General features: G+C 40.5%; 10 protein-coding genes and 2 pseudogenes across 12 annotated transcripts; 8 read left to right on the top strand and 4 right to left on the bottom strand.

Moving 5' to 3' along the window:
- Positions 1 to 3,441: 3,441 nt before the first annotated feature.
- On the top strand, positions 3,442 to 9,843 carry CRT1A (calreticulin 1a). The gene is made up of 14 exons (XM_077362010.1): positions 3,442 to 3,610; positions 5,064 to 5,171; positions 5,369 to 5,561; positions 5,662 to 5,920; positions 6,012 to 6,068; positions 7,422 to 7,469; positions 7,620 to 7,706; positions 7,791 to 7,848; positions 8,126 to 8,193; positions 8,270 to 8,365; positions 8,444 to 8,491; positions 9,065 to 9,094; positions 9,217 to 9,318; positions 9,434 to 9,843. The coding sequence occupies exons 1-14, from the start codon at positions 3,511 to 3,513 to the stop codon at positions 9,443 to 9,445; spliced, it is 1,266 nt and encodes a 421-aa protein (XP_077218125.1). The 5' UTR covers positions 3,442 to 3,510; the 3' UTR covers positions 9,446 to 9,843.
- Positions 9,844 to 10,829: 986 nt separating this feature from the next.
- Positions 10,830 to 16,089, top strand: LOC143852284 (histidine kinase CKI1-like). Its single transcript, XM_077361686.1, has 3 exons — positions 10,830 to 10,973; positions 14,968 to 15,699; positions 15,982 to 16,089. Exons 1-3 carry the CDS (start codon positions 10,830 to 10,832, stop codon positions 16,087 to 16,089), a joined length of 984 nt encoding a protein of 327 aa, XP_077217801.1.
- Positions 16,090 to 18,561: 2,472 nt separating this feature from the next.
- Positions 18,562 to 21,531, bottom strand: LOC143852759 (universal stress protein PHOS32-like). Its single transcript, XM_077362349.1, has 4 exons — positions 21,172 to 21,531; positions 20,971 to 21,077; positions 19,173 to 19,291; positions 18,562 to 18,724 (listed from the first exon to the last, which is right to left on the bottom strand). Exons 1-4 carry the CDS (start codon positions 21,347 to 21,349, stop codon positions 18,643 to 18,645), a joined length of 486 nt encoding a protein of 161 aa, XP_077218464.1. The 5' UTR covers positions 21,350 to 21,531; the 3' UTR covers positions 18,562 to 18,642.
- A 3,144-nt stretch (positions 21,532 to 24,675) lies between these two features.
- On the top strand, positions 24,676 to 26,224 carry LOC143853066 (universal stress protein A-like protein). Its single transcript, XM_077362787.1, has 4 exons — positions 24,676 to 25,193; positions 25,281 to 25,387; positions 25,739 to 25,857; positions 26,045 to 26,224. The coding sequence occupies exons 1-4, from the start codon at positions 25,007 to 25,009 to the stop codon at positions 26,124 to 26,126; spliced, it is 495 nt and encodes a 164-aa protein (XP_077218902.1). The 5' UTR covers positions 24,676 to 25,006; the 3' UTR covers positions 26,127 to 26,224.
- Positions 26,225 to 28,534: 2,310 nt separating this feature from the next.
- LOC143852214 (dihydrolipoyl dehydrogenase 2, chloroplastic-like) lies at positions 28,535 to 49,218 on the top strand (annotated as a pseudogene). The gene is made up of 15 exons (XR_013236747.1): positions 28,535 to 29,017; positions 33,731 to 33,877; positions 34,823 to 34,958; positions 37,231 to 37,348; positions 39,231 to 39,355; positions 40,986 to 41,111; positions 41,205 to 41,285; positions 42,614 to 42,676; positions 42,767 to 42,841; positions 43,036 to 43,114; positions 43,205 to 43,305; positions 44,693 to 44,806; positions 47,512 to 47,625; positions 48,201 to 48,272; positions 48,877 to 49,218. The product of XR_013236747.1 is annotated as a dihydrolipoyl dehydrogenase 2, chloroplastic-like (transcript).
- Positions 49,219 to 52,143: 2,925 nt separating this feature from the next.
- LOC143852754 (large ribosomal subunit protein eL29y-like) lies at positions 52,144 to 53,110 on the bottom strand. The gene is made up of 3 exons (XM_077362343.1): positions 52,975 to 53,110; positions 52,743 to 52,848; positions 52,144 to 52,507 (listed from the first exon to the last, which is right to left on the bottom strand). The coding sequence occupies exons 2-3, from the start codon at positions 52,842 to 52,844 to the stop codon at positions 52,412 to 52,414; spliced, it is 198 nt and encodes a 65-aa protein (XP_077218458.1). The 5' UTR covers positions 52,845 to 52,848; positions 52,975 to 53,110; the 3' UTR covers positions 52,144 to 52,411.
- Positions 53,111 to 53,667: 557 nt separating this feature from the next.
- LOC143852285 (rust resistance kinase Lr10 pseudogene) lies at positions 53,668 to 54,714 on the bottom strand (annotated as a pseudogene).
- A 4,231-nt stretch (positions 54,715 to 58,945) lies between these two features.
- On the top strand, positions 58,946 to 62,671 carry LOC143852689 (RNA-binding CRS1 / YhbY (CRM) domain-containing protein). 2 transcript variants are annotated; one of them, XM_077362228.1, is made up of 5 exons: positions 58,946 to 59,501; positions 60,902 to 61,029; positions 61,128 to 61,353; positions 61,635 to 61,762; positions 61,989 to 62,671. In XM_077362228.1, exons 1-5 carry the CDS (start codon positions 59,006 to 59,008, stop codon positions 62,088 to 62,090), a joined length of 1,080 nt encoding a protein of 359 aa, XP_077218343.1. In that variant the 5' UTR covers positions 58,946 to 59,005; the 3' UTR covers positions 62,091 to 62,671. The 2 variants fall into 2 exon arrangements, with proteins under 2 accessions (XP_077218343.1, XP_077218345.1); XM_077362230.1 differs by having other exon boundaries at positions 60,902 to 61,011.
- Positions 62,672 to 68,632: 5,961 nt separating this feature from the next.
- Positions 68,633 to 75,658, top strand: LOC143852583 (small COPII coat GTPase SAR1A). Its single transcript, XM_077362027.1, has 3 exons — positions 68,633 to 69,045; positions 69,394 to 69,525; positions 75,162 to 75,658. Exons 1-3 carry the CDS (start codon positions 68,917 to 68,919, stop codon positions 75,480 to 75,482), a joined length of 582 nt encoding a protein of 193 aa, XP_077218142.1. The 5' UTR covers positions 68,633 to 68,916; the 3' UTR covers positions 75,483 to 75,658.
- A 3,444-nt stretch (positions 75,659 to 79,102) lies between these two features.
- Positions 79,103 to 107,555, bottom strand: LOC143852286 (uncharacterized). Its single transcript, XM_077361687.1, has 9 exons — positions 107,456 to 107,555; positions 107,209 to 107,381; positions 106,567 to 106,856; positions 97,233 to 97,940; positions 92,498 to 92,511; positions 91,737 to 92,275; positions 90,823 to 91,262; positions 90,450 to 90,630; positions 79,103 to 80,800 (listed from the first exon to the last, which is right to left on the bottom strand). Exons 1-9 carry the CDS (start codon positions 107,553 to 107,555, stop codon positions 79,103 to 79,105), a joined length of 4,143 nt encoding a protein of 1,380 aa, XP_077217802.1.
- Positions 107,556 to 110,805: 3,250 nt separating this feature from the next.
- On the top strand, positions 110,806 to 113,024 carry LOC143852287 (uncharacterized). Its single transcript, XM_077361688.1, has 3 exons — positions 110,806 to 111,961; positions 112,044 to 112,371; positions 112,490 to 113,024. Exons 1-3 carry the CDS (start codon positions 110,806 to 110,808, stop codon positions 113,022 to 113,024), a joined length of 2,019 nt encoding a protein of 672 aa, XP_077217803.1.
- Positions 113,025 to 115,765: 2,741 nt separating this feature from the next.
- On the top strand, positions 115,766 to 116,233 carry LOC143852288 (uncharacterized). The gene has a single exon (XM_077361689.1). It carries the CDS (start codon positions 115,766 to 115,768, stop codon positions 116,231 to 116,233), a length of 468 nt encoding a protein of 155 aa, XP_077217804.1.
- Positions 116,234 to 125,093: the final 8,860 nt, after the last annotated feature.

Below are 125,093 nucleotides of genomic sequence, written 5' to 3' on the forward strand. Positions count from 1 at the left end.
TTTTTGTGCATGCCCTATCTATGTAAGGGCCTTGCAAATAAATTCTTTGGGTCATCCTAACAATGTGGGCCCACATGAGTTTTGGGCTCTCGACCGCACCTAAGCTTAGTGCGGTTCCTACACATATGTGTAGATAAGTTATCTACACACAAGCTTAAAATAGAGTGGGGGCCACATTATTTGGGTGATCCAAACCATTCATTTTTAAGGCCTTCACATAGATAGGGTGTCGACAAAAAATCAGATCCATTGGATCATCCTAACCATTCGAACTGTGGAGGAAAAAAATGGACTAATTTGTGAAGGTTTAAAGACATCCATTTTACCTCCACAAATCGTAGGGTTGGGATGATCTTATGGATCTGATTTTTTGTGGACACCCTATCTATGTGAGGGCCTTTAAAATGGATGGCTTGGATCACCCAAACAATGTGGGCCCCCACTGTATTTTAAGCTAGTGTGTAGAGAACTCTCTACACATATGTGTATGAACCGTTTTCTCTCTCTCTCTCTCTCTATATATATATATATATATATATATATATATATATATATATCTAATACAATAAGCTGGGATGAAAAGAGGAGAGTTTTTTCGATTTTTTTGAAAATCACATGAGAATTACACGTCACATTTTTTGACTTTTTTGAACAAATGCACCCATTCAACTCATATAAAAAATGGACAGATTTGTGGTGGTTTATAGCCGTCCATTTTAAGCTCCACAAATCATAGGGTTGGGATGATTCTATGGAGCTAATTTCTTGTGGACACCGTCTCTATGTCAAGGCCCATCAAATGAATGCTTTAGATCACCACAAAATATGTGGGACCCATGTATTTTTGGTTGGTGGACTAGAGAATGATCTCTAGTCAGCCGACTAGAAACACTTTCTTCTATATATATATATATATATATATATATATATATAGAGGAAAGTGAAGCTACACCGCCGGTGTAGCTAGCTTAGCTAAACCGCCGGCTTAAAATATAATGGGCCCACATTGTTTTGGTGATCCAAAAATTCATTTGATTGGCCCTCACATAGATAGGGTGTCCACAAAAAATCAGCTCCATAGGATCATCCCAACCCTACGATTTGTGGAGGCAAAAATGAACGTGTAAAAACCTTCACAAATTTGTCCATTTTTGCCTCCACAGTTTGAAGGGTTGGGATGATCCTATGGAGCTGATTTTTGGTGGACACCCTATCTATGTGAGGGCCAATCAAATGAATGGTTTGGATCACCAAAATAATGTGGGCCCATTGTATTTTAAGCCGGCGGTGTAGCTAAACATAGATAGGGTGTCCACCAAAAATCAGCTCCATAGGATCATCCCAACCCTACGATTTGTGGAGGCAAAAATGAACGTGTAAAAACATTCACAAATTTGTCCATTTTTGCCTCCACAGTTTGAAGGGTTGGGATGATCCTATGGAGCTGATTTTTGGTGGATACCCTATCTATGTGAGGGCTAATCAAATGAATGGTTTGGATCACCAAAACAATGTGGGCCCATTGTATTTAAGCCGGCGGTGTAGCTTCACTTTCCTCTATATATATATATATATATATGAGAAAACGGTTTCTACACATATGTGTAGAGAGTTCTCTACACACTAGCTTAAAATACAGTGGGGGCCCACATTGTTTGGGTGATCCAAGCCATCCATTTTAAAGGCCCTCACATAGATAGGGTGTCTACAAAAAATCAGATTCATAGGATCATCCCAACCCTACAATTTGTGGAGGTAAAATGGATGTCTTTAAACCTTTATCAATTAGTCCATTTTTTGCCTCCACAATTCGAATGGTTAGGATGATCCTATGGATCTGATTTTTTGTGGACACCCTATCTATGTGAGGGCCTTAAAAATGAATGGTTTGGATCACCCAAATAATGTGGCCCCCACTGTATTTTAAGCTAGTGTGTAGATAAGTTATCTACACATATGTGTAGGAACCGTTTTCTCTATATATATATATATATATATATATATGCATTACCTACAAAACTATCATCGAGTTTCAGATCACCCCTACAATGGACGAATTTTGGATTGCTATCAGCACCTCTGAGAATGAAATTTGTTGAAAAAATGACAAGAAAAACCCAGATTCAAATCAAAACTAACAAAAGTTATGATCGAAGCAAAAAACCATAAATAGGAAGTCCCCTTTCTACTTCTTCCCTTTCCTCAGAGAGAATCGTTTGGTTTAGGGCTCACATCACTTTCATTTATTCAATTACATCCATTATCTATAAAACCGAACCCAGATCTCCATTTTCAGTAAATTGGTTTGCTTGCATGGGAGCAGTCGAATTCTTTCAGCTTCTGTTCCGTAAAACTCCATTTCCACACACGAGCTTTGCTTTAGGGCTTTGGTATTTCTTTGAAAAAATTGTATATGGGTTATAGAATTATGGATATCCCCTGTAAATTACAGAAATGAAAGAAATACATTTCAATTCAGAAATTTATTTTTTAGTAAATGGGTTTTTTTACAAGGTATAAATTACAGAAATTTAATCAAGTTTTAAAGTAAAATTACATGAGATTCCATTGGTGAACTCCAATGCTTCCCAAACACTGTAATTGGAAATGAGATTTCGTTAACAAGGGGAATTGGAATAGGTATGGAATGTATTGTCGATTCCGTTTCCTGATTCCAACAATCCAAACGCACCAAGGGGAATCCATAATTTGGGACCCATAAACCCTTAGGTTAACGTTAAAAATTGAATGTTAAACATTGAAGACTTCATAGTTCCACATAGCTGAGCATTCAAAATTAGCTCTCGAAGTACTATAGGCAGTTTCTCAGAGTTCACACAACCTCCAAAATGTCCATATTGGGTTTGAAATTAGAACAATGAGATCGGGCAGGCTGAGGTCATTTTAGTAACTTGAAGATATGACTTATACAAGGCCAGGAGGGAGCGAGGGTCCACGTGTAGTACATTACAGCTTCAGCAGTCCAACGATTACCATCCTCTAAAAGGGCATTATCGTCATCTTCTCTATTTTCACGAGAAGTTGATATTGCCACGCACTTCCACTTGTCTTCTTATTTTTCATTTCCGTTCAAATCATTCTCTTACTATCATTTCATTGGTTAATACAACACATTAATTAGAGGGGATTTGCTAAGGTCCATTGCAGAAGGCATTTTGAGGCTAGTCTGTCGCACGTAAGGCCAGCCACCTCGTGCATTACAGATACAATACAACCAGTATCAAAATTCCAGATAGAATAGATTATTCTTATTCTCATAATCTCATGTACCAAAAACAGTGGGTGGCAATAACCAAAAAAGGGGGGCGATCACGTAATTTGAGGAAGAAACAAAGACTTTTTCCTAATTCTATTTTCCTTACTCTGCCTTTCGGACGCCAAGCCCGATTTAAATCGAGTTTACCACTGTAAAAAAAAAAAATCTCTTATCTTCTCCGTCCTCTCTACAAATTACACAGTTTCGTCTAAGAGCTCTAGTCTTCTCAAGCAATGGCGATTTCGAGAAAAAACCCTAATCTTCTCGCTCTCGTCACTCTATCTCTTCTCTCGATCGCATCCGCTAAGATTTTCTTTGAAGAACGCTTCGAAGGTATCTTGATCGCCTAAATCTCCGATCTCTCTTTTTTTTTCCCCGCATTTTATCGCCTTTTTAGGCGCATATTCGTGTTTTTAGGGTTTTTCAGCGTGCGATCTGTTTTTTTCGCGTTCTGATTGATGAATTTCGTTCTTTTAGCAGTTAGTTTTCGAATCTGCTTTTTTATTTTATCATTATTTATCCTATTCCGTGCATTTTTGTGGTTTAAGAACTGAGACGACTCGTGATCTTTCATAAATAGATCTATATTTTTGTTGATCTAATCAAAGTACTGCGTTTTTTTTTTTTCGGTCTCTGTGTATTCTTATTTTCAATGTTTGAAAAATTGTAACTTTTTTCAACTAAGTAGTTAAAAAATGATGAGAGCTCGTTGGTTTTACTAGAAATAATGTGGAGCTGTTCTGATCTTTGATGGTCAGTTTATTGATTGCAGTGATTGCTGAAATCTTGTTTGATCTTTCGTATCTCTATTTCTGCAAATCTGCATATGATGACTTGATGGTTTTGGTGTGTTTATTTAATTAGATTACCATGGCTTTAAGACTGCCATTGAGTCGAATTAGATTTAGTAAGCCTGGAAAGAGTCGAAGAAGAAATTGAGCTGATAGGGTCCTAGCTGACTAGAATGGCCTCAAGGAGTATTCAAATATGGTATCTGGAATGTCAGTAACGGTGAAGAAAAATAGGGAACCCAGAAAGCGAGTTCTGTTTGTTTCATAGTTTGAATTTACTGCTACATCTGAAGGGAATCCAAATCCAAGTCAATTGCTTTCATCATCCATTTACTTTTGTGTATAAGCATGCTGTGTACTACTTGGTACGAAGCATTCTTTCGATCCTAACAGTATAAACAAACCTTTTGAAAGGAGGGCATTTTCCTGCCCTTTTTCTATAGTCTTCTAAAACTATCCACATTAATTCCTTAAACCATGTAGCACCGACCATTCCATTTCTAGAAGTAGTGAGATTATTGAGTGTAGGTAATAACAGCCATCTCTGAGTCTTAATGTCACAAGAACGAACATTTTTGTTTACCCTTTTTCTGTAGTGTTCTAAATTTATCCACATTCATTCCTTAAACCATGTGACCTCGACTAGTTCTTTTCTAGAAGTTGTAAGATTATTGTGTAGGTAATAACGGCCATCTCTCTGTCTTGGGGTTACAAGAAAGAACAATTTTGCTTGGAAATTCATCTCCCTTTTCATTATTACCTATCCTCAGTTGTACCCTTCTCTATTTCAATGGAAAATTCATTATTTTGATGAAAAACATTATTACATCTCTCTTTTCCAGCCCCCGAGGCTCACTGTTCTGTGGCCAATTGGTATGAATTTGGTTCTTCGTGTCTTTCCAACATACAGTTTTTTTTTCTCTTCATTTATTTACGAATGTTTTGTTAGATGCATTATATTTATTTGTACTTCTGTTTATGGATGTAAATTGTAGATGGTTGGGAAAAGCGGTGGGTGAAATCCGATTGGAAAAAAGAGGAAAACATGGCTGGGGAATGGAACTACACTTCTGGTAAATGGAACGGAGACCCTAATGATAAAGGTACTCTTTTACCCTATTAAAATCCTTCTATAACTTTGAAAATGGTACTGAAAGTTTGCTGTATTCCTGTATTTTTTGTTCTATAGATGATCGATGACTTCATTTATCTCATTTAGCATAGAGGCACACGATATTTGAAACATTCTGAAGTGTTTAACTGGTTGTTTGTCGATGACTTCACTTCTGATTCAATATAGGCATCCAAACCAGTGAAGACTACAGGTTCTATGCTATCTCGGCGGAGTTCCCTGAGTTCAGTAATAAGGATGATACACTGGTTTTTCAGTTCTCAGTTAAACACGAGCAAAAGCTTGACTGTGGTGGCGGGTACATGAAGTTGCTTAGTGGTGAAGTTGATCAGAAAAAATTCGGGGGCGAGACACCTTACAGGTAATTAATTCTTTTGCCTGTATTCTTCTCATTTTTTCTTGCTTCATTTTCCATCTTAGATGATCTTACCTAGTAAATGTCTACACATGGGGAACTGCAGTATCATGTTTGGACCGGACATATGTGGGTACACCACCAAAAAAGTCCATGCCATTCTTTCACGCAATGGAAAGAACCACTTGATCAAGAAGGATGTTCCTTGTGAGACTGACCAGGTGACTCATGTTTATACTTTCATCGTCCGACCTGATGCTACATACAGCATCCTTGTTGACAACGAGGAGAAGCAATCAGGGAGCATATATACTGATTGGGACATTCTCCCACCAAAACAAATCAAGGATCCCGAAGCCAAAAAGGTAAGCATTCCTGTATGAAATTTCTCTGCATTTGCTTCATACTCTGTCAGTGGGCCTAAACTTTTATGACTATCTATGTGTTAATCTCCAGCCAGAAGATTGGGATGACAGGGAAAATGTTCCTGATCCTGAAGATAAGAAGCCAGAGGTAATTTTTTTCATAAACAGAGTGCTTACCATCGCTTCTGTATTTTCTCCAATTTAATTATCTTCCCATTAAAAAACATTATGTTCCATTTATGGCAGTTGCAGCTGCTGCTTGACCATCGTTATGTAACCACCTCAACTAATGACAGATACTGAGTTTGAGCACCCAGGAAGCCACTGTCTTGAATGAAGAAAAAAAGTTAAATACTAACATGTCAATAACTTGTGTTGAATTTAGAATTTCCACAATAGCAATCCCTAGTTGCTGGTTTTACTCTAAGAAAACTGATGGGGGACCATCTTTCGCGAGAATCAGGGAGTTAGTTAAATCATAGGGGTACATTTGTCTTTTTGCTCTAAAATCACTTCACTCACTTAAGTGAATATCTCATAAAAGTGGTCCCCATAAAGAATTACAAAAATTTAGTGGGGAAAGTCCTCGTTATGTTTGGAGTTTTCTTTTAGGACAGGGATGGAGTCAGGGTCTCCCCCCCCCCCCCCCCGTCTGGAAAAAACGAGATTTATTTAGAAAATTCCTTTAGTTAACAATTTAGTTTCATTGGTTTAAGTGTAGACGAAGACCCATAGATTTTCATCTTGGATTTTGTGAATGGATTGCGTACGTTAACAAGCCAACCAACGACCCCTATGTTCCTTTTAAGACCAATATCCACGGGCAGTGTCTCATGAATCTACCCTTGAAATTCGCATACAAAATAGGAAAACAATGCCTCTAGTGGAAACTACATTTGCCATTGCTACTTTTACTAGAAAGAGAAACTCCTTGCATATATGGGGATTTTAGAAAACATAACGATATTCAATTGTTAATATTGATCTACAAGGCAAAAGTGAATAGATTGCCTGAAATGCCATTATTACTTGTTCATTTTTTTTGCCTGAAATGCCATTATTACTTGTTCAATTTTTTTTTGGTCTCACATCATTTATTGATTTATAATTGTGTGCGTACAACACCACGTGATCTTTTTATTTCCATGCCTAAAGCTGACATCTTATAGTTGCCGGTTTGTCTTATAGGTGGTTTCAATTTGATGTTAGACTCATGCTCTTGTTGAGCAACAACATCTGAATGAACTGCTGCTAAGACTGTTCCATGTGCACCTTTTTCTTTCTGAATATTTTGTATCATAGGAATGAACTAACATTAAAAAGAAAACTGCAGAACAGAATGTTCTATGCACATATTTTTCTTGCTGAATATTTTGTATCCATTTCAACCATTCAATTTTTTAAAAATCCATTTCAATGCCTTTTATCTTCTGAAAATCACATTATTGCTAGTTTGCTACTGGGACTGACTTTTTTGTTTTTGTTTTTTGGGCATTCCAAGGGCTATGATGACCTTCCCAAGGAGATACCTGACCCCGAAGCCAAAAAGGTAATGTGTTTGGAACTTTATTTCCTATAATGTGACTGAGCCATCATAAAACATAGTTATCTAGAAGCAAACTAGTTTTTGACTGGGATGCTTAAATTTCTTCACTGTTAACAAACTTTTACCTTTTATCATTATATGTGGTTGCTACAGCCAGAAGACTGGGATGACGAAGAAGATGGTGAATGGACAGCCCCAACCATCCCAAATCCTGAATACAAAGGACCATGGAAACCAAAGGTGTGCAACTTGTAGTGGCAATTCCGAACAATTAATTGAGTTTTAGTTGCTGCAATTTAGTGATTGCCTTTTTTCTGCTGACAGCAAATAAAGAACCCCAATTATAAGGGGAAATGGAAAACACCAATGATCGACAATCCAGGTTATTTGTGGTGCTGCATTTACATCTTATATTATTGATTATTTATGCTTGGGAAATGATTTCAGCGCTCCAATGTTTTGATAAACATGCACTCACTTGTTTGTCGTGTAGCATTTAAAGGGCTTTAAGAGCCTTTTGAGAACCGTAATATCGTCCGACATCCCTTTAAATACTACACGACAGACAAATGGAGCGCAGAAATCATTTCCCTTTATGCTTTTATAGCTGTCTCTCCTGTATTGCCTGAGATGTAACTGGTTATGGTTAAATGCTGTAGATTTCAAGGACGATCCAGATATTTTTGTTTACCCCAATTTGAAATATGTAGCCATCGAGTTGTGGCAGGTAAATCTATCTGGCTATACTCTTATAATTGTCCATATCTTCTCTAGATGTTGATTCCTTAATATGCCCATGCCAGGTAAAATCAGGAACTCTGTTTAACAATGTTCTAGTTTGCGATGATCCGGAATATGCAAAGAAGCTGGCCGAAGAAACTTGGGGAAAGCACAAGGATGTATGTGTCCTGTTTCATGTTTTTATCTTTTCATAGATTTCAACTGGTAATTTCATCTGTAAATCTTGGATTTTGCAGGCTGAGAAGGCAGCATTTGATGAAGAAGAGAAAAAGAGAGAAGATGAGGTATGCTCGTGACGAAACTCGATTATTGAATTTTGTGTTTGTGGCTGACACATAGCATGGGGCCACACCACGTAATATAATTGAACCACTAGGCCAAACCACCAGATAGTACCCAGCTTATTTTTGGTTTTGTTGCCCACGAATTTCAATCAGGTAAAAAAAGGTTCTTTATGAAAGTGAGAAACAAGCCATTAATAAAAAAATGGAAGAGAGACAATGCTAATTTGCTTTTGAATATCAACTATTTCCGGTTCATCACAGATCTTCATTGGATGATTTCTTGAGCAGTATGTATCTAAGAAGCGTAATACATATAGATGCTTTGCAATGTTTTTTTCTGAATAGTGACGCTTTGCAATGTTACTTTGCTTTTTTTTTTGCCTTTAAAAAAACATAGATGCTTTTCAAGGTCCCTGTAGACAATGATTTCCCAGTCATTAATACGTAAATCCAATAGGCATATCTTTAGTTAGGCTTGAAACCAAGAGGTCATGTGAGAATTGGTGCATGTGTGATTCTTCGTACCGTATGGATAGATTTCTGTAACTCTTTTGTATTCTGATCATTTGGCAGGAAGCTAAGGCTGATCCCGTTGATTCAGATGTAAGCTTCTCAATTATTTTTTATCCTTAAATGGCTACTTCTCTAATCATTTTTCAGAGGTTTAGAAGTTCAACATCATTATCCAACCATCTTGATTCTCATCCTTGTAATGTGTCTCACAGGATGAGAAGGACGATGATGCGGATGCAGAAGACGATGGTGATACTGGTGCAGACGATAATGATGCAGAATCAGATTTAGATGATGCTGATGATGATAAACACGTATGATGCTTTTTCCCCCTCGTCTTTCATTTTATATTATTCCATTTTACTGAATCCACAGGATGTAGCTTATCCTTGGTTTTTGATCCACTTCCTCTCGTGCCTCTGTTTGCAGGATGAACTTTAGAGATCCATACACGAATTTCCTGTTGCAGTTTAGCCCAGAGATAAGTTTGAGTGGTTAAGTAATTAAGGTTCATTTTTTGGGTGTAGGAATTATCTCATAGATTAGAGCAGAGCCATTCATAACATGCTTGCCAGATTTCTATTCTTAGTTAGAGTACTAAGACAGAAAAGGAAGTGTTTCTGCAATCTAGTTCAGAGAAAATAAAAAGAAATGATCCTTGGCAATTACAAAATTCCTGCAATGTGGTTAAGGTATGGGGATGGTTATGAATGTGGTGACATGCATTCTTGAAACCTCAATTAGTTTGTTCTCCGTTATCTCTTTAAATTGATGTCAACGTTGCTCTCATGGTTGGATTGTACTCATCACTTCCTCAATAATTTATAGACATTTCAGCATCTCGTAATTTATTTTTGCATGTAGCAAGTATATAAATGATCCTATGGAAACCAGCAAAATGGGTGCCTACCCATGCTATTCTTCAATGCTATCCATGCATATGGGTAATTTGAACTCTTGCACTTTCACCTTATTGCCCTTTTGTATTTCATGTTTTCTTGTCTCTTTTTGTTTCGGTGATCACGGCCATTTGGCCCAGTTACCATTAAAAAAGGGCAGTGATAAATCGACCCCCTCTCTCTCTCTCTCTAAGCACTGCCCTATATGGGGGTGGATGTAAGATATAAGGGGGTCGATTTATCACTGCCCTAAAAAGCCATTTGATGAAGCTTTACTGTGAACAATTTGCCCTACTTATTTTAACTGTTCATTCCAAGCAACTGGTCAGATGAATAGAGTCATCCTCATTGGCGAGATTATTTGGTGGTCGATACTTGGTGGATTCCACCAGACAACTGGTTGCAATCTCTATACAAATGCTACTTCCATGGTGGGGATGCAAGGGAATTACAAATTCTGCGCAGAGGCTGGCTCGGGTTTGGGACGTCTAATGGTGAAGAAGTTCAACAAGCCAGCATAGCTTGTTCTCCCTCTTCATCCACATGATCTGTGCCTCCACTCACCTGTTCATTATATGATAAAGCTTCATCTTCTCGACAAGAACAAAGAGTTTTAGGGTCGGAGACACCCCCACCCCAACACATACCCGCACACACACTCGCACCCAGCACCCGCTTTACAGGTCGTAGATCATTCTTTTTATTTCATGTTATCTTTCTTGTTATTTCGTGTTCAGGGGTTTTGCAAACACTAGGAGAAATTATCTCCATATGTCCAATCTCAACCCCAACCAGAAACATTTTAGGTGTACAAAGAACTGAATGGCTAATCTTTATGTGCATGACTCATCCTAACCTAAGGACAGGTAGCCAGAAAGTTATATGGGCCTTGATGAAAATTTTTACTTCAGTCATCAATGACAATGATGTCGGACCACAACTTACAATGTGTTGAGAGGGGTAGGAAGCGTGGGAGACGGAGTTATGAGGGCATGACTGGGAAGATTCGGTTCTTAGTGGCTGAAAAATATGAAAAACACAATGACTATCTTGTACATAATGGCAATACAGTTAGCTTCTGTGACCACAATCCTATTGTCTTCTCTTTCACCTTCTGTTGATTCACATGGACCATCATCTCTTCTTCCCACTCACCCATTTCAGCAATTTTGAACTTTTTAGCATTTCTTTCAATTAAACTCAAGCGCTCTATCACTTGTGGCGATCATGATCCTTGGTGATTCTGCGTGATGACAATCTGCTTGGATTCTTGGATCGTAGTCACCCCGTACCGAAGATGATCTGCTTGTTCACCCCCCTAGCGCTGGAATTTCTCTCACGGAGGGATGATCACTTATGACTTCGTCCAGACCAGCTTCTTAGCTGTATGATCCCTTCTCTATAAGAGAATTTGCTTCCATAGAGGTTGGTCTCACCACTTCTACGGACGTCTGAACTAGGCCTGAGAAGTTGTTTACATCAAGCTCGCAAGCAAGGATCATGCAACTAAGATCCCACTTGCACACTTTGACGAAAGGTAAACTTTCCACGGCAGCTATATTATCTATGAAATGCAAAAGCCATGGCTTATACCTGGCAGGAATCTGATTCATGCCTCATTCTCTATATTCTTGGAGCTCTATATTCTTGGAGGTCTAGGGAATGAATATCTAGCCCTCCCCAGACCCCACAATGGCGGGAGCCTCGTGCACTGGGCTGCCCTTTTTTTTTTTTCTAGGGAATGAATATGACGCTGTCTTTGTTCAGTAGGTTACCACTCGGCCTGACACTATCACCATTGATGATCTATGCGGAGTACTCCTTAGCTATGAATTACGATTAGAACAATCTGCATCCCAACTTGCAGTTGTGTCTAGCCTCAAGTTCTTTCAATCGGGGCACAGTCTTTGTCATGGCCACAAACAATCAACACCATAGAAGTAGAATCCAACATGCCAAATTCCCTTTACAAACTGCCATTTTCCTTTTCTCTATCTTCTCTTTTCCAGCCAACATGCTTCCAAACAAGATCAATATCTTTCTATGAAAAACTTTTCTTTCATGTTTGTTGTACCAAACAAAAAAAAAGATTTCCCCAAAAAGTAAAAGAAACGAAAAAAGGTTTCCCGGGAAAGCCTTTCCGGACTGAAAAGAGCTTTGATACCAACCAAACATGCCCTTAATGTGAGGCAACACGTATGTTTTAGTTTAGCACGAAGGAATCAAATGATATTGGTAGGACTAATCAAACACTCAGAATGTTTCTTCTTTCTATTCATTTTGGCACAATCCAAGCCAAAAATGGAGTTGAGTAAAATATAAGTATGCCATTACAACTTCCTATTTTCCATGTCAAACTCTACATCTTTCTCTTCCCCATTTTAAGTAAAAGAGAAGGTACATCATCATTGTATTTAAATAAAAAAGTTATATTTTCTTAAATAATAGTATTCTTTACGTATATAACATTCTAATCTTCTATTTAATGCATATCTAAAGGTGTTTTGTATAGATATTTGAGATGGTGGAGGAAACTGACAAAAGAACCTTCACTTAATTCAAAGGGAAGTGATATATCCGCCCCTTTTGATTACTTGGGACACTCAGCAGCAGTGTATCAATGACTGCAGAGGGGCTGATGTACTTCACTTCAGAGGGATTCAATGATGTACTTCAGTCAAAAGGATTCAATGGGCTTGAATGCCACGTAATCAAAAGGGGGCAGATATATCACTTCCCTTAATATATTAAATGCACATGCTTGTCTTTTATGTAGTTTTTCTGTGTGAGGAATAGGGGTGTAAACGAGCCGAGCCGAGCTTGTTAAGCTCAAAAGGTGGGCTCGGGCTCGGCTCGGTCAGGCTCGCGAGCCTGCGAGCCTTATCGAGCTCAAATTATATTAATTTTACACCCCTCATCTTCCCTGGACAGCCTTATCTAGTGTTTTTTTACTACTCTTTTTACACTAGGGGGGTGGTCCAAGTAACAAATGGGGTTCCAAAAAAGAAGTGACATATTTTGCCTCCCCCTTTCACTCCCTAGACAACCCTTTTAGTGTATATATTAATATATATATATATATATATATATTTAAATATATTAAATTCTTAACGAGCCTTAACGAGCCGAGCCGAGCCGAGCCTGGCCTAACTCGGGCTCAGCTCGTTAAGCTTAACGAGCCGGCTCGGCTCGGCTAGTTAAGGATTCGAGCCGAGCTTTTTTCGAGCCGAGCTCGAGCGAACTTCCGAGCCCGAGCCAAAATTGACACCCTTAATGAAGAATGATAGAATGGAGGGCACCCTTGCAAAAACCAGCTTCAAGGGAGCTCTTATTGGTCAATTTCAGCAAAAGGCATTTATGACTCCTTTAAATTTATAATCCTCAAAGCAGTTACCATATTTTTTCGTGCCATCTTAAAAGCACTTTGCTGAAAAAAGCCAATGGCGGCGCCCTTGAAGCTGGTTTTTGCAAGGGTGCACCCTTCATTCTATCATTCCTCCATATACTAACCATGTTTACTTCCATTAATGTGTTTTTTCCAAGGATAATTTTTACCAGACAACCTTTTCTTTACGCCTCACATTTTGATGAGGTAAGGCCCGCCATTTTATACCCAATGATAGCAAACGTGAGGGCCACCATTTTACACTTAATCTGGTGGGCCCACGAGTGCCCAATACAACAATTTCGTATGGTTTGGATTGCAAAAAGTTCAAAGTTAAGTTAGTTTTATCTTCTCCGATTTTTTCGTCGTAAAACGGGCGTAAAGCCATGTGACCATTTTCGACTTTAAGTTCATTTTTTAGGACTATCATTTTTTCACCCCCTGTAGGATTATCCACCCCACTGTTCACATCATTTAACGTAAAAAAAGAGTTAAAGTCTGCCCCAATTCACGTGAAAAGGGGGGTGCATAATCCTATTTTCTCACTGTCTCTCTCTATCTCTCCGTTTCATTTGGTCTTCTCACCCTCAACGTCTCTTCTGGAAAAGAAAAAGTAATTTTTTTAAAGAATGAATGGACAATGATATTTTTTAAGGAATAAATTTTTTGGGAGTATATTAAAAAAAAATTGACATCATCCTTGCAAATGCGAGATGTATGTAGGGATTAGTAGTACTGCTGCTTCCAACACTAGTGATCATTGCATGGTGCTTTACAGCTCAGCAAGTCAACCGTGCTGCTAATGTGGTTTCTATGGTCGGTGATGATGCCCGCATGGATTTGCTCACATATATCAAAGTTATTGCAAGATCTGTTTGTGATTTTGGATTTTCAAAATCTTATATTTTGTCATGACTTAGTGTTTTTGGAAAATGTTTTCTAAATAGCGTTTGGGAAAAAGAAAATGTTTTTTTAGAAAGATTTGCTTTTTACAAAAGGATGTAGAAGTGTAGTTGAAAAGATAATCCCGTACCGAATGAAAGAAAGGAAAGAGAAGGGCTTATAAAGCATTACACTTTTCTATTCCTTGTTTGTTTGCACATTGGGTTGAACCCATGGTTGGACCCGCGGGATGGTGCAACGCACCGTTCGCACACGCGCATGCGCGCGGCGTGGGCAATGGGCTATAGGTCCCATAGTGGCGCTTTATTGTTCTAGATATTGTTCTTCTGCAGAAACAGTATCTGGAAATTTCTCTAAGGCTTGAAATTTCTGAAGGGCATTTCGGGTTTGATTCCGCTGGTGCGAGGCGTCATCAAATATTAGTAGGGCTTCCCGACTAGGCTTCATTGTATCTTGGAGGCAATTCGCGGATCTCGGCCCCTTTGCACACTATCGGTGGGGGTGAATCTTGTCTCAAGGAAAGTGATATCACGCCTTGAAGCAACAAGTTTTTGTTTTCTATCACTAACAGTACCCTCAATTCTCCAACAAGATCATTACCTCCAATCAATTCATTTGCATTTAATTTGTCAAGGGTTTTGAGTTCACCTCTCATTGGTAGCCTATCATCATTTTTCACTATTAAGAACCAAGTAGGTCTTGATCTATTGAACTCATGATCTAAGTCTTGTTGCATATTGACAAATAAGAGTTCTCTCGATTGTTGTATGTTGCAGGTAGCACATCATATGTTTCTGGCATTTTCAACTGCTCCATACTTATTGCAGATTTCTTATATTGGTGAAGATGGTTTGTTCTTTTCACACTATAAAGAAGGAAATCAGACTCTTTCATTGTTTTCCAATATGTCATATTCTTCATTTGGATATAGTCCAAATAATTCTACTGCATGCCATGGGTACACTCAGCCAGTACATGACGATACAGGGATTCAATATGGGGAAGCAATTCATTCGGTTCCACAGATATGTGTGAGCTCAAGTTGGTTTTATGATGCTTTGAATAATAAAACTGGGTATAGTTCATGGGGATTAGGATGGGGCAGAGCTCAAGAGCCTCTATTAATTTCCATAGCTCCGGTGAAAGATTTTCTTCCCCGAGGTCAAGGAGGAGTGCTTTCGCTCGGGATTCCCGTGAAAGTTATTAGAAATTTGATGTCAAGCAAAGATACTCACGGATGGGAGTTGTATTTAGTTACAAAAGATGGGCATGTACTTGTAAAGACTGGATTTCGACATACTAGTGTTGTGCTTAATAATGGGACAATTTCATTACAGTTGATGAACTCCGACAGTAGTGAGGTTCAAGAAGCAGCCACTGAAATTTTGTTCACTCTCGCTAACTATTCAGACTCTGCTGATAATTTGTTGATTGTTTCTGATGTGAATATTTTGGGCATGAGATATGCATTTTACTGTGCTGCCCTTGAGATTGTTGGAGTTCAATCGGTATGTTTCCCGTGGTACATTTCATTTCCTTCCACATAACATATGCCTTTATATAGTGTTATTATTAGAAGCATGTGGATTACTTTCAAATGATAATTCTATTTTCATCACAATACCTGCATGAAATTATGCCTTACATGGCTCATGGAACTGTGGAAGTCCTAGTTAGCTGAATGTGGGTTCCTAACCTCATCCTCTGTAGGCACTTTTAAAATTGCAATCGTTTATGGCTGAAATTTATAATACTAATTATACCTTTGATCTTGTTTCATTTATTCACAGTTATCCATATTGGTGTTCCCTCGTGAGGGGTTTGTGAGTCTTGTTCATGGGCATAATAAGGTGGCAATGGTAATGCTGATATTGATGATTGCAATTGTGATTTTTTAAAGCTTCTTTTCTCTCTTTATTATTAGAGCTGGAGGAAGAGAGGTATTTCTATGTGCAATGCTCATTAAACAAAAGGAAGCAACTCAACAAGCAGAGAGAAAAAGCATGAATAAGAGCATTGCTTTTGCCTGTACTAGTCATGACATGCGTACTTCTCTAGCAGCTATTATTGGGCTCATAGAGCTTTGCCGCGACGAGGTTTCCTCTCTGTCAGAAATAGAGACACACTTGGTGCAGATGAATGCCTGGTTTTTGGGCCACAATCTATTTATGTTGTGGCCCATCAAATGGATGGCTTGGATCATCCTAAGGTGTGCCCATCAAATTTCCTTTATTTAAGGGAGAGAGAGAGAGGGAGATTTTCAAAGGATTAATGTTGCTCTAGTGATGGAGAGATTATAGGCTCTATTTGGATGCTTAAGCATTCTTTAGGGAAGTAAAGTCTACGGCTGGGGGCAGGATTTGGGATGTCATGTAAACCTTGGAAAAACCGTGAGCATTATTATGTTTGGATCATGCAAGTTCATAGAGAGAGAGAGAGTTCGAGAGAGAGTGTTAGAATATGTGAGAGCCACTGTTGGATTAGGTGTAGGGGCGATGCCAGAAATTTTGCACAAGGGGGGCAAAAATTATAGTAATTTTTTTTCTCCAAACAAATGAAAGTAATATTATAGTTTCCAAAAAAAACCCTCTATATATTCCATCACCAGTGGTGTAAACATCACTTCGGCTAAAATGCCCTTGGCTATATATTTCAATCTTGTTCCGGAGAACAAAACATATTCAAGTGAGGAATGCAGAATGAAGTGCGGCATACAAAAACCAGCTACAAGGGCGCCTCCATTGGTCCAATCTTAAGAAAGTGAGAAAGTTGATCACTTTCTTAAGATTGGACCAATGGGGGCGCGCCCTTGGAGCTGGTTTTTGCAAGGGTGCCCTTCAGTCTATCATTCGTCAAAAAGTGGAATGTTAAATTCTCTTGCAAACCCCACTGGTGGAACGGGACCAATGTGCATTTATAACTTGTATAAGTCAAAGAACAATAAATGGATTCGGTGCCATTCACCAATGAGGCGCCCTTTCATCTGTTTTCTGCATTCGGTGACATTCACCAATAAAGGTATATTTGTTCTTTCCCAAAAAATTAAGGGGGGCAATTGCCCCCCTTCCCTTACAAGTGCGGTCGCCCCTGATTAGGTGTAGATCTCACCGTTAGATCTTCTTGTGGGAGATTAGGCAAGTTGGTTAATGAGGCAACCCACTAGAATAGGCAGCTAGATTTAATTAGTAAGTAGATTAGATTAGAATATTCCATCATTATCTCTTTCCATAATCTGCTTGATCTCTTTCTATGTTTATCATGTATGCGCTCAATATAAGCACACCTTGAGCTCTATTGTAAATCATCCAAGAATTAGTGAAATCTTCTCCTAATTTGAGAGAGAGAGAGAGAGAGAGAGAGAGAGAGGGGAGAGGAGGATTACCTATTAATTCTTGTCTTTTTTGAGATGTTTCATATGGAAAAAGAAGTGAAGTAAGACATGCAATTATTATCCTTTTTGAAATTATTATTTTTGCAATTGTTTCTAGTAGTTTTCTCAAATAAAAATACAGTGGTAAACTCAATTTAAGTCGGGCATGGCGTCCGAAGGGTGGAATAAGGAAAGTAGAAATGCTAAACGCTCCATGTTTCTTACTCAAATTACCATATCACCCTGTTTTGTTTCGGTATTGTGTCCCACCCACTTTTTTGGCACTCGCGAGTTATCTCTTCTATTTAGAATGGGAAGTGGAATATTCGCCCCCTCGTCTTGCCAACAGATTATAAGCCCATTTATTTTATTAACTGTATATGACTATATGAGTCGACCTGGGATTACCCGTTACTATAATCAAACATTCTCTACAATCGGCAAACATGTTCTACGCAGGTCCACAAAAGTATTACATTCTAAACATTTGGCGAGAGATCAACAAAACTAGTCGTGTACACGAAGCACAAACCGAATCTATTCGTGTCCACGAGGCACAAACCATGGCCTCAATTGTTCCAATTGTGGCCACCGTTTGAATCAACGGTTAAAATATCACTTATTCTTGCTTACTTTGAATTTTTAATAAGTGGTGGATTAACTGGACCACCAGTAATAATAATCTCTGATTATTGTTAGTAGGGATTTGCTAAGGTCCATCGCAAAAGGCTTTTCACTGCTTGTCTGTCGCACGTCAGCCGCAAAAAGCCTCTGTTCATTGATGTGGCTGGTTTGACGTGCGACAGACCAGCCAGCAGCGAAAAGCCTTTTGTGATGGACGCTAGCAATTCCCCTTTATGCCATAGCGGCAGACAGATCAACTGGGGCCTACGTCTTATACCATCCCATATTTTATCTAACGGTGATAAGAATCTCCAAAAGAGACTTTGCGTGTGGAATATTAGAAGTGAATGGACAACATAATTTACGACAGAAACAATAAAACAACCCAGTTCTCTTATTGATATTTACACCCAATATATGAACAAAGTAGTACAAACAAGACGAGTGTGTTTCCTCTCTAGTGCTTGGGCCTTTTGACGATCAAAACAGGGCACTTAACGTGCTGTGCACAATGATTACTCACGCTCCCCAGTAAAGCCCTGCAATAGCATTATCAAATGAGGCCAAAAAAAAAAAACAAAGCGTTAGAAAAGCAATGAGTAAAGACATGGGTGGCAATATTAAAACAACAAGTACTATTATCAGCTTCGAATAAAAAAGGGGAGTAATATATTCGCCCTTTTTTTAACTTGGGACTGCTCGTTTACACCAGAGGGGGCTGTCCCAGGTAAAAAAGGGGCGAATATATCAATTCCGATAAGAAATGCAGAGCAATAAGTTCTCCGGGAGATGATATCCCCACACCCCTCTCCTCGCTTCCAGTAAAAATTCGCCCCCCTTAAAACGTGAACAGTGGGCAACTTTAAGCCTTTTGACGTCAAATCACGTTACAAGGGTGGGCGAATGTGTACCGCAGGGGGTGAAAATATCATCGCACAGCTTTCATGGTAAAATGGCATTTTCGTTATTTGGATGAAAATGCTTTACCTCTTAATAAAGCCATAACCATGGCTTCCCATGACAAGAACGTCAACTCCGAGCTTCTGAGTCATTGCACATATCACATCTCTTGGATCTCCTTGCTCCACCTTCGTCTCCACCTTAACCTATTTTTAAAAAAGAGGTGGATTTTCAAAATCTCATGGACAAAATAGTCATTTGACAAGAATCCCAAATAAACATTTGTTAATGAATTGGATGGACCCACATCATCAATTTATTATGGACAGGTCTAATGGTCTATAATGGGAGTTTGGTGTAATTCAAAATTTTAGTGACACTGGACTGAAAAGACCATTTTGTCCCTACAAGCCAAACAAGCTGAGGCACCTCTTCTATTTAGGGCTGGCAATTTCACCCGGAAAAGCGGGGATCCGCCCCGCCCTGCCCCGCTTGGGGAGGGGATTCCCCAATTTGAGTGAGGAAGGGGAACGGGAAGGCGATTTAAAAAATTCCCCGGTGCGGGGAAGGGGAGGAGAAGGGGATGGAGTTGGCCCCGTCCCGCCCCGCATTAATGCCATTTTTTTCTTGTATTTTTTTTAAGTTTTTTTTTTTTTTGGGAAAACTACTAGAAATCCCTTGGATCAAAACATATATACAAGATTCTCCCAAAACTTTCATAATTTCCATTAGTACAATTTTGTCCATGACATAGCTTTTTATGTTTTCTTTTACCCATAATCCATTGGGCATTGTCCCTCATTATATTAGTATATTACCCTTAGAAATCCCTAAAATTTCTCCCTCGAACCATCACTGTAAGGCAACATTAAATTTTTTGAAAATCTCCCTCCCCCAAATAAAGGCAACATCTCTATGATGAGTGATGAGATTTTCTATGGTGTGCGCTTGTATAGTCCATTATTTTTCAAAGAGTAATGTATGGGCTACGCCATAGGATGGTCTAAACCGTCCATTTGATAGGCTACAATTTAAAAGTACTTTACAAGCCACACCATAGATCATCCAAACCGTCCATTTGATGGGCCACAACGTAAATAGATTGCGGCCCAAAAATCATTTTCATAGGATGATTGCAACCCTCCGATCTATAGAAGGTAGATATGCAATTCCTCTATAGATCAGAGGGTTGGGATTATCCTATGGAAATGATTTTTGGGCCACAACCTATTTACGTTGTGGCCCATCAGATGGACAGTTTGGATCATCCTACAATGTGCCCATCAAGTGGAAGGTTTGGATCATCCTATGCCTATGGTAGTATGGTGTGCCCATCAAATGGACGGTTTGGATCTTCCTATGGTATGGCACGTGCAATACTTTTTGGCAAGTGGGATTGGGAATTAGGGATCTGCTATGGACAAGTGATCAATTAAATGAATCTGAGAGCAACCACCATTGTCCCCAGGTTAATAAAATGAATAAGACAAAATCTTAGCCTATGTGGGTTGTGTGGCTACTCTCACATGCAACAGCCAAGCCGCAACATGCCTGAAGTGATTGTCCTTAGCAAATCTTTAGTTTTAAACCTAACATTTAACAAAGTAAAATGAGAAAGTAAAGTGATCGCCCCCGAAGGATGCGGGGCGGGGATGGGGATTAGATATTCCCCGTGGGGAGGGGAGGGGGGAATCCCCACAATTCCCGCAGTGGGGAGGGGGGAAATTCCCCGGAGAGGGGAAGGAGTAGGGGACCCCAACATCTGGCCCCGCCCCGCTGCCAGCCCTATCTCTATTCTTCGAAAATAAGTGGGCCAGGCAATATATGGGGGTGTTCTTATAAAAATAGGGGTAGAATCATCCTCCAAAAACCAAAGAAAACTTACATTTTGGAGGTCCTTGCAGACCGTCTTTGCCTTCTCCAAAACAGACTCCGCCAAATCATTGCTGTATTTATCCATGGTCGCTAAGATATCAGAAGAAAACAAATACCCTACAAAAGAAAACAAAATTACCAAAATATCCTTTTGAGTTCGTACCACCCATCAAAATGACAAAAAAACCCCTCCTCATTTCATTTTTTTTACCAGTGCCATCTAACGCTGTGTAGACGACGCGAGGCGGTTTGACGTAGAGGAGGATGAGGGTATCTTGGGAATCCTCCGAAATTACATTTTTGACACACCACAATAGGGCATCCATGCTCTCCTCCCCTTCGTCCACCGCGACTAAAATCCTACGCTCCTTCGCTTCCACGTCAGCCATAAATCTTTGCCTGAAAACCGGAAATCTTTACCTGAAAACTGGAATGGAATTTTCTTCGCAGGGTTACAATTACAAACAGGTGATGAAGTTTTTATAGCTGGGTTTTATTAGCGGTTTCTGGTTTTGGAATCCTGGTATTTACCGCGGTTTCTGAAAGCTGGAAGTCAAGGATAGTGGGTTATCTTGTAAATTAAATATTGAGTAGGATTGAACCATGATTATGTGTAAAATTACGTGAATACCATTGAGGTAAGGTAAGTGATGGAGTGTTGGAAAGAAGGGTGTTTTTGGTGCTTTGGTGTGAGGATAAGGGAGACGTGATGTCACCGTCTGGAGGCAAGGTATACAATGCCGCGGATTTCATAAATTATTATTTAATAGTCCATTATGATATGATTCAGGGAGTGTGGATATCATTTGTTGGGTATTGAAATCATCACTCCCTTTGTACTCAATTCGCACACCAATCTTTAATTTACACTTTTTAGTCTACTTTTGAAGGCTCTTATAATTCTGAAGATGCTCTCCACAGCCAATCCGTGGTTAATAAAGTAGGGAGTGCCACTATCAAATTATGTACTGTGCACATTGGATTGCAAGAATTTTCTGAAAAAGTGTGGACAGAAAAATTATTTCTAAAATTTCCTGCTGTTTTTTACCCATGGGAAAAGAAACATGAACCGTCCATAATAATCCATATCCTATTTTTATTTAGAGGGGCATTCAATTTACCATAATATCCTTCTAAATTAACTGTAATAAAACATTTTCCCTATAAATCATGGTAAGAAAAAATTTTCCAGGATTTTTTTTTTCCAATCAGAAATGATTTCTGGCAACCCAAGCAGGGCTAAGGAATGCTACTACAGAGCACTCTCATGACAAGAAGTACAATCATTGGCTAAATACAGTGTGCTTGCAGAATAACTCGCCATTTTGCATTGAAACAGTGATGCAAAAAAAAAGAAGAAGAAGAAGAAAAGCTCTCTATTTTTCTTTGGTTTTCTATTACTATTATCATCCTTTTCTTTCTCGATTTTTTTGGGCGGAGTGTTCCCGTGGATGGTTTGAATCTCTTCGATCATACAGTTTGATAGAGATCAACGGTGCGTCGGGCAATTGTACCCTGGGGAGATTGCGCTCTAATCTGCACAAAAATTAGTTATGGAGACGCAAATTCACCTTAAAAAGAGCAACATAGTATGTACCTCATCTTGCTGCATCAAATTTTTTTTACTAACATTGTGTACTTTATGTTTTTCAACAGAAATCAGATGAGCCATATTTACAATTGGGTTTTTTTGCAAATGAAGTCTTCTACTTTGCTTTATTTGCAAAAAAGAGTCTTTTAGTTTCACAATTTGCAAATAGAGTCATCACTTTTGCGTGGATTTTGCAAATCAGGTCATGCCATTAATTTATGACCAAAATACCCATCGTAGATTTTTTTTATTTTTTTTCTTAACAAGCCCAAAATATCCTTACATCTGAAAAGATGAAATTTATCTTTTATAAATACCAAAATACCCATGATGCTCACGGATATGTTTTGATAAGGCAGGTCACACCTAGTCAACTCAAACCCATGCATCAGGTCGGGCCCACCAATTTCCCTTATGCTTTTATGGGGTAGAGCCCATGTACATCATGGGGTTCATAATCTTACAGCTTCTGTTGTGATAGGGTGGACTCATTTTGTTTACACCTATGCATAGCATAGGCCAAGAATGCATTGATTGGGTAGGTCCCACGATCTCCACCCGAGCGGCCGAGCCCATGAATAGAGTAGGGCTTGTAATTTTTGTCTTTTCATGTATAATAATGCTAGTACATACATAAGGAGTTTTGGTCTTTTCATATGGTAGTTTGTCTTTTTAAATACAAGGACATTTTGGTCTTTTTATGAGTAAAGAAATCTACTATGAGAATTTTGGTAAAAAACAGATGACATGACCATATTTGTGTTGACTTTTTATGTGAAAAAGTCTTTTTGTAATTCAAACTTACAATAGGGTGTTTTTAGTCATTATATGTATGCTTTTGGGTGTCTCATTCAAATTACTTGGGCTTCCCTCCAAAAGGACTAAAGTCATGAGAAAACTTTAGTCCTAGATGGGAAGTGTGAGAGGATGAGAGTGGCCATATATATACTTTTACTCTCTTAACCTTGTGAATGATCAAGAGGTTATGGAGATCCTACGTGCACGAATCGCCCACTTGGGTCCGGCGGGCTTTTGATCTTACCACACACGCGCTCCGCCCCGCCCGGGCCTACTCGGCAGGCCACGCGCGTGGGCCTAAGGATTTTTCTTTTTTCTATTATTTATTTTTTCTCCTTTTCTTTTAATGGTTCAAGAGTTTATTTTGTTTTAACTCTTTTTACCGTTTGAGATTTCTTAATCGTGGTTTAGTGACCGTTTGGGAAACGTCTCTCACGCACTAAAAGAGTGCGACGTTTCACCCTAACATGTCGATTGCTTTTCTATAAAATCGATTTTAGAGAAAACAGAAAGATATCCTTGACGAATTCTTCTTCTTCTTTGGTTTTCTGATATTTTTCCCCCAAGCTTTCTGATAAAGGCTTTTGGCACATATAAGTGAGTTCTTAGGCATCTAGGCTGCGTGAGTACACACCCCTGGAGCAAGAGTTGTTGTATCCTGGAGGCATACGCCGAGACGCCCATCTGTACTATTGATTCGTCATAGTGGGGGCGAGATTTGCCTTAAGGACAGCGAAGATCCTTCGTGCCTCAACTCGATAAGTGGTCTAACTATTTCTCTGTTTTATTACAATTGATTCTTGGAGAATAGTTACTGTTGATTTCTGTCTTCTCAAGTAAAATGGTTATTTATTAAAATGTATTCTCGAATCCTAAATTACAGATTTGCAAATCATTTTCAAACAGTTGCAAAATTCACTCAAACGTTACGACTTTATTTGCAAATTATCGAACAAGAAGACTCTTTTTTGCAAATAAAACAAAGTAGAAGACTTCTTTTGCAAAAAACCCTTTACAATTTTGAAGAAAAAATCAACAACATGACAAGCCTCATGGCTAATGTGGGCCCATTGGAGCTTTGGAAAGAGGATAAATTGAAAATAACGATCATGTCTCGGTGCATATGTGGCACATATGATTGACGATCAGGACCCTTGATTAGATAGGCCATCATAGGGCAACCTAGTAGGTCCACGTCCTACTATAAATGGAGATCTCATCGTAAGATTGAGCCACATGAGATGAAGAGGCCTGAATGAAAAATTAAAGGGACTAATACTGAAATGGACTAATAAATAATAGTTTATGAAATCCGCGGCATTGTATACCACTGTGACATCTCCTCCCTTATCCTCTCGTTACCAAAAGTACCAAAACACCCTCCTTCCCAACAGTAATGCTTCCCATATCTCGATGGTCTTTCCGTTATTTTATGCATGACCATGGTTGATCCCAACACAATACTCAATTTACGACCTAACACTTTTTCTTGGGCTTCAAGCTTTCATAAACCACGGTAACAGCCACGGGACCCCAAAACCAGGAACCGCCAACCAAACCCAGCTATAAAAAACCTACCCACCTCTGTATAATCCTGCAAAGAGGTCATTTTCCAGTTTTCAGGTGAAAATTTCCGGTTTTCAGGCGAAGCATTCCGATGGCTGACGTGGAAGCAAAGGAGCGTAGGATTTTAGTCGCGGTGGACGAAGGCGAGGAGAGCATAAATGCCCTGTCGTGGTGTCTCAAGAATGTGGTTTCGAAAAATTCCCAAAATACCCTCATCCTCCTCTATGTCAAACCGCCTCTCGTGGTTTACCCGGCATTAGATGGAGGTCATGGAGCAGGTAAATAAAGTAAAAATGAAGAGGATGTTTTTGTCATTTCCGTAGGTATTCAGAAGGGTATTTTGGTGATTTCGTTTTATTTTGCAGGGTATTTGTTTTCAGCCGACGTTATGGCGACCATGCATAAATACAACAACGATTTGGCGGAGTCTGTTTTAGAGAAGGCAAAGAGGGTCTGCAAGGACCTTCAAAATGTAAGTTCTTTCAGTTTGTCTATATTATAATCGTACCCCTTGTTTTTTATAGGAACACCCCTCGGCTTCTACAATTTCAATCAGGATGATCAGTCACACCAGGGCCCACTTGTATTATACTAATTTAAAGATAGGGCCATAGGGATATGTACCTAGCAGGTTTGGTATCTTAGAAATTAAAAAAATAAAATGCAGGGACAAAATAGTCTTTTCAGTCCAGTTATCTTTGAATTTTTAAATCAGACCCAAACACCCCCTATAAATGATCATCATGGGGGTGTCCATAAATTGATGAGTCAAATGACATTTTTGCCCATGAGGTTTTGAAAATCCACCTCTTTTTAAAAATAGGTTAAGGTGGAGACGAAGGTGGAGCAAGGAGATCCAAGAGACGTGATATGTGAAAAGACTGAGAAGCTTGGAGCTGATGTTCTCGTCATGGGAAGCCATGGTTATGGTTTCATTAAGAGGTATCCATTTTCATCCAAATAACGAAAATACCATTTTACCAGGAGAACCTTTTGCTTTATTTTAATTTCGTTTTTGTGGGAAGCTGATAATTGGAATCCCAGCCTTTCTAATTTCATTTAATCTTACCACCCATCTCTTTACTCTAAAAATTTACTTCTCACATTGCTTTTGATAATGCTGTTGCAGGGCTCTAATGGGGAGTGTGAGCAATCATTGTGCACAACACGTTAAGTGTCCAGTTTTGATCGTCAAAAGGCCTCAGCATTAGAGAGGAAAAATGGGTTTGTGTTTGTTTGTTCTACCTCTTTTTTGCTCATGTAATATGTATTTAAGGGTGTAAATATCAATAAGAGTTCTATGTTAATTAAGTGTTTCTCTTATAAATTATATGGTTCATTCAGTTGTAATATTCCTCACGGAATGCATCTTATCACCGTTAGATAAAATATCGGATGGAGATAAGAGTAGGCCCCAGTTGATCTCTCAGCCACGTAGAGTATGAAACAAATGAGACCCATTTCTTATCACAAATCTGTAAGCAGATATTATTAATTATTACAATTAGTCGATCATGGGAAGTAGATTCTAATTAATCCACTACTTATTAAAAAATCAAAGTAAAGGGAACAACTGAGAAAGTAGGTTGTTCTTCGTGTAACGTGACTCAAACCAGTGATCTCCCCGGCCAAATGACGTTGATGGCACCTTGATCGGAAGAGATACTAGGCCCTTCATCTCTATGGCCAAATGACGTTTGAGAACACCTTGATCAGATGATACTACTACACCCTTGATCAATCAAGATAGGTCCATAGCCATAAGGTCTAGAGACTTGTTTTTACATAATTGTCCCTTTGGCACCTAAAAATCTTTGGGCTGTTTGGATACGTGGAGTTTAGAATCCAAGTTTTAATTTGAATGCGGTGTACAATTATGAATTTTACAATCCATTATCCATGATTTTAAGTAAGAAATCCAGGTTTTAGAAATCTGTCCCCAATCCTGAGATTTCTAAAACCTGAAAACTCAAGACGATCTCCTACTCTCTCGCTCGACGAAAAGAAGGGCGAGAAATCAGAAAACAACAGACGGTCTCTTTCTCTCGTCTCCCATCCAGGATTTTAAGGAAATCCGAGATTCTAAAATCTGCTTATCCAAACAGCCCCTTAGTCTACTGGGGTTGTTCGACATAAGGTATAGCTATCCATGGAGCGGTCCATAGCCTACGGTTGCTGGCTGATTGATAAGATTTGGAACCAACAATAGGTTGCCTGGAGATTTTATGATATATAATTTGTAAGGGTGCAACTAGAGTCGGGTCAGGTCGAGCTTTTGTTAAAAAAGAAAAAAAAAAGGAATTATAATCAACCTGGATCCGACCCAATTTTTTTGTGAAAGTTCAAACCGAATTCCTAAAAATTGACCCAACTTACACTCCTACTAATTTGTAAACTGCCTTTATTTTGCCTCTTATGTCCAATTGTTGTTTTCGCAGTGAGTCATTATGTTAGCAAATTTTATGTCTAAAAGCTTACCAAGTAAGCTCTTTAAGAAGCATATTGTGTGCATAAGGATTGATGGATTAATCGTTGGCTTTAGATGGTGGGAATTTCCATACCATCAGGACATTTGCATCATGATCACATTAAAATTTGATTGATTCTGATATTTATATTATTTGCCTCTATTGTTATTTTGTTCACATAAATGAATGTTTGTAAGGAGAGTATGGGTAAAACCAGATTGAGCATCTAGCTCAACAGTAAAGGCTTTGTTCTTCAACTTGGAGGTTAGAGGTTCAATCCCAACTTACCTAGCCCCCAAGAAAAGAGTATGGGTAAAAGGCATTAAGGGGACTGTTTGTCTTTCTATATTCATGTTGGTGAGGATGCTAATTATGAGGTCATGATCTGTTGTTATTAGCTTCACAAAAACAAAATGATAATGAGAGTTTAGATCTTGACTGATCACACTATTGTGTGCTATTCATATGAGGTTTTAAATTTTAGACCTATGCAACTATGCAAGCAAGCTGGGAGAATATTAGAATGCTTTCATTTAGGTGGCCTCGTAATGGCTAAAACCCTCTTCAATAAGAAGTGGGGGCACATCTAATGACCTTTAACAATTTTCTTTGTCTTGCTTGTTGCACACTTGGCAACTTGCCAAGTTTGAAGAAGGAGATATGAATAGCATGTTCTATTATGGGGTTTGGAATGGGCTAGATCGAAGCCATTCCATTAGGGGTGCAACTCAGGTCATTCCAATAGGGTGCAACTCAGGCCAGGTTGAATCGGGTGAATCGGGTTGAGGCCAACTCTAACCCAACTCGAGATAGCATTCCCTCAACCCTAACCCAACCCAACCTGAGCCTCGGGCTGAGGATGGTCAACCCTAACCCAACTTGCTTCTAAATCTCTCAACCGTAACCCAACTCATCTAACCCGAAATCAGGTCAAGTTGAGTCGGGTTGGGTTCCCCTAGGCCCAAACATAAAAATACATTAACCTAAAGAAAATCAATATAAAATTAGAGGACAGAGGTGCGGTTCGGATCAAGTACTTGGGTTCGGTTGCAAAAGCCTCAACCCTAACCCAACCCCAAATTAAATCCGGTTGGCTTCCCCCCCCCCCCCCCGCCCGTTAAATAGCAACAAATACAGATGAAGATCGAGATCGAGAGAGAGTAGTTTATGTGTCGCACTTCGATATCTTCGCCATTCCAACGGAACTGTCGAGGCTTACATTTCCTCAAATCCCCTGATTTAATCCCTCTCTCACCATCTTCTTCTCTCACCATTTCTCCTCCCTCACAAAACTCTCGATTTCCATAAAAAAAATGGAGGCCTCCATCGCTCTCTCCTTCTCTTCTCATTTCTCCTCCATCTCCAGATCTGATCGCGCTCCCGAATTCTCCTCCTTCAATCTCCTCAACCCCTCAGATCTTCACTTCTGCGGCCTAAGAAAAGAGGCGTTACCATTCCCCTTCTTGAATCGTTCTGATTCGACTCGGATCGTGCTACCGAGGCGAACTTTCTCGAAGAAGTTGTCAGCTTCGTTGTCGGATCATGGAGGCGTTGCGAAGGGATTCGATTACGATCTTGTCATCATCGGTGCTGGCGTCGGTGGTCATGGAGCTGCCATTCATGCTGTTGAGAAGGTATGTCATTTGTGTTGGATGGAACTGTTGTTTTTGAATTTAAGTTGAATTGGAATTGAGTTTGGAGTTCTGGTATGGGTTGATTCAATTTGGAATTTAACCTTGTTAGCTTTTATCTTTCGGTTTTACTGAAACTCTAGTTGAATTGAAGTGAATTTTTGTTGGAAGATAATATATGATATAGAGATGAATGAATTGATATTTGGCTAACTTGAACCGAACTTTGGTGCTACTGGAGCTCACATTTGATAACTCGAACCAAACTTTGGTGCTATCCGAACCTAAATTCTGATACTGTTGGAAATTCAGAATAAGAATATAATTGAAGAAGGCATATTGTACTTATCGATTTGAAGATAAAACCCGGTGCAAAATCCGATTGTTGAGGTGGAAAGAAGAACGGTTGAGTTGTGCCACTTGGTCACTCTCCTTAAGAATTGTATTCACCCCCGATCCACGAATATACGCTCCAAGATAAAACAGCCCTAACAGGCTCTAGTAGACGTGCACCGGCTTACTGGTCCACTTCGAATCACTTTAGAATTGTGTTATAGGCATGGAAAGGGAAGATGGAGGAACAGAGCGTAAATGCACAAAGAGAGAAATCTGTATTTTCTGTAAACCAACATGTTTTCCTGTAAAAAACAGTGTACAATGGGTGAAGAACAATTCTGTCTTTATAGACAGAACACACTCCTTGAAGAGGAATGGATGCCCTCTCTAACTGTCACTTGTGGCTGTTTGGGGAAGATGAAACGGTTCAAAAATGGCAACAAAATTAAATGGCGTAATTAGAAAACCGTTTAGGGAATTAATCAAAATAAATACAACAATTTAGATGGAGAATAAAAATCATTTTTGGCAATAAAAAGATGTTTTTATCTAACCCTAACCCGGACCTCGGACCACGGGCCACTGCCACGACTTGGCCCGGCTCGCTCACGTGTTTATGAACTTTGGTTCATGTAAAATTGGGTCACTCAACAAATTCTAATGCCCCTTGGAAGGTCCAAGCCTTTCTATCTACACTACCTCTTATAAGGAGGTGAAATTCTCTTCAACTTTCCAATGTGTGACTAAAAAATAATGCATTGGAGTTCAAACCCACTCACGCATCATACTAGATTTTGGGTTAAAGTCTTAAGACAATATAAAAAACAAGCGATTTGAAAAGCAAAGAGAGATTCTTTATGTTGAATCTTTCCTACAAAATTTTGAGTTCAAATTTCAACATTTTGAGTTCAAAATTCTAACAATCCCCCACAAGATTCAAATTACACTCATAATTGAAAATGAGAGTATCTCACATTGTCCTTGTTGTTGGTAAACTAAGTCAACACACACCAGGATATGAACACTAACATGCTTTGACTAGACTTTTAAGTTACTTAAAAGGTACAATAAACTACGGGCTACACTTTAAAGGGTATCTTGCTATATGGCTATGGTGATGCTAATTGGATTTCTAATTCAAGGAATCATGTGTCAGCCAATGGATATGTCTTCACCTTAGGCCATGGTGCGATTTCTTGGAAATCGGTTAAAAAAACTTGTAGTACATGTTCCGGAAGCAGAATTTATAGCCTTAGCTCTATCAGGAGTCGAAGCAGAATGGCTCAAGAATTTACTAGCAGATGTGCCTTTATGGCCAAGGCCAGTTCCTCCAGTCTCTCTACACTGTGATTGCCAAGCTGCTTTAGCCAAGGCCAAAAGTAAGACCTATAATAGCAAAATGAGGCATATACGCTTGAGACATAATTTGGTAAAACAATATTTAAGTAAGGGGACGATAACACCTGACTTTGTAAGGTCAGAGAGGAATTTGAATGGTCATCTAACAAAGCTACAAATTAACAAGGTGGTTTCTGAGGCATCATAAGGGATGGGGTTGAAGCTCGTGGCAGAAATCATTAGTGATGGACACCCAACCTATGTGAAAGGAGATCCCTGAAATTATGTTTAATAGGTACTAACAGGGCACTGGATGATTTGTTAACTCTATCAATTATCCTTACTCCTAGATGTAAAAAGATGGAAGATAGTGTTCACTGCAAAATGCAGGAGGATGAGTTTTAAACTCTTAACCAGTTTATAACCTGAAATGGATAGTATGTTACTTGCAGTGCATACTTGATGACTTACCTAAGTGAATGTGGAGGTGAGGCTGCTTTCTATGAGAATTTATGGGCGATTCTCTAGAACATTCATGAAACCAAGATGGGGAGACAAGGCCAAAATATTCCAAAAATAAGAAAGAATCACTAAGGATTCGAAGTTAGAGTGTGGGTGACAGGCTAGTTAGTTACACCTAAAAGGAAAGGTTGAAGGAGTTTGACTACACCCGTACTCGGTAAAGTAATCTGCTAATCCTAAATATCGGTTGAAGTCCAAAATATACCAGTATGAATTCATTCTATTGTTCTAATGTGCTCAAACACTTTAATTTTTAATTTTTACAGTATTTCGATTCTTATAGGGGGGATTTTTTGAATTTTGAACTCAAATTTTGAAAGACAAACTCAAAATTTTGGAGGGAAGATTCAAAATAAACAATCTCCCACTGCTTTTCAAATCTCTTCTCCTTTATGTTGTCTTGAGACTTGAACCCAAAACCTAGTGTGGTGTGTGAGTAGGTTTGAACCGCAATGTATGTTTTTTACTCCCATATTGGAAAGTTGAAGAAACTTTCACCTCCTTATATGAGGTAGTATGGAGACGAAGGCTTGGGCCTTTCAGGGGGCATTGGAATTTGTTGGGTGACCCAGTTTTACATGAACCAAAGTTCATAAAACACACACTCGCGGGCCGGGCCGGGGCCGTGGTTCAAGGTTGAGGTCTGCGTCCGGATATGGGTTAAATAAAAATATCTTATTATTGTCAAATTTATTTATTTTTATTCTCCATCTAAATTGGTGCATTTATTTTGGTTAAGTTTCTAAATAGTTTTTAATTATGTCTTTTAATTATGTAACCATTTTGAACCATTTCATCTCCTCCAAATAGTCACAAGAAGTGACTGTTGAAGAGGGGGTTTTCTCTTCGAAGGGGTGTCTCTTTTTGTATAAAGAGAGAAGAGTTTCACCGTCCAAAGGGACTAGTTTTATACAGAATATACAGAAAAAAACATTGTTTTACAGAAAAATAAAACGAGTTTTCTCCTTGAGCTTTGTTCCATATCCTCCATCTTCCATTCCCGTCTCTTAGCATAATTCTAAGGTGATTCGAAGTGGACTGGTAAGCGAGTGCACGTCTACGGGAGCCTATGTGGTTGTTTTATCTTGGAGCGTCGATTTGCAGATCCGGTTGCACTGAAGGGGGTGAATACGATTTTTAACAAGAGTGACCAAGTGGCATGACTCAGCCGTTCTTCCTTCATCCTTCAACAATCAGATTTTCAAAATGGGTTTTTCGTCAATTGGATACTTCTTAAATTTTATTCTTTTTTCTGATTTCACAATAGTATCAAAATTTGGGTTCAGATAGCACCAAAGGTGGTTCGAGTTAGCCAAAGACCAGTACATTCATCTATATATTATATTACTCAAACAAGTTGTCACTAGAAAAGTTTTTTTTTTTCTTTTTGTAGTTTTATGATGAATTGAAAAATCGGAGTTTTTAACTGTACCTTTCTTTGTGAATTTCTACAGATTTGCAACTTCAATTGGTCTGAAAAATCGGACAAGAATCCCTATGTTTTTAACAAATAGAGATTCACCATGGGGAAGGACCTTTTATGTCTTTGCTTCAAAAAGTGCACTGCACCTCGATTAGTTATCATCCTGGGCTTTTACATTAGCTCCAAAACATGTGAAGCACCTGTGACCTGCCAAAGTAGGACCCTCCATGTAGCCATGCACTTGTCCCCACAACATGTGCATTTAGGATTGGGTTGCAAACATCTTACTTGCCAAATATGTGATAACATGCTACATTTTCTCACATTGACTTGGATCCCATATTATGACTTGCCACACTTTTGTTTTCCCAACAATGAATATTTACCACCCAAAAAACATTAGTATACTTTAAATACTTATTCCCAATAATTACCCATGTTTATAGGAGAAAAAAAATATTGGCCCTCCGAATTTTTTTTTTTTTTTGGGAAAAATGAAAATGCTAAAGTTGATTTCACCTTTTTGGGCTGTTTGTACCTAATGTGTTAAAATTTTCTTTAACTGAAATTGATTTTTTTCTTTTAAGTTTAAATCAACCTTGTGTGTTGCTGCATATCTAAGTTCTCCATTTTCATGCCACATCTGATGTTTTAGGGATCAGAAGCCTAGGATCATCTGATCAAGATGTCATTTGTCCAGATTTATGGTCACGGTTTGGATCAACTGATCTGATCTGATCTGATCTCATAAATTAGGCATAAGTGGGGCCCAATAAGTGTCTTTTAGGAATGAGCGTGAAAGTGATTTTCATTTTAGCATTTTCCAGATAGCAAATATAGCAACACTTCTTTGTAGGTATATTTCGATGTGCTTAATATTTTGAGAAGTGTTATTTCTTTCCAGTATGCATGTAGGCTCTTTTATGTTGGCCTTATTTTTCTACTTAACTGTTCTTTTGCCCTCTAGCAAATTGTCTGATGGATTTTTTCCTGAGTGCAATGTTGGTAGGAGGTTTTTGTTGCCTATCTTTATGGGAGTTGAAATGTGTATGAGAAAGAAGAACAAGACAAAAGAATGACAAACATGTTGGTCAAAGGGTCTGAAAACTGCCATCATCGAGGGGGATGTGGTTGGAGGAACATGCGTAAATAGAGGTTGTGTTCCTTCTAAAGCTCTTCTTGCTGTCAGCGGTCGGATGCGAGAGCTTCAGAACGAGCATCACTTGAAGGCTTTGGGTTTACAGGTAATGGTGCACTTATGCTCTCTTTAATCATAATGTCCCTAGAAGCTCCAACTACAGAAGATAACACGATGTATGCAGAAATCTATGATACAGAAGCTATTTCTCTGAAAAATGTTTTTCTTTTGTATACTACATCGGACTTGGTTGTAGGTAATGCTTGAGATATCTTGTGTATTGATAAAATATGGGTTCTGCAAGGGGTAGCTTACCTGTACTCCCTCTCCCTAACTTTCTGTCACTCCCAGTCGAATTGGTTCTGTTATCGTCAAGTTGTAATTAATTTAGCTGATCTGGTGGTCACATCTTTGACTCATGGAAACAGCCTCTCTGCAATGCAGGGGTAAGGCTGCGTACATTTAGCCCTCCCTAGACCCCGCAATGGCGGGAGCCTCATGCACTGGGCCGCCCTTTGTGTGGTAAATTATCTACTGCATTTGTAGTCTAGAAATCATACTATGTCCAATAAACATTGTTGAGAGAAAGAGTTGGAGAGAAATGAATAAGTTGGAGAGATCTCCTCCAGCAAACATGTTATGATCATATCTAGATCTATGGAATGTTCATGAATGCTAAATAATAATCTAGATTTGATCGTATATCTTCCAAAGTTCTTTCTCACTGCTTCTCTTTTTGATATATTCAGTGTCCCATTTCAGTTTATTTCTTGTCATATTCCTCAATAATTTTGATGTTATAGATGGAAAGAACTCTAGCCTGGATGGATGGGAATTCTCATTGTTGGCGTGCTTTCTTTTTTAATCATACTTGCAGTCTATAAAGTCAATTAACAGTCAAATGACTGTTGTTTTCATTTATTGCAGCCTTTTTCATTTATCTATCGACTCTTACACATGGGTTTATTATGTATTGCTTAGAGTTTTATTGCCCTGCATTATTGTTTAACATGCAACATCTTGCTTTGGTATCTGATGCTTTGGACGATAGGTTGCGGCTTCTGGGTATGAAAGGGCAGGGTGTTGCTGATCATGCAAATAATTTAGCTTCAAAAATCTGTAGTAATCTAACCAATTCAATGAAATCAATGGGCGTAGACATATTGACAGGTGTTGGCACAATTTTGGTAAGTCATAGAAGTTTCCATCTGAATCCTTTGCACTGGATTTCTATAATTCCATTCATCCTTCTTAGTTCTTATATTCAAAGGACGCAACATATTTATGATATTTGAGCTTTTACTGGTCCAAGGGTGTAAAAACATTTCCTATTTTGATAGAATTGTGCTTGTTGTTTAATTGCCATCTGAATCCTGTGCCCTAGATTTTTATAATTCCATTCATCCTTCTTTTATTCAAAGGGGGCAACATATTATGATATTTGAGCTGATTATTTTTTTTCCTGAATTGTATGATATTTAAGCTGTTACTGATCCAAGGGGGTGCAAAAGCCTTTCCTATTTGATAGAATTGTACTTGTAGTTTAATATTGTTTGACGGTTGAAATTTTTTCCAAGATTGGAGGTAATTTTGTTTCTGGGTTGATATTTTCAAATTCATAATCATAGAGGAAAAACTTCAGAAATGATTCCATTGTTTCTGCCTTTTTTCTCTCTTGTGGCACCAATGCAAGCCTTTATGGAGCTTTCTAAGAATCTTATTTGTTGGAAACTTTGGAAAAAGTATTCTTGAAAAAGAGGCAGTGTACATTCCTGAATTTCACTTGACAATAAGTTTCTTTGTAGATTGTCTTTGGACTAGAAGATCAAGCGAAGGGTTACCAAGGAGCATTGTTGAGATTTGGTTTGGAAGCATGGCGGTCCGTGGTCTAGGTCCTTGAAAATATCAACAAGGGAATTAGGTTTAAGGTGGGAAAGAGGGAGGATATTTGGTTATTTAAGATTATGCTGTGCGATACTTATCCGCGACTCTTTTTAGGTTGGTTGTCCATAAAATAAATATATTAGGGAGTGGTGATGGGGATGGGGATTTGGCATTCAGAAATGATCTCAAGGAAGTTGAAAAAGATTGTGTTAGGTTTATGATTGTTGAGTTAGAATATTATAAAAAAATGATTGTTGAGTTAGAATCTGTTTATATGTCTTTTTTTTTGGGATCCCAATGACATGCTCTCAGACAAGTCCTCTTCGTCTGCTGGTCAATGAGATTGGGCCGAGCTCCAAGCCTTCTATTATTTGGTATGATTCATTTTGTTTGATAGCGAGTAAAGATTAATACTTATGATGTACCCAAAATGCAGACATTTAATTTTTTCGTAGGGAAGCGAAGGAGTTAGCCAATCACCTCTTTATCCATTGTAAAAGTGGCCACCAAAGTTTGGCCCCATTCTCATACTCTCAAGGGTCTTGGGCATTTTTAGTGACTATGTTACTTCTCTTTGCAGGTATGTATCCCCGCTTTTGAGGGAAAAGAGGTAAAACCCTTTGGTAGTTCACCTTGAATGCGGTTGTGTAATGTGTGGGGTTATGGAATGAAAACAGTGGATCTTTACGAGGAGATCTCTTCTTGGCAGATGGCTCATGACATTAAACTTTCTACCATCCAATGCGTGATTGGAGGGAGGTTTTGGGCTTGTTGGTGGGGGAGATTTACTGTCATTGGAAAGGTATTTCTTGGAGTGAAACAATCAAAATAAAGTGCTGATCTGATGCACACCCCCACCACTACAACAGAAACTAATTACCTAAGCTAAATTTTGACGGTAGCTCCGAAGGCATTCTAGGGCGTGATGGCATTTATGGAGAGGTTGTAAAAGCATTCTCTGATCTGATTGACATTAAGGGTTCTAACGAGGCAGAAGCACATGCTTTACTTTTAGGCTTTTTGTATTTTCAAAGCTTCTCTCTCAGATGCCTCTTTGGTCGAAGGCTCCTACTCTAGTGTTATTTCCTGAGCATCAATGGTGAAGCTGGGTCCTTGGAGATTGGAAGATCCTCGCTATTAGAGACTTGAAAGTGTTCACTTAGATTATATTAATTGCCCACTTTACAGGATTTATCTTATTTTGGCGTTAATATATTATTTTCAAGTTCCTCTACTCAATTCTATAACAAAGATCATGTTTGTTTCTTTATTCTGTACTAATAGAAATTAGGCCTATTACTGTTGCAATTGGTATAAAACATCTCTGTGTTTTATTGTATATCACCTTTTGCTAGCGCTGAAATTTCTTATCACACTTTTTGCATTCCTTCAATCAGCCACGAAACAGTGATCTTGTTTCTTATTACTGTTGCATATGCTATAAAATGTCTGAGTTTTTAGTGCTGAAGTATCATATTACGGTTTTCCCGTGATTGTCAATGAAATACAATGCTTAAATTGGATCTTTGTATTTTTTTATGGTTCACTTCTATTTCATTTATGGATATATTTCAGGGTCCGCAAAAGTTGAAATATGGAAAAGTTGGCTTCTCTGATACAGTAATAACTGCAAAAGACATAATAATTGCTACTGGTTCAGTTCCCTTCGTTCCTAATGGCATTGAAGTTGATGGTAAGTTTTGATTTCTTTCATCGAAATCAAATTTTTAATATGTTGAACAGCATTATAAAAAAGCAGAACCCATTGGAGATACCATTTTATCTTTATTTTTTTTGAATGGTTAAGAGATACCATTTTATCATTTATAGAATTGTTTACGTAGTGCTCATCTTTGAGGATTTACATAGTTTCCCCCTCTATGACATTAAATAAAACTGATAATTGCCTTCACCTTGATGGTGCGGCTGCATATCTATGGAAGAGATGTGAAATCTTAATAGGAGATCAATGGGATGATATTTTAATCTTACTAGTACCGCATCTACTCTTTGGAATTAAGCCTTTTCTTTTGGCATGGTTGTGCATGCTGCTTGGAATCAAATGTGGTGACTCAAATATCAGAAATATATATATATATAGATAGAGAAAACGGTTCCTACACATATGTGTAGAGAGTTCTCTACACACTAGCTTAAAATACAGTGGGGGCCCACACTGTTTGGGTGATCCAAGCCATCCATTTTAAAGGCCCTCACATAGATAGGGTGTCTACAAAAAATCAGATCCATAGGATCATCCCAACCCTACGATTTGTGGAGGTAAAATGGATGTCTTTAAACCTTCACAAATTAGTCCATTTTTTGCCTCCACAGTTCGAATGGTTAGGATGATCCTATGGATCTGATTTTTTGTGGACACCCTATCTATGTGAGGGCCTTAAAAATGAATGGTTTGGATCACCCAAATAATGTGGCCCCCACTGTAAACAAGATAGAGGGGAAGGTAGGAGCTAGAAAAACAATACAAGATCATGGAGGAAGAGAGTCAAACATAGCCCAAGCTTCTTTAGATACGTCTTCTCTAGCAAGGCTATCTACCACCTTATTGGCCGAGTGTCAGAAATATTGATAGAGATCTTTCTGAGTTTTCATTCGAAGACACGGAATTTAAAAAATGGGAGCAACAAGGAAGTTCCATCATAGAAGGAGAGAGAATCATATGCATATGCTTGTGAATAAATGAGTAGCAATGGTAGTATGCAATTTAGAATAAAACCATATAATCCTGAATAGGAGCTGGAAATAAACAGGGGAATGCAGCACATAATGCTGTGGAGTACCTTATTCTATTGCTTCAAAGGATATTATTGTTTTACAGTTCTAAGGTAAAAATTTTTTTTTTATTGTTTTACAGTTCTAACCAAGGGTATTGATGAACAGCTCATTTTCTTTCTGTTCATAAGCTGCTGGCATATTCTATTTATGGTAATGAACTGAAAACTGATCATCTTTTCATTGGTTTGGTCTTTCTGATAATTAGCTGATAAGATATTCTTTTTTAATTACTTTTCCCCTCCACTGTTTCTCTTATTATTAGTACACAGATTAGTTACTATCGTTACATTGTACTTAAACTTATGGCTTTATCAGACTTCTCTTTCGTGGTTTATGCCTTATGAATTATGAACCTTTCCTGCTTGATCTTGGAGTTTGCAAAATATAAGACTATCATACTGGTTCAAGCATAATATTTTGTTACGAATAACCATTCAAAAGAAAAAAAAATTCTGTTACGAATTGAACAGTGATCTTTCACATAGATTTTGGAATATTCTAAGTTTCAGCAGTAGTTAACTGTTTTTTCTTTTTTTTTTAATTGTAAGCACTAGTTAACTGTTGGTAGGCGTAAAATTTGTGTAGCCATATTTTCGAAGTCTCATGCTGTCCATTAGATACTGTACCTCACTTCTTTCCTGGAAAATCACTTTGATACACCCAATTCTTAGGTGTCACTGAGAAACTCAGAAATTAAGATTGACTTGATTTTTTATATTAATTTTTTTTTTGTATTGATGCCAACAGGGTGACTGATAACTTTTGGTTCTTACATGCAGGGAAAACTGTAATCACTAGTGATCATGCTCTCAAGCTGGAATTTGTTCCAGAATGGATATCTATTATAGGAAGTGGTTATATTGGCCTTGAATTCAGTGATGTGTACACAGCGCTCGGCAGTGAGGTGCATACTCTCCTATGTCATCTTTCGTGCATTTTATGTGAATAATTGCTCGCCGTTTGTTTCTGAGTTTGGTCTAGTAATAATTAGGATCAACCTTCTTGTTTCACCACCTTGTTATCCTATTGTTAGTTCTGGAAGCATCGGTGCATCTATCTTTTTTTTTGTACAGGTACATTCAAGTTCCTCATGTTGATTTTGGGTTAGCAGTTTGTAAATTATTTTTAAAAATTGGGGCACCCTTCACTCATTCAATTCTGATCAGTGCTTTTTTGTTTCCTCTTGTATTAAAAGATATGCATGTAGTCTTACACTTGTTACAAAGAAGTTGATGCTTGTGTCAAGTCTCAACAGTCGGCATTTCCTTTCCTATTATTGCAGTAGTGAGGTTAAACAACATCCATCGAAGCATTTGCATTTTTTCAGAACTCTCTGAAATCAAGAATATGTTGGAAATCACAACAATCGTTTAGGGGCCGTTTGGATATGCGAATTTTAGAATTCAGGTTTTTAGTTTGAAAACAGTGTAAAAGAGGGTATGAATCAAGCCGCTGGATGTTGTCCTGGCAGCGTTTCTTGGATTTTAAGCAAGAAAATCAGGTTTTAAAAATCTCTCCTACATCCTATGATTTCTAAAACCTTGAAATATGGGAGGATCTGGTACTCTCTTGCTGATGGAAAGAAGGGAGAGAAGTCAAAAATGAGTTAAAAACGACGGCTGGTCCTCTTCTTCTCTTGTCTCTAACCCTCTTTTACACTGTTTTCAAACTAAAAACCTGGATTCTAAAATCCGTGTATCCAAACGGCCCCTTAATCTTTGGGATAGAATATTTAGAGATATACTTTCCAAAAAAAAAAAAAAAAAAAAAAAATAAAAAAAATAAAAAAAAAAATATATATATATATATATATATATATATATATATATATATATATATATATATATATATATATATATATATATATATATATAGAGATACAGTTGAATCCAAGTGTGAAGTTCAGATTGATCACGATCCAACGGTATAATAACAGTTACGGGGCAAACCAGGGTCTTACTCTAGCCAATGGTTGCGATCTGGACAGTAGAGTTACGATTGTGCGTGATCTAACAGTCAGATTTGATGCTGCACTAAACAAGCAAGATCATGGGTGAAAAGCCACCATTAAGTCTATAAAAAGATTGCAAAGTCACCACTGCAAACAGACTAAGAACTCAGAAGTATTCCATTGGGAGGCATTTGAAAGAGAATCCGGTTGCTGATGTCAAAATTCTTTTCCTTGGCAAGGAGACTTCTTTGTAGTGATTCTTATTTATCATACATACCTCTATTTTCCTTCTGTTATTTTTTATCCTTTCTGGAGTGAAAACATCGGGATGCATCTGATTTGTAGACATTCACGTTCTATGCTCAGTTTCCTTCTCTTTCTATGCTTCCACTAATGTATCATATAAGTTGCCAAGTCATATTAGATGCTTAACATTCATGTTTGTAATTCCCTCACATTGCCGTATCAATATTTTAGATTGTATTTGTCTAATGGAGATTCCTACTTTTCGATTTCATATGCAGAATTTATAATTTTTTTCTCATGCAGTAACAACAAAGCTAGTTGTGAATTTATTACACAGGTTACTTTTGTTGAAGCTCTAGATCAACTTATGCCTGGTTTTGATCCTGAGATAGGGAAGTTGGCCCAGAGAGTTCTCCTAAATCCAAGGAAAATTGATTACCACACTGGCGTCTTTGCTAAGAAGGTGTTTTCTGGTCCCAATTACTTTACATATTTTGTGCTTGGGAGTGAGATAAAAGATTCAGTTCTACTAATTATTTTCTGGCTTTTGTCATAGATCACTCCGGCAAAAGATGGGAAACCTGTCATTATTGAGCTTATTGATGCAAAGACAAAGGAACACAAAGATACTTTGGAGGTAAGTTTCAAGTTTCTGACAAGTGCACCATCTGGTATCTGTAATGTAGTTGCAACTTTTTCCGAGCCAAACTTAGTTTGGCTGTTGGTTTTGCAATTCACCATTTTCATAAAGAGCATAAGATGGGTATAAGAGCTGCTTGGGAGGCATACCAATCAGTGAAACAGCTGCTAGGGACGTGGACCAATCAGTGAAGTGTATGACATTATATGAACTTAGATATTACAAAAAATGGAGAGATGGGGAAATAAAAATTAAGAGAAAAAGAAAACTAACAAAACTGCTAGGGAGGTGGACCATTCAGTGAAGTGTATGACATTATATGAACTTAGATATTACAAAAAATGGAGAAATGGGGAAATAAAAATTAAGAAAAAGAAAAGAAAAACTAACAAAACTGCTCATTTTTCATCGTAGATTTTATTCTTATTGTGTTCCATCGTGTATGGAGGTATGTTTTCAGGACATCTCATTTTCAAATACCATAATATTAGAAGATGATATACAGAATTAAAGATCACAACAAAGTGTTATCCAAGGTTTTATATTTCGGTTTCACGTAAAGTCTGCGGTTTCAGTTGGAAATTTTTGTGGAAATCCTGTAAAATAAAATAAAACGTTTAGAAACATATGCAAATGATAAAATTTCAAGATGAAACTTCAGGAAATGCTAGAATAATTACACATACACACTTAGACACTCATATAAGCAAGACAACCTTCCATAATAGTTTAACAACATTGAACACCTAGTGATTTGCATTGTTGTACATGTCTGATAATTCAATGCATACTAAATTTCACATTTAAATCATATAAATATTTATACATGGGATTTGCTAGCGTCCATCGCAGAAGGCATTTTGCAGATGGTCTGTTATAAGTTATAACTGACAGCAGCCACAGAGGCTCACTTTTCAGCATATTTTGTCTTCATTCACGAGGTGGCTGCTGTCAGATGCAACAGATCATCTGCGAAATGTCTTATGCAATGGACGCTAGCAAATCCCTTTATACACAATATATACACCACATTTCACATGCAATTCATATAAATATAATTGTGTGACACATGCTGGTATACTATACGACTAATACACTTACAGTTTTGGTTTCGATATGTGTTTTGGTGGGTATGATATGAATGTTCCTTATCTTTCTAACTGTTACTGGGATTATATGTGCGTAGGCATGAATGTTCCTTATCCCATACCATACCGTCTGTTCCTTATCCCAGATTAGAATCTTAATCTCCCTTTTTTTATTCAGAAGTAGTGGTTGATCATGCAGAAGCATACAAACCCAAGTTGCATATGTTATTTCTGCAGGTAGATGCAGCGCTTATTGCAACCGGAAGGGCTCCATTCACAAAAGGTCTTGGATTGGAGTATGTAAGTAAAAATTTTCATATTCAAAGTACTAGAATAATCCCATATGCCATGTACAAAACCATTCAGTTTATGATATTGGTTTGACTTCAGATTAATGTAGTGACACAACGTGGATTTGTTCCTGTTGACGAATGTATGCAAGTAATTGACACAGAAGGCAGCCTGGTTTGTCCTGAAAACCCTCAATGAATTCAATGATTTCTATCTATTCTGCCAACTGTTATGGGCCTGAAGCTTTCATTGAACGTTATAGTCTTTGGGCCCACCAGATTTCATATTATTTTAAATGGCTTGATTGTGAGGCAATGATTATCCATGTATGTATGAAACCATGTTTACTTGTGTATTAATGTTGTTAGGTCCCTCATTTATATTGCATTGGCGACGCAAATGGGAAAATGATGCTTGCTCATGCTGCAAGTGCACAAGGGATCTCTGGTAAACTACCTGTGCTGTCATTCATGTAAGACATATTATAGTCAGTTATATATTCGCACATTTGATGTGTTGGATTTCTCTTTCACATAGTCATTGAGAAAGTTTGTGGGAAGGATAATGTGCTGAATCATTTGAGCATTCCAGCGGCCTGCTTCACCCACCCTGAAATCAGTATGGTTGGCCTTACAGAGGTGAATTTCAGACCTACTAAGAATCATTCTTGCTACATAATTGTGAAAATATCCATGTTTATCTACATCTTATCATGTTACAACAAATTGGTAATTTAGATATCATGGATACTTTTGTAGGAATGAACTCTAAGATGAGCTTTTGTTGGCAATGATTTTTCACCCAAACTGCAGTTCTCTTAATTGAGTACATTTATTCCCATTGATGATCCCAACAAAATGGGTATTTTATCAAGTGCTTGACTCTGGAAGTTATATTGACTATAGAATTTAGACTGCATGTTCATCCTTGATTACTCCTGCATAAATGCCGCCAACATTTCTTATTGTGAATTGTATCATCTAGCCCATCTCTGTTTCAAGATTTTCTTATTTATCATCTCACTATTACTATTCTGATGGGACGTCAGTATGTTTTCCCCGTGTCATTTTCTTATCTAGGTATCCAATTATCCCCTCCCACTTTATTAATGATCAATACGATCTCCAATTCCTATCCAGTATTTAATTTGTTGGAACCATATTTGAGGTTGTTTAGGATAAGCCAGTCAATAGCTACTTACTATCGAAAATCGCTACGTCGATGAATGTTTTCAAGAATGACAAGGCATTAAAAAACAGTGAAATTGCATTTTAACTAGAACTCAGGTCCTTTTTATTCTGCAGAAACTTGCAGCATTGTAACTGAAAATTTTGAAATCTGGATGGCATTATAGAATTGCCTTGTCTATTTAAAGTGTTTGTTGACCTGGCCTTAAAACTATTGCCGATTCCTATATGAGTAAATGTTCACTGATTTATCTAATAAAAATAATTGGGACTGGCCTTGATTGCCCTTCCTAAGGAAAGCTGATGCCTAAATATTTTGCACCCTATGCTGAGATCCAAACATATTAACTGGCTGTTTATTTGCTAAATGATATGCTCCTTAATGTAAATGGGAAGCTACAATAGCTCTAACATTAGATAAGCTGTCGTGAAAATGTCAAACAAATGCACCAACTTCTAGGAGGTATTATGAATATGGGAAGCCAGAATAACTCTTCAACATTCGATAAGCTAGCATGAAAATGTCACACAAATGCACCAACTTTTTCATTCCATGTTAATGGTCTCATTTTTTAGCCATCTGATGACCTTTCCTGAATCCTTCGATCATGTGGGTCTTCATTCCATGTTAATAATGTCTTGATATTTAGGTTTAAAAATAACAAGTGTATAATTGTAGCTTCTCTTTCAATACAGATCATTTGGTCTGGTATAGTTCTGCTAAAGATTTCATTTATTTCGATTAGTAATGTATTGAAATTAGGCTCTTAGAGATTTTTTACCATTTGTTCTTTGGGACTCCTCTGAAGTACTAGATATCTTTTGAATATTTTTGCAGCCCCAAGCACGTGAGAAAGCTCAAAATGAGGGATTTGAAGTAGGTGTGGCCAAGACAAGTTTTAAGGCTAACACAAAGGCCCTAGCAGAAAATGAGGGGGAGGGGCTAGCTAAGGTGATGTTAATTTTTATCCTCTGTATCGTTTATGCTGCACTAACATGAAGATGAGCAATAGGATGTATATATTGATTATTGCTTTCTTTCTTAATCTATTGGAACATGCATAGCCAATCATATGATGGCATTTGAAATATAATCTTTGCATTTTGAACAAGTATTATTTATTCTTCTTCTTCTTATTAAATCCCAAGGCCATCTGACTGACTGATCAGTTTATACATGAGTATTTTGTTATCTCATTTTATATATCTGATGTTCAATGTATGCTCCTAGAGCTTTGGATTGTATTTTCTTATTTATTGCACATAAGAAGAGGGAAAAAACTTCAGATTATGTTTTGCCCTCTATTTTTGTGTGCTATCTATTTTGGAGGTTGATTGTGAGCTCATGCAAGGACTTTTTACTTCTAAAGAGATTGACATCAATTGATCCCCCAAATTTATCAGCTCTGTTTTCTACTTTTCTTAGTTGTAAATATTTGTATATCAAACCTTTTAGCTGTCTATGATACTGGTTTGCACATCCTATGATCTTCTTCATATTGCTCTACGTATCTCTTTTATTTGTTTTCTACTCCTTTCTCTAAAGAACTCTACTGGTTAAACTTTTCTTTACAATAATCTGGAGATTATGAAAGGAACATAATATTAAGTTCAGGAATATCATCCTATGGCGGTGGTAAAAGAGATGCAGAGAGGACAATGATTCATACAAGGATGTTGTGTTTGAGTTTGTTCTCTGAGCTCTGCATCCATTATTTTGTTTTCGCTTACTCTCCTTATCTAGAGTGTGCCTAATGCAGGCTCCATAAAAAAAAAAATTAATGGCAGAAGCATCGAGGATTGACACCTTGCTGGTCTTGGAGCCTGCAGTGATTCTAGGGTATTGTTGGTTTATGAACTTCCAGGGATAGTTGATTCTATGGTCTTGCATAGCCAATGCTAGCCTAGGGTGCTGTCAGTTCATGGATTACAGATGACAGGTGCAACCAGTGCTACCAAGCAGAGAATGAGGTAGCAGGATTGAGAGGGATGTTGGGAGCATAGTTAGCAAAATATTAGACCGCAAAAAATGGCAAGGAAAAAATACAGGTTCAATATGCCTGGCAAAAAACAAAAAAAAAGAAAAAGATAACAAACGACTGCCTAAAAATGGTAATGGTAGAAGTTGGAAGGCAGAAAGTATGGGTTTAATACTGTCCGCAGTAGAAAAAAGTGCAGAGAATAACGTTTACACTGACACACATGTTTGAGGATTTGAATGCTTCATTTAATAGGCATAACTTCGGGGATTATATGCTTGTTGGTGAAATGGGCTTTAGTTGAAAGAAGGGTTTGTGTTGAGACAATACTTCTTTCGGAATGGAAAGAAATGTTATACAAAGTTAGCCCTTTGGCGATTTGTGCAACCAAACTAAGGAGGAAGTCTTCACTAGTTTTTTTTAAAGAAAACTGAAACGGTAATAAAGAATATGAATTGAACATAAATTGGCATTTGATTTTCTAGTGAACTGGGCTTAAAGATGCTTTTGAAATTCTAAAAAATAAATTTTAAGGGACATAAATTATAAAAGAGGTGATTTGGCCAAAAAAAGGAAGAATAGCAGCCCTGCCCTCGTTTTTACTTTGCAAATATATAATATACATATATACACATATATAAGACAAAATATAACGCTCGGCATGTATTAAACCATAGAGAACTCTATCCAAGAATATTCTAATCTTTTCTACATTCAGTGTTAGACACTTAGACGTCTTTGCTAAACACATCTCGGATTGTCTTAATGCATTTCATCAATTTGAAGAGCTTGATCAAGATTTTGGAGGGATGACAGAGAGAAAGGGGAAAGGAGTAACAAGCCCCAAGGGGAGAAATATTCCTATGACTTGCGAAGTTTTTTTTCCAAAAGTTTTTTTAGAGAAGCTTTTCAAACATAGTTTTTTTTTTTTTAAAAAAATTCTTTTCAAAGTTTTGAATTTTTATTGAAAAGAAAGGCATTTAACAAGATTTCCAATAAAAAACAAAAAAAATTATTAAAGAAATCCCAAGTTTTACCATTGTTGGGAATTGTTGCTACTTTTGACCATTCATGTACTTCTGGAAGTCAATCTCCTTGAACGTTTTCAATTGGTTTAGCAGCCGGTAATCCTCCAGGCTAGTTGCCAATATTCTATAAAACATTGTTGCCTCACCCTGGAGCATTGTCAATTTCATAGTTCACATCCACTAATTCTTTGTTAATGGGATTGCATGTTGGGGAGTAAATTTGGATGAATTTTAGGTTAAGGACCTGGTCCAATGATATTTCTGGAGGACCTTTCACTGTTGTATTTTTAGCATAAAAAGTAGAAATTTAATGTACATACAATGTTCTGAGTTAGATATATTTCCTCCTCTTCCCCTACTACGTGTCTAATTGTAGTTGCTGGCTTATGTAGCCAAAATCTGGAGCTTTTCCTATCTATTTTCATCCTATGACCAGTAATTTTTTTTCATGTATTTTTATTCTTCTTTTGAAGAGTCGTCAATGTGCTGATACTTTTCTCACTGTCTTAAAAACATTGTAGAATTAGTGTTCCAAAAAATGCTAATTATTCATTATGCTATTTTCATTTTCACCCACTTACTTTCTTTCTCTAAAAAAAATTGTGTTATTTTCATGCACTTAATATATTCATTATGTTATTTCCATGCAGTTAATATACAGACCAGATACGGGTGAGATTCTTGGAGTTCATATTTTGGGGTTGCATGCTGCAGATCTCATCCATGAAGCATCGAATGCAATAGCATTGGGGACACGTATTCAGGTAATTCTAATACTTTTAGGGTTATTATGTCCTGGACTGCAATGTTTTATGAAACTGAATTAACACTGAATCGTGTAATGCCTCAGTTTGAACCATCAAGTGTTTCTGAATGAAAAACTAAAACAATTAAAATATCCAGAGTTAAAGAAATATGGAGAAGAGTAATTTAGTTTTTTTGCTTTCCGACATGATTACTTAGGCGTAATTAGACAGTAGAGTATAAAGATGGGGATTTCAGTTTCTGAGAAGTGCTGGATATGTGCGTGAAAAGCTTTATGTAACTGTTGGAAATGTAGTCACTGAAGACCACTATATCCCTAGAATCCAGCGGGACATTGGAGACTACTATGTCTGTTTCTAGCTTAATTAAATCCGCCTATCGATTCCGTTTCTACAATCAATTCAGAGTCCCCCCTTTCCTCTCTGAAGAATGTCTGAAGTTGTTTCTTATTAATGCAAGCTGCAAATGTCTACTCTTTATGTAATACGACGAAAAATACCGTCTTTTTCTTGGAGTTTGTTTGACTTTTCTTATTTTTCCTAATTCGATAATATCATTATTTTCATTCCTGCAGGACATAAAATTTGCTGTTCACGCCCATCCGACCTTGTCAGAAGTTCTTGATGAACTTTTTAAATCTGCCAAGGTATGCTTCTGATTCTCTGTTAACATCATTCAACTGGTTTTGTTTGTACTATCCTAATTTGGGGGACTTACGCTCTCTAATACGAAAAAAATGAGGTTAAATTTGGAAACCTCAGAAGCAGATGAACGAAGCCAATGTTCATACATAAATTCCATTTATCTACTTCGAAGTTAAGCTAAATATTTATTACAACATCAGTCATGATATACTGAAAGAAAAACACCACACGAGAAGTCTTATGTAGTCCATCTTTACCCTTTTGTTTTTCCTTCTAAATTTATCAGACTGATTTTGGGAAAGAAATCATTTTGAATGATATTGGTTTCCTTTCATAGTGTTATTAAACATGAACATAGCAGCAACAGAAACCTCCCAACCTCTTGGCAAATTGACAAACCTTCAATAATTAAGAAGAAGAGAGCTAAAATATGCAAACGTTGAAAAAACATTCTTAGTTTTTTTCAGTCCAAACCTCAAAGCCTTCTTACGTCAATATTACTTGTATTTTTTCCGATTAGTAATTAGATTCTATTAAAGCAAACACAACATTACCCATTTTTCAGTCGTTAACCTGATGCTCTTTTTCTTTAAATTTTTTTGGCAGGATAGTGCTAATGTTTCTCATTCAGCCCCAGAACCAGTTCCAATCTAAGCTTCTTTACAATCCACAAAATTGCATGAAAAATTTTCTTTAGTAGTTTGGGTTGTAAAGCTGTCTACTCCCGATAGAGAAGAGATCCTCGTACAAGATTTATGGAAGGAAATAATGCTAACCAAGCTGCTCGTGTCGCTCTTTGGGAAGAATCAGGTTCTAAATTCTCTTGTATCATTTTCTCAATTTTGTGCTCCATTGTTTTAGAGATAATGTTCCTCTAGCAGTTTTGTATTCAACTTAATATAAGAAATAAGAGGAATTATTAATTTTAGTAATCAGCTTGGCCTTGCATTTGTTTCCCCTCTTATTTGTCGCCCGCACCCCCCCTCCCCCCGTTCCCCCAGGCACGGCTCTTATAACGTGATTTGATGTCAAAAAGCATTACAGTTTGTGTAACGCAGGCGGAGTGAAATTATCATCTCCCAAGGATAATATCTGGTCAGACACCAAAATAGAATGGGAATTGATCAGATTGGAAAAATCGCCGATCGGGAATGATCATCGACTTTTGAAGTCCGGCCAAATGCTGTTGAGAACACCTTGATTTGATAATCCTGGGCCCCTGATCCACACAGCCCTGTGTAGATCTAGGGCCTAAGTAAGCAATAATAGCACATCAATTTACTCCTCAAAATTGTGTAAGAACCTTCCTTCTACGAACCATGACAACCTGACGATTTGCTAATTGAGAATTGGCTATTATTTGTCAAGGGCTCTACTTATGGGCTACCATACATACGGTAGGATGATTGAAAGCACTGATCTGATAGGGCCCCATCATGCAACACTCCTTATTTACAAGCTTATTTTTAACCTAATCTCTTCTGCAAATGAGGCATAAAGGACACTTTCGAGACAACTGAGTAAAAAATTTGGATATAAACAAGAACCTATTAGGATCATAAATTACATATAAGATCATATCCATACTCCGTAAGAGTTTCTTAGAGTGGAGGTACTTAAAAAGCAGTTAATTTTAGACAAAGAGGTTTCAAACACTGGAAGGAGGGTGGTGAATTGGTAAATACCATCCAAACCATATAGAAGCAAACAAAAATCACATAAACCACAATAAATAACGATACTATCATACTACCACTTGGAAATGCTCACCATTGGGGAGTTACGTTAGTTTGGCTACCAAGCCACACATCTTCTAATTCAGGATCAAACGAGCAGCGTGGTACTATCATTCACAGACATGTATTTGATCCTTAGCAAGAAGGCCCTGACTAAGTTGTGTGTGTGTTTGGGGGGTGGGGGGCAGGTGGGCACTGATTAGTAAGATCTTCAAAACTTCATACGATATTACGATGCATGAGCAGCCATAGGATTTACCTAATCCTACAAGGGAGAAGCTGTGCACCTTTGCTTCAAAGAGATTTTGTTATGAACTGATTAAATAACTAGATTGTGACAGAAAATTATTGAAGCTAATGGTATTGCTTCCATTCAATAAAACCAACAAGGAACACAACCATATTTGTTCAAGAACCAATTTGGAATGAACCCATTTGAAAGATCTAATCTTGTTCAGAGGACCTCCTGACCATTGCTCCTCTGTAAGAATAAAGGGGCCTAATAGAAGGGGGTGTTTGAACAGTGATGCTACTACATCAATACAGATTGGGATCTCTCGCCAGTATTTACTAAGACTCATTCACTCAAAACTAAATTGACAGATGGCAAGGGCCCAGCTTGTGGATTGGAGAATACAGGGCATCTGGGTCAAGGTGGGAGACGCAACTCATGAGATATTTTCCAATCGACTAATCGAAAGAGAGATTTGTGGGTGGTCAAAAGTAATACAAAAGGCGGATAAAAACGAGGGGAGCACTGGACAAATTAATTCATTTCAGCTACAAGCGGAACTGGGAATAGAAAATGTTTTGATGAACATTGATTTTGAATGTAAAAAACAACTTTAACCAGTCTTAAACAATCAAGTGCATCATCAAAACTATTCAGGATCATTGAAGTTGGGCTAGTTTCATTAGAATTGGCATCCAGAGGTCCAATGACATGGGTAGTATATGGAAAAAAAGAGTGTGAAGAGCTTGTGAAGCTTCAGCATTGTCCAATGGAAAAAGAAAAAAAAATTGTTCTGTGCAGAACAACATTCAGGGTAGGATAGCTGAAGCTGGATGTCAAGAAGAAGTGGTTTAGATCAGAAAGCCAATAGAAAGGATGACACTACTGGTGGGGAAAAAAGTAAGAAATCTAAAACATGACTTTGTTAAGGTAGTATTCCCAGTCCATACCTTTAATGGGTTGGAAATCCAGACTGTACAGATGATGCAAAAGCTATCCATCGAAGAAATGGAAATCGGAAGGATCAATATAAAGAAATTTGAGCTGCATCAAGTCTAAGCATGTCCGACGAATCAACATAAAGAAATTGCAACTGCATCAAGTCTAAACATGTCCAACCAGCTTCAGAAGAACAAACCAGTGCAAAGAGAATAAATGATATCTAAACCCAGCTCTGATGAAATCCCTCACGAGTTAGAAAAAAATTGCTTAGAAGGGAGCAGATACATTAGGCTTCATAGAATAAACGAAACAAGCAAGATGATAGCAAGAGTCAGAGTAGCTAGTTTATCCTCTGTAATGGGAGATTCTCCTTGGGAGAATAAGAATAATAAGCATATATAAAGAGAAGATTTATCACACGTGGGTTCAATAGTAATGAGTAAGAGTAGTTTGAGTGTCTACCATAACGGAAGGTTCCCTTGGCAGAATAATAAGTAAATATAAACAGAAGATTTGCAAAAGAAACAACTGTAATGTCAGTACTCACAATCAATGATCATCAAGAAACAACAGCAATCACACTTCACCCAGATAACAATTAGTAATATAAGCAACATCTCAGATTTCCTCCTCCTACAATGCAATATGTACACTTCTTTCCCTTCATGATCTTAAAAGGAATCAAATTGCTTCAGTTTCATCCACTGTTAAAACGCGGTTGAAATTCACGAAAGCATATCCACAAATCCTAGTCGACTCAGTTGACTTGGCTAAGCACTCAGTTGATGTGATCATACCTCGGGAGAGTCAAAGAAATTTTGAGGAAAAGTCCACAGCCAAAGGTAAAAGGAAGTCGAGTAGGGGAAGTCCACGATGATGTAGGGGAGTTTTAAAACTATGGTTTCACTAAACTAAATTCATATTTTGTGATTATGAGAAACATATCCAAATGTATAGAAGATGTAACACTCCAAACCAGAACCGCAATTATTATGAGAAAGATATGAAAATGTATAGAAGATCTAAAACTTCAAACAAGAACAGCAATTATCCTTACAAATCATTAAACAAAATCAGCTACTTGAGCATTAAGTAACTAGTAGGAAAGCAAGAAAATGCATTACCACTATGAAGCAGAATTGTTTTTAACAGAAACACATGATCATTCAGAAATAAAACCCTAATTAAAGAAACCCTAAACAGCAATCCTTCTAATTCCATCTTTCATCCTTTACTGTTCCTCTTCTGTCCCCGTCCCGGAACCTCCTCCGCTCTTATTGTTATGCTTCTTCGCATACCTCTGGTTCCTCAGAAATTTCGGATCCATCTAACAAAAATAAAATAAAATAGAATCAGACCCAAAAATCAATGAAAAACAAAACTCAAAAAATAGAAGAAAAGTTCATGGAAAACTTCGGATCAACCCACAAATCCATGAAAAATCACAAAACCCACCAGTTAAAAAACCCAGAATACAAAACCCATATTATAGAAAATTCCAGCAATAAAATAAAATTACAGAAAATAAAACCAAAATAAGAGAAAATTTGAAAAGGAAATACCCCTTTGGTGGAGGTGTATTTCTGCTTCCTGGGTTTCTTGATTCCGTTCCTGTGATTCTTGTAAGACTGATTATGGGCCGTGTGGTTCTTCGATTTCGCCATTGCTCTGAAATAAAAGGAAAGGAAAGGAAAGGAAAACAGAAAACGAGTATTTTGGGAGGAAAAAACTCAGTAAGATGGTATAAATAAGACGATGGAAGGGAAAAATAAGAGAAATGGATGGTAATAATACCTGAGAGACGAGGAGAAGTTTTTTCAGATTAGGGTTAGGGTTTTAATGGGTGAGAGAGAGAGAGAGAGAGAGAGAGAGAGAGAGAGAAGAAAGTCATTTATATGGCTCTTCAAACCCTAGCTCTTTCTACGAAGGTGGTCTTTTTGTTATATGAAATTACTGAAATATCCCTGTCTTTTGTCAATTGACCATAACGAGGCTTCCTTTTTTAATTGACCAAAATACCCTTTAAATTTGCTTAGATTTGATTACTTGTCAAATAAACTTCTCAGGGTAGTTTGGTCATTTTACGGAGCTACCAAATATTTGTAGGTTATTGCCTGGTTGAGTGAAGTTAGGGGGGCACTTGTTCACCAATCCCGACCATTTATGCCCTAGAATTTGTTCTGAAGGTGCCATGTACCAAAATTCTCCCCATTTGGACGATTCTCTAATTTGTGGGTTGTGGCCTTTACATGTATTGAGTCGAGAACTGATTATTGGACTCAAATTGTGTTTAATTTTGATTGCAATAATCAATTTTGGACTCAAAATCGGTTCTCAAAATCCAAAAGGTAAAGAGCCTTACGAGTGCAGATACCATTTCACTAAGCACATATAAGTGCCAAATCATTAGTTCTCATTCAAAGGGAATCACTAATCAATATTTCATACAAGAATTGCATTTGTTGAATATGAACTTTCTTATGATCTTCAATTAGAAGATAGAAATGGCTTGGGAGGTACTTGCAAGTCTTCAACGCTTCCTTCCAACATTTCCACCACTTCACTCATCGAAGGTCGATTTGCTGAATCCATCTGTATACACCATAGACCCACTAAGATCATCTTTCTTGCAGTCTCGTTCTCAGCCTCCGTCACAGATTCTCCAAGTCCGATGTCACCATGTTGATCAATGCGATCATAAATCCAGTGCGGAAAATATATTTCGCTGATATTATCAACTCCTACATCAATGTTCTTTCTTCCTCCCACCATTTCTAACACCATCATTCCGTAGCTATAAACATCCGACTTGTATGAGACTCCTCCAAAGTTCCTACAATACACTTCTGGCGCCATATAACCTGCAGTCCCTCTGGCATTGGGCATCGAAATAATACTCTCCTTTGTTGGGCATAGCTTAGCTAGTCCGAAGTCGGAGATCTTCGGGAAAAAATCTTGGTCTAGAAGAATATTGTGAGGCTTAATGTCAAGATGTAAAATGCGTGTGCTACATCCACGGTGTAAGTAATCGAGCCCTCGAGCAATGCCAAGCGCGATTTGGTATAGCTTTTCCCATCCCAAAGGTTGCAATGTTCTTGGTTTCTCGGCAAAGATGAACTTGTCAAGAGATCCATTGGGCATGAACTCGTAGATGAGAGCTCTTATGGACCCTTCAAAGCAGAAGCCCAATAAACTAACAATATTAATATGGTAAGTCCTGCCAATACTGGCAACCTCGTTAATGAAGTCTTCTCCGCTACCCTTGGGTTCACTCAAGACCTTAACAGCGAAAGGCCGGCCATCGGGAAGCTTCCCTTTGAACACACCGCCATAACCTCCTTGGCCTAATTTATCTTTGAAGGAGTTAGTCATGTTTTTGAGTTCTGAATATCTGAATCTTTTGGGAAGAAGAGACTCATAATTCTCTATAAAGGCCTCAACGTCTCCAGTCTTACTTTTCTTCAAGCAGACGATTAGTGAGAGTAACATTCTGCGGAGAAAGAAGAGGTTTTGAACTACTGCGGCCACGACCATCCCACCAATGGCAATCAATGCAACTGTGAGAAAAGAAAGAGGATGGCAAAGATTCTAAATCATGAGCGGTAAGAACTATTGTTTTAAAATCAAAGAGTCCGGGAGAGTTTGAGAGGTTCACCAATTGGAAGGCGAAAGGTTACTATCGGGAGTGAAAGGTGAGTTTCTTCTTTTGGTCTTTCTGCAGATTCAGGTGTGCAAGATCAAAGTCCAAATAGGAGAACCAATAGCCAGACCTTAATAACTTGCTAACAAATTTGCTAAAGAATGTGAGTTGAAGACAAGTGTAAAATATAGAAGGTGCCAATCTTAGAAAAAGATGTTGAAGTATAAATGGTTAAATAACACCAACTCTGACTGCTTTAGTTTTTAGAGTAATTGGTTACTTCATATGGTATCAGAGCCACTGCCGAGCTGCAGTGTATATATGACCCCAGAGGGTCTGATGTACTTCACATGGGAAGGATTGAACGGACATGATTGCCACCGTATGCTGCAACTTGCTGTCTCATGCAAATAAAAAGGGCGCATTTATCATTTCCCTAAAGAAAATCCATGTGTAAGCTAACCCAAAATGTGCGGCCACATGTGCCACATGTAGGCCAACACAAAAATGAGGGTCCACACATGAGGAGAATATGTCGAAGTATAAATGATTAAATAACTCCGACTCTTATAGCTTAAGCTTTTGGAGTAATTGGTTATTTCACATGTTATAATAGCCATTGGGCCAGGGGCATGTCTTGGGTTAAAAACCTAATAAGCCCCTTGACATTCCCAAAAAGAGAGAGAGAGAGAGAGAAAAACTTATGTGTATGGCTAACCTAAAAAGAGGGTCCAGGTGTGCCATGTGTAGGGCAACCCAAAAAAAAGGGGCCACACGTGAGGGGAGTGTTGAAGTATTAGTTATTAAATAATGCCGACTCTGACAGCTTAATCTTTTGGAGTGATTGGTTGTTTCACAAGGGAAAGTGATATCTTAGCCCCCCTTTTCTTCCTTAGGCTACCCACTCTAGTGTATTTGTGACCATGGCTTTAAATTTCGACCGAAATATGACAGCTTAAGCTTTTGGAGTGATTGGTTGTTTCACAAGGGACAGTGATATCTTAGCCCCCCTTTTCTTCCTTAGGCTACCCACTCTAGTGTATTTGTGACCGTGGCTTTAAATTTCGACCGAAATCTGACAGCTTAAGATTTTGGAGTGATTGGTTGTTTCACTAGGGAAAGTGATATCTTAGCCCCCCTTTTTCTTCCTTAGGCTACCCACTCTAGTGTATTTGTGACCATGGCTTTAAATTTCGGAATTGCCAATACCTGAAATGGTACTAGATTTCGACTGAAATTTTGTCCGAAATGTTGTGTTTTTATAATTTCGCCCGAAATTTTAAGAAATTCAATCCAAAAGTCTCATTTTTTTAATTATATATCTATTTTCCCGAAATTTCAACCAAAAGTACCAAAATTTGTTATTAAATAAAGAGAATAGTGTTTCTAAGCTCGAGCTCAGATAGCTTATCTGAGCTTGAGCGTCAAAAACTCATGTGGGCCCATGTTTTTGGGGGATCCAAAGCATTCATTTTGAAAAGCCCTATCATGGATAGGGTGTCCACAAAAAATCAGCTCCATTGGATCATCCTAATCCTTAAATTCGTGCCAAATTTCAAAATTTCAGTTTCAGTGAGGGAAACTGAAATTTAAAACCATGCTCGTACCTACTCTTTTTACAGTATAAAGGGTAGGGTCTAGGGGAAGAAAGAGGCAAATAAGTCATTTCCCCTCTAGTATACCTTCTTGAAGACGTCTAATGTACTTGCGATGCCTTCCGGCCCTAGAAACGTAAAATGGAAAGTGTTAGTTGGGTTGAAATACGGTTCAAACCCAGAGCTAAAGTTTAGCCCACCATCTCTTACTGAGTTCAAATACAATTCATACCGCTCTAATGCCTGTTGATCTAAATCGTCACAGAGAAGACCAGTGCAGTTCCCACAATAATCAAGCATCCGCATCTCTCCCTCCACAAACGTATATGACCGCTTAGTTTTAGTATCATAGAACACGGGTGTAAGAGGCTGTGAAGAAGAAGAAGAAGGGCTATTAAAGAAAAAGGTCATGTTTTTGTTCTCCTCTAAGAGAGGCATGGAGTAGTTATTGCCGTGGTTCATACAGAGGCGAATGGGGAGGGACGAATTTATCAAATTGCCATTGAGGAAAGTGAGGAGGAGGAGGAGGATGAGGAAGAAGAGGAGGCGAGAATGGTGGTGAGACATGAGGGCGTGCTACAGAATGAAAGGAAAGAGAGATTGAAGAAGCAATTTCTTTTTTCCCTGCTGAAATATAAGTATGAAGGGTCCCCTTGGATACAACAAAAACCAGGAAAGTAGAACGAAAGATCCCATATTTTTCCTTCAAACACCATTGATGCTGTGGTCTTGTACGTCTCTGACTAAGCTGGTGTTAGTCAAAGTTCAATTTTGTGACATGTACCTTGTTTTATGAGTTCCATTTTCCAAGTTGAATCTTTCAACGCGTAAGAGCAAATTTTATTTGGACATGTGTGAAACATGGTGTGAACAATCTCACGAGAGAGTAGTTGTATTGCCGGAGGATTATTTTTTTGTTCATGGCATATAATAAAATAGTTATTTTAGTACAGAAATAGATCATCTAAGTACAGATAGTACTAAAAGTTATTTCAGAACTTTGAACGATCGAGCACTTGACCTTTTTCTGATAGAAAAAAAGAAAAAAGAAAAAAAGAAGGGCTTAACTTGAAGTATATTCCCTACATGCTACTAACAAGGTTAGAACTTAGAATTCATAGCACACATAATCATTTGCAGTTTGCACCGCTTAAGATGGTTTGGAGATATCCAACGTAGGCCTTTGGATGTTCAGGTGAGAAAAGAAGACTCGTGCTAAATTGATGGAGTAAAAAGAGGCAGGGGCAGACCTAAAACAACTTGGGTAGAAACAGTGAGGAAAGACTTGATAGCTAGGAACATAGTAGAACTAGGATTAGAGCCGGGTAGATTCCTTTCACCTTCTTCATGAATTTTTTTTAAAGGATTCTTTTAGCCGACCCCAACTAGTTTGGGACAAAGGATTTGTTGAGTTGAGTTATAATCATTTGCAGTTTATTAACATTGATAATTATCTCGATACTTGCAGTGCCTTAAATTTTCAAAATTTACAAAGAACTGTTCACAATGTTGGTACCCTTCAAATGGATATTCCATGCTTCCAGGCATCCCATAGAACATACAAATCGGCAATTTTTTTTGTTAGCTGAAAGTAAAGCAAGCAATCATGTTTCATCAGTCGAGATTACAAACAACATATTTCCTAAAATAATATTTGACCAGTAAGCATGGAGGCATCTACTAGCCGTGGAATTGCCTTAATTTTTTCACGATGCAGAGGAATCCAGTGTAGTTTAAATAACTCACATTGTACAGAAAGCATTATTATCCAGCAGAATATTTATTACTCAAGGGGAGTAATAACAGTGAATTCATCATATGAAGTGACAAAACAAACTGGTTTTATTGCTCAAATTACAATGCCATTATAAATTTACGTTTAGGCCCGGTTTGTTTTGAATTTTGAGAACCAATCGCGAATCTAAATCTGATTATTTCAAATTTATGTTGGTTTAAGGCGCTGTTTGTTTTGGATTTTGAGAACTGATTGTGAATCCAAAACTGATTATTGGACCGACAACTAAACACAATTTTGAGTGCAATAATCAGTTTTAGACTCACAATTGGTTCTCAAAATCCAAAACAAACAGGGCCTTGTCTGGTAATGCATAGTTTGGGCCACTAAGTTAGGATTCGATAGACCTGGCAAACGGGTGGGCCATGCCGGGTTTCACCCGACTCGAACGGGTCCGGGTAAAAAATGGCCCGGAATTTTACGGGTCACTAATTGGGGGACCCGAACTCCACCCGTACGGGCCGGGTCAAATTTCAAACAGGTCACTAACTAGTGACCCGGACCCGTAAAATACAGGCGGGCCGGGTGGACCCGCAGGTCCGGGCCACTTTTTGCCCCGTCTAGGATTCGATGACAGTATTCAATATTGGGTCCAACTTGGTTCTGGTGCCATCACGAACGAACATGATTAGCCCTTAGTAAAATCAATGGTTTAACTTCATCCAATCGAGGTGGGACCCATGCCCACAAAGAACTATAAGCTAATTGACCAAAATAACCTCATTTCCGCCGAATACCCTTCTCCATTTCAATTCCATTCTTACCCTCTTCCCCAAACCAATAACTCGCCCTCCGATGCAGAAGAAGCTCCTCTCATGGCAAACCCTAACCCTAATTGCCCCTTCTCATTACTATCCCCCATCCTTCCTACTTAGCTCTCGCTCCTTTAACCACTCTCCATCTCCCCCTAGCGAAACCTATGATCCTCCCTTTTCCCCTCTTTCCAAAACCCTAAAATCAAAGGAAAGAATCCCCACACTCAATTCTGAGATAGATAAAAATATTCCATTCCAGTCCGATCTTCCCTTCGATTTCCGTCATTCTTACTCGGAAACCGACCCGTCGATCAAGCCGATAGGGTTCCGGGAGCCGCCGCGGTTTTCTCCGTTCGGGCCGGGAAGGTTGAATCGGAAATGGAACGGAGTTTCGGCCCCGGCCGTAGGTGTTTCGGATCGGGACAAGGTTTCGGAGGAGAGAGAGTCGGTGTTGGGGGATCCGCTGATGGAAGAAGAAATTGAAGAACTGGTGGAACGGTACCGGCATAATGATTGCTCTCGTCAGATCAATCTAGGTTTTCCTCTTCTTCTTCTTCTTCTTATAGGTTTTTTTTTTTACTTCCTGTAAATAAGAGTATGAAAATTATACAATGTTACTTCCATTAGCAAAAATTGCATTTTTTCTGAAAAGTCATTTTAAGTTTCAATGCCCTAACATTAGGTTTTAAAGTCATTTTGGGTTTTATTTTTGAATGGTATTTTGGGTTTTTTTTTTGGATTGGGAAAACTGAGAATGTAGGAAAAAACAGAAAATACAGCAAAAATGTAGGAAAATAAGTAATTCCTTTGAATCTCACCTTGGATAGAAGGAAATGGGTGATTTGTGCATGTTATTGTGGTGTATATGGGATAGTTAGAGTGTAGTTATTATGTGGTTATGGTTAGTTTAGGCTTGTGGGGGTTAGTTATTGGTTATATGTTTTGTAAGTGGGTAGATGGGTTTCTGATGTGGCACTACCTTTTGCTTGTATTTAAGAAGAGCATTCTAATGAAAATGCAGAGATTTTTTTTTTTTTTTTAAAGATTAAAAATGCTGAGAATTTGCAACCAAAACAGTAACTTATGCTTTAGGAGAGTCATGTTTCCTCTCGAATTGAACTGTTTGGAGGTCTGGTTGCCTCAAATCAACCCTTCCGTCTCTTTTTCTATCTTTTTCTTTTTATTTATCTGTGTTACAGCCAATTAGGCATGCAAAGTGTCAAATAGTGTCGAACTTAGATATCGAGCATGAAAAAATAACCAAACATGGACATCTTCAACCACGGTTTAGGGTTTTGGGATATAAAATAAACCCAATACATGAAACATGAACAGAATTTCTTAGACGGAATTTCCGAAACCCTGTCTGGAGTTTTCCAGAATTCCGAACAAAAAATTCTGTTGGGTCGTTTATTTTTTGAGTCCATTCTGAAATGGGGTATTCTAGAAATCCTGCTTGGAATGGAATGGAATGGAATTGGCAACTAAGGTGCTGATAAATACAAAAGTCACAACCATTGAGCATCTTACATGTTTGATCAATAGACATTTTTCCTGTTGGATGTGGACCATTGACCATGTTTCTAACTGTCCTTTCAAGGAAAACCATTGACCATGTTTCTAACTGTCCTTTCAAGGAAAAGATGGTTATGGTTCCCGTGTCACGGTGTGATTTTGTACCATGGGCCATATTAGGGCCCACTATATCATTGACAGAGATCATCTTATAATTAACACCAAATAGATTCAAACTGGTAAGGCCACTAAATGGTGTTAAGGAGTGTGAATCATTGTGATCTCTCCATGTTGGAGTCACTGCAATGGCCCCTCTGAATCCTGCTATGGTTTTTGCATTCCATGTTGTGTAACTCTCGATTGGTTGTTGTTTCATTTGTGTAGTTACTAGTGTTTAAGTTTAAACTGTAATCTTTGTTAGGAAAGTGTGGAGTAACACACAACATGTTGGATGACATTCACAACCATTGGAAGAGAGCTGAAGCTGTGAGGATCAAGTGTCTGGGAGTGCCAACCCTTGACATAGACAATGTCTGCTTCCACCTTGAGGTTTTTAATTGCAGACCTTATCCATTAAATAGCTTTCTAAATAACTCCATTGCTTTTAATGAGATCATTTTACTCAATCATTAGCAGCTTCGTTGCAGGACAAGACGGGGGGAAAGATTATCTATCGACAAATCAATATCCTCCTCCTGTACCGGGGCAGGAACTATGATCCCAAGCAAAGGCCGACTGTCCCCTTGATGTTGTGGAAACCTTATGTGCCCATCTACCCAAAGCTTGTAAAGAATATTGCTGATGGCCTAACCTTTGAGGAAACGAAGGAGATGAGGAACAGAGCATTGAATGCTCCTGCTCTCATGAAGCTCAGTAAGTTGATTTGGTGATCTTAATCTATTTTACATGTGCTTTTTAAATTCTGTTTGTAGTCGGCGTCAGAACTCATAGTTAATTTTCTGTGTTTTTATCTTTATTTTAAAATGTGGGCATGTCCATAACTACTACTACTGTCATTTCCAAATTCTGGTTGGTATACAATAAGTGCCTTTCTAGCTACTAGGAAGTTTACATTTTGCTTTATTTTCCATAGCGATAAGCGATGACATGATATGGATGCATGATACATGATGACTGGTGTTTATGATGAGCAGCTAGGAATGGTGTGTATGTGAATGTGGTAGATAAAGTGAGGGAGGCCTTCAAAACTGAAGAAGTGGTGAGACTCGACTGCAACCATGTGGAAACTAGTGACTGCAAGAGGATCGGTGTGAAGCTAAGGGTACAATATGTATTTTAAAATATTCCCATTTTGATATTTTAAAATTTCATGATTTTCACTTTCAAGTCATCAGGCAATTTTTCATTGCTCAGTAGCTCTATCTCACATCTTCTGAATAATCGAGAACTACAGTACCTCAGTAATGTAATTTTGTCGACAGCAGTTTAATTGGTCTTTTGACCTCAATTTTACCCAATTCTTTCCTTTTTATTTTCAATCAATGCAGGATTTGGTGCCTTGTGTTCCTATCTTATTCAAGAATTGTCAGATTGTCATCTGGAGGGGAAAGAATTTCCAGGATTTTACCAATTCAAAGCTCCTTGACTAGGCTAGAGGCTTCATCAATAGGCGTAGAGACTGTTCTATGAATTCGAAATCAGTTCCAGCTCTTAGTGAGTCGAGTTGTCATTTAATACCAGGAATCAACAGGCCCACAGAAGAAAAAAAGGCCAAGAAAAATGGCTGATGAATTCATTTGTCCCACTGTGAGTATTCTGATAGCAATCCTAGGCAACAAATGTAGAAGGGCAGCTCAAATTTGATGGGGGACTTTATCAGAGTAAAAGCAGAGCTTCTCTGAACAGCAAGAAGTGACGAAAATGGTTTGAACTTTCAACTTTTATCTTCCAGCAACATCAATTGGCCATTGATGAGTGGCAACGGTGCATGGTTTCTAAGCATGCTGAGACTATGCGAGCTCTTAGCACCGGTGGAAGAAGCTCATCTTCATTGAGGAAATGTTATCTTATGATTCTGGTGTGTTAATGGCGTGAACTTTATGTTAAGACAGAATCTATTAAAAGAGTACTGTGAATGTGGTGAATGTCACCATATATGACACCGATGATTAATGGTGTTTTACTTATTAAATCATAAGATGAATGTATCAGATGCAGCATTTACTGCCAATTGAGAACATTTGAAATACTAACAATGGCTTAAACATCGGCAGGTACTATTATAATCACATAACATGTTATGACATTTTTTATCAGAAACATTAAAATCATAGTATAAATCCAAGCTATTTAGTCTAAGATATTGAAGAGTTTTTGGGAAGTTTAGTGTGTTTTGTTATACCCATTGCAATTGCCTATTGGGTAATGGTGGTGGGGTGCCTGGTATACTGTAGTGGCCTTAGTCTCATACTCTCATGTCAAAGAGGGTTCCCTCCTGCTTGATGAAGGTATGCAAACAACCAATGGTCAGTATGTTCAGGGAGAACACTAAGAGAAGAGAAGCTGTACACTGTTCCTGTTTCAAAGAATTCTTAATTGTGTTGATGATGTTAGCCTCTGCAATGTTCCAAAAGGATCTGTGGAAAAAAGCTTTGTAATTTGTTAGGTCGTGGAACTTTTAGGTGGTCCATAGATTTCACATTCTCCCATATTCTCTCTTTGGTGACCTTCTCTATACATTCCGAAGTTTATTGTTGGTAGGGCTGCAACTCGAGCCCGGTAAAACCCGACCCGCATCGACCCGACCTGAAAATAGCTTGGGTCGGGTTCAGGTTTCATGGGTTTCGGGTCGAGCCGGGTTCAGCATTCAAAAGCCCGCATGAATCTCGGGTCGAGCCGGGTTTGAAGGGGCCCGGCCCGACCCGACCCGACCCGACCCGAGTTACATAAGTTATAGTGTGTACATTTTTTTCTATTGTTAGTTAAAAGTTAAAGGGATAATTACATTTACACCCCCTCTAGTTTCTGACACATCCACTTCCACCCCTATAGTTTAAAACGTGACAAATACACCCTTGTAGTGTTTGGATTCGGGTAGGGGCCCACATTATTTGGATGATCCAAAGCGTTCATTTGATGGGTCCTGACATAGATATGGTGTGCCCAAAAAATCAGCTCCATCGGATCATCCTAACCCTTCAATCTATGGACGAACCTTCAGCTGAGGGGGCAAACCTTAAACAAATTGAAACTACAGGGGTGTATTTGTCACGTTTTAAACTATAGGGGTGGAAGTGGATGTGTCAGAAACTAGAGGGGGTGTAAATGTAATTATCCCAAAGTTAAAAGTGAAAACCCACGCACCCACTGTTACTGTATGTGAGTGTAATTTTCTGCTTCTATGAGTTGAGTTGATTCAAGTGTTTGATTCAGCATTGTTTGATCGTAATTACAACATTGTTTGATTACAGCATTGTTTGATTCAAGTGTGATGTGAGTGTAATTACATCATTGTTTGATTCCAGTGTAATGTGAGTGTAATTTCTGCTTCTATGAGTTGAGTTGCCTTGCCAAACAAGAATTTTCCTTAAAAATTTGCGTCAACGTGAAAAAACCCGACCCGACCCGAACCGACCCAAGATTTATCATGGGTAGGGCCGGGTTTGGGAATCGTGGGTTTTCCGAAAAAAAACCCGACCCGAGATATTTCTCGGGTAGGGTTGGGTTCTCCAAAACCCGACCCGCCCGACCCGAGTTGCAGCCCTATTGTTGGCGTGACTTTCTCATTTTCTATGGGATTTGGTATTTTTTTTTTTTTTTTGATAGGTAAGCTGGGGTTAGGCAAGACCCCTACCAGATATCATTGATAAGAAAAAATGTAAGAAACAATTAGGGGGGCTTAGAAGCCAACAGTCTCAAAGGGATGCAAGAATCCCGTTGGAAACCAAAAGAATAAAAAAGATACAAAAGAAGATTACAGCCTGGTGTAGGGGTTCCAATTCGGTCTTCGTAACCATATATGGGTGACCATCGCTTGTGGGAATGAAAGTAATTCTATTAAAAAAAGTTCAGTCTAATGTGTACTACCCACATGTTCTATTTAATGACTTAATTCACTATTTTTTAAAAGTAATTCTTTGGCAAAATCGTGATTCTTGATGACTAATTGGAATATATTTTTTAGGAGAAATTATATGATGGTTGGCAATGAAAACACGTGTAGTCTAAAAAAAGTAGGTACGGCCCACTTTTTTTTATGATCCAAACCGTTCATCTGTTTGGGCACAACGTAAATAGGGTGTGCCCCAAAAATCATTTCCATAGGATGATCCTAACCCTCCGATCTGAACTGATCTGAATATGGAGATTTCCAAAAAACATTTATAGAATTTCTACAGATCGGAGGGTTAGGATCATCCTATGGAAATGATTGTTGGGGCACAACCTATTTACATTGTGCCCAAACATATGAACGGTTTGGATCATCAAAAAAAAGTGGGCCGTACCTACTTTTTTTGACTTCACGTGTTTTCACGGCCACCCATCATATAAATTCTCTGTTTTGGTATTCTAAATATGACCCCACTCATCACAGAGAAAATTGATCTACCCATCTTACTCTCCTCTCACCACGTGCATGTCACGTGCCAACAGCTGTGGTTTTTGTCATTTCAATTCATTCACATGCTGGGCCGCTCTTGCACTGTTTTTTTAAAAGCTTGCGTGGATGTAAAATTATATTTTTTATATAATAATTTTTTAACGTAAAGATATTTTTTAATACCACCGATATAATCTTCTCAAATGTTTCCATTTTATAAATGGAACTTTTGAACGCACTCCCTCTATTCAATAATGACACTCTTTCTTTATTACAATTTCTAATAAGCTATTAAGGGATGTTATACTTCTCAGAAAGTAGGGGTGCAACTTGGGTCAGGTTCAACCCGAACCCGAATTTGGGTTGGGTTCGGTTTGGGTTCGGTTTTTTTTAAAATCGGGTTGGGTTGGGTTGGGAAAAACCAACCCGAATTGGAAACCGGGTTGGGGTGTTGGGCAACCCGACCCGACCCGAAACCCGATTTTTAAATCTAATATGTATAAAATCTTTACTTTTATGTTTGTTTTGTCATTATATAACTCAAATCTGAAAAGAAATAAAAAATTTGGTGAAAGTTGTCCTAATTAATCCTCTTGTTGGGGACTAGGATGAGATGGAAATACAAAAATAAAATGGAGAAATCAAACAAATGGTGAAATCGGGTTGGGTCAGGTTGGGTCCAATCGGGTTGGGTCGGGTCGGGTTGGAAAAATGGGTTCCTTGGGTCGGGTTGGCCTCAACCCGACCCGAGTTGCACCCCTATCAGAAAGAAATCATCAGCAAATCAAGTTAATGAAGTGAGGAGTGTCATTGTAAAAAAAAAAAAACAGAGTGCAATTATCATTTTCCTTTGTATATTAAAATTTAATTGTGGATTATAAAAAGGGGAGTGATAAATTGACCCCCTATGTGTCTCTGTGTCTCCTATCTCTCTAACCCAGAGGTGAGAGAAAGAGACATCGGGGTCGATTTAATATATATGCGGGTCGATTTATCACTGACCTTATAAAAATTATATTACATTTTTACGAGCCAAAACTTAGAAATAGTAGGTATTTAATAGCTATAAAGAAATTTATCTCAGAGTATTGAGATATTCACTTGTCTGAGGTACAAAATGGCAATATAAAAATCTACATTTATAACGTTTTAAATAACGTCGTGGTAGGAATTCTAGACTGAAGGGAGCCCATGCAAAAAAGAGGTGAAAGGGCTCTTCCATTAGTTGCACATCACCATCATGCATTAATAACTGCTGAAAAGTCAAACATGATGGGGATTTGCAGCCAATGGGGGAGCCCTCTCACCTCTCTTTAGCAGCAAGGGCTCCCTTCAGTTTAGACTTCCTCTAATATAATATAGATAGATTTATAGGTGAATGTGATCCTCGACGGTTCATCTTGTACGTGATCTTGATTACTTGTTATAAACCACCAATCCTATAAAAAAAGTGGTCGAGCAGAAAACCATATGCGACTATGATAGGAGGGTAATAATCTTTGAATTAATTTTATGATCTTATTCACGTTTCACCCCTTTTTCTCGACTGAGCCACCCGTTCTAGTGTATTTAGTTCTGCTGTTTTTATATTGCAAGTGGGTGGCTCCGAGGACCTCTACCATAGTTTTATAAATGAAGAAACAGTTACAAGCGGAAGTAGAGATACTACCATGGCACATGTAGTATCTCTACTAGTGCCAAGGTATAGAAGTCTGTCTTTTGTCGCCAGCCGATTTTGGAGAGCTTGCCAAAGACTGAATGCGTGCTTCGGAATGTGTCCAGTAAACCATATGGTGGTGCTCCAAAGACTGGGTTTGATGGCTGGTTCAGATAGAATTGTAGGCACTTTTTGTGCTAAATTTTCCATCAGTAGTTGGTTTCCAGATTGGAATATTTTCAGTGCTCGGGAGATGGATAACTGTATCAATGATTTGCTTTTAACTCTGCAAGGTGAGGGCTTTCGAAAATGGGGTCCCATTTTCCTTTCACAAGCAGCTGATCGATGGTTGCCTGTTGGAAAATAGAAGTGATGATAGATCCAATGGAGATTTGGTCAACAGCCGGGCCATTAGGATGCCAAGGTTGGTTCCAGAAATCAATCCCTTCACCATTGCCAATGGCATAGCAAGTGACCATGATTCCGACAGTAGTGATTAGTATTGACATAATAGAAGTAAGTGGGTCGATCAAGTGTCCGAACTCTTAAGGAAAAATCATTATTGATGGTCTCAGACCATAGATATTGATAGATTGAACTGCCATCTATTTGTTGAACAGACAGATCAGCCGAAAAAACTATAACTGTACTTAGCAATGAAACACTGGGAAAAACCTGACCTTGGAGGATGCTGAGAAATTCCCAAGAAGGGTGGCTCGGCATTTTCATTGTCCAGATATTCTTCTTCTTGTTGTCAATTTGGCCCCCTGTGTAAAGCAACTAAAAGCAAATCAAATAAAACAAATTACATGGTAAAAAATGCTTATATTTATAGTTCTCAATACCGACATGATTCATAAATATCTAAAGGTTATAATAGTAGGTATTATAAAAGGACTGTTTGTGTGATGCCTATGTTTAAGAAACATACTACGCCCACCTTGTTCAAACATCCAAACCATTCTTTTATTGGGCTTCAATATAAATAGGCTATTGATCTTCGCACTACCATGTTTTGATAATGGCCGAACTCAACTCAACTTTTCTTTTTTATTTTACTGCTTAGAGCTTTTGGACCTGTAACAAACAAGAAAAGTAACATTCACCGACGGTCATGGTGCATATGCCAATGAACATCGGTGTATCTTATAAATAGACAAGTGAGTTCGGCCCATTAACAAATCATGGTACTGAGTAGCCTATAAATAGGATGCACGCCAAAATTCATCTCGATGATCCTAACCCTCTAATCTATAAAGGCTTCTTAACCTATAAATAGGATGCAAGCCAAAATTCATCTAGATGATCCTAACCCTCCGATCTGTAGAGACTTCTTTGTTGTGGCATACGTGCAACTGCCCGCTACATTTTAAAAAATACATGCAACTATGTATGGACATCATAAAAAAAAAATAAAAAATCTATAAAAAGATGGATCAATGGCCCGATCACCTCTACAGGGCACATTTATGGCACAAAAATCACAATTGGGCCACCGGATGAACGGTTTAGATTATCAAACTCATCAATATGAGCCGTTGGATCACACAAATAATATGGTCCGTAATGTTTTTTGAGCCCGCACGAGCATGCACGGCCGTGCACCATATAGTTTCTCGTTTCTTTTCACGACAAATTTATTCTATTTTTTAGAAATAAAACATTTCATAATATGAATTACGTAAAAAAATCTCAGAGAAGATCCTATCCGAAGATTTCTCGATAGACGGACCACATCAACTCAATGACATCGAATCTCTCCAACCAAACCTTCCCATTTGACGACAAAAATCAAAACCGGGACTTCCCGGTAACTCAGCCGGTCTCCATTTCTATCCAAGCCCCCACCCACCATTAACCACCCAATACCGTACCGGACCATCCGGTAACACAAAATCCAGCTCACACTATAAATAGCCTTGAAATTGCTAAAAAAACGACACCTATAACCTATTCTTAGTCTTCCCTTTTTGCTCGCATCTGAAAGGGTTTTCTCTTCCCCTTTTTCTTCCTTCTTTTCTCTCTAGGGTTAGATCTCTCTCTACCTCTCTTTCCCATCGCCGGTTTTTCTGTGATTTTCCGGCGAGTCGACTGAGAGATATGATCCATAGAGACCTCCGATCACCGGATTTCGTTTCTTCTCCGATCGAAATCCTCCTAGATTAGGGTAGGTTTTGTGTGATTTGTTTGTCACAGAGGCGGATTTTAGTCGGACATTATGTTTCTTGTCGATTGGTTCTACGGCGTTCTCGCGTCGTTAGGTTTATGGCAGAAAGAGGCCAAGATCTTGTTCCTAGGGCTTGATAATGCCGGAAAGACGACTTTGCTGCATATGTTGAAAGATGAGGTTTTTGTCCGTTCCTATTTTGTGTGATTTTTCAACTATTTGTGATTCAATTGCTAATGATTTCTTGATTTTTCCTTTTTCTTGTTGATTTCTCTACTATTTGCGATTCTCAGATCCATATCTCGTCAATTACTACATGATTTCTTTATTTTTTCCTTTTTCTTGTTGATTTCTCTACTATTTGCGATTCTCAGATCCATATTTCATCAATTAGTACATGATTTCTTGATTTTTCCTTTTTTTTGAAAGATCAAAGATTTCGGATCTATTTATTTATCGTTCTTGATACATGATTCTGTTTGATTGATTTTTGTTCGTTTCTTGATTTTCTTGTTTGATTTATGTTAGAGATTAGTTCAACATCAGCCCACGCAGTATCCGACTTCTGAAGAATTGAGTATTGGGAAAATCAAGTTTAAAGCCTTTGATTTGGGAGGGCATCAAATCGCTCGTAGAGTCTGGAAAGATTACTATGCAAAGGTTTATTTCCTTATCTTTTTTTTCTCCTTAAAATTTATTTAAATCTTTTGTTTTCCATGTAATATCTAGAATTTTTGTACCTACGGAGTCTTATTCTTTATTTAATTGTGTTTTCAGCAATGACTTCTACAGGTTATGATATTTGACATGTATCGGCATGAAATGTCCTTGAATTGGTGAAATATAGGGGTTTCCTCTTTATATTACTTCTAACTCAATATCTATATTTTTTTGTACCTTATGGTTCTTATTCTTTATTTAATTGTGTTTTCTGCAATGACTTATGGGTTATGATACGTGACATGTATTGGCGTGAAATAGCCTTGAATCCTTGAATTGAAGGGGTTTCTTCTTTATTTTACTTTTGTGCTATTTTAATTATCATAGTCTGTGTGAAGGTTTAAGATTTGATCTCTATCATAGCTAGCAAAATGCGATTTGGAAACAAAATACGGGACGGTTTATAAAAAAACGTACTAAAAAAGGGTCAAATACAGGGAAACATGTAAAAACGCAATTTATATGGTTAAATTTTGTAATTTATAAAATATAACAGGTAAAGTTGGAAAATTTGGAAAAAATGTACATTTTTTTGCTGTAAAAGTCTTAAAAGGAGTGCTAAACGGAGAACCTACAAAAGCACCGTATAAAACGATGTTTTGCTAACTATGATCTCTCCCAATGCACTTTCGAAGAAGCAACGAGACAAGGCTACTCTTTGTTCATAATACGACTCAACTCAACTCAACTAAGCCTTTGTCCCAAACTAGTTGGGGTCGGCTTTTTGTTCATAATACCAACTGCGTTTTTTTATATATGATTTTCTTCCAACTTTAATGGGTTTTCATGTCAATACAAATTTATTTATTTCCTTTAATGCATCACTTTATGAGCTGTAGTCAGCTGGTTAGCATGTTTTTAAATATCTGTGTATTGTTCTTAGGTTCAGGCATAGAGATTTGATGCAGGATGAATTTCGTAACCTTGACTTCTGATTGAACAATGTAATTCTTTCTATGTATGGTCTTTCACGTGGTTCGTAGGGTTAATGCTTAACAAACGTGAAGGAAGATGATGGTTTCAAAGTAATTCCATTTGCCCTGCTAAGCATTGTGTGATTAGCTTAAGGCTTTCTTGGGACCTGGGGCCTCAGAATAAATTGATGAACAGAAGAAGTGAAAGAACCACACAGTTTTAAAAATTTGTAAAAAGCACCTCACTTATTATTATAATAGATAGACTTCCATAGTACCAAATAAGGACACTGCTATTAAAAAAGGAAAGAAATTTCTGTCTCCCGACGTGCGTGTAGACATTGACATGGCTTCTGGGGCAAGACCTTTTTTTTAATGGTAGCCAATAAATATTACTGAAAGGACCGAGATGGACAAAATACAACAGAATGGACAAAATACAACAGAGAAAACAAAAGGAAAATAAAAGGGAAAACTTCAAAGCAAAAGAAAAACTCAAGGAGGAAGTTGGTCAAACATTGCTAGCTCATGACTATTAACACCCAGCCTAGCTAGACCATCCACCACTTGATTCGGCGAGCGACGGGCGTGAATGAAGACTAGGGAAGAGAAGCCCGCCCAATCAAATATCTCATCAAAGAGGCTATCATATCTCCAAGAATGAGAATGCAGCCCTTGAAGCCATCTAATAACAGTCAAAGAGTCTCCTTTAACCACTAGTACATTAGCTGCTTGATCTTGAACCAATAGTTTTATTCCTTGATTGACTGCACGGACCTCCGCCTCCGTCGCATCTGTTACCCCAATAGGATAGGCAAAGGCCCAAATTACCTCACCCAATTCATTTCTCAATACCCCACCCACACCAGGGGCAAGACCTATTTTCCCAATTTCTTTTATGTTTTATTATTATTTATTTATTTTTTGTTTTTTTACTTATTCGGAATGCCCTTCTATTTAGTAATAACTCTTCAGTGTCATCCCATATTCGTACGGGCATGTACCATGGTCAGATAACAGGGTTGCAATGTCATCCTTATCCCCATCCCCAAAATGTCTGGCACCTTGTCTCTGTATCTGAAGCATAACCATGCCTATCTTGTACGAGTCACAGGATTTAGATGAAAATTTAAAGATACCATGTTTAATGTATTCTGTACTATTTGTGATCCAAGTTTTTGAATTCTTGATTTCTCGTTTGTTTAGGCTCCTGGGCTACACCTTGATAAACCCCCCCCCCCCCCCCCCCCCCCCCCCCCCCCTCCTTCTTAGGGCTTATCAGCCGATAAATCATATGTTATTTTTTCCTTTTTTCTGATATGGATATGGGATGAAAATAACTCAACTCAACTCAACTCAACTAAGCCTTTGTCCCAAACTAGTTGGGGTCGGCTAATGAATCCTTTAGAAAATTTTCGGATATGGGATGAAAATATGGGCCAATGAATCTGACAGATCGGCTGATAGATCCAAAGTAGGCTGTTAAATTTGAAGAATAAATGTCGCTGCGGGTGGTCAACAGTGACATTTTTGAAAGGTTTTGGTTTTTGATTGCTGATATGATTGGTTAAATTGGATTTATTGGGTTTATTGCATCTATTCTATTGTTCGAGCTTTGGCTGATACCGAGATAAACTGAGTTAAAAAAAATGTATGGGACTTTAAAATAAGCTTCAGATCATTGCATACTGTTTCTATGTCAGAGACAAACCTATATTTGATTCTATCAGGGCTGAATTGATGTTCTTTATGCCGCCTGAGCTAACACAAGTTTGTTGAAGAATGGAATGGAATGCATTCTTGCGTGCTATTCGTATGCTTGAAAATTTAATGCTATATGCTTTGCATAGTTGCTCTAATGGTTTTAGGTAGACTGCTACTCTCATCATTCTATTCAGTCTTTGTTTAATGAAATATATTGCCTCATTCACTTTTGTTGTGGAATGTATTGGACTTGATACCATTTCAAAAAAATAAATAAATGTATTGGACTTGATACATCCTAGTCTGCCTTGCATCCTCTACAATTTCTCTTAAGTTTGGAACATTTATTGCTTTTGGTCCTTATAATTCTGATATTGGTGATTGATAGGCCATACTTTATTGCCTTTGAAAGCTTGTGTTCTATAGCTGGTTTTTCTCCCTCTTTTATGTAGTTGATTGCACAGGATTGTTATTATATCATCAAAAAGTCCAGTCAATCTTCCCATTGGTCTGAAAATTTGGTCCGCATAGATTATGTGCGAACATTTTATGGACCTTCATGCCCATAGTTAGCAAAACATCTGATAGGAAAAAGTGGCAGATCCAAAAATGAAAAAGTTTTCAAAGGTCTCCAGCGCCCCGACCTTCATGCCCATAGTTAGCAAAACATCTGATAGGAAAACTTGGCAGATCCAAAAATGAAAAAGTTTTCAAAGGTTTCCAACACCCCCCCCCCCCCCCCCCCACACACACACACCCAAAAAAAAAAGAGACAGAAAATGTCAAAAAAAAGAACGGAAAAAGCGATGGATGGAATCGAGGTTTAAAACAGCGTCATGTTAATAAAAGTAATAAAACACAATAAGGAATGCTTGTATATACATGAGAAATTCTAAAATTAATGTCTACCCATGCCATAAGATTCTAAAATCTAAATAACAACTTCATCCATATCTCATCATATTTAACTAATTTATGCGTAAAGAAATAAAATATTTTAGGAGTTATGGAAGTGATAGAGTGTTCACATAGAAGGGTCTCAACCTCAGCTCTTCACCACCTAAGCCTAATAAAGAAATCTATTTTTGTAGTTCTTATGATGCACTTGGAGGTTATCGGCATGTAGCTAAATTACATCATTTTTAAGCAGACAACTATTTCTGATAATCGAACATTATTTCTTTTTATACATCCAATACTAGATCTCAGTTCAATACATCTCATATTTCACTGAAGACCTCAGCATGAGTGTGAAGAACCCTTCCTTCCCTTGCCCTTAATGAATATAAACAAGAAGGGATCAATCTGATTAAAAATGAGAAACAGAAATGAAAAGAACGAACAGGGAAGGAGAACAAATCCTTACTGGTGGAGATATTCGTTCTCTCTGTTTTCTTTCTTTCTATTTTTTGTTTGTGTGAAAAATGTGAAGTTTTGATAGCAAAGCTCATGCCTAAGTGTTATGTTCATGATTAAGCACTGACATTAATGCTATCCTTGGTGTTGTATCAAAATCTGAAACTTGGTGCCACAACATTATATTCATCTATTGTCTATAGGCTTAGGCAGACATGCTTTCTCTGGTTTGCTTCAACTTTTCTTGTCTGGTTGATCTGGGGTTGGTTGTATCCTATGAAGCACGGGTACGGGGTGCGGGTACGACACGACGTGGGTACGTGGGTACGTGATTTGCCAAAAAAACCGGGTGCGGGTACGTTCGGGTACGCCGAATATAATAATATATTTTAATGTTTTATTTTATATTTATAAAAATTAAAAAAATAATAATTGTAGAGCAATCAAATAATAATAACATCACCAAAATGGAAAATTCTAATATTACTCTTCATTTCATAGGTGATTAAGTTCCATATTCATAACATGAGGCATCAATACATCATTCATTAGAAAAAAAAGTCTATGACCAGTGTGTTGACCAGTGCCTGACAAGATGAATAATTTTTAGAGACCAAATTTTGAGATTTTTTTTACCGGACTTTTGGGATTTAATAATGTTTGGACAAAATAGATTTTATGAATTTTTAAAATTTGAAAAATACCCCACCGTTTGGAAGTTAAGAAAGTTAAAATTTTGACCCGACCCTTTTTCTTTGAATTTTGTACTAGAACTGGAGAGTTGACTTTTTTTCCTTTTAGATTTGGGTGTTGAAACTATTTTTAATAAATCCAAAAGGGGGGTATTTCGTTATTTACATGTAAATCTTAAGTAAATGGACAATAAAATAGTAAAGACATTTACTTTAAATGGTTTACGTGTAAATACCGAGTACAGGAAAGTAGAGAGAAGTACAGGAGAGGAAAGAGAAGCAGCAGGAAGAAGCAGGACATGTCGGGTACGCGTGGTGCGCACCCGACACACACCCAACCACCAAAACTGGTTTTCTTTTAAAAAAAAAAATGGGGTATGTACCCCGGACGTACCTGCACCCCATACGTGTCGGGTGCGGGTGCGGGAGCCCCGGGAGAGTACCCGTGCTTCCTAGGTTGTATCCAATTGTGAATCCTTAGTCATGAATGATTTCGCTGGCTGTCCATTTTTATTTTGAGACACCCATTCTCCTCTCAATATTGATGCTCTATTTGTGGTTTAATGGCGTTATTAGTTATATCCTGCACTTTGTGTGTTGTTGAATTTATTGGTTGTATCCTGCACTTTGTGTGCTGTTGAATTTATTGAATTATCTCCCTTGCATGCTTCTCTACTTTATTTGTCTGTGTAAATATTAAATGAGCTATTTGGAGGAGGAGGAGGAGAGGAGGATGTCAGATGGTATTTTCCTTTCTGCCAATTAGTATTTGGGTTTTTGCTTTGTTTCCTTGGAATAATATTTAGTGCCGGTTTGAATCAGTCCATGCTAAGGAGGGATAAGTGGTAACTGAATGCGCAATATCGGGGCATCTTTGTCTCAAGTGCTTGGGATTATATTTTTTTTACAGGTAGATGCAGTGGTTTACCTGGTGGATGCCTTTGATAAGGAGAGGTTTGCGGAATCAAAGAAGGAGCTGGATGCCCTCCTCTCGGATGACTCTCTGGCAAATGTTCCGTTTCTCATACTAGGGAACAAGATCGACATCCCATATGCGGCATCAGAGGAGGAGCTCCGCTACTACCTTGGCCTCACCAACTTCACCACTGGGAAGGGGAAGGTTACCCTCACAGACTCTAATGTCCGGCCTCTCGAGGTTTTCATGTGCAGCATCGTGCGCAAGATGGGTTACGGTGATGGCTTCAAGTGGATGTCCCAGTACATCAAGTAATCAACTTTGTCGCCACAGCCTTCAGCCTGTAAGTCTTTTGATTGGAACATATTTTGATTTTTGTTGCTGTTGAAGGACCAAATGTGTGTGTGTTGGAGAAGACGGTATTTAATCACACTAGTGTGTAAACATGAATGTGTAATCTTATATTGGGTCGAGGTTGGGAGATTTCTTCTTGTTTTTTTGTCATATGATTGATGCTTCTTCTTGCTACTGCTCGGTATGGTTAGGTCTTTTTCGAAAGATCCAGAGATTTTGCAACTGAATAAAGGAAAGAAGGATGGGATAATGTGTGGGTGATATCTTGATTATTGATGCATAAACATAAGATCATTTCGTTGGGGACCGAAACCGAAAATTTGCCAAATTTCGGCCTTTTCGAGAAAATGCAATTTAAAAAAAGAAGAAGAAATGTTACAAATTTCTGCTGAAATTTCAGATCCGATCCGAAATTTCGAAATGAATTAAATAATCTTTTTAATTCTATAGGAAAATCTGTGGGTCTCTCTCTCTCTCTCTCTCACTTTGTAACATATCCTTTTATGGGAAGATAATCACTTGCAGGGAGTGTCTGAATGAAGAAAAGCATCTTTTTTATTCCCCAGGCTTTGATTTGCTCTATTGTATGTATTTAATGTAAGTATAATGTAACCTCTGTGGTTGTGTGAACCTGGGAGCCTTGCCGGTTTCGCGGGTGTTTGGCTGCTTGGGTATCAAAGGTGGAGGAGGAGGGTGTGGATGCATGGTTGGCAACCAAATACAGGCAGGACACTCAAATCCTCTATTCAGGCAATGCTTTCTTAGGTATGAAGTTTGAAAAAACCTACTAATTAAGTTTTCATGGCGTAGTCTAGTAAAGAGGGAGAGCCTTTGCTCTTTCAATGCGACCAAAATTTGACCTTATTTACAAAATCAGAGTATTTTAACGAAAGTCTTACATGCAAATGAGTAATTAAGCCGTTAACCAAGACGTATATGGACTATGTAAAATTGTTATTTGCATATACGATTAAGAGTAATGCGTTTTTAAGATTATATGCAAATAACTTTGAGTGGACTATCATCAACTCAGGGCTTCTCGGCTATGTGGCCAAAACACCCATTAAATCTTTCCTGGAAATGTTGGTAGTCAGCCTGGAGACTGCCTAACCACTACTCTCATATTTGTTCTCTTAGCACGTTTGGCTGTCAGGAATTTGTTTTCATGATAAATCTGTGTCTCCTAGCGGAGATAAGGGTGAAATCCCTAATGATGGTACGGTAGAAACAAAATTCAGGAAACAAAATACAGTAGAAACAAAAGTCAGGAAACAAAATCTCGAAAACTAGTGTTTCCAATGATCAGAAGTTGCTAAAAATCTAGAAACAAAAACTTCCACTCAAAATCAGATCGACCTATTCCTTTGAAACAGATGGTTGCATAAACGCGCGGCATTCATTGGAATTTTAATTGCCAATGAATGTTGATTACTTGTTTGGATGCCAATATTGCATTGTAGTTCCGTTTGACTCCCCAACATGTTCCATACTTCATTATTGCTTTTCTGTGCACTTAGCGACCATGTGGCACCAATGTCCCTACTCATATTCCAACCAAATTTTACGAAAATGTTAAAATTTTGGCACAAGAATAGTGGAAAAAGTCTCATCTTTTCTATGTTTCTCTCTTTCTCCCTTCTCTATTTCTCTCTTGAGTCTCCTTTTTTCGACAATGACACTGCTACTTTTTCCACTACTCTCCGAGAGAACTGCCATGCAACCGAACACTACTTACCACTATTCCAGTATTCTTGTGGACAAATCAAATGCTTGTCTCCTACCTTTTGATTTCTTAATCTACTACTCTCTGAGCTGCCCTCGCGAAGTAGCTGATGTCTTTGCTAGTTGAACTTCAATGTAGTATGTTGTCATCGTCTCATGATTTTGGCAGCACTACTCTCTACCGTATGCCATCAGTGTCTTTCAAAGGCCACTGATATTTGTATGCATTACCATGTTTTGATAATGAGACCAACTTACCTTGTCTTTTCCTTTTAATCGGCTGCGGAGAGCCTTTTGGAAGTTGTACTATAGTCAGAGAGCCTTTTGGAAATGATACTTTAGACAGTTGTTTAAATAAAAGACAAGTTTAGTTTGTCTCATAATCAAAACATGGTAGTGGAAATATAAGTTGCCCTTTCGAAAGATCTTTATTACACTATGGTTGGTGTACCATCTCATGATACACAAATATTTACAACTACCAGGAATGTTTTTCTTTTGTTTTGTTTCTTGTACTAGTTTGGAAATCTAAGAGTCGGTTTGGTCTATCTATCTTTATCTCAGTTGCTTTCACTAAAACACAGCTCACAGGAAGTTGCAATGCATAGACGAGTTTGAATTATATTCCGCAGTAGACCATAGACCAATGCTCTCCAGTCTCCACCATTTCAACTTTTATTATTTTTATTTCTTTATTATTTTTTTGGGGGATTGAGGCTTAGCTCAATGGTCAAGGCTTTGTTCTTCAACGTAGGGGTTGGATGTTCGGAAAGTTGAAGGAAAGAGCCAAAGCTGATCCTTCCCACAGTAAAGTTGAAGGAGCTCGGAAAACAGTTCGTATTCCATCAGAAAAATTCGAAAAACCTGCGCCTCCTCCTCCTACCTTCGATCTTTTCCTATGCACTACTAATCCAGGTAGTGAGTCACCCGTTGAGTCTCCCCAAAGGGAGTCACGTTTAACTCAGCACAACTCGCCTTCTTCAAACTCAGCTAACTCTATGGCTAACTAGGAGCCTCCAAAATTCAAAAATGAAAAATTTCCCGCTCTTGCTGTACAGAAAGTGACAACTGATTGTCTTACTCAGATATGTAGGTCATCCCTTCAGATCTCTCCAATCAATGAAGGCCCACAGATAAATTCAAAGTTGGCTGAGGAGGGAAAAGATGAAGATTTTTCCCTCCCAGGGAAAGGCATCAGTTTCACTGAAAAGGGAAGCTCTTCACAGATAGAAACTTTTGCTGAAAAGACTCCAGACAGTACTGATCAACAAAAGAGGGATCATAACCCATGGAAATCACTATTTTTCCGGAGTGAGGAGAAGAAATCGTCGAAGCTGAGGTTCAGGAAACCCGAGTTATCGGAGGAAGGAGATAAAAAGATATATTTTGCAGGCAAGGGAATTATGGATATTGGGAGTAAATGGTCCAATAGCCTGGTGGGTTATTTCATCGGTCGACGGCCGTATTTTCAAAATCTGAGGGAAAACTTCTAGGGGAAATGGAAGATTAAGGGAGATCTACAAATATTCTCTCTAAACAAGGGATTCTACTTATTTAATTTTACTTGTGGAGAAGATTGCTATAATGTGCTGAAATCATGCGATCACTCCTATGGAGGCAGACCATTAGTTTTGAGGAGATGGAGCGCTGACACCCCGTTTAGGGGCGATGCCAGAAATTTTGCACAGGGGGGGCAAAAATTATAGTAATTTTTTTTCTCCAAACAAATGAAAGCAATATTATAGTTTCCAAAAAAAACCCTCGTATATATTCCATCACCAACATACATTGAGGTAAACAAAAATGACATCTTACAATTGTAGAGTGCAAAACCTAATAACATAACCCATAAGAAAATTTTATAGGCTTCCTCGACGTGGTCTCATTTTTTGGAAACGACACATGATTGTCTCATCATCGATGTTATCAAAAATATCCTTCTCAACATATGGAATCAAGCAATCGGCCATAAATTGATCCGACATTCTATTGCGTAATCGATTCTTCAAGATCTTCATGGCAGAAAAGGCCCTCTCAACGGTTGCAGTTGCGACTGGTAAAATTAGTACCAATGTGATGATCTTGTAAACAAGTGGATACAAGGCATGCTTTCCCTTCTCAACCATTTTTTCAGCAAGATCTCCAATTCCTTTCAAATTCACAAAGTGAGTATTGGACCTCATATCAAGAATATATGTTTCAAGTTGGTTGTCTAATTCTTTTGTAGAATACTGAACTTCTGGAAATTCTTTTAGATAAAACTTAGAGAGTCGAATCAACTTCTCTTTATCAAATGCATAAAATGAATCACTTGGATTCAAACATGCCACACATAGAAGCAACTCTGTATTTGCTTCATTGAAACGACTATTGAGCTCTTGAAGTTGCAAGTCTATAACTTGAAAGAACAACTCAACTTGAAAATGGTGCAAGACCGTTCTTTTATCTACATGCCGTCGCACTCTTCCAGGAACAACATAAGTATCAACCATGTTAGGGACTTTTATGTCATGTTTGGCACAAAATGAAGAAATGTCATCTAACAAAGAATTCCATCCATTGTCTCGCATCAATTGTAGCCGTTGTTTTGATATTCTCACTAATGTCATGGCATTCACAATATCTTGATCCTTCCTTTGCAATGCTTGTGACAATTCATTTGTAATTCCCAATAAACTTATCATCAAATGAAGGGAAAATATGAATTCAAAAGTTTGCAATGATTTCAAGAGATTATGTGCTTCATGCCTTTGATCTGAACTTAACTTCATATCTTTGACAATAAGATCAAGCACATCAAGAATAGAGGAAAACATATATTCCAAACTAACCAGTGTTCTATAGTGGGAGCTCCAACGTGTATCCCCCGCACGTTTGAGTGTGGTCTCTTGATTAAGTCCTTGTCCATTTGAAAGCTCACCATTTTCAAATGCTTCCTTAATTTTGGCAAGTTGAATCTCCTGAAGAATATCATGGCGCTTACAAGAACCCCCAACCACATTTACTATATTTGTAACTAAAAAAAAGAGATCGGAGATGTTCATATTTTTCTTTGCAACACCAACTAATGCCAACTGTAATTGATGAGCAAAACAATGAACATAGTAAGCATATTCATTTTCCTTCAAGATTAGTGCTTTAAGACCATTAAACTCCCCTTGCATGTTACTTGCCCCATCATATCCTTGACCACGAAGTCTCGATATGCTCAATTTATGCTTGGCCAATAATGCTTCAATTTCTTCCTTAAGGGATGTAGCAATGGTGTTGGGAACGTGAGTAATACCTAACAAACGCTCAATTACATGCCCAAGCTTATCTACATAACGTATAACTACGGCCATTTGCTCCTTGTTAGAAACATCACGAGCTTCATCAACCAAAATAGAAAACAATGAATCCCCGAGATCTTTAATGATTGAGTTAGTGGTTTCAATTGCACAAGCACTCACTATATCCTTTTGGATATCTGAAGTCACTAGTTTGAGATTCCCAGGACACTTCTTCACACAAACCCTCTTTATATCTTCATTAATCATGGTCATGAACTTCAAATGCTGACGAAAGTTTCCTTGGTTAAGCGAGTGTGGACCCCGATCCGGGACGGGCGTGGAGGGACGTGCCCCCGCGCGAGTCTCTGGAGATCGTCCACGTGAAGGAGAGCCCCACCAAGGAACTCTCGAAAGAGTGCCCCTCACAGCATGAGCGGCGATGTAAAGTGAGATACCTCTCGATTCGGGGACTAGCCCAGATTCGAGGCGTACCTTAAACAAAGAAGAGTCGCCATCCAAGGAAGTGGGCCCTGGATCCCATGCTGTGCTCTGTTGCAACGGATAACCAGAGATATAAAATAGGGTTCGTGCCTGATGACGAATGGGGAAGGGATTAGGCGCCCCCAATTCGCCCAAGTGCTAGCACCTGGTCTCTTATGCCATTTATTATTAATTTTGAAGAGTTTTGGGCGAAAATCATGCGAAATGAGAACGAATATCTCCGAGATAACGTCTAGCTAATCATGCATGTCTCGGAGATGAATAAGAAGCACACACAAAAGAAATGAAAGATATGTCGCCTAAGAATAGCTAGGTTATGAGTGACATGCCTGATTGGTGTCTAAGTTCTGGTGGACAAGCACATGCATGCTACAGCTAAAGGTATAGGATCTGTACATGAAAATAAGAAAACACAGCAAAATACGCAACACACGACTCAACAAGACAAATCCTAAAATTCTAATGCAGGACTTGACTCGGACCAGGATGGCCATCCATCCTAGCTGCACTACGTATCCCGGCCTCGGGAAGAATCAGAGCCAACGTAGTTCGGTGTCCTATGCTAAACTACAATGCCTAAACCTCTAGGACCGCTATCCTAGACTCGATCAACTAGACTCGACTAGTTTTTAAAGCTTTTTGTGCGATTGCTTAAATTCAAGTGGATTGTGATTTTTACGACTCTCTATATGTCCTAACTAATGCAGGTTGTTTAGCCTTAAGCTAATGCAGGTGGGCCCTACATCCTATGTGTATCTAGGCTGTGCAACATAAAGAAAACCATGGGCTGACTATATGCTTCCTAGTCTAGCCATCGGTTCGACTAAGTGTCTGACCGATCGACTCGAGGCCTCCTAACTCTAGGGACACTCACACGACATGACACACCACATCAATACAAATCAAGACCGACTCCTAACTCTAAAACACCCTAAATATCTATGACAGACTCCTAACTCTAGGGGAAGATCTTTTTGAAAAGGTTTTGAAGTTTTTTGTATTTTTGGGAGGTTTTGAAGTTATGAAAAATGGTGAAAGTTGTGAGAAATATTTACAAAAATGGTGACTGAAAATGGTGAAAGGGTGTAAAAATGGTGACTGAACTCAGGGTGCCAGCAGCACGCCTGAGCTGCCTACGTACCCCTCAGCTAGGGATCAAGCCATCCGTAGTTCGGACCAGAATTCCTAACTACTCTGCACATGACTCAAGATTTTTTTTGAAATTTTGATTTTTAAAATGTTTTTGGATTTTGAATTGTTTTTGAGATGTTTTTGAATTTTCAAGTGTTTTTTGGAATGTTTTTGTTGTTTTCAAGTATTTTTGAAATGTTTTTATTGTTTTTTGACACCAGAGAATAAAATCCTATCATCATACGGGTAGGGAGACTTCTGGAATCCCGCAAAGGTTGGATAGCATCCTATGCTTTGCGGGGGAACGAACAGGAAAATAACTCGGCAAGGGTTGGACAGCATCCTGTACCTTGCAGGAGCGGGTAAAGATCACGACTTGATGAGAGGATGGACAGAATCCTAACCCCTATGATAATAGGAAAAACTCCTGGACTGACTGAAGGACTGACTCCTGTGCTGAAGACTGTTATAATTACTATTTATAATTACTATACAAGATTACTATTCAAAAATACTATCAATAATTACTATTTATAGGTACTATTCAAAACTACTATTCAAAACTACTATTCAAAGCTACTATTTATAAGTACTATTCAAAACTACTATTCAAAACTACTATTTATAAGTACTATTCAAAACTACTATTCATAGTAGGACTCGTTGATGTGGGACCCGCTGTTGTGGGACCCGCTGTTGTGGGACCCGCTGCGGGACCCGCTGTTGTGGGACCCGTTGATGTGGGACCCGCTGATGTGGGACCCGCTGATGTGGGACCCACTGCTGTGGGACCCACTGTTGTGGGACCCGTTGTGGGACCCGCTGTTGTGGGACCCGCTGTGACCCGCTGGGACCCGCTGTGGGACCTACTGATGTGGGACCCGCTGTAGGACCCGTTGTGGGACCCGCTTTGGGACCCGCGGATGTGGGACCCGCTGTGGGACCTACTGATGTGGGACCCGCTGTGGGACCCGCGGATGTGGGACCCCCTGTGGGACCCGCTTGTGGGACCCGCTGTGGGACCTACTGATGTGGGACCCGCTGTGGGACCCGCGGATGTGGGACCCGCAGATGTGGGACCCTCTGTGGGACCCGCTTTGGGACCCGCTGTGGGACCCGCGGATGTGGGACCCGCTGTGGGACCCGCTGTGGGACCCGTGTGTGTAGTGCAAAGAATGAATAATTAAAAAATAATAAAAAAAAAATGAACTTACGCCACAAGAGATCCAGGAAGGTGTTGACAGAGTCGTGCTTGTGTGGGGCCCGCTGATGTGGGACCCGCTGATGTGGGACCCGCTGGAGGTGGGGCCCGCTGGAGGTGGGGTGGAGGAGATGTGGATGCCGGTGGAGCTCCGGTGGTTGGTTGGGAGGATGTCGGAGAAGGTGGCCGGAATCCGGTTGGGTTGCCGGAGGAGAAGACTCTCTCTCTCTCTCCCTCTCTCTCTCTACAGATCTCTCCTCTCTCTCTCTCTCTCCCCTCTGCAGATCTCTCTCTCTCTCTCCCTCTCCCTTTCTCTTTTTTCCTCTGGTTTTTCCTTTCTTTTCTTCCTCTGGTTTTTCTTTTTTCTCTTTTTTTTTTCCCTCTTCCCCCTCTGGTTTCTCCTCGCGAGAGAGAAGAAAACCATCATGAGTCATCATGAGGGGGAGAGAAAGTGAGAGTGGTTGTCCCCCTCATGTCCCCCATTTTCTTAATTTTTTTTAAAAAAATAAAATAAAAAATCATTACATGCATAGGATACCAAAAGAAAACAAAAAACATAATCATTGCTTACAAATTTTAAAAATCAAAAGAAAATGATGATGTCCCCTTTCTTCTTTCTTTGAATATAATCGGATCCCACATCAACGGGTCCCACACAAACGGGTCCCACACCAGCGGGCCCCACACAAGCGGGTCCCACATTATATATATATATATATATATATATATATATTTTTTTTTTTTTATAAAAACAGGGTGGTGATATTGACACTACCAATATTGATGGGCGCACTATTGGCGGAAAAATTGATGGACGCACCATCCAATCGTGTCTTATTCGAAATCTGCTCTGCACCGTTCCAGGATAATTCACCCCCCTTTTCTGGTTTACACTACGGTCCTTTCTCTGCTCGTTCGCTAGGCGAACGTACTCGGATTTTGACGAAATTTTGCGGGGACCTAGCTGGGACCCAAAGCTAGCCTAGGGTTAAGTTTGGGACCCTAGATCATTGATCTGATGGGGTTTTGCACAAAATTGGAAGGTTTAGGGCACGGTCAAAATGGGGTGTCTACAGATGCCCCTCTTTGGCAGAGCGTGCTTGTCGCGCGAATGTCAAAGCTGAACAGACAACACATTTTGACTGGCCCAAAATCAGAGGTTTTTTTTTTTTTTTTTTTTGATTTTTGAAAATGATACTCACAAAGATAACATGGTGAAATAGCCTTTCACCGGACTCTGACTCTACAAACGCTGGTGAGATAGCCTCTCTTGAACTCGTAACTCAATAATGGATGTATGGATGAGATAGCCTCTCTTGCAGAACCTTAAAAGATTGATTTGGCTGCGAGAGAGCCGGGAAAGATATTGGCATGGTTGCGATTGAACCAGAAGCCTAGAATTGACTTGATTGCGAATGAGTCGGAAGGTCAAAAATTTGCTTGGTTGCGAGCGAACCGAGAAGCGAAGGGTTGACTTGACTGCAAAGGAGCAAAAATCAGGGATACTGGCCGAGTTGCGAATGAACTATGAGACCGAATAATTGACTTGGTTGCGAATGAACCAGAAAGTCAGGGATTGACTCGACTGCGAATGAGTCAGAGTTAGGGAGATTAGCTTGATTGCGAATGAGTCAAAGGAATCAGCAAGAAACTTGGCAGCGAATGAGCCGAAGAGTCTAAGATTTTAGCTTGGTTGCGAATGAACCAAAAGACTGGAATTTGATTTGAGCTGCGAATGAGTTAAGAATTGGAAGATTGACTCGACTGCGAAGGAGTCGAAGTCAGGGAGATTATCTTGATTGCGAATGAATCAAGAAATCAGCGAGAACTTGGCAGCGAATGTGCCGAAGAGTCCGAGATTTTGACCCGGTTGCGAATGAACCAAAAGGCCAGAATTATGACTTGGCTGCGAACGAACCGAAGTCAAAGAGATTAACTTGACTGCGAATGAGTCAAGAAATTAGAAAACAGGCCTGACTGCGAATGAGTCGGAAACCTAAGATTTTGACCCGGTTGCGAATGAACCAAAAGGTCGAGGATATGAGCGAGACTGCGAATGAGTCAAAACTCAAAGGATTGACCTGGTTGCGAATGAACCGAAAGGTCGAAGATATGCAAACCTGAATTTGGATCTGAGAAGATAGCATCTTGGCAGATGATCAGGGCGGAATGATTAGACAGTTATCATGATCAAACCTATGACCTGGTTGCGAATGAACCGAAAGGTCGAGGATATGAGCGAGACTGCGAATGAGTCAAAACTCAAAGGATTGACCTGGTTGCGAATGAACCGAAAGGTCGAAGATATGCAAGCCTGAATTTGGATCTGAGAAGATAGCATCTTGGCAGATGATCAGGGCGGAATGATTAGACAGTTATCATGATCAAACCTATGACCTGGTTGCGAATGAACCGAAAGGCCGAGGATATGAGCGAGACTGCGAATGAGTCAAAACTCAAGGATTGACCTGGTTGCGAATGAACCGAAAGGTCGAAGATATGCAAACCTGAATTTGGATCTGAGAAGATAGCATCTTGGCAGATGATCAGGGCGGAATGATTAGACAGCTATCATGATCAAACCTAAATTGGGATCTGGGAAGATAGCACCTTGACAGATCAACATGGTGGAATGATTAGACAGCTATCATGATCAAACCTAAATTGGGATCTGAGAAGATAGCATCTTGACAGATCAACATGGTGGAATGATTAGACAGCTATCATGATCAAACCTAAATTGGGATCTGGGAAGATAGCATCTTGACAGATCAACACGGCGGAATGATTAGACAGCTATCATGATCAAACCTAAATTGGGATCTGGGAAGATAGCATCTTGACAGATCAACATGGTGGAATGATTAGACAGCTATCATGATCAAACCTAAATTGGGATCTGGGAAGATAGCATCTTGACAGATCAACACGGCGGAATGATTAGACAGCTATCATGATCAAACCTAAATTGGGATCTGGGAAGATAGCATCTTGACAGATCAATACGGCGGAATGATTAGACAGCTATCATGATCAAACCGAAATTGGGATCTGGGAAGATAGCATCTTGACAGATCACCATGGCGGAATGATTAGACAGCTATCATGATCAAACCTAAATTGGGATCTGGGAAGATAGCATCTTGACAGATCAACATGGCGGAATGATTAGACAGCTATCATGATCAAACCTAAATTGGGATCTGGGAAGATAGCATCTTGACAGATCAACATGGCGGAATGATTAGACAGCTATCATGATCATACCTAAATTGGGATCTGGGAAGATAGCATCTTGACAGATCAACATGGCGGAATGATTAGACAGTTATCATGATCAAACTTAAATTGGGATCTGGGAAGATAGCATCTTGACAGATCACCATGGCGGAATGATTAGACAGTTATCATGATCAAGCCGAAATTGGGATCTGGGAAGATAGCATCTTGACAGATCAACATGGCGGAATGATTAGACAGTTATCATGATCAAACCTAAATTGGGATCTGGGAAGATAGCATCTTGACAGATCAACACGGCGGAATGATTAGACTGTTATCATGATCAAACCACTCTAAGAATCAAGAACACGAAACTCAAGGAGAAACAATTTTGATTCAAGAAATCGAGATTTCGATCGATTCCATTACATGATTGATTGTCTCTTGCCGAGAACGTTAGGAGTGTGCGATCTCTGCTGAGAACCAGGCACAGGTAACTTGCTGAGGTTTTGAGTATTGACCATTTTGTCTGATTTTGCCGGGGATTGAAGGCTGCGCGAGCAAATTCTAGACTCCGCTTGGGAAACTGATTTTCTTAGAGAATTGACTCTTCTGAAGAGAGGACTCAACTGAGGAGTTTAGAGGTTAGGCTTGAGATGTGCTTGTACCCCTCTTATCCTTACTTGCTTGAGACATTTTTACTGATTGCCTTTGTGTGCTTGATATCTTTTATGACGCAAGTCATAAAAGATGCCCCTAGTATATTGTGTTTCCATGACAGGAGTTTTAAGGAGGCAGGGCAATGATGGTTGAAGAAAAGATGCTTCGTTTCATGAAGGCTCGAGGATGCAAAGTTCTTTTGTATGGAGAGAATAGGACAATAACCATGATGGCTGAGTCTGAAAATCTCTTCTTTCGCATGGCTCACTTTTGGAGGCTTAAGGTCTCGGGTAGGTTTGAACAAGATGTCTCCCGCCCCTTCTGATACCTAAACCAGGATTTACTCTGAATTTTCTTCGCATTTTGGATGACACGCTCCCATTCTTCCAGCATCTGACAGTTTGGACTTCGCAAGGAGAGGGAACACAAATATGAAGGAGGAACAGATTTCCAAGGACTCAATCAAAGAAGATTCTCATTGTTCCAAGGACTCGACTCGCTTTTGACTCACTCTTGGATCTGATGTGTCATTTTTTAAGGGTATGGCTTAGCCACTCTTAGAGTATTTCGAAGACCGTGTCAAGATGCACAACTCTCCTTTTTCGGTGTTTATGTCATGGTTATTATCCGTTTTGGATTGCTCGGTTTCGATGCCCTCAGTTTAGAGGAATGTTAAAGTAAGCTTGCTGGCACTACTTGGACTCCGAGATTTTACCCTGGTTGAAGACTGTTTCTCCACCTCAATGATTCACTTTTTGCTGGAAGTCATTGCCATTGACCAGATTGCCTTTTCAGGTTTTCAATCTGACGGACCGCTTGCCCTAACTTTTGCCTGGTTCGCCCTTTCGGGTTTTCAATCCAGCGGGCTCGATACCCTAACTTTTGCCTAAGCTGACTTTTCAGTTGTCAACTTAGCGGGTGAATGACCCTAAATTTTGCCTAGACCGCCCTCTCGGGTTTTCAGCCTAACGGGTCTTCAGACTCCATCGTTTTTTGTTCTTGACTTTGAACCTCTGCTTGTTCACCAGAAGGACTTTCTAAGTGGGCTGGGGTTCAAAACGGTTGGATATTTCTTTTGGATTTCAAAGTTTCGACTAGACTTGGATTGGCCAGGTTGCCTAAGTACCCCAACAATGGAGGATCAGGTTCGAGTGGTTCGCTGAGGTTTGGAACAGAATGATTTGGCTTTTAAGCTCAAAGGTTGAAAGGGAATAATTTGACTTTTATCCCAAAGGTTGAAAGGGAATAATTTGACTTTTATCCCAAAGGTTGAAAGGGAATAATTTGACTTTTATCCCAAAGGTTGAAAGGGAATAATTTGATTTTTATCCCAAAGGTTGACCGAACCTGAATTGATCAGGTTGCCTACGTACCCCCGAAGAGTTGGGGATCAGGTCAGACGTAGTTCGGGCCGAAATGCCCCTAATTTGCGGGTGTTTGAAAAGAATGTTTGATTTTGTTGAGGCTCGAAGGTGTTCGCAAAAGGATTTTTTTTTTAACTTGGGATTTTTGGCGTTTAAGGCTCAGGCGTCCAAGGATGGCCTTCTGATGTTTTGGCATACAAGCTTCTTGAATGGCTAAGGTTCAATGGCTTTGAACTTTTTTCCTTTCTCTTTTTTTTTGAGGAGTCTGGCGGCATTTCCTGGCAAGACTTCATCTGCACTGTGCAAGCTAGACTGATTGAATTCCCACTTTTTCTTTGGGATCTCGCACTGATATTCGGGATTCTACGGCTCTGGGTCTTCTATGAATGCTGAAGATGATTTTGAAATTTTCAATCCATTTATCGACTCTGCTTCCTGCGATTCTGACGTTCTTGAGGAGTTGACGTGGGGCATGCTCCCTTCTCCTTTCTTCTCTGGATTCTATCTTATTTTTCTTTGTTCATTCTGATTTTTATTTTTTTGCTTGGATGTGGGGAATGCCCCTACGCCTGGAATGCTTTAACTTGAAATTCCATCGCAATGTATAGCCCAAGTATTCTTTTTGGGGTTCATGCTCTATGCTCATGACTTTGTTGTCTGAAAGTCTTCTCTCAATTTTTCATTCACTGCATTTGATGTTTGGTATTCTTCATTTGAATTTTTTTGCTTTTTTGACCTGTCTGAAGCCGAGGGTGACTCACATTGAACGATGCCAAGGCACGCTTCTGGTTTATCCTCATAGGACCAAGCAACACTTCTTTGAACCCTCTAAATAGGTTTATTGATTCTTTGCGCTCTTCGGGAGATTTTTCCAATCCTTATTTCCCGAGTTTCGGATTTCGATACCCCTATCCACGGTATCGATTTCATCTTCATGTGGCTTTGCTCAACACTCTTCCTCTCGTTTGATCATCTTTCAAATCTCGAGGAGAATTTCATCGGCATCCTCGTCCGAGGAGGGTGTCTTTAGTTATTTTAAACATTAGATCCAAGAGTGAATCATAAAACATTGAAGATATTGAAATCAAACTTTATTGAATTGAAAACTTTCAAGTACATCAATAGTTCTCAACACGCCTCAGTGGGCTCTTCATCAGACTTGACAGAAAATAAAACACCGACTCTAAATGAAAAAGACTGACAAACAGGACACCCCCTTCTTTTTTTTTCTTTTTTTTTGACATTGACACTATGACTCACCAACCTTCAACACAAGAGTTGGTATACACTCGATAGAAGTTAAATCTTGAAACATGACATTTGGAACACCTCACTTGAAACACGACACTTGGACGCGGACAAGGACTAGGCACTGAAGTTCAGAAGTACACGTCTTTCTCCATGATGTTGTCGGCTAGTGGTTTCGGTCCTGGTATAGGAATCTCGGAAGAGGTGGTCCCATGTAGTTCTGTCGACCTGGCCCAAACTGCCCCTGAAAACCTGCTGGTGGCATCATGCTCTCTGCCCTGACATTCTTCGGAGGCTCACATTCTGACATTTTTTCTTTCCCTTTTGATGCATCCCTCTGCTTTGATGCAGCATAAACAGAGGTGGTGGAACCGTTGAAGGGTTGAATAGGTCTAACCGGTGCATAATTCATGAAAGCACAGAGTTCAGGAAGAAGGGAAGAGTCTTCATCTATCTCGTCCTGAATTTTGTGTTTCAATGCCAGGCACTTTTCTGTTGTATGACCAATACCTCTATGGTACTCGCAATACTGATCTCTTCTCCAGTGCTTGGGGAGTGGGTTAGGAATAAGCTTCGGATCTAAAAGTGTCAAACGACCTTCGCTGACCCATTTCTTCATGATAACTTCCTGAGAACATGGTAGCTGAGCGCATTCTCTCCTCAGTCTCTGACCCATCCTCTCTTCCACTTCTATGATTGGCTTCTTAAAAGGTTGACGATAAGGTTCAACATTCTGAACTTCACTGGGAACAAATACAGGCTTCGTCCCACTATGCAAATCAACATATCTGTCAAGAATTAAACTCTGAACTGATGTTTCTTCTGTCATAGTACCCATATCGGCAAACTGCTTAGGAGCTGAATCATATCCGGTAGACAGATATCGTATCTGAGTTTTCATCTCCCTCACTTCTTCAGTTAACATGGCCATCTGACCAAAGAGTTTAACCATCCAGTTTTCCATTCGGATGAGGGCCGACCTTTCAAAAGATTCCTCCATTGGTCGAAGGCTTGATGGAACAGGTGGCATTTCTGAGATAGGACGAATAAGGGATGCAGGATCCAATAATGGTTCATCCGTAGAGATAGCTCCTACCATCGGTAAAGGGCCAACTGATCTTTGCACTGGTTTTTTGGTAGCCCCGGGTTCTCCAACAACTACCTTACCACCCTTGATAAGTTTTAGGATCTTATGTTTCAGGGCTTGGCAACTGTTGGATGAATGTCCATGAACTCGATGATATTCACAGAAATCTTGTTCATAAAATTTGCTAGGAAGAGGATTTGGAGGAGAAGAAGGTTCAGGAAGTTCAAGTTTACCCACTTCGACCAATTCTCTCAAAGCTTTTTCAAGATTCTTCGGCAATGGAGGAATCTCTTCTTGTAACCTCTGAATAGGCTTGTTTCCTTTCTGAACCACCTTCTTGAAAGGTTGACGAGAGGTCTCCACATTACTGACTTCTTCAGCTGCTACCATAGTCCTCTTTCCGTCTCTAACATCAGTTGAGGTCCTTGTCTTTAGGCCTTTAGCCAGTGCATCCTCTACTTGGGTTCCCGTCTTGATGAGGTGGTTGAAATCGAGAAAGTATTGGATAGCCATATGATGGTAATACTGTGGAGACAGATTCTTCACCACAATTTTAATCTGATCTTCATCGGACAATCTGTGGGTCATCCGAGCAGCTTTTCTTCTCCATCTTCGGATGAAGGAAGTGAAAGTTTCATTATGCCCCTGTTTCAACATTTTCAGATCCCTTTTGGTTACCTCTATCCCTTCCTCCATGGAAAATTGTTCCACAAACTTGTTAGCAATGTCTTCTAAGGTTCGGATCTCTTCAGACTTCAGACTCAAAAACCATTTCTTTGCAGTTCTGACTAGAGATCGAGGGAATACGAGGGCAATCTGCTCTGGAGAAAGTCCATGTTGCTGTAGAAGAGGAATGACAGATTTCAGATGATTGGTGGGGCATCCCGTCCCATCATATTTGTCAAGATCAGGTACTGTGAACTTAGGAGGAAGAACAACTCCCGGGACTATCATGAAGTCGGACATGCTCAACTTCTTAGGGCCTTGGAACTTTATGCTTTCCATTTCTCGGGTTAGCTTATCCAACCTATTTGTTATCGCTCTGCCCTCATTGGCTCTCTCCAGATGAGGGAAACAATTATCTTCTGCATACTGCTCATCCTCGACATCGTCTTCGACATTCAAAACAGCAAGCCTGGCCATTGCAGGATGTGGGGGAGGTATAAGTGGAATTTGCCGGGGTACAGGTTCTTCAGAAGTAGAACCTCTATCACTTTTCAGACGGACTATCTCCTCACTCATATTATTCATCTGTTGGAGCATAGACTTCATCAACTCATTCATCTCGGCCAGAGTATTTCCAGATTCAGCCATAGGTTCTGGTGTGGGTTGAATAGAAATAGGTACTGCAAATGAGTGAGGTCAATAAGGTCAGACTCTCGCCATGGAATCGACAAACACTAGAGTTCAATATAGGGCAATCAAATGAAAATCCCATATACAAGCTGAGACAAAAGATGATACGAGTATATCCTCCCATGGATAAAATCCGGCAGCATAACATCTATGCAAGGAAATGTGGTAAGATAAGCACATAGAGTTTGTGAGCAAGTCTAAAGGATAATGACCAAACCCAAGGTATCTGAAAGAAAATCGGCAGCATGACGGCTATACTAGGAGGGTCTCAGCAACTAAACATGAAGAGTATGCCGTCATGGTCAAGATAAAGCAGGGCTCTCAGCAAGAACACACACTCCGGTAATGATGATGGCAAGATAGACTCATAATCGACATGCGGAGTGATCTGATCAGGATCGATCAAATGATCAGGCTCACGGAAAACAGATCATGACTAAAAGAGCCAAGAATCTTATGATAATCCACAGAATGGATAGATGGGGAAAAATTGATTAGATTAGAAGGAAACCTAACTAAGAAGCAAGCCCTAATCTAATAATAAATATATACATATATATACATCCTAACCAGGGGCACCAACCCTAGTCTAATCTAGCGGAGTCGAGAAAATCTTGACCCAGAAGTGTCTGTGAGTGTACTAGATAACGCGGCGGGTAACCACGGTGTGACTTACCCTTCTACACTACATGGGTAGGCTGACTTCTATCCTAGGCTTACATATGCTGGTCGCACATGTTCGTCCTATATGAGTACATATATATAGTGTCCTAGCAAGGGTTCCCTAATTTTGGTTCTAAAGGGAGAAACTAATATATATACATAATATAATGAAATAAAAGTAGGGCCCGGGCATTTCTGCAGGGTACTATGCCTATGACCATACCCTTGATGTATAACGCCAGCACACCCAGCATTATACAAAGTATGTTCATTGCTCATCGGCTGCTGTAGAACACCAGCACACCCAGTGTCTACGGCTGCAGCTCCGGCGCATAGCTCGGAAATAGATACAACGGTTCCCATCTGGTACGCGTCATATCTATTCCCTGAGGCCAATAATGAAAATAATGAAAGAAATAAAGAATATGACAATGTATGATGTGCAGTGTGTGAATCCCTTGTTTTAGTTACGCACCTACTTGGTGCCCCTGGATTTCTAACGATAAAGTTCCCATTTAACTTGGTTTTGACCCAAATTTCCTCAAAATTAATTAAAAATGGCATTTTTACAGAGTTAGGCAATGTTTCAAAGAATCCCCAGCAGAGTCGCCAGTCTGTGGACCCCGATCCGGGACGGGCGTGGAGGGCTGTGGACCCCGATCCGGGACGGGCGTGGAGGGACGTGCCCCCGCGCGAGTCTCTGGAGATCGTCCACGTGAAGGAGAGCCCCACCAAGGAACTCTCGAAAGAGTGCCCCTCACAGCATGAGCGGCGATGTAAAGTGAGATACCTCTCGATTCGGGGACTAGCCCAGATTCGAGGCGTACCTTAAACAAAGAAGAGTCGCCATCCAAGGAAGTGGGCCCTGGATCCCATGCTGTGCTCTGTTGCAACGGATAACCAGAGATATAAAATAGGGTTCGTGCCTGATGACGAATGGGGAAGGGATTAGGCGCCCCCAATTCGCCCAAGTGCTAGCACCTGGTCTCTTATGCCATTTATTATTAATTTTGAAGAGTTTTGGGCGAAAATCATGCGAAATGAGAACGAATATCTCCGAGATAACGTCTAGCTAATCATGCATGTCTCGGAGATGAATAAGAAGCACACACAAAAGAAATGAAAGATATGTCGCCTAAGAATAGCTAGGTTATGAGTGACATGCCTGATTGGTGTCTAAGTTCTGGTGGACAAGCACATGCATGCTACAGCTAAAGGTATAGGATCTGTACATGAAAATAAGAAAACACAGCAAAATACGCAACACACGACTCAACAAGACAAATCCTAAAATTCTAATGCAGGACTTGACTCGGACCAGGATGGCCATCCATCCTAGCTGCACTACGTATCCCGGCCTCGGGAAGAATCAGAGCCAACGTAGTTCGGTGTCCTATGCTAAACTACAATGCCTAAACCTCTAGGACCGCTATCCTAGACTCGATCAACTAGACTCGACTAGTTTTTAAAGCTTTTTGTGCGATTGCTTAAATTCAAGTGGATTGTGATTTTTACGACTCTCTATATGTCCTAACTAATGCAGGTTGTTTAGCCTTAAGCTAATGCAGGTGGGCCCTACATCCTATGTGTATCTAGGCTGTGCAACATAAAGAAAACCATGGGCTGACTATATGCTTCCTAGTCTAGCCATCGGTTCGACTAAGTGTCTGACCGATCGACTCGAGGCCTCCTAACTCTAGGGACACTCACACGACATGACACACCACATCAATACAAATCAAGACCGACTCCTAACTCTAAAACACCCTAAATATCTATGACAGACTCCTAACTCTAGGGGAAGATCTTTTTGAAAAGGTTTTGAAGTTTTTTGTATTTTTGGGAGGTTTTGAAGTTATGAAAAATGGTGAAAGTTGTGAGAAATATTTACAAAAATGGTGACTGAAAATGGTGAAAGGGTGTAAAAATGGTGACTGAACTCAGGGTGCCAGCAGCACGCCTGAGCTGCCTACGTACCCCTCAGCTAGGGATCAAGCCATCCGTAGTTCGGACCAGAATTCCTAACTACTCTGCACATGACTCAAGATTTTTTTTGAAATTTTGATTTTTAAAATGTTTTTGGATTTTGAATTGTTTTTGAGATGTTTTTGAATTTTCAAGTGTTTTTTGGAATGTTTTTGTTGTTTTCAAGTATTTTTGAAATGTTTTTATTGTTTTTTGACACCAGAGAATAAAATCCTATCATCATACGGGTAGGGAGACTTCTGGAATCCCGCAAAGGTTGGATAGCATCCTATGCTTTGCGGGGGAACGAACAGGAAAATAACTCGGCAAGGGTTGGACAGCATCCTGTACCTTGCAGGAGCGGGTAAAGATCACGACTTGATGAGAGGATGGACAGAATCCTAACCCCTATGATAATAGGAAAAACTCCTGGACTGACTGAAGGACTGACTCCTGTGCTGAAGACTGTTATAATTACTATTTATAATTACTATACAAGATTACTATTCAAAAATACTATCAATAATTACTATTTATAGGTACTATTCAAAACTACTATTCAAAACTACTATTCAAAGCTACTATTTATAAGTACTATTCAAAACTACTATTCAAAACTACTATTTATAAGTACTATTCAAAACTACTATTCATAGTAGGACTCGTTGATGTGGGACCCGCTGTTGTGGGACCCGCTGTTGTGGGACCCGCTGCGGGACCCGCTGTTGTGGGACCCGTTGATGTGGGACCCGCTGATGTGGGACCCACTGATGTGGGACCCACTGCTGTGGGACCCACTGTTGTGGGACCCGTTGTGGGACCCGCTGTTGTGGGACCCGCTGTGACCCGCTGGGACCCGCTGTGGGACCTACTGATGTGGGACCCGCTGTAGGACCCGTTGTGGGACCCGCTTTGGGACCCGCGGATGTGGGACCCGCTGTGGGACCTACTGATGTGGGACCCGCTGTGGGACCCGCGGATGTGGGACCCCCTGTGGGACCCGCTTGTGGGACCCGCTGTGGGACCTACTGATGTGGGACCCGCTGTGGGACCCGCGGATGTGGGACCCGCAGATGTGGGACCCTCTGTGGGACCCGCTTTGGGACCCGCTGTGGGACCCGCGGATGTGGGACCCGCTGTGGGACCCGCTGTGGGACCCGTGTGTGTAGTGCAAAGAATGAATAATTAAAAAATAATAAAAAAAAAATGAACTTACGCCACAAGAGATCCAGGAAGGTGTTGACAGAGTCGTGCTTGTGTGGGGCCCGCTGATGTGGGACCCGCTGATGTGGGACCCGCTGGAGGTGGGGCCCGCTGGAGGTGGGGTGGAGGAGATGTGGATGCCGGTGGAGCTCCGGTGGTTGGTTGGGAGGATGTCGGAGAAGGTGGCCGGAATCCGGTTGGGTTGCCGGAGGAGAAGACTCTCTCTCTCTCTCCCTCTCTCTCTCTACAGATCTCTCCTCTCTCTCTCTCTCTCCCCTCTGCAGATCTCTCTCTCTCTCTCCCTCTCCCTTTCTCTTTTTTCCTCTGGTTTTTCCTTTCTTTTCTTCCTCTGGTTTTTCTTTTTTCTCTTTTTTTTTTCCCTCTTCCCCCTCTGGTTTCTCCTCGCGAGAGAGAAGAAAACCATCATGAGTCATCATGAGGGGGAGAGAAAGTGAGAGTGGTTGTCCCCCTCATGTCCCCCATTTTCTTAATTTTTTTTAAAAAAATAAAATAAAAAATCATTACATGCATAGGATACCAAAAGAAAACAAAAAACATAATCATTGCTTACAAATTTTAAAAATCAAAAGAAAATGATGATGTCCCCTTTCTTCTTTCTTTGAATATAATCGGATCCCACATCAACGGGTCCCACACAAACGGGTCCCACACCAGCGGGCCCCACACAAGCGGGCCCCACACAAGCGGGTCCCACACAAGTGGGCCCCACACAAGCGGGTCCCACATTATATATATATATATATATATATATTTTTTTTTTTTTTTTATAAAAACAGGGTGGTGATATTGACACTACCAATATTGATGGGCGCACTATTGGCGGAAAAATTGATGGACGCACCATCCAATCGTGTCTTATTCGAAATCTGCTCTGCACCGTTCCAGGATAATTCACCCCCCTTTTCTGGTTTACACTACGGTCCTTTCTCTGCTCGTTCGCTAGGCGAACGTACTCGGATTTTGACGAAATTTTGCGGGGACCTAGCTGGGACCCAAAGCTAGCCTAGGGTTAAGTTTGGGACCCTAGATCATTGATCTGATGGGGTTTTGCACAAAATTGGAAGGTTTAGGGCACGGTCAAAATGGGGTGTCTACAGCGAGTCACAAGATTCATCATGCCCATGAAAAGGTAAACCTTGTTCTAAAAGAAATCGAGCATTCAAAACTGAAGCATGCAAGCGAATTCGATAGTCACTTTGTTGTTGCTCTGTTTGCTTATTTACCAACGCTTCAATATGTTGCTCTTGATTCCTCAAAGCTTCACATTTACTCGAAGCTTGATTATGAGCACTATTAGGACCCACTATATGTTTACCAAATCTTTCTACTTTCTTCCAATTAGAGAACCCCTTAACAACAAAAGCATCACAACTTCCCACATGCTCCTTACTATCCGATTTAAAAAGATAGCAACACAAACAATAAGCCGCGTCTTTTGCAATGCTATACTCCAACCAAGTAGGATACTCATCAAACCACTTTGGATTAAACCGCCTATTCTCTTTTCCTTGCATAATTTGAGGAAAATCATGATTACGAGGTTGAATTGGACCCATTCCTAAGTATATCATTCGAACTTTTGCCCTATCATTAGGATGATAATCAGTTATTGGCCTTCGTAATCCGGGATCAGCAGGAGGATTTGTAGGATCAAGTTCCAATCGAAATCTTTTATAATTTTCTCGTTCTTTGGTGGGGGCACTTGAAATTGTAGGAGGGGTTATCGACTTTAATGATGGTACTCTTGAAAAATATTTTTCCATACCTAAAAAAACAAACAAGAAAGACAAAGAACTTCTATCACTATATCACAAAAATATTTAATTATCAATCAGTCAATTCATACACAAACTGTGTGCATAATATGTGGAGGCTCCGAAACGAATGCTATGCTATATCAAGGGTATTCTAAATGATATCATTACTCAAAATTACATTTTTTTGGTGCAGATTGCGCAGGAGATTCAATCACCAAGAGGTTGGTTGATGGATGCTGCTTATCTATTGGAAGACATTTAGTGTCATGGAATAGTCGGAAACAGAAGACTGTAGCGAGATTCAGTGCCGAAGCACGAGTACAGGGCAATAGAAGCTGTTACCGCTGAATTTACACTGATGACTCACACCCCAACAAAAAACCCCAAAATCCAAAATTTACTAAGAACAAAAAGAACCCAAAACCCTTACTAAATAATATAAAAATGATGAACCAAAAACCCCCAAATTAGAAATTCAGAACCCTACCAGAAATCAGTTGCAAAAAAATCAAAAAATGAGAGCATATAGTCATATAGTTGAAACCCGAAAACAAAAACCCCCAAATCAGACCCAAAGAGATGATATTCCATGGTTCATCTAATCTAATCATCTTCTACCAGAACCAAAAGACTAGAAATCTAGAATAGCAGAAATGTCTGCTTTGAACAAAAAAAAGGGCAAAAAATGAAAAAGGAGAGAACAAAAAACAGGGCAAAAAAAATGAAAAATGAGAGAGAGAGAGAGACTGAGAGAGAGAGAGAGAGAGAGGGAGAGAGAGGGAGGGAGAGTACCTGGCTTGTGGTCGGAAAAATGAAGCCGCCGGCCGGCCGGCCGCCGACGAGCTGCACGAGTAGTCGAGTAGATGGTGAGAACTGAGAAGCCAAGGCAGGCTAGGCAGCTACTGCTAGGGTTCTTTTCATTTCACCAGAAGAGGCTTTCGTGAGAAATGAAAATAAAAGGGTTAAGGGAATAAGGGGGTAAGTGAAACTGTGAAAGTAATTAAGTGAAAACAAAAAGGGGTTTTTTGTAACTTTTGTTTTTTTACAAAAACATAAGGGGGGCAATTGCCCCCCTTACGTTTCAAGTGCCGTCGCCCCTGACCCCGTTGGAAAAGCTTAGCTTATCCTCTGTTCCAATCTGGGTAGGGTTTCCAGGTTTGCCGCTGCAATTCTGGAGTGTCGAGGGCATAAGCAAAATTGCTAGCTATATTGAAAATTTGCTATATATGGATGCATATACTGCGGAAATGAGAAGACTGAGCTACGCTCGGCTGTGCATCGAGATAGAAGCAGGGTCGTCGTATCCTGAGTTTATTCCTATTCACACTTCTAAGGGTGTCCATAATCAGGAGGTGGAGTATGACTGGAAACCGGTTGCATGTTGATGGGGTGTGAAAACACCAGCCTCTCACAGGCCGCCACCTGTCCCAGAGTAGGTGAGCTGCAGCCTCTCACAGACCGCCACCTGTCCCAGAGTAGGTGAGCTGCAGCCTCTCACAGGCCGCCACCTGTCCCAGAGTAGGTGAGCTGCAGCCTCTCACAGGCCGCCACCTGTCTCAGAGTAGGTGAGCTGCAGCCTCTCACAGGCCGCCACCTGTCCTAGACACCTGTCCAGGACACCTCACCAGGATTTCCCTATAAATAGAGGATCAAAGCTCAGACCAATGGGTAATGCGAAAAATCCCTTCTCTCCCTAAAAACTCTTAGACATCTCCCCTTCACTCCTGCTCATACTGACTTGAGTGTCGAAGGGCCTGTCCGGAGTAAAACCCGGTCTGGTCTTCTGACCTCGCTTGCCTTGTGCAGGACTCAGCCCTCATAGCAGGACTCATTCTCAACCACTCTACTATTCGTTCAGTCCGGTCCTTCAGGACTCAGCTCCTCTGGTCATCCAGCTCAGCTCTTACGTCACTGCTGTACCTGTTACCGATTTTAGGTCTAACAGATTGGCGCCATCCGTGGGACCCCAGAACTAAAAGCTATCCTTACACATCCCACTCACAAAAATGGCAGGACGCAAGAGTACGCGGATGCCTACTGCGCTGGCGCGGACTACCCAAACCGCGCTACCCCGCAGGACCCGGAGCGAGCGAATTGCATCACTAGTAGTAGCAGCTTCTGCTACAGCAGAGCAGAGCCCGGCTCGCTCAGAACATCTGAATCCCTTGCCCACCCCGGAGCAAGTTCAAGCTCTATTTCAGCAGATGACAGCCCTCGTTGGGCAGTACCAGCAACTACTTCAAGTGCCCCCTCAACCTCCCCCAGAGGCTCCGCGATCTGTCCAAGGAAGGCCAGACGTCCACAGGGGAGAGTCATCACACCATGGTGAGGGCCGAACTCATCATTCCACCAGACAAGTCCCTCACCCCACGACGAGGCATGCCCAAACAGAGCCTCATCACCGTGAAAGGTCGCGGTCCCCCTCCGCACAGAGGCGCCGAGCTCATCAAGATCGTGCGCCATCAGCGAAACGTCGACCTCGTCGTATGAGTCGGGAGAGCCAATCCGGCTCCGCGGCGAGCCAGTCTGTGGAAAGGATCAGATCCTTGGACCATAGGACGGATCCACTGCTATAGAGAATGGAGGAGATGGATCATCGGATAGAGGAACTGGCGAAGGACCAGAGCCGGCCCGTATCCAGGGCGTTCTCAAGCAGGACGCCATTCACTGATGATGTTCTGGGTGCCCCAGCACCCAGAGGGTTTAAAATGCCCGCCGTCCCTCAGTATGACGGCACTACAGACCCCGTGGACCACTTGGAGACGTTCAGAACAATTATGCTCCTCCACGGAGCTTCCGATGGCTTTCTTTGCAGAGCGTTTCCAACGACGCTAACTGGCGCGGCAAGAGACTGGTATTCCAGGATCAAACCGAACTCCATCAACAATTTTGATGATTTTGGAGAGGATCTTGTCCGCCACTTCATGAGCAGCCGTAGGCCAAGGAAAACAACAGCTTCCCTGATGGCCTTGCGACAGGACGACAACGAGCCTCTGAAGGTGTTCGTCCGCCGATTCAACAGGGAGGCACTTCAAGTGCCAAATCTAGATCCCTCAGCAGCAATGAATGCGCTCCTCGTAGGCGCCAGGTCTAATGATTTCCGTCGAGCGGTGGCTCGACAAAATCCGCACTCACTAGCGGATCTTATGGCCGGGGCAGAAGAGTACATAACGGTGGAAGAAACACTGGCAGCTCTTAATTCAAATCGGAGGATAACCTCTGAAGAGAAGAATCTCCCTAAGCAGCACAGGGAGGATAAACCTCCCAGGAGAGACAAGTCTCCGCCTCCTCAGAGAAGAGAAGAAAACTTCACGCCTCTCAACACCTCCAGAAAGCACATACTGGCGGCGATCAGCGAAGAAGAGTTCGTGAAGTGGCCTGCTAGAATGATCTCCAAGGGAAACAGGAGAGATCCTTCAAAGTACTGTCGGTTCCACAAGGACCACGGCCACGACACAGATGATTGTTGGCAACTCAAGGAGGAAATTGAGCAACTCATCAGCCGGGGCTATTTGAAAAAGTATATCCGAACTGATAGCCGCAACCAAGAGCGCAGAGGAAAGAGCCCCCAGGGCCGCAGCCCTCGAAGATCACAGCAGCCCCCTGCTCGGGACAAAACCCCTCAGCTGGCCAATGCGCAGCCTGAGGCACCCCGATCTCAGCCAAAGGGGGTCATCGGTACAATTATGGGTGGGCCTGCGGCTGGGGGCACCTCCTCTACCGCTCGCAAAGCATATGCACGGCGAGTTAACGCCGTGCACACAACCAGCAAAAAGACGAGAACGGAGAATGAGATCTCCTTCTCAGATGCAGATCTGGATAATCTTATCCTGCCCACGACGATGCACTGGTTTTAACCATGCTCGTTGCCAACTGGGAGGTGAAGAAAATCCTCGTAGACAATGGGAGTTCGACGGACATTCTATACTACCACGCCTTTGAGAAAATGACGATAGACGACGACCGTCTGAAGCCGGCGAACTCAGATTTATTTGGCTTCTCCGGAGAGGTCGTGAAAGTGGTGGGGCAGATCGAGCTCCCTGTTCTTGTCGGAGATCCACCTTGTCAAGCTTTCGCCATTGTCAACTTTCTGGTAGTAAGGGCCACTTCGGTCTATAATGCTATCTTGGGACGGCCTGGCCAGAACCTCATCCGTGCAGTAGCCTCGGCCTACCACCAAAAAATGAAGTTCATAACCCCCAATGGTGTGGGGGAAGTTCGAGGAGATCAGCCTCAATCCAGAGAGTGCTACGCAATGGCACTCAAAGGCAAAAATGCAGTTGAATCACTGCCAATTGAACTGCTCGATGTAAGGGACGAGCTCAGAGGGACTCAACCTGCTGAAGACCTCCTCTCCATCCCACTGTGCCTAGAGGACAGTGAGAAAGTCGTTCTGATCGGTTCCTCCCTCAGCAGCAGCATTCAACACCAGCTCACCAATTTTCTCCAGGACAATGCAGATGTCTTTGCATGGGTTCCTGCCGATATGCCCGGCATTGATCCAGAGATCAGCACACACAGGCTCGGTGTTGATTCAACCTGTAAACCGGTGAAGCAGAAGAGACGACATTTCGCCTTCGAAAGGCGGCAGGCAATAAAAGAAGAAGTGGAGAGGCTTCTGAAGGCTGACTTCATTCGCGAGATTCGATACCCGGACTGGTTGGCAAACGTAGTCCTAGTCAAGAAGACTAATGGGAAATGGAGGACCTGCGTCGACTTCACCGATCTGAATAAGGCTTGTCCTAAGGACAGCTATCCACTCCCGAAGATCGACCAACTCATTGACGCCACAGCGGGTCATGAACTGTTGAGCTTCATGGACGCCTTCTCCGGATATAATCAGATCAGGATGTACGAGTCGGATATACCAAAAACCTCCTTCGTCACAGATCAAGGGACTTACTGCTACCGAGTTATGCCCTTCGGCCTCAAAAATGCCGGAGCTACTTACCAAAGGCTTGTGAACAGACTTTTTTCAGAACCAGATCGGCCGTAACATGGAAGTCTATGTAGACGATATGCTGGTCAAAAGTCGGAGTGCGCAGGATCATGCGTCTGATCTCAGAGAAACATTCCAGGTCCTGAAGAAGCACAACATGAAACTTAACCCCACCAAGTGCACCTTTGGTGTCAGCTCGGGGAAGTTCTTAGGATTCATGGTGAGCCAGCGAGGGATAGAAGCAAACCCAGAAAAGATCAGAGCCGTGATGGAGCTTACTGCTCCAAAAACCATCATGGAAGTCCAGCGGCTCACCGGAATGATAGTGGCATTGGGTCGCTTTATCTCCAAATCAGCGGAAAGGTGCCTGCCCTTTTTCAGCGCGGTCAAGGGGCTCAAGACTGCGCCCTGGACGGAAGAATGCCAGATCGCATTCGAAGAGCTGAAAAGGTATTTGTCCTCTCCGCCATTATTAACAAAGCCGGAGCCGGGCGAGGAGCTATTTTTGTATCTCTCCATCAGCTCCACGGCTCTGGCAGCTGTCCTCGTTCGTGAAGAGCACCGCCAGCAAAAACCTATTTACTATGTCAGCAAGGTTCTTCACGACGCAGAAACAAGGTACCAGCGGGTCGAGAAATTGGCTTACGCGCTGGTAATGGCCGCCAGGAAGTTAAGGCCGTACTTCCAAGCTCACACTGTAAAGGTCTTGACTGATCAGCCACTTCGACAAGTTCTCCATCGACCAGATATCTCCGGGCGACTTGTGAAATGGGCTGTAGAGCTAAGCGAGTTCGATATTCAGTACGCACCCAGGCCAGCTATCAAGGCCCAAGTACTGGCAGATTTTGTAGCCGAGTGCACTATCCCCCAGCAGGTCGCCGACCCTGAAGCATTGCAGCTCCCAGTTGTAGAGAAAGTAGTCCCTGAAGAGCGTATGACAGAGGAAATTCGGACGGAAATCAGGCCACCGTCAGCCGGACAGGACTCCATAACCAGCACACCGACTTGGGAAGTATATGCCGACGGATCTTCAAATAAAAACGGCTGTGGAGCTGGCCTCATCCTCACTGGGCCTGATGAGTTCACTGCGGATTACGCCCTGAGATTCGGGTTCCGTGCATCAAACAATGAGGCAGAATATGAAGCCCTCCTTGCCGGAATGAGCCTAGCGATTCAGACCGGCGCCCAAAAATTGAAAGCATACTGCGACTCGCAGCTGGTAGCAAACCAGATCCAAGGGGTCTACGAAGCCCGAGACGAGCGTATGATTAAATACCTCGCCAAGGTTCGCCAACTTTCCAACCGGTTTGCAAGTTTCGAGGTCATCAGAGTACCAAGAACAGAAAATGCCAAAGCTGACGTGCTGTCAAAACTGGCTGCCTCTGGATATACCACTCTCGGAAGCATACACATGGAGTTTCTACAAAGGTCCAGCATCGACAGTAAAGCCATGGAAGTCATGCAGGTGGAAGATGAGCCGTGCTGGATGGATGAGATCATGGGTTATCTGCGCGATGCTAGACTCCCGGAGGATAAGAAGGAAGCTCGTAAGGTGATACAGAGAGCTGCCCGATTCTCCCTCAGTGGTGACAATCTATACAAAAGGTCATAAACTCTCCCATATATGAAGTGTCTGAGGCCGAGCGACGCCGCGTATGCACTACAAGAGACTCATGAAGGAATTTGCGGAGAACATCTGGGGGGCAAAGCTCTAGCGATAAAGGTGCTGCTCAGAGGACTGTATTGGCCTACTATCAGGCAGGATGCCCTGGATCTGGTTAAAAGGTGTGAGAGGTGTCAGAAGTTCTCTCCTACCATCCACCAGCCCGCCGTAGCAATGGCTCCAATTATTAGTCCGCTCCCCTTCGCAGTATGGGGGATGGACATCCTGGGCCCTTTCCCACCGGCCTCTGGAAAGCGCATGTTCGTGGTAGTGGCGATCGACTATTTCACTAAGTGGGTGGAGGCAGAACCTCTGGCCCAGATCACTGAGCAGAATGTGCAGAACTTCTTCTGGAAGGCAGTAGTCTGTAGATTCGGGATTCCCCGTGTCTTGATCACAGACAACGGCAAACAGTTCGACTGCCGGAACTTTCGAAAGTTCTGCTCGGACCTAAAGATTGAACAGAGATTCACTTCGATTGCTCACCCCCAGACCAATGGGCAAACGGAAGTAACTAATAGAATCCTGCTTCAGGGGATAAAGAAGAGGCTGGATGAAAAAGCTGGCCGATGGGCAGATGAGCTCTATCACGTTATGTGGGCTTACCGCACTACTCCTCGCACGACGACTGGTGAATCGCCGTTCAACCTCTCCTTTGGTACTGAGGCTGTGATACCAGTCGATATAGGCGCTCCGTCTCCCAGAATCACCAGCTTCAACGAGCAGCTTAACGGCGACGGGCTCCGTGCCGATCTCGACGTACTAGAAGAAATCCGGGAAGAATCTCGAATCCGGGTCGCCGCTTATAAGCAGAGGGTATCAAATTATCACAACTCCAAGATTCGCCCCAGAGAATTCAGGACAGGAGATTTGGTCCTGAGAAAGGCAGCCGTCTCCCAACCGACGAAAGTCGGGAAACTCTCCCCGACTTGGGAAGGGCCTTATCGAGTGAAAGAAGTTATCCGGCCAGGAAGCTACAAGCTGGAGACACTGGAGGAGCACTTATTACCTCACGCATGGAACTCCAAAAATCTCAGGAGATATTATCAATAGACAAAATGTCCGGCGTAAAAATGTGACTTTGTAAATTTGTAAATTTGTTGTTATAAATAAATAATCTTTTTTGCAGACTTTGTTTCACTCTTACTCTCTGGAAACCCAGTTCACAAAACTTGAGTACTCATCGGAAACCCGGTTCACAAAACTTGGGTACTCATTGGAAACCCAGTTCGCAAAACTCGGGTACTCATTGGAAACCCAATTCACAAAACTTGGGTACTCATCGGAAACCTAATTCACAAAACTTGGGTACTCATCGGAAACCCAGTTCACAAAACTTGGGTACTCATTGGAAACCCAGTTCACAAAACTCGGGTACTCATTGGGAACCCAGTTCTTAAACTTGGGTACTCATTAGAAACCCAGTTCACAAAACTTGGGTACTCACTGGAAACCCAGTTCTTAAACTTGGGTACTCATTGGAAACCCAGTTCACAAAACTTGGGTACTCACTGGAAACCCAGTTCTTAAACTTGGGTACTCACTGGAAACCCAGTTCACAAAACTTGGGTACTCACTGGAAACCCAGTTCTTAAACTTGGGTACTTGTTGGAAACCCAGTTCCTAAACTTGGGTACTTGCTGGAAGACCAGCTCGTCACAATTCGACTATCAACAGCCTCAGTCCCAGGTTATCAAAATTAAAAAGACAAGTCGAGCAAATTACTCAGTTGAGAAATATCAGAGACAGAAGGACAAATGTGATTTCATTGATCAGAATATGTGGGGCCTCGAGGGCCATTACAAAATTCATTTTAAAGAGGCTGCTAAGAGCTGTAGGGTCTCAAGGACCATTACAAAATGAGGTCAAAATAAACAAAAATAAAAATAAAAATACTAAGCATCTGGAAGAGAGGTGATGTCAGCATGAGCATCAGTAGGAGCATCTTGCTCCTCATCAGTAATCTTTGGCCTGGCAGGGAGAGTCATATTCTGCATCACTAAGTTTGGATTGCAGGCCTGGAGCTCCTGGAGGCAGTCGTAGTATCCAAGACTATAAGCCTCGCTCGACAGGCTGAAAAGTTCAGCCTCCTTCGCCTCTGTGGCCTCCTTCACTGCCGTCTCCTGCCTCTCTTTGGCTCTTCCTCTTTGGGCCTCCATGGCTTCGGCAGCCTTGACCAGTTTCTTCTTCTCTGAGGCCAGATCCTCCATCAACAACTTCTTCTCCTCCTGTACTCGCCCGATGCTCGTTTGAAGCTCTTGGACCTCAGTGGCCAACTTTCCGTTCACCTCTTCAGATGCGGTGATGGCTTCGGAGAACTTCTTACTCTTCTCCTTGAGATCATTGTAGTAGAGCAAGATCTACAGAAAGAAACAGGCATCAGTATGGTCAAAGGAAGAAATGGGCAGAAAGTTAGCAAACTGATCACCTCTTCCTTACCTAGTAAGCTGAGGATAACACAGCCTCCTCTCCTGTAGCTGGCGGCTCCTGAAGGACCTGTTGCTTGTCCTTCCGCAGCAGACACTTGCTCATGATCTCTGCTGCTACTCGGCTCTCGCCTATGGCAGTGTCATCTTTCAGAACGGCCCAATTGGGTCGAAAGACGTTCTCACTAAGCCCCGTAGGAGGACGAGCTCCAGAACCGGTTCCAGTAGAAGCACCACCGGACTTAGAAGAGCCACCGCCCTGGGCAAAGGGGCCTATTAGCTTCACCGTAGTCTTGGCCCTCTGAGATGGGGGTGGAGGAGTGCCCTGTGATGGGGCCGGACTCGCCAGTACAGTCGCCTTTCTCTTCTGGCGCTCCTGTTGTGCCTGTACAGCACCCTCCTGTGCCCGTGGCTGGGCTCCCTGTCTTATTTTCTCAACGGTCGATTGTTTCTTCATTTCTGCAAGACAAGCGAGCAGTCAGAAGCAAGCATATAAAAGTAAACATATTCTAAAGACAAGTCTAGCTACATACGTTCTGGAGTCGCGGCACTCACGCCCAGTCCAACTAGCACCTCCTCTCTTGAGAACTCTGCACAGCGGATAAGGCCTGATTGCTCAATCTCCTTCCGCATCAAGGCGAAAGTCTCTGTCCTCACTCTCGAGGAGCGGCTTTCGACTTAATTTGGAAGTGTCCGGAGTGTCCCACACTAGAGGGACAGGCCAGGGCTCACTGGCCTCCTTATCCTCGACGTAGAAGAACCTATTCTTCCATGAATGTATTGACGAGGGGATGCCGGTAATGATTTTTAGTTCAGGGCGTTGACTGATGTAGATCCAGCCCCCCTCCTTATGCCTCTTCAGATGTGCACAAGCACGGAATAGCGACAAGCTCACGCTCCTCTCTAACCGGCCGTGGACGAGATACAAGAACCCAGTCAGTAGTCTCCATGAGTTCGGAGCTACTTGAGCTGGGGCCAGTCTGTAGTATCGAAGCACGGCTGCGAAGAATGGGTGCAAAGGAAATCGGAGTCCCGCCCTCATCGACTCCTCATATATACAGAGATCTCGACTCTCGTTACAGGCTCTGTCTCCCTCTATAGCTGCCTTCAGTTCAAATCTTGGAGGCACACAGTACTTATCCCTAATGTCTCCTAGCATGGACCTGGTGAGATAGTTCTCCTCGACTAGAGCTCGCAGGTTGTATTTTGGGTTGGCATCCATCCGCGCTCTAGCGACCACCTCCACCGCCCGGCCAGGAAGGAATGTTGTAGACGCCTCAGCAACGTCACTTTCAACACTCCCTTCTGCTCGGGGGAGACTACCAGTGGGGAGTGGAGTGGCGTTCAAGTCTAAAAACACCTCGTCCCTGTCCCCTCCGTCGTCGCTATCTACAAGATCTATCCCAGCGGACGTCCTAGCCATTACAGGCTCCTGCGGCGGCCTAAATTCTGAACTACTGCTAGTGGAGGACTCCGTACTGGACTCGGAACTCGAATTACTATCAGACATGCAGTAAAGAGAAGGGCTGAGAGGAATACCGGTGAGTGGAGCTCGTCAAGTCCTTGCGTAACTCCCACTGCGAACTGCGAACTGAGAACTGAGAAGTCGAAGCTCCCAGAGCAAGAATAAAAGAAAAGATGAAAAGTAAAAAGTAAAAAAAATGAAAGGGGGTAAACCTCCTTTTATAGCTTTTCAGAGGCGGTGGGGCATTAAATGCGACGTACGCATCTCGAGGACACTCGAATGGCGCCACGTGTCCCATATTTATGACGGACACATTCTCCCACTCAAAAATACGATCAAGCACGCGCGTGTTACTACGCGCATGAAAATTCACATCTCCACTCCGCACTCCATGCTCCGCACTCCGTACTGGATCTCAAAAGCCGAACTGGATATAACGCGTTTCAACAAAACGACAAAAATCAGTCCGGTCCGAACCGGACTGGCCGCAAGACGACAAAAATCAGTCCGGCAAAATCCGAACTGGATATAACGCGTTTCAACAAAACGACAAAAATCAGTCCGGTCCGAACCAGACTGGCCGCAAGACGACAAAAATCAGTCCGGCAAAATCCGAACTGGATATAACGCGTTTCAACAAAACGACAAAAATCAGTCCGGTCCGAACCGGACTGGCCGCAAGACGACAAAAATCAGTCCGGCAAAAGCTGAACTGGATATAACGCGTTTCAACAAAACGACAAAAATCAGTCCGGTCCGAACCGGACTCAACTTCCAGCCGGACTCCGGACTGGATCTCCGCATTCAACTTCCAGCCGGACTCCGGACTGGATCTCCGGACTCAACTTCCAGCCGGACTCCGGACTGGATCTCCGGACTCAACTTCCAGCCGGACTCCGGACTGGATCTCCGGACTCAACTTCCAGCCGGACTCCGGACTGGATTTCTGAACTTAATTTTCTGACTCACTCCCAGACAATGCCTACCCATTAAGAGAATCGATTGATCACACTTTCCCAAGTCTCTCAATGACTTGGAAAACTGGGGGGCAACTGATGGGGTGTGAAAACACCAGCCTCTCACAGGCCGCCACCTGTCCCAGAGTAGGTGAGCTGCAGCCTCTCACAGACCGCCACCTGTCCCAGAGTAGGTGAGCTGCAGCCTCTCACAGGCCGCCACCTGTCCCAGAGTAGGTGAGCTGCAGCTTCTCACAGGCCGCCACCTGTCTCAGAGTAGGTGAGCTGCAGCCTCTCACAGGCCGCCACCTGTCCTGGACACCTGTCCAGGACACCTCACCAGGATTTCCCTATAAATAGAGGATCAAAGCTCAGACCAATGGGTAATGCGAAAAATCCCTTCTCTCCCTAAAAACTCTTAGACATCTCCCCTTCACTCCTGCTCATACTGACTTGAGTGTCGAAGGGCCTGTCCGGAGTAAAACCCGGTCTGGTCTTCTGACCTCGCTTGCTTTGTGCAGGACTCAGCCCTCATAGCAGGACTCATTCTCAACCACTCTACTATTCGCTCACTCCGGTCCTTCAGGACTCAGCTCCTCTGGTCATCCAGCTCAGCTCTTACGTCACTGCTGTACCTGTTACCGATTTTAGGTCTAACACATGTAAACACTGCAGTAATTTCTTTCATACCACAGAAGCTTGTGCGAAAAATGCGGTGCCTTCCAAAGAACTCAAACAAAACCAGGTGTGGAGAGTAAAGGAAACTGCTAAGGAAACAACTGAAATTAGAGAAAATGAGGGGGCAATTATTGAGTTGGAGGAAGACCAGGAGAATGATAAAGTTGAAGATAAATCGCTCACGGGAGAGCTCAATAGCACAATTATCAATCCAAATGTTGCAAAACAGACCATTCCGAGCCTTTTTTTAAAAACACATAACCATTATTCCATTTTGGGGGAGATAAATGACAATGATAAAGAGGAACTTGAAGAAGAGTCAATGATTAACTCAGTGAGACCTACTCAGGGTCAACTGATTAGTAATTCTCAAAGGGAACAGTCAGTGGACTGTGGACTGCAGGCCTATTGCTATTCACCGACAACAAATTTCTACTACGGAAAACTCAGCTATTTTGCCAACCCCCACTGAAGCTGACAATTTGGAGGAAAATGTTTGGCATCCCCGCAGGATTATTCATAAGAAGAAAACAGAGTCTCAATCCACTCCTGCTGAAGACCAGTTATCAGGATCAGATAAGGAAGACTCATCCCCTGCATTAAAGAAGAATTGGTCTCCTGGTATCCAAACCCAAAGAATCAAAACTGAAGTTATGTCAGGTATGCTCTCTGATACTAGAGTAGAAGGAAGCAGCCAAAACTATCTGGAAGAAACACTGATTTCTGATATTGAAGAAAATGCTCCTTTGATAGCCCCAGTATCCTCTCCCAACACCAGTTCTTAATGAAGATTATTGCCTCCTGGAACATTAGAGTGATCTGCTCGGCGAGTAAGAAAGGTGAAGTATACAACCTGATTATGAACTCAAATGCTCCTCTTTGCTGTCTCCAGGAAACTAAAGCCAGAAGACAGATGATGAGAGATAATGTATATGATATCTGTAGCTCCAGAGAATCTTTTGGCAACTACAATCATGTTATTAAAGGGCGTGTTTGGACTCTCTGGGATCCAGATCGTGTGCAATTAGATATCCTTAATGATTCTAGTCAATTCATTCATCCTAGAGTCACTCTGCTTCAAACTCACCAGACATTCCTTCTCACTAATGTTTACGGGAGGAATTATGGGGGCGATCGTAGAATCCTCTGGCAAGACATGGAGACCTTAAGCAGTACTATCCAAGAACCTTGGATTCTGATAGGGGATTTCAATGCCGTCCGTTACCACTCAGAGAAATCTAAAGGGATGATTATCAATCAGAGTGACATGGACGATTTTAATTGCTGCAACAACAATTGCTCTTTGGCTGATCTCCGCTCTATTGGACATCCCTTGTCTTGGAGTAATGGAGCTTCCCTCTCTGAAAGGAAGTATGCTAGACTTGATAGAGCTCTCATCAATGATATATGGCTTCAGGATTATCCCCTTGCATTTGCAGAATACAGAGCTCCTGGAATTTCAGATCACAGCCGTATCGTTGTCAGCCTCAAGGAACAATGCAGCCTTGGGCCTAAGCCCTTCCGATTTATGGACATGTGGTTTGCTGATTCTTCCTTATACCCTGAAGTTGAGAGAGCTTGGGCTATCAAAATTGTCGGCAACCCCATGTATAGAATAGTTCAGAAGCTTAAAGAAGTCAGAAGAGCTATTGGCATCTGGGATAAAGATATATTCGGCCGTGTTGATATCATGCTTCCTATGGCGAGAAGAAACCTTCAGGATGTGCAGAACAGACTGGCTATTAATCCTGCGAATCAAGATATTAGAAAAGAAGAAATTGCGGTGAGGGAGGAATTCCTAAATGTTTCTCGAAAAGAGGAATCTATGATGCGGCAAAAATCAAGAGTAGACTGGCTATGTGAAGGGGATACTAATTCTAAATTCTTTCATGCGGTGGTTAAGGCGAGTTATCATCGGAATCAAATCATGGCGATGGAACGTGAAGATGACACTATCACTTATGATCCAAATGAGATTTCGAGTATTCTTGTTAATTTTTATCAGAACCTACTGAACAAAAGACTCCCCCCCTGAATTCATTGTTCCGAATCCTGATAAAAAGCTAACACTGGAGGAAGCTGAGTTCTTGACCAGAGAGGTCTCTCGGGAGGAAATCAGGCAAGCGGTCTTCTCTATTGATGGGAATAAAGCTCCTGGTCCTGACGACTTCACTGCTGCCATCCAAAATTTCTTCTCAAGAGGTAAGCTACTTAAGGAGGTTAACACCACCTTCATATCTCTCATTCCCAAGGGACCCGATGCTTCTACCCCCAGCAAATCAGGCCAATTTCGCTCTGCTCTTTTATCTACAAAACCATTACAAAAATTTTGGCAGCAAGACTTAAAACTGTGATCAATAAAAGAAGGCCCTCAGTCAAATACTGGATGATATCAAGATAAAATTGAGAAATCTCAATATCTCTGATGATTATGCTGACAGAAATATTCTAATGGCTGACAATTTCAGGTACAAATTTCTCCTGAATTGTAAAACCGACAGATTCTGCAGATGGATTCCGCCAATCCCAGGAGAATTTAAGCTCAATTCTGATGCGTCTCTGTCCGACGAAGGAGGTGGCATAGGAGGAATCATCAGGGACTCAAACGGGGATGCGATCTACTGTTTCTCCCTGTCAATTTCAAAAGGCGAAATTTATTCTCTGGAAATTCATGCTATCTGTACCGGGGTCGCTGCTGCTATGGCTTTGGGGATCACAAATCTGTGGATTGAAGCTGACTCCACCTTTGCTGTTGCTTCTTTGGATAAATCATCCCATCCACCTTGGAACAATCTCCCGGATATCAAGAAAGCATGGAGCTATCTTGATAGTGTTGATTGGAGAATCTCGCATATTTGGAGAGAAGCAAACTCCGCTGCTGACTATCTATCAAAAAGAAGTTGTACATGCAAAGGCGAAAATATTCCCATCCATTGCATCCCTTTGCCTCTGATGGATATTCTATCCAGAGATCAAGCCGGCGAGATTTATCAAAGGCTGTAGTTTATCAGGGTATTCTTATATTGGACTGATTTTTTTGTTGTATTTTGCTTTTTTCTGTCTCTGTAAGCTCTCCGAGCCCATCCCCGGGGTTTAATTCTGTGCCATGGGGACCTCTTGTACTTATTGGTTCCTACTTCTTTAATATATCTGGTGGGGGTCTTGCCTAACCCCAGCTTAATCATAAAACAAAAGGGGTTGGATGTTCAATCCTAGCTTACCTCCGGAAAAACCTTTTTTTTTTTTCCAAAAAATTTGCTATAAAAGGAGAGTGTTATGCTCGTTCCTAAAAGACACGTATTTCCTTATTGGGGCCACCATTGATAGGAAAAGTGATTTTCTTACTTCTCGTTCTTTAGTGGGCGCAGTAAAAAAGAAACCACTAGGGTTGAAAATTAATGATTGATGGCATCACACCTAATCCATGATGAGAAACACCCTTGGTCCTCATTTGTTTAGACAATCAATGGGCTTGACTTGTCTTAGGGCTGGGAACGGGCGGGGCGGGGCGGGGCTTCCCGTCCCCGTCTCCATCTCATCTCAAGGAAAATTCCCCATCCCTGCTACGGGATGGGACCGTAACTGTTTTCCAATAGTTTTTGAAAAATGATATCCCCTCCCTAAATGGATAAAATACCCCCCCACACACTGTTTCTGTGAGAATGGCTCACTGCTTGAGGATAAATTCACCCCCTTTAATGTTTTCCTATGCCTTTAAAACTTAACGAATAACGTTTAAGAAGGGCGTGGGTGGGTATCATTCCCCTAGTTTTTATTTTGTTGCTAGGACTTAGGAGTTGGAATAAAATACCTCGGGAAAGGATTTGATGAATTCCTATTACGATCTGAGCAGACCGTCCAAATGGGCCGAATCCGACCCAGTTGACGTTCTACAAACTGATTTCCGTGTCCCATTTGCCTTTCTTTTAGTAAACGTGTAAAATAAAGCACATTGAACCAAAAGCAAGGTTTTGAAGCCACAAAACAAGGTTTGAGTTTGGCAACACAGAGATCCAAGATAGAAGTTCCTAGATTCCAGTGGGACCCTCCTAGTTAATGGCCTGAAAATTCTCCTCCTTCGTCCAATTTCCCCCCATCATTTTGGAACATCAGCCTAACTTTGATGGACCCAAGAAATGAATGGCTTGGATCATCTCACATGTGGTCTCCACCAATACTTTCAGCTGCCCTTGTAGAAGAAGGTGAAAGTTAAAAGCAAAGACAAGGGTGTGTGTGAACGAGGGTTTAGATTATCATTTTCCTCTCTGCATTTTTACCCCATGGTCCCCAACAAACACCACGCCATTAAACCTAACCGTTTGTCTAGATGCAACACATTGAAACATAATCTGATCCACGAACACCCCCTATTATAGATGTAGGTACCGACATTGATCGATCTGAAGAGACTGTGATGGGGACCAACTTAGGATTCCCGTGGCTATGCACAGACAATCCTTATCGTCCACCCTGTGAACCATTAATTGGATGACATTTCAGGCTACAGAGTGTGGTCTATTAAGACAACACCATGTGTCCAAGTATTTTGTGGGCCTATTCCAGCCTACAAAATACTCAGGGCGGTGATAAATTTACCCCCGACCTGAATAAATTCACTCATTTTACCGGTTGTGAAGTCACAAGGTACCTCTCTCTCTCTCTCTCTCTCTCTCTCAAATGAACCTTTGGTGGGGCCTAACAAGTGAATTGTTTAGATCTTTGAACCGGGTAAGCCTCACCGTTACTTCTTCTCACAACCAAGGTCTTAAATTTTGGCCGAAGTTCGGTGAGGACCGAAACCAAAATGTTTCGAAACCGAAATTGCCAAAATTTACCAAATTTCAGTCGAAATTTCGGCAAAGTTTTTGATAAAATATTAATTTTTATTCCTTTACAGAATTTCAGCTGAAATTACCGAAATTTTGGCCCAAAAACGACATTTCGAGCGCCTTTACCGAATTTTAGCTGAAATTCTGGGATTTTAGCTAAAATTTCAGTTTCGGTGAGGACCAAAACTACCCCTGAAACTGAAATCTAAAATGAACTGTCGAAATCTTTGAAGTATGTGGACATCATAAAAATTATATTACTTTTAAAAAAATCACTGTGGCCCACCTGATTCGAATATTCAAACCGTTCATTTGTTGGGCACCAATGTAAATAGGCCATGCCCATAAAATCAACTCCGTAGGATGGTCCAAACCCTCCGATCAGCCTATGCTAATTGGAGAGTTAGGATCATTTTCTGGAGATGTAAATAGATTTACAGGGAAAGACTTATTTACATTGGGCCCATCAGATGAACGTTTTGGTGGGAGTATCATTTCCAGGGTCCAATTCAAAGGGCCCACACACCCAACAACACAAACCCGTCAAATTGTTGGAAAATCATAAAGACGCGTGACAAACCACACTCCCAAGTAGCGAGAGTGACCTCTCCACTGGTCGGCTTGGTGGGACCCACCTAAAACCACCATTACTATTTCAGACCACACCATTTTGGCCGACATTCCGTGTGGAGACAGCACAAAATACCGTGTCCTTAACACTTACGGCCACACGCACTAAATTTCCCAGTCAAAATTTCAAATCACTCCACGTGTCACATTTACATTGGTCCGTTATACCTTCTTATCTTCTTCTCCTTCCTACCCCATCACTCTTATATATACTTCTCTAAGCTTAAAGTTCCCTTCAACGAACTCTAAATCTGAAATCCCAAAAACAAGGAAACAAAAATCCCGATGAGGAATTATTTTTCCGGATGCATTTTCAATACAAAATCCCCCGCGAAATTCATCGATCCAGATGGAAATCTCCGGAGAGTCGGAGCTCCGGCCGAAGCCGCCGAGCTCATGCTCGAATTTCCCGGCTACGTGGTGGCTCCGGCAGAGGAGCTCCGGCGGACTCGCCGGATATCGGCGATGAAAGCCGAAGAGAAATTGCGAGGCAGGAAACTGTACCTGATGTTCCCGGTGGCGAGGGCGAATTGTAGGGTATCCGATAAAGAGATCGCAGCCGTTGATACCGCCACGTGTCAGAAGAAGAAAGTGAAGAGTGGCGCATCTAGGGTTTTCCCGGAGAAAGAGAGGGTTAAGATTTTGGAAGTTGAAGATGATGAGGGAGAGAAGGAGACCGGTTTTCCCGGTCACCGGTTGAGTAATTACCGGAATTGGAAGCCGGTGCTTGAGACCATTAAGGAAGGAAGTTAAGACGAGTGATTTATGCAGTGGGGGGTGGAAGATGCCAAAACATGGGGGGATGGAATTTTAGGAGAGGTTGGTGGTCAGGTTTTCACATGTAGACGCTTAATTGAAAGTTTACATGAATGAGTTGAATTTTAGGAGAATGGAATTTACTTGATGTACAAATGCAATTTATTTTTTACGAGGAGTATTTGCAACCTCTTGATTTGATAAATACACCCATCTATATTTTAGAAGGGAAGGGTGGCCCAATTGAAGGTGAAGATAATGTCGCCAAGCTATGCCAAACAGGCACAATTTTCAAGAATATCAGTCCCAATTTAATCTCTTCACACATGATTGATTGTTCATATCGTTCCTTATTAGTTGTTTCTTGTGTGAGTTGAGTGATGAGAACCGAATGAATTTAATGTGCATATGTTTCATGCATAGAGGACTCATGCCGCTGAAGAGACTCTTTATAAGATGTTGTGCTATAAACTCCCTAACCTCTAATTAATTGATATACACGGACAGTGATTAAAAGAAGGAGAACTTCTTGTTTTTTTTTTTAATGACATAGGCTATCCCCACCCCAAATTTTTAGGGCAGGACTATTCCCTACTGATGAGTGCAAGGGTTCGAACTCTCCTCAATGGAGAGCATACCCATGACTTTAAGCTGAGCCACAGCGGTACGGGTGAGATTCGTCCGTGAAGAGAGAGTGCTCTAATCTCAGCCTCAACGTTAAAGGATTCTCAGTTATGACTGACTTCAACCTCCTACTGTTTTCTTGGTGTGTTTTATTGTTGGCCACTCATTGGTTGTGAACCTTGGGTCTCTTCTTATGAGAATTCTTATGTATGGGTATGTAGTCCACACAAGGAGATAAGGGATTTACCTTCAAGGGGATGGGTACTTCAAAATTTAAATGGTGGACAACAAGATATTCTAGAAGAATGCTAGAAAATTTGGGGGAAGGGAATGGTGTTTAATGTCTTAAGCATGGATATGTCTTCTTCTTTACTCCATTGAACAAGTTATAAGAATTGTTCACGGAGTGAAAACGACAACCCTCACCTTAATCCCTCACCTTAATTGCAATTGTTGACTATGAGACGGATAGAGACTAGGGGTGGACATGGTTCGGTTCAGTTTGGTTCCGGGGTATACCCAGAACCGAACCATATTCAATTGGTTCCCATAATTTGAAACCAGAAATGAACCATATATCTTTGAAACCGAACCGAACCAGAACCGAAGTTGATCGGTTCTGGGTTTATCCAACCTTTATTTTATAAAATTTTCCCCAATTATTAGATGAATGAATGGAATGCATGGGCTGTTCAAGAGAGAGTTTAATAAAACCACCATGAAAGTTTATAAACCTGTTCAACAATATTTAATAAACCACCATGTAACGATTGAGATTTTATTCGTTTTTAAGAACTTATGATAAAACCCACAATCGAACCGAATTCTCACGGTTCTAGGATCCCAGAACTAGAACCGAACCACCAAAGGGTACCGGTTTTTCCTGTCACCGGTTGAGTAATTACCGCATTGGAAGCCTGTGCTTGAGACCATTAACGAAGGACGTTATGACTAAGGTTGGATATAGTTGGGGTGGAAGATACCAAAACACGGGGGAGGGAATTTCAGCTCCTTCTCTTTTCCCTTTTATTTTTTTCCCACAGTAGTGGGGTGGAAGATACCAAAGCGGTGTGCTCACGTGTTCAGATGTAGCCGCTTAAATGAAAGTTTACGTGAACGAATTGAATTCGAAGAAAGTGGAATTTACATGATGCACAGATGCAATTGTTTTTTGGGCGCTGATATTTCCCCTCCCCCCGTGACGGCTGACGTTTTCCCACCATTTGACCGGTCTCTCTCTCTCTCCACACACAACAGGAACAGTTGGTGGGCCCAACAGAAACCATTGGTGGAATGATGGGCCCATCTTTGAACAACGTAGGCCCCGCCCATACCACACCATAGGATAATCCAAACCGTCCATTTGATGGGCCATAAACGTAAATATGTTGCATCCCAAAATATTATTTACATAGGCTGATCGTAGCCCTCCGATCTAAATAGAAACTACGTCTTATGCAACCTCTATAGATTGTAGGTTTGTGATCATCCTACGGGAATGATTTTTGGAACACAACCTATTTACATTGTGGCCCATCAAATGGACGGCTCGGATCATCCTATGATCTGAACGGTACACTTCATTTTCAAAAATATGGGTGGGGCTAAATTGCTACGAACCACACCATAGGATGATCCAAACCATGGACGGCTTGGATCATCCTATGTTGTGGACGGTACGCTTCAATTTGAAAAATATCGGTGGGGCCTATGATTGGGCCTTAATGTTAGTGTACGACCAACTCCATAGAATTATCCAAACCATGGACGGCTTGGATCATCCTATGTTGTGGACGGGCCTTAATGTTCCTGTACGACCACAGGATGATCCAAACCATTCATTTGATGGGCCAACCCATTTGGGGGCACAACACATTTACGTTATGGCCCATCAAATGGAAGGCTCGGATCATCCGATGGTCTGGACGGTACACTTCATTTTCAAAAATATGGGTGGGGCCTAAATTGGGCCTTAATGTTACTGTACGAACCACACCATAGGAGGATCCAAACCATGGACGGCTTGGATCATCCTATGTTGTGGACGGTACGCTTCAATTTGAAAAAAATATTGGTGGGGCCTACGATTGGGCCTTAATGTTACTGTACGACTAACTCCATAGGATTATCCAAACCATGGATGGCTTGGATCGTCCTATGTTGTGGACGGGCCTTAATGTTACTTTACGACCAACTCCATAGAATGATCCAAACCATTCATTTGATCGGCCACAATGTAAATAGGTTGCGCCCCAAAAATCATTTCCATAGGATGATCACAACCCTACAATCTATAGAGGTTGCATAAGATGTAGTTTCTATTTAGATCGGAGGGTTAGGATCAGCCTATGGAAATGATATTTTGGGATGCAACCTATTTACGTTTATGGCCCATCAAATGGACGGTTTGGACTATCCTATGGTGTGGTATGGGCGGGGCCTACATTGTTCAAAGATGGGCCCACCATTCCACCAATGGCTTCTGTTGGGCCCACCAACTGTTCCTGTTGTGTGTGTGGGGAGAGAGAGACCGGTCAAATGGTGGGAAAGTGGCATATACGTTAAATCCTAACATTTAACGTTTGCCAGCCGTCGGGGGGGGGGGGGGGGGGGGGGGGGGGGGGATATCAGCGCTCTTTTTATTTATTTATCGCGAGGTGTATTTTCAACATCTTGATATGATAAATACACCCATCTATATTTTAGAAAGAGACTCCATATCATCTATAAAAGACTATTGATCTAAGGGGAGAATATGTATTTTGATAAGGGTTAATGTAAGTGTTCTAATAAAAAGGAACACTTTACAAAGGATCTTGGGCGATTAGCTTTGAGAAAACACATGAAATTATCATGGTTGAGTTTCAAATAAACCCAAAACACATACCTCTCTCCATAGCTTGTTATTGGGTTGTTCACTGCTAGTCCTCCTCCCATTGACGGTTCTGGAACACAAAGAAGAGCGTTATACACATGGTCTTCTCCTCACTTCACGTCCTATGGCGATGCGGGCGTGAGCACGGTCATTTGCCGTGGATTAAAAACATCAATTGCTCTTATACCTTAAGGACGTGTATGAGCAGGGACCTGGGTTTTTCAAACAGATAGCCCTTATAGGAGAAAGAGAAAGAGACTCCCATCATACTCAACTTCCCTTCTCCCCACAATCCCACTTGCCCACGTTTCTTTTTGGCAGTTAACAAGTTAGGATTCTCATACCAAGAGCCTACTAATCCTGGCCGTTGATCTTTGCCCAGGCCACCTAAGGCTGGGATTTATCCTAACAGTTAATTAAAACTCATGTCCAGTCTGATAAACAGTTGAATGAAATATTCGATCGGATTTTTTTTCAAATTCTTTCACAAATATGATGAAGGAATGCTCTTTCTCCAATTATTAGTGTCAGCTAATGCACATGTTAGCATTAATATGTTATGAGAGTATTGTTGGGGGTTCTACGCGAAAGCAAAGGTCCCGTATAGAAAAGTGAATGAATGTGGAAGGGCTTATATAAGGACTTGTCCACTCGCCCTTTAACAGGTAGCTTTTAAGGGTGAGTTCTACCCGGGTCCCGTCAAGTGGTATCATAGTTGGGGCATAGTAACTGTGGTGCACCCACCCTCTTGTAGTTCCCACTTAACTTCTCGACTTTGAAGAGCTAAGGATCTGAGCACCTTCCGTTAACGGCCCAGGGTCCAACAAGTATGTCATGGTATATTCAATGGTTAATTAGACTTATTATTTAAATAAGTAGATGTACGTTTATTTTCTTTGTAATGCATTTAAACCGTTTGAATTGGCTAACGAAAGAATTCAACTGAAACTTCAAACAACTGTTTCCTCTACGGTAAAGTAAGAATCATTTTCCCTCGAAGTGAACCATACCCCTCATTGTTGTTGAAATCTGACCTAATATTGGATGGTGTCCCAGCTGGAGACCTTTGTTGCTGCTAAAATCTGACCTGAGATTGGATGGGGTCCCAGCTGCAAGCACTCCCGAGGAGATGACCTGTGCTCACGAACAAATAGTTAGAAAACCACTCGGAGTTTAGACTCCGGGGAAGCTCTCCAATACTTAAGTTAGAACTAGCAACATACAGTAGTATGATCTCTCTGATGAGAACATCTTGAATTGAATGGATGCAAAAGTGATTGTGTTGCATACCCAGTAGGATTACAACTAGGGTCGGGTTGAACCCAATCTGAAAGTCAAAACCGTCAACCCGAACCCAACCCGACTTGACTCTCAACGTGATGAAAGGCTAACCCGACCCAACCCAACCCAACCCGAAAAATTATTTTCTCAACCCGAAACCGACTCGAACCCAACCTGATTTCCCAATTCGCGGGTCAGGTTGATCCGCCGGTTATGGGTTTTTATGTTCTAAAAAACAAAACCGAATCATGTTTTGATGCGGGTCGGGTCAACCGAACCCAAACTCGAACCCGACCAGACTCAAACACAATCCGACCTATGATTTTTTCAAGTTGAACCCGACGAGTTCAGGTTGACCCTAGATGCCTTCACCATTCCTATCCAAAACCCACCACAGCCAATTCTTTTCTTTTGTAACCGAATCAACTTATCCTTCACCCTTTAGCTTAACCACATATTCCCACTTCCTTGATCTTCAACCAATTCACGCCTAACCTTTCTTATTCTTGTTTCCATTAACCTTAATCCTCTTAACCACAACCTTCCACCCCTACATTCATTGGTATCGACCATGGTTTTAAATTTCGACCGAAATTTCAGTGGAGACCGATACCGAAATCACAAATACCCGAAATGGTATTTTATTTCGTCCAAAATTTAGGAATTTCGGTCGAAATTCATTTTTCCCTGAAATTTCACCCAAAAAACTGTTTTTTTTAATTAATTTAATATTTTACTGAAATTTCGACTCGACTAAAATTTGGTATCCAATAAAATAGTGTTTTTATTGTTTCGGCTGATTTTGGTGGGGTCTGAAACCAGTACCGAACCAAAATTTAAAACCATGGTATCAACAGCTTCCGCTGTCCGCCCCTGGGCCATAGGTATGGCAAACGATTAGTAAAATTAATGAGAAAAAAAGAGAGAAAATTATGGAAGGAACCTATTCCCGAGGAGATGACAGACCCATTCTTTATACTATCAATAGGATCAATTATAACACGTCACACACTCATATTCTGAAAATACCGAAACAACGGAATTCGACGATAGAACTATGGTTTTAAATTTCGACCGAAATCCGAAATTTCGGTCCGACACCGAAATCTGTAATACTCGAAATGGTATTTTATTTCATCCGAAATTTTGTTTTTGCCCGAAATTTCACCCAAAAAACTGTTTTTAAAAAAAATAATTTAATATTTTACTGAAATTTCGGCTGAAATTTATTATCAAATAGAATATTGTCTTATTGTTTCACCAGATTTCCTGGGAATTTCAATTTCGGTGGGGTCCAAACCGGTACCGAAACCGAAATTTAAACCCATGGGTAGAACTACCAGAATAGAAGACAAATAATAAGGTTGTTTTTTTCTCTGAGAATTTGCCTATGTTTGGGCGGACATATTCATTAGTGAGTAACAACACAGTAACGAAAATGAATCCGCCTGGAATATTCTAGAATAAAAAACGTTTTTTTTTCAAAGTACGCTTTAGGATTGTTTTTGGGAAATGATAAATGCGCCCCTTTTCATCACAGCTACACTGTATCTATGACTGCAAAGGAGCTGATGTAATTCACTTTTGAAGGAATGAAGTGCCTTGATCGTCACGTAGGAATGCAGCGGGATGTCCCAAGTAATGAAAATGGGTGCATTTATCATTTCCCTTCTTTTTATTAGAAAGAGAAGTATATTTCTCATGGGTAGAAGAAGTAGATAGAGATTACGAATCTGTTTGAAAAAGGATTTTAAATGCTTTTGGGGGAACAACCTATTTACGTTGTGTTCCATCTTATGGACGGTTTGGATCATCCTATGATGTGGTCCGTACTGTACTTCTTGAGAAATAAGGGATTACCATATAAAAACTCTTGAAAAAGAGAAGAAAAAGGAGTTTTTGCAGGGTGAGGTTTTAACATTTAAGAGAGACCAAACTCCAATACGGTTTCTAAGACCTTTTTTTTTCTATAATATTATAATAGAAGATAGATAGCATACTCATAAATCATAATACAACTCCTAATAGCAATAGGATTTTCCAAGAAAACTCCTAGACAAGACTCCGACTATCGTACGGAGAGAATTCCCGCCATTAAAAAAAACAACCAATCAAGAAAGACTCCTTACTTACTAAAAAACCTGAAGAAAAGGTCCTACATTTTTGAATTATCAAAAAGGGCGCTGATATTTCCCCCCTAAACGAAAAATATCATTTCCCTATAAAAAATTTCTACTACTAATCACTTCTCATACTTTTCCTACCCATCGCTATTCCATGGGGAATTATATTTCCGGCTGCCTTTTCAATACAAAATCCCCTGCGAAATTCATCAAATCAAATTTGAAAACTCCGGCTAGTCGGAGTTCCGGCAGAAGCCGCAGACCTAATGCTTGAATTTCCCGGCTTCGTGGTCTCTCCGGTGGAGGAGCTCCGGCGAACTCGCCGTATATCGGCGATGAAAGCCGATGAGCAATTGCGGGCCGGGAAGCTGCACGTGATGTTCCCCGTGGCGAGGGCGAATTGTAGGGTGTCCGAGCGAGAGATAGCTGCCGTTGATTCTGCCACGTGTCGGAAGAAGAAAGGGAAGAGTGGTGCATCTAGGGTTTTACCGGAGAGAGAGAGGGTTAAAGCTTTGGAACTTAAAGATGATGGCGGAGAGGAGGATACCGGTTTTTCCGGTCACCAAAGGTTGAGTAATTGCCGGCAGTGGAAACCGGTGCTTGAGACCATCAACGAAGGGAGTTATGAGTGACGGTGGACACACTGGGGGTGGAAGATACCAAAACACATAAACCTATGTCTTGTAGGGACTTGACCGAGACTCTTGGCATATGGTTTGGAGTTTGGCCCAATTGAACGTGACGATAATTTTGGGCACAGTTCATGAATACCAGTTCCAATTTAACATGTTATGTGGCCGCTTATTGGTTGTGAATCTTGGGTCTATTCTCTTATTGGATTTCTTATTTAGTCCATACAAGGAGAGAAGAATTTACCTTCATTGACTCTCACCTCGATTGCAATGCTCTTGCAAGAGGGAAGCCTACCATTTAGCAGATGGGGCTCTCATAATTAATGCTCCATAAATTTATAATGTCTTATATACTATTGCTACACCAAGAACCAACATCTTTCCTATGGTGGTAATTTATAGACTCTTATTTCTAATATACTTTATTTTTGGGTAGGTAAGTTGGGATCGAACTTCAGACGTCAAGGTTAAATACCAAAGCCTTGAACATTGAGCTAGAGGCTCAATCCCCTTTTATTAATAATACTTAAATAAAATAGAAAAGATCTAGTGATATAAGATATAAGAGAGTACCTTATTGGAAAATATTGTTCAAAGTACATATACTATACAATACTATGTGTAGATACAATAAAGGAGACGGAAGAGGAAAAAGGAAATAGAAAAGAAAACAAGTGTCAAAATTCATAAATCCTAATCACATTTCATACCACTGACATTCTGATAGGTTTGGAGGGTGTGTATATACAGTATGTTTCTAACCAAAAGAGTGTAAGACCATTGGCTTATCTCTCCAATTCATCTCTATCAAATGATAAGAAGGGTAAGATCCCTCACCTCTCTATAGGGCTGCAACTCGGGTCGGGTTTTTTTTCGGAAAACCCACGATTCCGAAACCCGGCCCTACCCATGATAAATCTCGGGTCAGTTCGGGTCGGGTCGGGTTTTTTTCACTTTGACGCAATTTTTTAAGGAAAATTCTTGTTTGGCAAGGCAACTCAACTCATAGAAGCAGAAATTACACTCACATTACACTTGAATCAAACAATGATGTAATTACACTCACATCACCCTTGAATCAAACAATGCTGTAATCAAACAATGTTGTAATTACAATCAAACAATGCTGAATCAAACACTTGAATCAACTCAACTCATAGAAGCAGAAATTACACTCACATACAGTAACAGTGGGTGCGTAGGTTTTCACTTTTAACTTTTAACTAACAATAGAAAAAAATGTACATACTATAACTTATGTAACTCGGGTCGGGTCGGGTCGGGTCGGGCCCCTTCAAACCTGGCTCGACCCGAGATTCATG

This window comes from Tasmannia lanceolata, unplaced genomic scaffold (assembly GCF_043159265.1).
Source record: "Tasmannia lanceolata isolate RefF3 unplaced genomic scaffold, GAP_Taslan_0.1 ptg000019l, whole genome shotgun sequence".
Lineage (NCBI taxonomy): Eukaryota > Viridiplantae > Streptophyta > Magnoliopsida > Canellales > Winteraceae > Tasmannia > Tasmannia lanceolata.

Excerpts from the sequence above, each read along its gene's own strand:
- CRT1A (XM_077362010.1), top strand. The coding sequence starts at position 3,511 with ATGGCGATTTCGAGAAAAAACCCTAATCTTCTCGCTCTCGTCACTCTA. Across the intron at positions 5,562-5,661 it reads GGGGGCGAGACACCTTACAG|TATCATGTTTGGACCGGACA; the intron begins GTAATTAATTCT and ends GGGGAACTGCAG. Across the intron at positions 7,707-7,790 it reads AAGGACCATGGAAACCAAAG|CAAATAAAGAACCCCAATTA; the intron begins GTGTGCAACTTG and ends TTCTGCTGACAG.
- LOC143852284 (XM_077361686.1), top strand. The coding sequence starts at position 10,830 with ATGTCGGACCACAACTTACAATGTGTTGAGAGGGGTAGGAAGCGTGGG. Across the intron at positions 10,974-14,967 it reads TTGTACATAATGGCAATACA|GTAGCACATCATATGTTTCT; the intron begins GTTAGCTTCTGT and ends TGTATGTTGCAG. Across the intron at positions 15,700-15,981 it reads AGATTGTTGGAGTTCAATCG|TTATCCATATTGGTGTTCCC; the intron begins GTATGTTTCCCG and ends ATTTATTCACAG.
- LOC143852759 (XM_077362349.1), bottom strand. The coding sequence starts at position 21,349 with ATGGCTGACGTGGAAGCGAAGGAGCGTAGGATTTTAGTCGCGGTGGAC. Across the intron at positions 21,078-21,171 it reads CACAGCGTTAGATGGCACTG|GGTATTTGTTTTCTTCTGAT; the intron begins GTAAAAAAAATG and ends TTTCTTTTGTAG. Across the intron at positions 18,725-19,172 it reads GGTTATGGCTTTATTAAGAG|GGCTTTACTGGGGAGCGTGA; the intron begins GTAAAGCATTTT and ends ATGCTATTGCAG.
- LOC143852286 (XM_077361687.1), bottom strand. The coding sequence starts at position 107,555 with ATGCGGAAGGAGATTGAGCAATCAGGCCTTATCCGCTGTGCAGAGTTC. Across the intron at positions 107,382-107,455 it reads GAGTGCCGCGACTCCAGAAC|AAATGAAGAAACAATCGACC; the intron begins GTATGTAGCTAG and ends CTTGTCTTGCAG. Across the intron at positions 80,801-90,449 it reads AAGTTATCATGAAGAAATGG|CATTTGAAGTTCATGACCAT; the intron begins GTCAGCGAAGGT and ends AACTTTCGTCAG.
- LOC143852689 (XM_077362228.1), top strand. The coding sequence starts at position 59,006 with ATGCAGAAGAAGCTCCTCTCATGGCAAACCCTAACCCTAATTGCCCCT. Across the intron at positions 61,030-61,127 it reads ATGTCTGCTTCCACCTTGAG|GACAAGACGGGGGGAAAGAT; the intron begins GTTTTTAATTGC and ends GCTTCGTTGCAG. Across the intron at positions 61,354-61,634 it reads TCCTGCTCTCATGAAGCTCA|CTAGGAATGGTGTGTATGTG; the intron begins GTAAGTTGATTT and ends TATGATGAGCAG.
- LOC143852583 (XM_077362027.1), top strand. The coding sequence starts at position 68,917 with ATGTTTCTTGTCGATTGGTTCTACGGCGTTCTCGCGTCGTTAGGTTTA. Across the intron at positions 69,046-69,393 it reads TGCATATGTTGAAAGATGAG|AGATTAGTTCAACATCAGCC; the intron begins GTTTTTGTCCGT and ends GATTTATGTTAG. Across the intron at positions 69,526-75,161 it reads GGAAAGATTACTATGCAAAG|GTAGATGCAGTGGTTTACCT; the intron begins GTTTATTTCCTT and ends TTTTTTTTACAG.
- LOC143853066 (XM_077362787.1), top strand. The coding sequence starts at position 25,007 with ATGGCTGACGTGGAAGCAAAGGAGCGTAGGATTTTAGTCGCGGTGGAC. Across the intron at positions 25,194-25,280 it reads AGATGGAGGTCATGGAGCAG|GGTATTTGTTTTCAGCCGAC; the intron begins GTAAATAAAGTA and ends TTTATTTTGCAG. Across the intron at positions 25,858-26,044 it reads GGTTATGGTTTCATTAAGAG|GGCTCTAATGGGGAGTGTGA; the intron begins GTATCCATTTTC and ends ATGCTGTTGCAG.
- LOC143852754 (XM_077362343.1), bottom strand. The coding sequence starts at position 52,844 with ATGGCGAAATCGAAGAACCACACGGCCCATAATCAGTCTTACAAGAAT. Across the intron at positions 52,508-52,742 it reads AATACACCTCCACCAAAGGG|ATGGATCCGAAATTTCTGAG; the intron begins GTATTTCCTTTT and ends TATTTTTGTTAG.
- LOC143852288 (XM_077361689.1), top strand. The coding sequence starts at position 115,766 with ATGAGGAATTATTTTTCCGGATGCATTTTCAATACAAAATCCCCCGCG.
- LOC143852287 (XM_077361688.1), top strand. The coding sequence starts at position 110,806 with ATGAAGATTATTGCCTCCTGGAACATTAGAGTGATCTGCTCGGCGAGT. Across the intron at positions 111,962-112,043 it reads TCAAATCATGGCGATGGAAC|ACTCCCCCCCTGAATTCATT; the intron begins GTGAAGATGACA and ends ACTGAACAAAAG. Across the intron at positions 112,372-112,489 it reads TGGCAGCAAGACTTAAAACT|GTACAAATTTCTCCTGAATT; the intron begins GTGATCAATAAA and ends TGACAATTTCAG.